This window comes from Dromiciops gliroides, chromosome 4 (assembly GCF_019393635.1).
Source record: "Dromiciops gliroides isolate mDroGli1 chromosome 4, mDroGli1.pri, whole genome shotgun sequence".
Taxonomy (NCBI): domain Eukaryota; kingdom Metazoa; phylum Chordata; class Mammalia; order Microbiotheria; family Microbiotheriidae; genus Dromiciops; species Dromiciops gliroides.
Genome location: NC_057864.1, coordinates 485403102 through 485522480, shown reverse-complemented (window position 1 = coordinate 485522480; position 119379 = coordinate 485403102). Strand labels below are relative to the sequence as shown.

The 119379-nt window shown below is 48.2% G+C and overlaps 2 protein-coding genes across 8 annotated transcripts; both read right to left on the bottom strand.

Moving 5' to 3' along the window:
- Positions 1-27586: 27586 nt before the first annotated feature.
- HES6 (hes family bHLH transcription factor 6) lies at positions 27587-32054 on the bottom strand. Of its 2 annotated transcripts, none has more exons than XM_043999815.1 (4): positions 31844-32054; positions 31540-31626; positions 31355-31436; positions 27587-29361 (listed from the first exon to the last, which is right to left on the bottom strand). In XM_043999815.1, exons 1-4 carry the CDS (start codon positions 31922-31924, stop codon positions 28937-28939), a joined length of 675 nt encoding a protein of 224 aa, XP_043855750.1. In that variant the 5' UTR covers positions 31925-32054; the 3' UTR covers positions 27587-28936. The 2 variants fall into 2 exon arrangements, with proteins under 2 accessions (XP_043855750.1, XP_043855751.1); XM_043999816.1 differs by having other exon boundaries at positions 29075-29361; positions 31395-31436.
- Positions 32055-49806: 17752 nt separating this feature from the next.
- On the bottom strand, positions 49807-99518 carry PER2 (period circadian regulator 2). Of its 6 annotated transcripts, none has more exons than XM_044001501.1 (24): positions 99320-99518; positions 86562-86654; positions 79841-80073; positions 79186-79251; positions 77909-78063; positions 77472-77593; positions 76035-76236; positions 75402-75453; positions 69634-69776; positions 68167-68245; positions 66786-66892; positions 65224-65377; positions 64304-64412; positions 63375-63506; positions 62754-62850; positions 61866-62028; positions 61641-61768; positions 61079-61279; positions 60393-60647; positions 58579-59462; positions 57078-57264; positions 55337-55529; positions 53076-53226; positions 49807-52153 (listed from the first exon to the last, which is right to left on the bottom strand). In XM_044001501.1, the coding sequence occupies exons 3-24, from the start codon at positions 80062-80064 to the stop codon at positions 52004-52006; spliced, it is 3954 nt and encodes a 1317-aa protein (XP_043857436.1). In that variant the 5' UTR covers positions 80065-80073; positions 86562-86654; positions 99320-99518; the 3' UTR covers positions 49807-52003. The 6 variants fall into 6 exon arrangements, with proteins under 6 accessions (XP_043857436.1, XP_043857438.1, XP_043857437.1 ...); XM_044001503.1 differs by having other exon boundaries at positions 77909-78060; XM_044001502.1 differs by having other exon boundaries at positions 79186-79248.
- Between the last annotated feature and the right edge of the window lie 19861 nt (positions 99519-119379).

The window sequence follows — 119379 nt, the reverse complement described above, 5'->3', positions numbered from 1 at the left end:
GAAATGGTCAGCCTTTGCCCACTCCCTCACCTTGTTTTCTGGGAGTCCTTAGCCCTGCCATGGTATGTTCACCATTACTTGACTGTCCTCTCCCCACAGCCTCCAAAACTGTTAATCCCTCCTAGTTTGGTTCAGAGCAAGATGGCTTTTGGACCTGGGATTTGGGAGGATAACTGGGCTAAGACTGAGCTCTGGAGTGACAGGTGGAAAAGGCTGACTCTCCAAGGACAGATCATAGTGTAATAGATCCATCTAGGATTGGAAAAGACCTCAGAGGTCTTCTGGCCCAATCCCTTGTCCCATTTTACAGATAAGGAAAGGGAGACTCCAGAGCTCATTACTCATATATTCTGGAAGCCACTTCAGGTAGTTGGTAAGTAAAACTTTCCATTTAAATGGCAAGTTAAATACAAAACAAAACAGATGACTCAAGTTCTCATTCTGTATGATCACTGCTTTTCAGCACCCAGGTGGAAGATTTGACAAATCTATTCACATCGAAGGTGTCAATGGCTGATAACTGGTTTAACAGGTTAGTCTGTGGGGGCAGCTAGGTGGTGCAGTGGATAAAGCACCGGCCCTGGATTCAGGAGGACCTGAGTTCAAATCCGACCTCAGACACTTGACACTTACTAGCTGTGTGACCCTGGGCAAGTCACTTAACCCCTATTGCCCCCAAAAAAGCAAAAACCAACAACAACAACAAAACAGGTTAGTCTGGGTGTTTGCATTTTAACAGAAGATGGTGCCTCGATCCAAAGGAAAATGAATCTCTAAATGTGGAAGGCCAGGCTGTGAAGAAGTGACATAGAGGCAGACCTCTTCCCTGGGTCCCACAAACCTTCCCAGCCCTCCTCCCCCAAACCCCAATCCCCAACCTCCAGCTTATTCTACAGGTGAGAAAGATGAAAGTGGAGAGCAGCTGTCATTTCAGATTCACCACAAGAGGGCAGTGTAGACACAGCAGTGGCAGCCTCACTGACAGCAGCAAGAGGAAAGCCCAGCTTGTCAAGTCAGTCAACCAGCAGAGCATTCAACACTTCTATACCCACAGCGCCAGGTACTGAGCTAAGCACAACAAAAAACAGTCCCTGCTCTCAAAAACATCACTCCCCTGCCACTCATCTCATTTCTCAAAAGTATTTTAAAGTGTCATTTAAACACATGAAACCCTCTATGCAATTGAAGTCTAATTTTAGAAGTTTAATCTGCCTTAAAATTTAAAGTTTAAAAATTTAAGTTTAGGGGGCAGCTAGGTGGCACAGTGGGTAGAGCACTGGCTCTGGAGTCAGGAGTACCTGAGTTCAAATCCGGCCTCAGACATTTGACACTTACTAGCTGTGTGACCCTGGGCAAGTCACTTAACCCTCATTGCCCTGAAAAAAGTAAAGTGATACAATTCTTTTTTGTTTTTGTTTTTTGCAGGGCAATGAGGGTTAAGTGACTTGCCCAGGGTCACACAGCTAGTGTCAAGTTTTTTAAGTCAGATTTTAACTCAGATCCTCCTGAATCCAGGGCCAGTGCTTTATCCACTGTGCCACCTAGCTGCCCCTAAAGTGATACAATTTTAACATAAACTTAACATTCTGAAAATAAGCAAGCAGATTGAGGGAAAAGAAAACCTTAAACTCCAATTACATAGATATGTGTGTATACATACATACACACATACACATGCATACATACATACATATACATGCACAGTGCAATACATATACACTAATACAAACACACACCCGCCTATACACACATACATATATATACACTCAATAACAAAAAAGCAATCATTGATTATGTGTGTACACATCTCCTCAATAAGCATAATCATTTGTTATAACTCCTGTGCCCTGTCTATCTCTTTACCCTTTGCAGACTTTCTGCAAAGTGACACAAAACAAAGGAACCCAAATCAGAACAGCAAACATATGGATTACAACTATATAACAACAAAAGCAATGTGCTAGGAGCACTAAGAGGAGTAATGGGAACAGAGAGAAGGAGAAAGAAATAAGCACTTATATAGCACCAATTATATGCCAGTCACTGTGCTAAGCACTTTACAAGCATTATCTAATTTTGTTTTTGTTTTTTTGTGGGGTAATGAGAATTAAGTGACTTGCCCAAGGTCACATAGCTAGTGTCAAATGTGTGAGGTCAGATTTGAACTCAGGTCCTCCTGAATCCAGGGCTGGTGCTTTATCCACTGTGCCACCTAGCTGCCCCCATGTATATTATTATGTTAAGTGCTTCTCAGAACAACTCTTGGAGATTTGTTGTTCAGTTATTTTTAGTTGTGTCTGACCCCTGGTGACCCCATTTAGGGTCTTCTTGGCAGAGACACTGAAGTGGTTGGCTGTGTCCTTTTCCAGCTCATTTTACAAATCAGGAAACTGAGGCAAACAGGATGAAGTGACTTGCCCAGGGTCACACAGCTAGTGTCAAGTGTCTGAGGCTGGATTTGAACTCAGGTCCTCATGAATCCAGGGCCAGTGCTTTATCCACTGTGTAACCTAGCTGTCCCCCATGTTTGTCATTTTATGGAAAAAATCTTCAATATTGATTAGATGTTCAATTTATTCAGTCATAGGCCATTGTTGAACAAATGGGTTGGTTTCAGTTTTTGCTATTAAAAAGAAAGCTATGAATATTTTTCTTCATCTTCAAGATATAGTACTAGTATTTGGGATTATTGGAGAGAGAGAAAAGAGAGAGAGAGAGAGGGAAGGAGGGAGAAGAAGGGAGACAGAGAAACAGAGAGAGAAAAGAGAAAACAAAGAATTTTTGTAACCTTTATGTTTTATTGCAAGATTACTCTCTAAAAACATGTCAATTTACAGCTCCACCAACAATGTAATAGTATTCCTGTTTCTCCACATTCCAATACTGAATGTTATTCATTAGAACGTAAACTCCTTGAGAGTAGTGATTGCCTCTTCTTCTTTTTTGGGGGTGTGTGGGGAGGGCAATGAGGGTAAAGTGACTTGCTCAGGGTCACACAGCTAGTGTCAAATGTATGAGTCTGGGTTTGAACTCAAGTCCTCCTGAATCCAGGGCTGGTGCTCTATCCACTGTGACACCTAGCTTCCCCCAATTGCTTCATTTGTTTGTTTGTTTTGTTTTGTTTTTTGCAGGGCAATGAGGGTTAAGTGACTTGCCCAGGGTCACACAGCTAGTTAAGTGTCAAGTGTCTGAGGCCGGATCTGAACCCAGGTACTACTGAATCCAGGGCCAATGCTCTAACCACTGCGCCATCTAGCTGTCCCTAATTGCTTCATTTTTAAAAAAGATTTTTCAATCCTGTACTTAAGAAACATCTGAAAATGAGCATTTGCAGATACAAAGTAGAATGTAGAGCATGATACATGAAACTACAAATCCCTGTTACCCAAAGTTTGTCCTTTTAAAAGGACATGATCGGGGCAGCTAGGTGGCGCAGTGGATAGAGCACCGGCCCTGGAGTCAGGAGTACCTGAGTTCAAATCCGGCCTCAGACACTTAACACACACTTACTAGCTGTGTGACCCTGGGCAAGTCACTTAACCCCAATTGCCTCACCAAAAAAAAAAAAAAAAAAAGGACATGATCGTCTCCTGCTTATGTTCTGAACTTCCTCTTGTTCACCTTCCAGCATTTTCTTTTAAATGCTTCAATGACATCTTTTTTGGGGGGTGGATGACATTTTCATAGCTCCCCCATTTCTCCTTCACCTTAAAAAGAAAAGGAAAACTATTTCGACTAAGAAGCAGAGCTAAGCCAAAGGAGAGTACCTGAGGCCATGTTTAGAATGTTTGTCTTCTTCAGCACTTTTGCTCCCCAGCCCTTCTCCAGGGAGTCCCCAGGGAGGTAGCTTCCTTCTTCACCTGTGTGGAGCTGTGGACCAACACTCATTGAATTGGTCAAAGTTCTAAGTCTTTCATGATGGTCTTTCATTACAATGTTGGTGTTTTATTATATCAGTTGTTCCCCTGTTCACTTTTTTCTGTGGCTGTTCCTACAACTCTTCCAGTTTTCTCTGCAAATGTCTCTTTCATCATTTCTTATGGAACAATAATATTTCATTACATGCACATGCCATAGTTGGTCCAGCCATTCTCCAACTTATGGGCATCCCCTCTGGGTCAACATTGATGTACAATCCCAAATTGTTTTCCACAGTGACTTGACTATTTCATAGCTCTACCAACAGTGCATTAATTTGTCCCATAGCCAATCCAGCAATTGTCATTTTTTTGTGTGTGGGGGGCAATGAGGGTTAAGTGCCTTGCCCAGGGTCACACAGCTAGTAAGTGTCAAGTGTCCGAGGCTGGATTTGAACTCAGGTCCTTCTGAATCCAGGCCCAGTGCTTTATCCACTGCGCCACCTAGCTGCCCCCCATTTTTCATTTTTTTGTCATCTTTCCCCATCTGATGGGTATCAGGTTAACTAGACCAAATAACCAGTTATTTTAATTTTGGTTTCTCCAATAATTTATCATTTGGGGTTTGAGAAAATAATTATTAACAACGAATTTCTTAGAGAAATCCAGAAGCTGCTCTCTCCCCCTCCCCAGAGTCTGCAGTTTAACAAAAGGAATACAGAATGACCTTTCTGACTACCCAGGGGAAGGAGACCCACCCAAGTCATGTCAATCAATGGAGTTGAATGATGCTAACCAATTAGCTTAGATCAATTACCTGAAGGAAGATAAAAATCCCTGGAGACAGGAGGGTCTCTCTTCTGTTGCTCTCTTGCCCTGGGCTTGCTCTCCCCAGACCCCATTCCTGGGATTCCATGCTGGGTATATAACTAGTGGGAAAGTTATTCAGACATGCAGTCAAATTAATAATACATGCTTGCTGCCAAAATTGGAGCAATAGTCTCTAATTTATAAGTAGCAATATATAGAACCCCCCCCACCAAGTTCCCCAATACTTTAAGCAAAAAAGGGTTAGTACCCAATATTTCTTTTTTTATTCTCATTTGTTTATTTATTTACTTATTCATTCATTCATTCGTTTGTTTGTTTGTTTATTTCGGGGCAATGAGGGTTAAGTGACTTGCCCAGGGTCACACAGCTAGTAAGTGTCAAGTGTCTGAGGGCAGATTTGAACTCAGGTCCTCCTGACTCCTGGGCTGGTGCTTTATCCACTACGCCACCCAGCTGCCCCCTAGTCCCCAATATTTCAAATGACACAGGGGAATGTTTATATGGCTGTTGATCGTTCTTTTGTGCATTGCCTATTCATATCATCTGACCATTTATCTATTAGGGATTGGTTTTTGTTCTTATAGATTTGAATGAGTTCCTTACATATCTTGAAATCAAACCAGGGAAGATGGTAGGCTCCCCATTCCTCCCCTAGCCCCACTGCAGTCTTCCAAAAGACACTGAAGGACCACTTGTCTGACACATTATGGAGGGGATTCTTGTTCAGGTGCCAGGTGGAACAGGTGGGCACCTGGGAGGGCCCTCTCAGCTCTGAGCATCCCTCTGTTTCCTGGAAATCAATCAACATTTTAAAAAGTATTTTATTTTTTGTTCTTCTGCTCTTGACCAACACCAGCAAATATGCACATTTTCATATACAAAGAACAAGAAAAAAGGAATACACATGAAATCACAAATCTCCATCGGGTACTACTTTGGACCAGCATTTATCATAAGCCTGGGCATGGTGTTAGGTACTGGGGATCCGATTTGTTTAATGCCCTCCCCCACAGAGGGAGAAGACCCAAGGTCAAGTTGTCAATGTATTCTATCCAGTTCATGCTTATTCACTGTGGATCCCCGGAGCCATATGGCCCCTGTCCCAGTATGGAAACTGGCTCCTTCCCTTTGGACCAGGAGAAAGAAAATGAAACCTTGTCCTCTTCTGGGGTGGATTGGCGCCCCAAACTGGCAACTGAGGAAAGTAGGGTGAGGAAGGGGGGGGTATTGAGGGTGGGGAGGTAGTGACCTCAGAGAACACCAAGCTGTCCCTGGGCAGGGCCCTTAGTAAGCTGACATTTCCCCCAAAACAACAAGAGAAAAGAGCTAGAACTTTCTCTCTCTCTGTCTCTCTCTCATTCTCTCTCTCTTCTCTCCCTCCCTCCCTCCCTCCCTCTCTTTCTCTCACCTCTCCCTTTCTCTTGCCTGTCTCTTTCTCTGTCTTTCTTGCCTGTCTCTATCTCTCTCCCTATCTCCCTCCCTCTCTTTTTCTCTCTCCATTTCTCCTCTCTCTCTCTGTCTCTCTTATCTTTCTCTATCTCAGTCTCTGTCTCTCTCCCTCTTTCCTCTCTCTCTCTCACTCTTCTCTGTGTTTCTGTTCCTGTCTCTCCCCTCTTTCTTTCTCCTCTGTCTGTCTTTGTCTCTGTCTTTCTTTCTGTGTCTGTGTCCATCTCTCTGTCTCTCTGTGTCTGTCTGTCTCTCACACACATACACAGAGTCACTCAGCTTCCCTCCCTATCCTCTATCCCCCACCCCCTCCAATTCCCCAGCTCACCCCCATCCCCTCTCCCGCCCCAGCCCTCCCAAGCTCCCAGTCTGTTTCTCCTGGTGAGGAGATTGTTCATGGCTATTAGGTTTGTTTGACTAAGCTCTTTTGTCCTGGGGAGCTTTCCCACCGCGGGCACTCAGTTTGCGGTTGTGTGGCCCCAGCCATTGAGGGCTGGAGGCCGGGAAGCCCGAAAGGGACTTTGTCTGAGAGAGCCATCTGCCCTAGAGGCAATTGGCCAACAGCTGCCACACTGGCCCTCCCTTTCAAGAACCCTTTATTTCTGGCTTTAAAAAAGGTAGGAGCAGATGCTAAAAGTTATTTTCTTCCTAAGGGCGCTAAATATGGGCAAATAAGGGAGGGGGAGAGGAAGAGCAAAAGGAAGAAGAGAAAGAAGTAAAAAGAGAAAAGGAAAGAGAGAAACAAATGAAAGAGACAGAAAGATATTAGAAATAAAGAGGAAAATAAAGGAAAGGAAGAAATGTATAGAGAAATACAGAAAAGTAGAAAGAGTAGAAAAGGAAGGAAGGAAAGAAGAAAATAAAGATACATAGAGAAATACAGAAAATAAAAAAGATAAAGAAAGAAAAGAATGAAGGGAGAGAGGAAGAAAGAAGGAAGGAAACAAGAAAATAAAGATATATATATATATATATATATATATATATATGTATATGGAGAGAGAGAAATCCAGAAAAAGAGAAAGAAAGAAAAGATAGGAAGGAAGGAGGAAGGAAGAAGGAAGATGATCAATCCATTCCTCCAACAATTTGTTCAGCACTGTCCACGTCCAAGGCAGGAGACAGAGAGCTGGGGGTGGATGTTTCAGAAAGCCCTGGGCTTGTCTGCTCTGACATTCACTACCTGTATGTCGCTGGGCAAATTACTTCACTTCTTAGTGAAGCAAACTACCCTCAAAGCCTGTATTAAAGACAAGTTGTTGTTAGGGGCAGCTAGGTGACACAGTAGATAAAGCACTGGCCCTGGATTCAGGAGGACCTGAGTTCAAATCCAGCCTCAGATACTTGACACTAGCTGTGTGACCCTGGGCAAGTCATTTAACCCTCATTACCCCCCCCCCCCCCCCCGCCCAAGACAAGTTGTTGATCTGCATTGGTGGAGGGAGTTTCCATACCAAGAGGTCCCCAAACAGATGATCTTCTAAGTCTGCACCTAGCACCAAAAAAAGCCTCAGGCACTGTGCAAGGTGATGGAGTTACAAAAACCAAATAAAAGAACCCAAAGTTACTGCCCTCAAGGAGCTTACATTCCATGGGGATGGGGGGGGCGGGGTTCAGCTTGGTGTCAGCACAAGTCTAAGGCTTGTAACAGGTGGCAATGCAAAGAGAGCCAGCCCAGTGGCAAAAGCAGCCTAAGCAACAGCCCAGAGACAGGAAATATCTCTGACACCTAGATCAGGGCAGACCAGAGTGTGTTTTGTTTTGGTTTTTAGTGAGGCAATGGGGGTTAAGTGACTTGCCCAGGGTCACACAGCTAGTAAGTGTTAAGTGTCTGAGGCAGGATTTGAACTCAGGTCCTCCTGAATCCAGGGCTGGTGCTCTATCCACTGTGCCACCTAGCTGCCCCCCTCAGAGTGTCTTAAAGTGAAAGAAGCCTGGAATGCAGGCTGAGGACTTTTCTGAAAGACTTCAATGCTGAGTGGCTTATTTTTCATTTTTATCATTTTGCTGTTGGTTATTTAGTTGGCTTTCAGTTGTGTCCGACTCTCTGTGATTCCAACTGGGGTTTTCTTGGCAAAGATATTGGGGTGATACCATTCCCTTCTCTAGCTTATTTTACCAATGAGGAAACTGGGGCAAACAGAGTTAAGTGACTTGCCTAGGGTCACACAGTGTCTGAGGTCAGATTTGAACTCAGATCTTCCTGACTCCAGGCACAGCACTCTATGCACAGCACCACCTAGCTGCCCTTATTTTTACAATACAATAAGTAATAGGGAGTCACTGATGTTTGTTGGGCAGGGGAGTGTCCAGGTCAGTCTTGTGCTTTAGGAAGCTTATTTTGCTGCTGTGTGAAGGAAGCACTGGAAGGTGGAGAAACGGGGAGCTGGGAATCCAGTCGGAAAGTTATTGCAATAGTCTGGGGGATGACAAGCACTCGGACTAGGAGGGCAATGGGGGGAGTGCTGGGAAGAGGACAGACACAAGGTCCCAGGGACTTTGGAAGCCACTGAGGCATTTACAAAGAGCCAATTGTGTACCAGGCACCTCGCTAAGTGTTGGCACACTGGGTTAGAGACAGAGGACCCAGCTTAAATTCCAGCTCTGTCACTTACTGTCTATATGACCTTGGACAAATCATTCCTTGCCTTGTTGGCCTCCTATGAAATTCCTATGAAAAATAAGGGAGTTGGTGAAGTCCTTTCATAGGCCACTAGGTGGCGCCATAGTGCACATGGTGCCCCAACTGGAGTCAGGAAGCCTCATCTTCCTGAGTTCAAATGTGACCTCAAACACTTACTAGACTTGACACCCTGAAGCAAGTCATTTAAGCTTGTGTTTGCCTCAGTTTCCTCTTCTGTAAAATAAGGAAGAAGGAGTGGCAAAGCACCCCAGTATCTTTGCCAAGAAAACCCCAATGGGATCATAAAGAGTCGGACATGACTGAAATGACTGAACAGAGGTTGTTTCAGTTCTAAGTCTAGGATTCTGTGTCAACTTCAGTTCCCCCTTTTTTTACATACGTGGAAACTGAGATCCAGAGAATTTAAGGGACTTGCCAAGGTCACACAAGTCTTTTTTGTTTTGTTTTGTTTTGGGGTGAGGCAATTGGGGTTAAGTGACTTGCCCAGGGTCACACAGCTAGTAAATGTCAAGTGTCTGAGACTGGATTTGAACTCAGGTCCTTCTGACTCCAGGGCCGGTGCCCTATCCACTGCACCACCTAGCTGCCCCAGGTCACACAAGTCTTTTTTTGGGGGGGGGGTGAGGCAATTGGGGCTAAGTGACTTGCCCAGGGTCACACAGCTAGTAAGTGTCAAGTGCGAGGCCGGATTTGAACTCAGGTCCTCCTGACTCCAGGGCCAGTGCTCTATCCACTGCACCACCTAGCTGCCCCAGGTCACACAAATCTTAAAGAACGGATCTGGGATTTGAACCCAGGACCTCTGACTCTCAAGCTCCTTACCCTGGAACAGTTTATCGCTGTGACAGTAGAAGTAACAAGATCTGACAAATGAAGAAGCAGTGCCCTTGTGGAAGAGGGAGGAACCACAGGAGACTCTGAGGCGGCAAACCCAGGAAATTAGGGATGAAGAGCGGAAGCTTGGGGAAGACACCATGACTGGACACATGTGTTAGGGGCAAAAGTCTAAGATAAGAGGAAGTTTACTCCCATTGGAGTAAGCAGAGCCAGAAAGGTCCCCCCCACCCCCCCACACATACAAGGAGCCGGAATCTTTTTGTTGTTGTCCCATTCCCCCCCCCCTCCCCCAATGTAAGCTCCCTGAGGGCAGGCACTATTTCATTGGTGCAGCAGAGCTGAACATGTCCTACAGTTTGGAGTCCAGAAGTTAAGTCACCTTGTCAAGGTCCACAGCCGGGAGGTGTCAGAGGTAGGGTTTGAACCCAGGCCTCCAAGGCCATTTCTCTCTCCACCACTGGAGAGGAATGTGCCATCGGCTGCCTGGCCTGTGGAGTCACTTGGGCACTGGCAGCCTAGAATTCCTTCTCTCTCTCCTCTGCTCAAATCTACACACTCCCAAGATGCCGGTCCTGTCTGATGATATCACATCATCAAAACGTGTGACCAAAGCAACAGTCAGGACCTCAGACACAGCCAATAGGGACAGTCCTTACCACTTCTAGGGGAATGGGGGAAAGAAAGATGGTTTCTGGCTATTATGAAAAGTAGGCCAAAAAAAAAATCTAGCCCCATTTAAAAACATAAAACAATTCAACAGAATAGGGCAGCTTTATTTTTATTTTATTTTTTAAATTTTTGGTTGGGCAATGAGAGTTAAGTGACTTGCTCAAGGTCACACAGCTAGTAAGTATCAAGTGTCTGAGGCCAGATTTGAACTCAGGTCCTCCTGACTCCAGGGCCAGTGCTCTATCTACTGCACCACCTAGCTGCCCCCATGAGCAGTTTTTAAAAAATTGTCTGAGGTAGGTTTCGAACTTGGAACTTCTTGATTTTTGGTCAACTACTCTATCCATTGTACTTCATAGGAGGGAATGTGAGTATGTGTTTGCCACCTGCTGACCCAGGCTGAGACCTGCCCCCACTTTTCTCAAGTAGCATAAATTGAATTCCAGGAGAAATGGGAGGGCAAGAAACAGGTGCTTGCTCTGAAGGAGACCTGGGCCATTTTAAGATTGCAGAGTGACACCCGGCCCTTCATTGATCCTATAGCTGATACTTCCCACCTGCCTGACCAATTGAGCAAGTTGCTCCCCTATCCCAGGACCTCAGTTTCCTCCTCTGTAAAGGAAGGGATTGGATTATATGACCTTGAAGGTCCTTTCCAGCCTGGTTCTGCCACCCGCCATCTGTGTGAACCTCAGCAAATCATCCTTCTAGGCCTCAGTTTCCCTTTCTGTAAAATGAGGGAGTTGGAGTAAATGACCTAAGGAAACTTCTAGCTCAAAATCTATGGCCTCAGTTTCTCGGTCAACAAAATGGAGATATAGCATCCACATGCAGGGCCTCATGAAGATTATGGGTCGGGAGGCAGAGATTCTCTTAGACCCTCTCTCTCTCTCTCTGTTTCTGTCTGTCTGTCTGTCTGTCTCTGTCTCTCTCTGTCTCTGTCTCTGTCTCTCTGCTTCCCCCAGACAGACCCAGACACCCACAGAATACATCCCCACCCCTACCCCTGCCCCAGTTGGTGGGAAACTGGAATTTCCTATGAGGGGGGGCCAGCCGGCACAGGGTTTGTGAAAGGAAAGGGGGCGAGGGAGAAACAGAAGGAGGAATGTTGAAGAAGGGAGGAGGAGGTGGGGAGGAAAAGGGAGGTAGGGGACGAAAAGGAGGGGAAGGAGGGGAGAGACAGGAGAGGAAGGCGGTTGGCTGCCAGGCGCATCCTTAACTGGGGGTGGGAGGGGGGTCCGGTGGGCAGCTGCGCCAGGGGGCAGGGGCTCCGGGAGTGCCCCGGCCGGTCCCTTCCTTTGTAGCCACACAAAAGGCCCCTGTCGCCGCGCAGCCTCCGCCGGCGGGACATCTGTCGCAGTTTATGACGCGGGGGGGTGCGCCTGCCTGGGTGGACAGCCACGAGCCCCAGCCGGGCAATGCGCCTGGGAAAGGGGCGGGCGGCCTGGCTTTGTTCACATGCTAATTTCAGTCTCTGAATGGGGCGGAGGGTGGGGGGTGTCGGCTGGGATGGAGCGGGGATGGAGGAGGGATGAGAGGGAGAGATTCCTCCAGGCTGCGGGACTCTCACAGTGCGCTGCCTGCCTCCCCATCCATCCGCTGCCCCTTCGGGGGCGGGACGGGGCCGACCAACCAGGGGCTAGAGGGAGAGACGCGCGGCTGTAGGGGGCTCGGACTTCCCGGTGTCAAGGCCAAGGCGGAGCAGCTCCCCAGGGTCACTCGCGATTGGGCCCCGGTGTGGGCCCTTGGCCGTGGAGAAGAGAAGAGAATGGGGGGGTCTGCCCCTGAGACGAAACCAGAGGAAGGGCAGGAGGAGTTAAAGAGTTAAAGGAGAAGCTCTAAGGGCCCTCCCAGCACTGACAGTCTAGGTTCTAGAGCCCCTCCTCCTTGCTATTCTGGGTTCTAAGGCCCCCTCCCAGCAATGACAGCCTAAGTTCTAGGGCCCTTCCCCCCTGCCATTCTGGTTTCTAAGGCTCCTCCCAGCACTGCCATTCTGGGCTCTAACATTCTGGACCCAGGTCCTTTCTGGTGCTATGGTCCAAAGTTTAGTTGCGTTTCTTTCTGTGCAGAAGTGGGTGAGAACTGCCTTTGGGAAGTGTGAAGACTTAGCCAGCAGTCCCCTATGCTCCCCTGCTGCCTGGGATCAGTGTTATGAGCAGGGGCACACTGGGAAATGTTTAACAACCCAGTTCACAGAACAATACACTTTTTACATTTAATTTACATTATTCCCATTTACTCCTTCACTTTCTTAAGCCAAGACAATCTACAAAATAATAAACCAAGCCTGATGTGCAGGTTTGCCAGTTTCAGAGGTGTAAATGTAACACTGACTATTTAACAATCAGCTCTTCAGATCCGGTAGAAGTGGGCTGCAGCATCCCTCTGGCTCCCAGGAGCTCACTTCCTTTCTCTTGTGAGAAGGGAGGACGTGGCTGAAGTTTGCCCTGCTTGCCTAGAGATCTCCATGCATCTGACTTGCTTTCCAAGGACTGAGAAAGTCACTATTATGTCAGAGGAAATCAGGAGCCACAAAACTGAGTGGGAGACTTTCTTGGGGGTGCCCTATAGTAGGGACTTCATAAACCACCTGCTTGCTCTCTTTGTGGTGACAAAGAATTGGAAATCCAGGGAATGCCCATCAATTGGGGAATGGCTGAACAAATTATGGCATACAAATGTAATGAAATACTATTGTGCTGTAAGAAATAATGAGCAGGCAGATTTCAGAAAAACCTGGAAGGACTTATGTGGACTGATGCTGAGTGAAGTGAGCAGAACCAGAAGAACATTGTACACAGTAACAGCAACATTGTGCGATCATTAAACTGTGATAGACTTGGCTCTTCTCAGCAATACAATGATCCAAGACAATTCCAAAGAACTCAGGATGGAAAATGTTTTCCACATCCAGAAAAAGGAACTATGGATTCTGATCACAGATTGAACTTTACTGTTTCTGCTTTGTTTGTTTTCTTTTCTGAGGTTTTCCCCCTTTGTTCTGATTCTTCTTTCACAACATGATTAATGTGGAAATACGTTTAATGTGATTGTACATACATAACCTTGGGAAGGGGGGAGGGAAGGAGAAAAATTTGGAACTAGAAACCTTATAAAAATATCGAAAACTATGCATATAACTGAAAATAATAAAATACTTTTAAGACAAACCCCCCCACCTGCTTGATCGAGTGAGGGGTGGGCTAGCCCCCTATAAGAACATTCTGGGGGGGGGTTGCCTTGTAGAAAGCCCAGGGAAGGAAATGACTTGCCCAAGGTCATAGAGGTGTAACAAGTGACAAGGGTAGGATTTGAACCCAGACCTCTGATTTCAAATCCAGTGCCCTTATACCTTTTATTGAAGAGTTAGTAACAACACAAAGGCAGCTAGGTGGTGTAGTAGATAGAACACTGGCCCCAGAGTCAGGAGGATGTGAGTTCAAATCCAGCCTCAGACAACTGACACTTACTAACTGTGTGACCCTGGGCAAGTTACTTAACCCCTATTGCCTCAAACATCCAGAGTCATCTCCAGTCGTCCTGATGTATATCTTGCCACTGGACCCAGAAGTTCTGTGAAGCTGGTGACTGTACAGCCCTGCTTCACTTATATTCAATTCAGTGCAAGTCATGACATCACCCCTACATCATGGTCCTCTTCAAGGAGAAACAGTAGCAACACAAAATTTACATGGACAGCTAGGTGGTACCGTAGTGCACAGAGAGCCTAGAGCTTGGAGTCAGGAGGATTCATCTTCCTGAGTTCAAATCCCACCTCAGACACTGACTAGCTATGTAACCCCAGGCAAATCACTTCACCATGTTTGCCTCAGTTTCCTCATCTGAAAAATGAGCTGGAGAAGGAAATGGTAAACTATGCCAGTATCTTTGCCAAGAAAACCCCGAAAGCAGGGGTCATGGAAGGTCAGACACAATGGAAGAACAGCAGCAGCACCACATTTGAATATTGCCTATTTCCATACAAAATATGAAACTAAACCTTAGAAAAGTAAATTGTTCAACTGGTTTTTTGTATTGAAGTTACCATTTCCAACACTATTATTCCCTCAGTACATTCTCTGTAATATCTGCGTGATGTACTTGTTGTAGAAATATGGGACATTTCTATATTTTAAAATAGAATGCTATTTTCTTCATATTGACAAATTTTATCATTCTGAAAAATCTCACGGCTCCCCAGATTGTAACTATTCTCTTCCATAGTTTCCCAGAACCCAGAGTGGGGATCGATCCTCTAGCAAGCATCAGATAACAAAATAAATACAGTATCAACTATGTAGACTATTCATTCTAAATTTAAGTAAAAATGTTGCTTAACTCCATTTGAGGAAATGGTTTCTTTCCAATTGAACACCAAAAAGCCTTGGTAATGTGCCCATAATTTAGAGATTGAAAAGTAAATTGTTTCTAGTGAATAACAAAGGTGGCGCATGAAATGATTGCTGGATATTGTAGTCACTGACAATGAGAACCATTTTCTTCTGTTACAGACTCAAATAATCCTGAAAATCTTTTCCCTGTAACAGTTGGTGGAGAGGAGATTTCTAATGTTCCTAACAGGACTCCCCAAAATGCAACTTCAGGTGGTTGAAAATGTTTCCCAAACTTTTCAGGTTTCTGAAAACCTGTTTGTTCTTGATCCTACTGACATGTTCATTTGTTCAGTCGTTTTCAGTCATGTCCGACTCTTCCTGGTCCCATTTGGGTATTTTTTTTAAAATAAGTGAGTTTTTAAATTTGGGGGGGGGGGCAGGCAATGGGGGTTAAGTGACTTGCCCAGGGTCACACAGCTAGTAAGTGTCAAGTGTCTGAGGCTGGATTTGAACTCAGGTCCTCCTGACTCCAGGGCTGGTGCTTTATCCACTGTGCCACCTAGCTGCCCCGCCATTTGGGTTTTTAATGCCAAAGTTACTGGAGTGGTTTGCTGTTCCTTTTATAGATGAGAAAACTGAACCAAACAGGGCAAAGGAACTTGCCCAGGGACATACAGCTAGTAAGTAAGTGTCTTAGGCTAGATTTGAACTCAAGAAGATGAGTTTTCCTGACTCTGTGCACTATGGCGCCACCTAGCTGACCTGACATGCACACTCAGTTCGAAGTTTTTGTTGTTTCTTAAAGTATGTCATTACCTTAATTTTTCTGGACATTTTAGGCCCTCCTTTCAACCCTTTTCATACCTGACAAAAAACTCGTTAAAGTGAAAACATAATCTACATCTAAAAAATAGACTCAGATAACATGAGTTCCTATAGAGTTAGATGAAACAGCAAAATATAACTTTGTTCATTATAAATGAGATCTTCCTTCATTAGTATCTTTTTTTTTTAGTGAGGCAATTGGGGTTAAGTGACTTGCCCAGGGTCACACAACTAGTAAGTGTTAAGTGTCTGAGGCTGGATTTGAACTCAGGTACTCCTGACTCCAGGGCCGGCGCTCTATCCACTGTGCCACCTAGCTGCCCCCATTAGTATCTTTTACAATGTTTATTTCAGTAACTAGGAAATACGTGTTGCTAATCTTATTTTTCTTCATGCCTTATTTATCTTACGGAATCGTAGTATTGCATTCTAAGAAAACCTAAATGGGGCCACAAAGAGTCAGACATGACGGAAAGGGCTGAACAACAATATTCCATTAGTTAAAGATTCAGCTACCTGGATTTGACGGTAAACAATTAATTCCTGGGTTTTGGTGTTAAGTAGTAAGTTTGAATATTTTAGCCAAAATTCTGAAGTCAATGACCACAGACATCACTAGAAGAACACTGATGTTAAAAGGATGGGGGTTTGTGCGAGAAAGCAACTTAGAGACTGCAAAAAGTAGCACACGATTTCTCAGATTAACTATAGCCTGCCGGACAAGGAGCCCACCTCACCGTCCATTGTGCCTGTCTCACATATAAACGGGTTAACTCCTGAAGTAGGTGCTTTCTATCCATTTCCCTTTTCCTACGTGGATTAGTAGGCTGCTCTCCTTAGTTGACTTATGCATCTTGTTGAGACTGCCCTGTGATGTTTTGGGCCCCGATGCTGCAGTTAGCAGCATATCATCCATAGACATGAGCCTATAGGTGACCTCTGACTGGGAATAATCCCTCTTCCACTTGTATTTTTCTGAAGAGATTTGATTGCCTTTGTGCCTAAGTGTGCCAGTTTAATGTGCCTAGGCACTTATTTTTATACATACAGAAAGGGATTTGAACTTTGCAATAGGCAAAATAGCCAAGTTTTAATGGCAACATTAATTCACGTTAAGGGAATCAAAACTCCAGTTTTACCTGAAGAAGTGTTTTCCAAACAGGACTTTGCCTTCTGATCTGGGCTTTAGTTATGATCATTCTACAAGGAATCTTGGCAATCTGTGGTCTGCAAGTGCTCTTAGCTCTGGTGGGCACATTTAACAGTGGTTGCTGGGTTGTGAACTGGGATTATGTGTCAATTATCACCCAGGAATCTTTTCCAAATTTTGAATCCCATTCTTTAAGGCAGTGGAGCAAGCTGCTATGCACCATGCACCCCCCCCCAAAAAAAACCGTATTTCAGAGTATCCACGTAAACTTCTAAATTTTGACCAAAAATGTTTCTTCATCACATCTATCACAAAACAGTTTCGGGTATTTATTAGTTTGTTTGTTTATTTATTTATTTATTTTTGTGGGGGCAATGAGGGTTAAGTGACTTGCCCAGGGTCACACAGCTAATAAGTGTCAAGTGTCTGAATCTGGGTTTGAACTCAGGTCCTCCTGAATCCAAGGCCAGTGCTTTATCCACTACACCACCTAGCTGCCCCCTTGGGTATTTATCAATAAAAATGGAGACGGACAAAGACAGAGGGGTGGGGGGGTCCAAATTATACTGAATTTGAATAACAAGTCCCATGGTTCTCCATTTTAAAGATGGTTGTTACTTCCCAACTCTGAAGAATTGAGCTAATAATTATGGTTGCCATCCAGCTAACTTTTCCCTTTTCTTTGCTTTTGATTATCTTCTTGTGGATCAGCAGTAGATCCAAAGGCACAACAATTCTCTGGGTTGAGTGGGTGGTCACCCCCGAACCTCAGTTTCCTTATCTGCTGAGGAGCCTCCAGCCACAGCCCAAGCTTCTAGAAGGACCTTCCCGCACTGCCCGTTAGGACCTTTTCTCTCTAACCCCAAATGGGGTCATAGAGTCAGGCACCCCACCTAACCCTGGGAGGCAGCTCCCTTCCTCCTTTTCCCTGAGCTCTGCAGGTACAAAGACAGTGGGGCTGGGGGTGGCTCACACTTGTCTCCTTCATGGGACACCTCAGAGCCCTGCTCATGACGCTGTTTCAAACTGTAACACAACGTTACAGTTTCACATGTAATCCCCTTTCTCTCTTTGTATATTGAAACTTTCCAGTTTGTTGAATTCATAATAAGAAAGAAATCTTTTGGAGAAGATTGTGTTTCTGCCAGCAGTTGAGAAAGGCTTGGAAAGGAATAACAACAGTAGAAGAGGTAAGAGGCCTTTTGCCTGGCACATAGTAGGTGCTTAATGCATTTTGATTGACTGACTAGATGAATCCCCCACCATTGGCTACCCTCCTGCTTGAGCACGTCCTCCAAGGCCTGGCAGAACATTTTCCTCCCTGCTTCCACCTGGAGCAGTGGACTTTGGACCATTTCCTGCCAATGGCTGTGAGACATCCTCAAAGCATCCCAAAGAGGGATCCAGGAGACATCCATGCTGAGCCGGGCAGGTCTTCCCAGGCTTGAGGACCTAGATCTAGGCTGATGGGAGAGGTTGGGGTACAAGGATTAATATGGCTGGAGAGACCTTGGGCAGGTCACTTAGCTTTATTCTTGTCATTCAGCTGAATCTGGAATGGCTAGAGTGCTGGGCCTATAGTCAGAAAGACCCTAGCTCTGCCATTTATCCCTGAGGTGACCTTGGACAAGTCACTTCCCCTCTGAGCCTCAGTTTCCTTTTCTGTAGAATGAGAGGGTTGGTCTAAATGTTGGCCCCCTGTAGAACTAGAGCTATGGTCCCATGATCCCCAGGGCCTGACTAGGCAAGGAGAAGCCTGCTGGGCTCCCCTCCTCAGCTCCCTGTTCCTTGGACAGTTACCTCATTCAGGTACACTAGATGGCGGTAGAGAGCCAGTGTAGACCAACTCATTGGGCACCTCCTTTGCTGCTCCAGTTTTCCCCTTCCCTGTCAACAAGCACCTACTGTGTGCCAGGGACCATACACACAACTATATTCCCAGAATACAGATTTCAAGCTGGAAGGAACTTGGGAAGCCGGATACACCCTCATTTTACAGGTGAGGGAGCTGAGGCCCAGAGGAATGAATGGACGTACCCAAAGTCCCCCAGAAAGGCTGGGTCTTCCCGAATCCCAGCCCCACACTCTATCCACTTCTGCACACCAGGTTCATCTGAGTTATAAACACAAGCCTTCGTGTTTCTTATAGCTCCATCTCTTTCTCTCTCTGATTCTTTCTCTCACTTTCTTTCTCTCTCTTTCTTTCTTTCTTATTCTTTTCTCTCTCTCTCTCTCTCTCTCTCTTTCTTTCTCTCTTCCTTCCTTCCTTCCTTCCTTTCTTTTTCTTTCTTTCTTTCTCTCTCTCTTTCTTTCTTTCCTTCTTTCTGAAGTGGTTTCACACTTGGTATCTCCTTCGATGCCTCTTTAGGTAGATTGCTAGTAAATGTGTCATTATTCCCATTGATATGAGATGAGGAAACTGAGGTCCACAAAGCCCAGCATCACTCAGCTGTTTATGGCAGAGCCAGGACTACAGCCTGGGCAGGGGCTTCTGGGTCACAGTCTGTTTCTTTTAGGGCCACGCCCAATTCCCTCCCTTTGTGACTTCTGGTGCCATCGACTGGGGGGGGGGCAGTGTCTGAAGGCCAGGAAGGACAACCCGGGCTAAATCCAGTGTATGTGCATTGTCCACAGGAATGGATGGAAAAGATGTTGGGGACCTACTTCCTTAACCATCTTCACCGGTCCTTATAGGGATCCAGCTGGGGAGACCCCCCCACGCACCCTCCACCTCCCACCCCCAGCCTGGAGCCTCCCTCTCCCTCCTCCACACCAGTAGGGGGAGCTACAGGGGCTGGGCCTGCCCGGGGACACTTAAACTGCCCTCTAGAGCCTAGCCCAGCCCCTGCCACTCGTTCCCCCTTCCTATTCACACTAACTGCCCTCCCCAGCCCCAGAGCCCAGGCTCACTAGGCATGGGAGATCGGCCCTGTATATAGAGGGTGGGCCTGACGGAGATTCCCAGAAAGCACCAGATCTTTCTCTGCAGAGCTGAGAGATCGAACTTCCATCTATCATGCTCTTCCACTGAGCAAGGGGTCTTCAGATCAGGGTAATTCATGGCCAAAGAAAAAGTCAGCCTAGCCTGCATCCCCACAGGCTGCTGTCCAGGGTATGGATTTCATGCCTCTCCAATACTGGAACCAGATCCCTCTCCTGAGACTTGGGTGCAGGTCCTTTGGAAATGGCTTTTCCCACCTCCACTCTGTGCTCCATGGAAGAGTCTTACAGCTATTGAATAAAAGACTCATGTTGGAGAAATGGAGTAATCCCAACAGGCCTCCTCCACACCACCAGCCTCCCCCTTCCTTCCCACCCAAGGGTGCCTCGGGTCTCCTGGGGAGAAGAAAATCACTTCAATGTTGTTTTCTCCTTTTGCTGAGGATCTTGAAGAACGTTCTGCCTGGGCCTCGGCCATTCGTTTCAGATGGAACAGTGGGTAACTGGCCCTGTGGTCAGGGGATGAGTTCAAATCCTGACTGCTACTTACCGACTGGGTGACAGTGACCAATTAAGTTCTTCTCCCTCCTCGTCTGCAAAACTAGAGGCCTGGCTGCATTACCTCTGACCTCCTCAGCCTGTGGGACAACAAAACATAGAGTTCTAGACATGGAAGGGATGTGGGGTGGGGGGTAGGAGGAGGAACCTTCCCCTCTTCTCTTCTACTTTCAGGCAGCTCTAAGTGGCAGGAAGGGTGATTCTTTTTTAGTTTTGTGGGGTGTGTTTTTTTGTTTGTTTTGGGGTTTGTTTGTTTGTTGTTGTTGTTTTTTGTGAAATCCAACCTAAACAGGTCTCTTTGCAGCTTCCCCTATTGCCCCTGGGAGGTAGGTACTATTATAATCCTCATTTTACAGTTAAGGAAACTGAGGCAGGGGTGAAGTGGCTTGTCCAGGGTCACACAGCAAATGTCCAAGTAAAGTAGTAAGTGTCTAATGGGAAGGTCTGAAGTCTATGATATAAATTCCCCAACTGGCCTTCAAAGTCTTCTGAACCAGCTCTGACCCAGTACGGTATGATGGGATAGAAAAGACACTAATTCAGGGGTCAGAAAGCCTGGCTCTGACACTTGCTAGCCATCTCCTTGACCTGTGGCTCCTGGAGCCTCAGTTTCCTCTTCTGTCAAGTGGGGAGGTTGGGTTGGATGGCCCCTGGACTCCTGTCCAGGTCAGCATCTGGAATCTTATACAATCCCTGAAGCAGGGCTCAGCCTCTGGGACACATCAAAGAGCATGAGCTGCCCTAGGGAAGACTCCCAGGGCGGCTGGCCAGGCTGGGGGGCTTCCTGCCTTAGCAGCCCCTTGTCAGAACTGACACCTTCGTGCCCGGCCTCCGTGATAGGGGCCCAAATGCCTCCATCAAAGGAGGCTCTTGTTTGGGGAAGGAACAACCAGGCCTCACATGCACACACCTGGGCAGACTACAAAGTAAGGAGACTGGGGGATGGGCATCGGGAAAGGGGGAAGAGGGGCTCTCCTTGTCCAGGGAGTGCCGTGTCCCCTTCACAGTCCTCAGCTGGGCAGAATCTTTTCCCTTATTTCGTCCAAGGCTCTACTTTTTACAGAGGAAGAAATTGAAGCCCCGGAGGCTGAGACTTGTCCAAGGTCACACAAGTGGTACACGGCATCAGGCTTGGACTAAACACAAGCTAATAACATGGATTTGGGGAGAGAACTCTTCTGGGGGCTGGTCCCACTGCCCCCACCCCCGGGGAAAGACAGAATCCAGACTTCATGGTAAGTCCTTGTTGGTTTCAAAATGTGGTTTTCATATCACAGTTTTTTCCATATACGTCCCCTTACTGTCCCCCAAGAACCATCTCTTCTTTGGTGATAGGAGAGCCACTCCACCCCCCTCTGTGCTTAGCATACTTGTCACAAAGAAAAGTGTTACATCGGTGTGCTCTTTTTGATACACTGTTGTCACTTCCCAGCACCCTCCCCCTTCCTTCCTCAGGGGCCATAAAACCCTCTCTCTCGCTCTCTCTCTCTCACTCTCTCTCTCTCTCTCTCTCTCTCTCTCTCTCTCTCTCACTCTCTCTCTCTCTCACTCTCTCACTCTCTCTCTTTACTATTTATTTATTTTTATTTTTTAATCATAAAAGTATTTAATTTTTTTCTAGTTACATGTAGAGATAGTTTTCAACATTTGTTTTTATAAGATTTCTAGTTTCAAATTTTTCTCCCTCCCTCCCCTCCCTTACCCCTTCCCAAGACAGCAAGCAATCTGATATGTTATATATGTACAATCACATTAAACATATTTCTGCATTAGTCATGCTGTGAAAGAAGAATTAGAGCTAAAGATAAAACCTCAAAAAAGAAAAACCAAAAAAAAAATAGTATGGTTCAATTTGCATCTAGATGCCACAGTTCTTTTTTTTTTTGGATTTGGAGAGCATTTTCCATCATGAGTCCTTTGGAACTATCTTGGACCATTGTATTTCTGAGAAGAGTCAAGTCTATCACAGTTGATCAACACACAATGCTGTTGACACTGTGTATAATGTTCTCCTGGTTCTGCTCCTCTCACTCAGCATCAGTTCATGTTAAGTCCTTCCAGGTTTCTCTGAAATCTGCCTGCTCATCGTTTCTTACAGCACAATAGCATTCCATTACATTCATATACCACAACTTGTTCAGCCATTCCCCAGTTGATGGGCATCCCCTCAATTTCCAATTCCTTGCTACCACAAAAAGAGCATCTATAAATATTTTTGTATATGTGGGTCCTTTTACCTTTTTTATGATCTGTTTGGGAAAAAAGACCTAACAGTGGTATTACTGGTCAAAGGGAAAACCCTCTCTTAACAAAGCAGTTCAGTGAGTGAAGCTGACCACCCCCAGGCCCTCTCTGATAAAGTATACCACATTTTCCACCAATGGGCCACCACCTCTCAGCTTCACCATTGAACTCTGCAGCAACCACTGTTCAGATGCCTTTCTGTGTCATCTAAAAGAAAAAAAACTCAAGTGCCAACAACTTCACGAGCCCTGACTGTATATCCTTCCCATTCTTTCCCTGTAGAAACTCCCACTGCTATGCTAATGGGAGGGACCGATATGTCATTATCTGTTCTTCAGGACCCAAATGGTCAAAAGACATCCCCATTATTACTCCAACTCTGTCTTCTATTTAATGATTTTGTTTGGTGGGGCAATGGGGGTTACGTGACTTGCCCAGGGTCACACAGCTAGTAAGTGTTAAGTGTCTGAGGCCGGATTTGAACTCAGGTCCTCCTGACTCCAGGGCCGGTGCTCTATCCACTGAGCCACCTAGCCGCCCCCTATTTAATGATTTTTAAAAATTTATGTTGGTTTAGTGACTGCCTTGTTTATATTATTAGTTATAATATAAATTGTATTTCTACATACGTATTAAAATGTTGGACATATTAATGACAACAACAGCTGATGTTAACGTAAGACTTTGAAAGTTTGCCAAGTTTGTTATTTCCATGATGCTCATTTGCTCTTTACAATCACCTTGAGAGGTGGGTTCCTTCTACAAATAAACAGGTTCAAAGAAAGCAAGTGGCTTTCCAGGATTTCATAAGCAGGAAGTATACAAGGCTGCATTTGAACCCAGCTCTTTTTGACTCCAAGCCCACTTCTCTATCCACTAAACACTATGTTTCATCCACATTCTGACAATCAGATTTAGTTCCAAATGACTTTTTTCAAAAATCAAATTCACTCTCAAAGGACGAAGCATGCTTCAATGGAAGGAGGTCTGAATGAGAACTCAGAGGCACTGGGTTCAAATCCTCCCTTTGGTACTTTTTACCTGAATGACTTTAGGTAAGTCCCTCCCACTCTTTGAACCTCAGTTTCCCCTTCCAGCTCAAAATCTGCAAAGCCAAATTTACATGAGAGTTAGAAGGTGCTATAGATATCCTCTACCACAGTAGTTCTCAAACTTTTTTAGCCTCAGGTACCTTTAACCCTCTAAAAAATTATTAACGATGCCAAGGAGCTTCTGTTTGTGTGGGTTATATCTATTGATTTGTTTTTTTTTTTAGTGAGGCAATTGGGGTTAAGTGACTTGCCCAGGGTCACACAGCTAGTAAGTGTTAAGTGTCTGAGGCCGGATTTGAACTGAGGTACTCCTGACTCCAGGGCCGATGCTCTATCCACTGCACTACCTAGCTGCCCCGGTATTGTTAATGAGAATAGTTTTGACATCAAGGATCCCTTGAAAGCATCTGAGGGACCCATTTGGGTCCATGGATCATACTTTGGGAACTACTGCTCTAGTCTAGTCCAAGATCACCTCGCAATTAGGTAGAGGCAGGATTCGAACCCAGGTCCTTTGAGTCAAAATTCATCTCTCTTTCCCTTATTCCATACTACATTCATTCTGTACTGAGGGAATTGCCCATGAGGGAGCCCAGGACTCGATCCTCAGTGTTTTAGACAGTGGCCATATCAGGAGATACTGCTTTTGGGGCCACACCTCCATGGCCCTTCCTGGCCATTGGGATCCCCACTCACCTTTTCCCTCCCCACCTCACAGGCCAGCCTGACATCAGCCTTTCAACACACCCCCACCCAGACCCTCTCAAGCTGAGCTGACCCCAAGGCTTGAGAGGGCCCTGGATCTGAGGGTCTCCAAGGCCTCCAGGAAGAGGAGGGAAGTTAAAGTTCTGGGAGCTTCACTGCCTTTCCTCCAATGCTCCCTGGGGTCCAACGGGCTCCCCCCTCTTTCTAGGCCTCCCCCCTACCCCCCCCAGCCCTTTGCTGGATTTTTCACAAAGGGCCAAGCACATAGAGCCACTTTGCCCCTGAGTCTACATTACAAAGGAGTGCCCAGCTGGGATGGGGTGAGGATCTTTTCATGCAATTGCTGGCTGCAGAGCACCTACTGTGTGCGCGCATGCCAAGAGGTTAAATAAGTTGCCTAAGGTAACGCTAGTAAAAGGCAGTGCTGGTATTTGAACACAGGACCTCAGAGTCCAAACAAAACTCACTCTGTTGCACCAAACTGTCCCACATAAAGCTTTTTGCTCTCAAGGCCATAAGAAGTTACCTCCTCTGAAGTCCTATCCACATTACAAAGCCCAGCAGCTCCAGGGCCTGCCTCCCCAGGGAAATCTTCAGCATCTTCCCAGAACCCACCCCCTTTGTTCTTTTTTTTTTTTTTTTTTGGTGGGCAATGAGGGTTAAGTGACTTGCCCAGGGTCACACAGCTAGTAAGTGTCAAGCGTCTGAGGTCAGATTTGAACTCAGGTCCTCCTGAATCCAGGGCCGGTGCTTTGTCCACTGCGCCACCTAGCTGCCCGCCACCCCCTTTGTTCTTACAGAAGGGGAGAGTGAGTTCCAAAGGTGGTCTAAGGCCAAAGAGATCCAAGGATATAACAGCGATGGAAGGGACCATGGAGACTGTCCAGCCCAGCCGTGTCATTTTACAGAAGAGGTGTCCAGGTGGAGAGAGCCCAGGGCCTGATGTCAGGAAGACCTGAGCTCAAACCCAGCCTCAGATACTTACGAGCTTTGTTACCCATAGCAAGTCACTCTGTTTGCCTCGGTTTTTTCATCTGTAAAATCTGATACCAATGGCATCTATTTCTCAGGGTTGTTGTGAGATTCAGATGAGATAATATTTGCAAAGCACTTAGACACAATCTAGATGTTAGCCTTAATTATTTTTATTTATAATGAGGATTTGTGATTCCACAGGCATAAACACACACACACACACACACACACACGCACACACTCAGATTTAAAATGTTTAGTTCTTTCAACTAGAAATGGTTGGTTGAGCAGTAGTCATCATAGCAGTAGGGCTAGAAACCTGAGCTGGGGCTGGGGGGGGAGGGGGCGGACAGGAATGAAAGGGGATTGGGAGCTTGGATATTAGTTAGTATGTCACTGGGCTGGGGTCAGAGCCAGGGCCCATCAGTGGGGCTAATCCTGGGGGACCAGGGAAGCCCTTCCAGACCTCATCCAGTGCTCCCCCAAGCCCTGTCCCCTTCTCCACTATTCCCCCATATCCTGAGAGCAGCCTGACCAGTAAAACTTCTAAAAGGTAGGTGGGCAGCTGTTTATCCTTTTAAAAAAAAGATGATAGGGTAGCTAGGTGGCGCAGTAGATAAAGCACAGGCCCTTATTTCAGGAGGACCTGAGTTCAAACCCAACCTCAGACACTTGACACTTACTAGCTGTGTGACCTGGGGCAAGTCACTTAACCCTCATGGACCCTCAAAAAAAAAAAAAGATGATGAATTTAACCAGCCAAACAGATACTTCAGCATACAATGAACTGAAAGAAGATTGGACAGGAAGCTCAACTTTCTTAATTTGTTTCTAGAAAGTGTCTCTAAAATCTTAGACAAGAGTAATACAAGTTGCCTTGTTTGTATCCCCTTCTGGACTTGTTTCTCTTCCTTCTGGTTTTTTAATTTTTTTAATGTTTTTGTAGATCCTCTTTGTGTGTCTGTAGCAAATTAATTCTTTGATCTCACTGTAAAAACCCACCACACTCTGAGGTCGAAGGCCATGGACTTAGAACTGGATAGGACCTTTCTTGGTCATCTAATCCAACCCCTTCATTTTGCAGATGACACCACTGAGGCCTAGAGGCCAAGTGACTTGGCCAAGGTCACTTCAGACAGCAAATACGGGGCAGAGCCAAGTCATTGGGGAAAGGATGACTTTGACCCCATTTCATTTTTGAGCCATAGAAACTCTTTAAACATGAACAAGACTCACTTAGGACCAGGTACCACCCACTTAGCCTAGGTCTTCTTAGAACTCCATCCTGGAGCCCTTGGGCAGTCTGACCACTCTAAGTCAGTGACCTAATGATCCACCTTCTATTTCCTGGCTCTCCTTCCTTGTCCACTGCTCCCAGTGGATCCTGTCGATAGCTCGTTTACATGGTTGTTGGTATGTTGTCTCCCATCTTGGCCTTCCTTCCTATCTTAATGTTTAGCACAGCCTGGCACATAGTAGGTGCTTAATAAATAGTTGTTGACTCGCTATCTGGGGAAGCCTCCATACCCCTTCTCAGAATGATGTTTTTGAATAAGTGAAGGAAATGCTCGAATTCAGTTAAACGTTAGTGAAAAGAATTTTTTCCCATCTCAATTCACAGACCCCCTGCAGGTTCCATGGATTAAGATTTTCTGATTTAGAATTAGAAGGACCTTAAAGGCTATGTAGGGCAATCTCTCTTGCCCATTTTAGAGGAAGAGACTGATGAAATCATAGAACCACTGAAGTCAGAATTCAAGCCATCCCCTCCCTCCCATGGCCCTTTCTTAGCATACAAGAAAGAATTCTGGGCATGAGGACAAAGACCCAGGATCTTCCATCTCGAGCTCTGTGATGTAGTGCAGGTCGCCTCCCTTCTCAAGGCCTCAGTTTCTTCATGTGTAAAACAAAGGGTCCCTAAAGATCAAAAGCCAGAAGGGGGTGAGGTATCTATGGGTCCTGGCAGGAAACCTACCAAGTGCCACTTAATTTGCACATCAAACTCCACCATCCCCATAAAGTCAAAGAGTTCTCCAGTCAAATCTTCATTGCCCCTGCCCATCCCCCACTCCCTTCCACTTAAGAGAACTGAGCACAACTGCACAGTCACAGGCAACCACATGGCAGGGGGAGGGGAAATGGGGAGGGCCCAAGATCAACTTTTAGTTAAAGAAGATTCCAAACCCAAAAGGTTTAATAAATTCTGTATTCATTTTATTATTCCAGAAGTTCTTTCACAACACCAACTCACAGCCCAAAAGACAGGTGTCCCAGAACTGGAGATGCTCCTCCCAGATGTGCCCAGATGTCTCCAGTCCTCCCTGTGCAAGCCTGGTTGGCGGTCAAGCCCTTGTTTGGAGAGGTTGGCAATAGCGCGACTTCACTGAGTCCTCAAAACCTCTCCCCTTTAGAGTTAACCCATCCCCACTCTCCTCCTTTGTCCCGGTGGGCAAAACCCCTGGGTCCTTGCTCACTTGCGCGCACGTGCGCGCACGCACACGCGCACACACACACACACACACACACACACACACACACACACACACACACAGAGTCTCTCTGGGCCCCTATAGTATCTTGGGATGAGCGGTAGAGATAGACACGGAATGCAGTATGTTTCAAGGCAGAGGCTGGGACTTCCTGGGAATCCCAAAACAAAGTTGGAAGTACTGGACCCTTTTCCTAAGTGAGGTCAAGGGAATTCTATTTACAATTTGAGGCCCTTTGAGCACCTCCTCCCAAGGCTCAATCTCCAGCAATGCAGTTTTCTCTGACCTATCTCTGAGCATTAAAATTTCAAAAAGAGAACACTTGGGTCCAACACACAACAGCCACACCTGTGTAGGAAATAAGTGCTGAGTCTCTCAGTTTCCTCAATAAAAGACACATCCAATAATGAATTCAGGAACTTCTTAAATGGACCATCCATGCTCCCTAAGTTCCATTTTTTTATTAAAAGAAAAATTTTGAAGGTGGTAGTACCTTAAGATATATGATTTCAAAGTCTGCCTAGTGCAAACCACTCTGAAGGCTCTTTTCTCACCAGGCCCCCTGCCCAGAGGAGGGGGTGGGGGTGGGTTGTGGCCGAATTGTGCATCTCTTCTTTCCTTCTCTGCTTTCTCTAGCCTTCCCCTTCACTAATGGCAGGAAAAAAGAGCAGAGCACCCTATCCATCATTAGAATGTAAGTGCCTGGAGGGCAGGGCCTTTGCCATTACTCTCTCCTTCCCTCAACTCAGCACTGTTTGTTGAATGACTAAATGAGTGACTAGTAGGTAAATACCAAGCCCTGGCTGGGATTGTGTGTGCTTCTTTCTCTAGGACACTTGGGTGATGTGTAATGTTAAGTCAGTTCACAGGTTCCTAAGTTTCCCTAGCCACCCCAGACCATATTCCCTTGCCCACTGCCCTGTCAAAAGCAGAAAACGGTAGCTGATTCCCAGACCTTGGCTTTGGGGTGGTGGGGAACTAACTTTAAACTGGGCCCTTTCCTGGCCTGCTACTAGTAGGTGCCCCATTCCCCACCCCACAATAAAAAGCTGGAACCAAAAAAAGCTAAAGAAAAATATACAAAATGAAATCCTCCCCCCCCCACCCCCAACACACAAAAGGCATAAGGGAAGTTCAACTGCATGGACCTGTCAGCCCTCTGGCCCTGGATCTCTGTAGGTGCCTGCAATTGCACACACTAGACAGACAGACACACATATCTAGGATCCGGCCAATGTGTCCAGCCCAGAACATAGCAGGAGGCCAGGGAAAGGAAGGAGGAGGAGTGGGAGGGAGAGAAGAGGGAAGGGGAGACAGCCAAATGCATCCCCTCCCCCTTGCACCCAAGAGGTAGCTCGGAGAGCTCCCTCCCTCAGCTTATCACCAAGGTCTCCACATGCACTTGGAAACAGCAGAGGAGGCCAGGCCGCTGGGGACGCAGAGGGCAGCGTCCAGCCCTTCCTGGGCCACCTGGTTCAGTTCTACCTCTGAGGTCTCTTCTAGGTCAGAGCAAATGTCCTCACTGGGGGACAAGGGGCCCCCGGGGGAGGCCAGACCGTCTCCCCCAGGCCACAGGCTGCCCCCAGGTCCGGCTGCTGCAGCCTCCCCCAGAACATCTCCAAGCAGGGCTTGGAAGCTGGCACCTTCATTCAGGGGCATGGACTCCAGCAGGTGGTTGAGGAGCTCGGCGGCGATGGCAGCATCAATGCCCGGGCAAGTGGAGACGAAGGTGTGGACCTCGTGCATGCACTGGATGTAGCCGGCCGCAAAGCGTTCACTGGCCTCCCGATGGAGTTTGTCCGATTCTGCAGCCGAGCACAGGAAGAGGGCAGGCTCAGAGGGCAGGAAAGGCAAGGGAAAGCGCACACAGCCTCCTTCCAGGGCAAGGAAGGGGATGGAGCCAGCCCAGATCCTTCCCCGCAGGGGCCTGGGTCCCACTGAACAGCCAAGAACCAGGGGAAGGAGGGAAGGGGGTAGAAGGTTCCAGACTCAGTGGCCTTTGACACCCCATGCAAGGTGCTACACCAGGCTTCGGAGGTGCCAAGACAAGGAAAACAGTCCCTTGTACTCAAGGAGTGGCCATCCCACCCAACCAAGTCAGGGCTGTTTCTAGCAAAGCCCAACAGAACAGAGTGACTAACAAGCTTTCTATTTGGGATTTTTTTTTTTTTTGGTGAGACAATTGGGGTTAAGTGACTTGCTCAGGGTCACACAGCTAGTAAGTGTCAAGTGTCTGAGGTGTGACTAACAAGCTTTCTTAAAGCACCTACTCCAGGCCACACCCTGGCATACAAGGTCAGAAGCAACACCGTGCCTGCCTGCCCTCAAGGAGTTTATATTGTATCAAGCACATGACATGCACATCTGAACAAAACACCCACAAGAGACACATACAAGGGGGTGGGGGTGGGGGCCCTCAAGCAGATGGCTCCTCAGCTCAACCTAGTGGGGGGAGCTTGGAATTCTCAGGGGCTGAGTGAGGAGAGCTCAGCACTCAGACCCAGCTGGAAGCCATACCCCCAAAGCTCACCTGCTATACCATCCCTAACAGGTGGCCCTCCAGACTTTGCTTGGAGAACCTTAATGAGGAAAAATGCACTACTCCCCAGAACCTTGGGGGTAGGGGCCAGAGGGAAGGGCAGGTTAGTCATTGGAAGGAAGGGGAAAGAAGCCAGAAGGTCTGTCTCTATTCCAGTGGAGGAGAAAGGTCAGATGACCTAGGTCCACATCTGGATTCTGTCCCTCAACAGCTGGGCAACATTGGATAAATCACTTCTATCTGGGCCTCAGTTTCCCCATCTGTAGATGGAGGTGAGAAGTTTGGCCTAAATGACCTCTGAGGTCCCTTCCAGGTCTAGATTTCTGCCCTTATAACCTCTAGCAAGTAGCAGAACCTTCCCGGGTCCACTTTCTCATCTGTAAAATGAGGAAGGGGTTCTTTGGGTCTGTGAACTTGTTTTTAAAAAATATTTTGATAACTGTAATTCAGTATAATTGTAGCCACATGCATTTATTTGATGCACTTAAAAACATGAATTTGAGGTGGGGTCTCTAAGGTTCCCCAGACTGCCAATGGAGGCCATGGCACTAAAAAGGGGGGCAGCCTGGACACCAGAGGGTTCCTAAGGGGCCTCCGGTTGGAATCTATGATCTGATGAAGGGGCTGAACTAGGTAACCTGCCAATCGATGGATCAATTGATCAATCAGTGAATGAGTATTTCTTGAGGGCTAAGAGTTGGGGATGTAGGGGCAGCTGGGTGGCTCAGTGGATAGAGCACTGGCCCTGGAGTCAGGAGTATCTGAGTTCAAATCCGCCTCAGACACTTAACACTTACTAGCTGTGTGACCCTGGGCAAGTCACTTAGCCCCAATTGCCTCACTAAAAAAAAAAAAAAGAGTTGGGGATGCAAAGAAAAAGAAAAACCAAAGAACTTACACTTTAAAGTGTACATTTGAATAGAAATCCGAAGACACCCATCAGAAGGGAGAGCAAGTCAGTGGGAGCTGGAAATCTAGGAGCCCGGGATCCCAGAGCCTAGAACGGAGCCTGACACTCGGGTTCATCGGTGGCTAAGGGGGAGGTGAGGATCGTGGCTAAGGAGCCAGGGCGTCTCTGGGCACCAGATTCCTTGTCTTTAAGGACTGGGTGCGCTCACACTCGAGAAGGGATGAGGTGGGGACTGAGGGGTTCGGGGAAGGGGAGTCCCACCAAGTATAAGGACAGACGGGGAGGAGACAGTGGGAAGAGGGGGAGGAGAGGCGAGCCGGGGGCCCAGGGCAGGCGGGGGCTCACTCACCCAGGGAGCGGCTCTGTAGGACGCCTTGCACTCGCTTCACCGTGAGCTCTAGCACCTCTGCGTTCTCCATCTTCATCTGAAACTAACCGGGGCCAGGAAAGGGAGGGAGACAGGTAAGCAGATGGGGGCGGAAATGGGCCGGAGCCCGGCTGTCTCCCCCCAGGGGCCCTCCCCGGGTCGCTTACCTCGGCGTCAGCCAGGATCAAGCGCAGCTCCTGCAGGCTCTCGTTTATCCGGGCTCTCCGCTTCTTCTCTACCAGCGGCTTCCTGGCCTGGGAGAGGAGAGGGACAGAGGGAAAGGTAGACGCAAAGAAGCCCCCCGCATCCCGGAGCTGGGCTTGAGGAACCCCCACTCCCACCCCAACCGATTCCGGGCCCGAGGGCCTGGATTCGAATCCCGCCTCGGCTGCTCCAGGACCGCGAGCGGGGTCTACCCTACGGGATCTCCAAGCGCCCTGGCAGCCCGGCGGGGCGGGGGCCCCTCCTCACCTTTCGGTCTCCCTTCGCCTCCCAGAAGTCCTCCTCCTCCCGCCCGGAGCGGCTTCGGCTGGGCCGGAAAGACGGGGCCATGACTGGCGGCGGGCGAGACGACGGGGCGAAGAGAGAAGGAACCGAACTACCGGAACCCTGCCCGAGCCCAGGAGGCTTTTGTGGAGAGAGCCCAGCTCTGCTCGCGGGCGCCTGGGGCAGAGGGGATGGGCCGGGGGGCGGGGCGGAGACCTGGAGGGGCGGAGACCTGGGCGGGGAGGGGGGGTGTCTGAAGGGGGCATCCAGCGGGACAAGGGGAGGGGAGGGGAGGGGCGAGAGGAGGAGAAGAGGGGGAGGGGGCAAGGAGCAGGAAGGGGGTGGGGCAGGAGGAGAAAGGGGAGGGGGTAAGCGAGGAGGAGGAGGAAGAGGAGCAAGCGAGAAGAGGGGGAAGGGGAGAGAGGAAGGGAAGGTGGGAGGGAAGGAATGGAAGGAGGAGCCAGAGGGGGAGGGAGAAAGAGGAAGGAGGGATGGGCTGGACGGAGGAGAAGGGCAGGGGGGCGGGCAGCTGTGCCTCGGAAGGAGGGCGAGAGGGAAGGAGAGCTAGGATGCGCCCCTAGAGCTACTCCCCCCCAACACAGCGCCTGGGCACTGTTACACACCCCCCCCCCATTTATATACTCTTATTTGCATTTCAATGGGCCAACCTGGGGAGGCCTCGAGCACCCATGGGCGCCCAATTCTTTCTTTGTCTTCTCCTGCGGGGGCGCCCCCCGGGGCTGGTCCTCGCTCGGTGCCCTCCTACGGAGGCAGTTGTGGGGACAATTTAGGGAGCCGTGGCGGTGGAGTCAGAGGTCCTGGGTTTAGGGCATTGGGCCTAAGTAACTGTGGGGGTGACTTTGGTCGTCTCCTCCCGATCGAGGGAGGAGCACCCCGTCCCTCCTCTGTGTGTAGAATGCGTCGGGGCTTGGACTTCCCCGCCTCTGGGCTCCCTGCCCTCCGGAGCCATGATCCTGCTCGCAAGTCCTCTGCCCATCTTTCCTCCTTCCTCCTTCCTGAGTAGAATCATCGCTCTAGAGCTGGGAGGGACCCCAAAGCCGCCTAATGCAACTTCCTCATTTTGCCGGTGATCGAACTGAGGTCCTGTTGAAGTGACTGCTTCAAGATCACGGAGGTCTACTCGCTCTCACTGCCAAGCCACAATCGCAGCCTCCCCCCCCCCCCAGCACAAAGGGATTTCCTTTTTACCCTTTGTGTGCCCCCAGCAGCCAGCCCAGTGGCATAGAGGGTAGGAGCTTCAGGTGGTTGTTGAATCTCCCTACATGTGTAAATGACACCATTACCTCCCCAGGCGGATGAGGGCCCAAACTCCTCCCTCCTAGGGCTTGGGGTTCTGGGCAGGGATGTTGGGTCCCAGCCTGAATGCTAGGGAGAGAAGTTCCAGATGTGCTGGAGGAGCTGGTGACAGCCAATAAGCTGGGGTTTTTGGTTTTGTTTTGCTTTTGTGGGGCAATGAGGGTCACACTGCTAGTAAGTTTCAAGTGTCCGAGGCTGGATTTGAACTCAAGTCCTCCTGAATCCAGGGCAGGTGCTTTATCCACTGTGCCACCTAGCTGCCCCACTTTTTTTTTTTGTTTGTTTGTTTGTTTTGTTTTTTTTTGTGGGGCAGTGGGGGTTAAGTGACTTGCCCAAGGTCACACAGCTAGTAAGTGTCAAGTGTCTGAGGCCAGATTTGAACTCAGGAACTCCTGAATCCAGAGCCGGTGCTTTATCCACTGCGCCACCTAGCCGCCCCGCTGCCCCACTTTAAAAAAAAAATTTATTTAATTTTGTTTTTTTCCCCACTTAAAAAAAAATAAGCTGGGTTTTAAAGGGGTCCTTTGCCCACTATGTGTGACTGGTAAGCAGGCTTCCATTTCCTCCAAAATCAGCATTTTAGAGGGAAGGCTGTTTTGTAGGTATAATCTGTGCCCCCCCCAAAGCTATCCTAGGCTTGAGGCATTCTTGGGTCAGCATTCACTCAAAATCATAGCTCACAAGGCCCCAATGAATGTTTCTTGTACTAAGTCAACTAAAAGACACCTAAGTTCAAAAGGCATTTAATTAACAGCCTAGAAAATAAATGACAAGGAAAATCAATACTCATCCACAGATCTTCTCATGGTATTGGTGGGTGAGGGGACACATATACCTGGGAACACATTCGAGAGACAGCACGTGCCTGGGAAACATAAGTCAAGACAAGTCAAGCTCCCAGGGCTCCAACTCACCTGGAGCACTTATGAATGAATGAATGAATGAATGAATGAATGAATGAATGAATGAATGAATGAATGAATGAATGAGTGAAATGCACTCATGTGATACACTATACTAAGCACTGGGCATCCAGTTACAAAAACTAGATTATTTCTGCCTACTAAAAGCTTACATTCTAATGGGAAGATACAACAGTATATGGGAGTGGTGACTGGGGAAGGGAATTCTGGTCTCAGATATCTCCCAGATAGTGAGTAGAACAGAGCAGTCAAGTCCTTTCCTGAGGACAAAGGAGTGTTGAGCTGGTTGCAAAAGAGATGCAGAGCCCCACTTCTCCAGGCTCCCGCCCTGATTTGGGAGGGTGGAGCTTCAGCCTCCTGTGTTGACATTTGCTACTTCCCCCAAGCAGCCACAAGACTGCTATGGTGATAAGAGGCAGGATGGTTCAGTGAGAAAGAAGAAGAAAAAAACCCAAACAACTCTGGATCTGACATCAGAAGACTTGGATTCAAATCCTGAACTTTCTATTTATCAACTTGAGTGACTTTGGAGAAGTGACTTAGCTTCTATAAAATGAATAGTTTGGATTATTTGGCCTCTATAGTTCCTTTTAGGGATAAATCTATGATTTTATGTTTGAGGTGGGGGTGGCAAGTGTATTTATCACTGGGCTATTCTGCCATCTTCTGGTTCACTGCTGCATTGTTATCTACTGATAGTTCAACTAGATTGCTCTTTGCTGAATACTGTGGTTCTACTGGATAAAAGGTGCTACGCAATCCCTTCCCTGTGGTGGAAGGGTATATCAACTCTTTTAGTCTATATCAGCTTCCACTGGGGAGGGGTATAGCTACATATCTCCTCTTTCACAGCATAGTCAGAGCAGCTATCTCAGCTCTTTTGTGATTCAGACCCTGTCAGCCTGCCAGGTGCACCTAGGCATTGCTGATCTTTTGAATTGTTTGTTTCTTACATTGTCTCCCTGAATTCAGTCTACTCTTTAATTTAACCTAAAAAAATCCCTTTCAGTTATTTTTAATCTCCATGATGATAATTGTGGTCCAAGTAAATCACCCCAAGAGTGATAATAATTTAGAAAGACTAAAAAGGATTTGAATCCAGTCTCAGTTGCTTGTTTATATCCTCTGACTACTTCTCTATTAAGAGAATCTGGTTAAATTAGTTTTATTTGTGCAAAAACCTTTACATTTTTACATGATCAAATCAACCCATTTTGTCTTTTGTGATATTCTCTATGCCACGGCTAGTTACAAATCCATCCCTTATGCACAGCTGTAAAGATAGAACCTGGGGCAGCTAGATGGCACAGTGGATAGAGCACCGGCCCTGGAGTCAGGAGTACCTGAGTTCAAATCCGGCCTCAGCCACTTAACACTTATTAGCTGTGTGACCCTGGGCAAGTCACTTAACCCCAATTGCCTCACTTAAAAAAAAAAAAGATAGAACCTTATTTCTCCTTTCATTTTTTAATGGTGTAGTTTTCTCATACTTTGGTCATTTATCTACTTGGAATTTACTGAATTGTGTGGTACACCATGCTAATCTAACCCCCTTTTATGTCAAGCTCTCTTAGCAGTTCTTGCTGAATAAAGATCTCTTTCCCCCAGTGCTTTTGAGTATATCAAAAACTGTCTTACTCTACACTTATCTGAACCCCACCCCCCAAATAAGGGAACCAAAGCCCAGAGAAGGGGAATGTCTTCTCCAGTTATACAGCTAGTAAGTAACAGAGGCTAGTTCTGAATTTGGATCCTTTGGCTGCGAGGTCAGGGCTTTCTGCTACATGGTGCCTCTCCTTTAGACTCCATTCTATTTCACTAGCATTTATTCAAGATTTTGTGCATGACCAGTGGACAGGGGCTGTTCTAGCCCTGGAAGGGAGAGAGTATGTTGTCCTGGTTGTCTTTCTGTAGTTGAGGCACCCAGCCCCATTACCCCCAGCCTGCATCGCTGGGCACATTGCTGGGCCTTGGAAAGGATTGACTGAAGGAGGATGCTCTGGTCTCAGAGGGAATGCTCTGGATGGAGAAAGGGTGTCCCGGGCTGAGAGGAGATGTGTGGGACTGAGGGGATGCACTGTATGGAGAGGATGCATTTGACTGGAGATGAGCGGCTGAATTGAGAGGCTAAGACAAGCTGAGAGAAGATGCTCGGGACTCTGGTTGAGAGGCGGCCTTCAACAGGTTGGGGGAGGCCCCAGCAGAAGGCAGCACTGGTCCTGTCCCGGCCTCCCCCCTCCCCCACTCCTCCCCGTGCTGGGCACTCTCCTGCCCCAGGGGAGCCTGAAGCCAGTAATTTGATGCAGCTGACAGTTGGCAGCTGCAGACGCCCCAACAGTGTGGCGGGGGAAGCGAGGGGGGCAGCCTGGGGAGAGCGGAGTGAGCCAGAGCTAGCGACAGGTGTTCCCAGCCCTGGCTCCTTTGTCTGGGCCTGGGGCTTTTGTGTAGGGAGGGGCGCCCAAGCGCTTTTGTTGTCCCCCGGGTGGTAAGGGTGGAATGGAGAAGAGGGTGAGGAGGGAGGGGAAGCCAGCACTGCAGGCCCATCCCAGCCTGGCCCAGCCCGGCCCAGCCCAGCCCGGCCCAGCCCTTCCGTGGGTCAGTCGCCAGGCGGCCCATCTGCTCCTTTTCTGTAGTGAAGCAAAGGGGGAAGGGGGGGAGGGAGCGCCAGGTGGATTCATTGTCTCAGCCCCGACATAGGACCTGGCCTTCAGCCGGCCTCCCTCCTCCCACTTCCCTTCCCTCTCTTCTTTCCTCTGCAAGAGCATTTAACCCACTGGACTGGGACATCTCTAAGTCAGGGAGCTCCCAACACAGAGATTCCTCTTGCAAAGGGAGTTTTGAGGTAATACAGTCCAAGCCTTTTATTTGATAGATGAAGAAACCAAGTAATGATGAGCTTTCAGCTCGGGGTAGCAGTGCCAGGCACGGAGTCCAGAAGACTTGAGTTCAAATCTTGCTTCAGACACCTCCTAGCTGTGTTTGACTCTGGACAAGTCTCTTAACCACTGGCGGCAGGCGGTTTCCTCAATTGTAACATCTCCCTCCCAGGGTTGTTGCAGGGAATCCAAAGAGATAAGATTTGTAAAGTGCTTAGCACAGTACCTGACACATAATAGGTTCTTAAATGCTTGTTTCCCGACCTTCCCCCATCCATGTAAATAAGAAGTCCTTCAATTAGGGATTTAGGCCACAGCCCATAAGTATGAACAGTCCCTGGGGCTTTGTCACCTAACTGAAGGATTTCCTAACACTTCAGATAGAGGTTAGTGAAAAGCAAATGTCATTTTTTTCCCCCATCCAAGTTCAGGGTCCCCTGAAATCTGTGGTCCTCACACCCCTCGCCTCCTATTAAGAACCATTTGGGGGGGGGGAGCTAGATGGCGCAGTGGTTAAAGCACCGGCCCTAGATTCAGGAGGACCTGAGTTCAAATCTGGCCTCAGACACTTGACACTTACTAGCTGTGTGACCATGGGCAAGTCACTTAACCCCCATTGCCTGCAAAAAAAAAAAAAAAGGAACCATTTCAGGGGACAGTAAAAAGCCTTCATGAGTTGACTGAACCCCTGTAAAGGACCTTGAGCTCCCTCCCACCCACCTTCCTCCCTCCTCCAGGCTCTCCATCCCTCAGCCCCAATGTAGCTAGGGGACTCTGGACAAGTCCCATAGCCCTTCTGAGCATCTGCTTCCTCCACTGGCAAATGGAGATAATCTATGCACTATTTAGCCACCGATGTGGAATGGGTGCAGGCTTGAATTTTCATCAGCCTAGGGAACTTCTCTTATAGAGATGCTCCCTATCAAAGCAGGCAAGGAATCTGGCCCAAGAGCTTTTGCCCAGGGTCACAATAGGTCTGTACAATGAGAGGGGGTGGAACTAGATGACTCCTTTCAGCTCCAGATCTATGACCTTGGGATCCTGAGGTCCAGAGAGTTAAGTGACTGGTCCAGGGTCACACACCAAGGATATGTCAGAAGCAGGGCCTGATCTTACATCTTTCTTTCTTTTTTTTGGCGGGGCAATGAGGTCCAAGAGGCCCAGGACCACACAGCTAGTAAGCGTCTGAGGCTGGATTTGAACTCAGGTCCTCTTGAATCCAGGGCCAGTGCTTTATCCACTGCACCACCTAGCTGCTCCCCTGATTTTACATCTTGCTGGCTCTCTATCCACTGTGCCACACCGCTTCTTAAGGTATTATTAACTCCATTTTACAGTTAAGGAAACTGAGGCTGATAGTAGTAAACTGATTTGCCCAATGTCTCTTAACTGTTATGTTTTTGTCCTTGGTTCTGTCAGCTCTTTCAGCCTCAGAAACAAATGGACTTTTACCAATGGAAATGACATGAATGAAAAGGCATTAATGGCTGCTTTGGCGCTGTGCCCCAGGGACCCTGGGACCTTTCCATCTGACTGGCAGCTAAGACTTGGCATGTATGTTGTCTTTCTCATTAGAATGTGAGCCCTCCACCCCCCTGCAGGCATTGTTTTACCTTCCTATCTGTATTCCCAGCACTTAGTAAATACTTACTCATTCACTCACTCACTCATTCATTCATTCACTCACTCATTCATTCATATGTCTGCGGGGGAGATTTGAATCTATCTATATCTTCCAGACTCCAGGGCCAGCACCCAATTCATCAGATGAGCACTAAGGTCTTTTCCAGTGCTAATGATCTTTCCAGGACTGACCCCATCCTTGCCTTTTGGCAGGTTAGAGTCTAGCTGGAGAAACAACCTCGGCTCACAGATCCTATAATACAAAGTAGAATGCAGCAGGTGTTGTAGGGAAGGAACAACAGGAACTCTGGGAGAGCACAGGGAGGCAGAACTGCTGGCTCCTGGCTTCAGGAAAGCTTCCCTGGGGGAGAGAGAGCCTGAGCTAAACCTTGAAGGCTGGGTAGCATCTGAGGAAGCTGGTGTGTGTGTGTGTGTGTGTGTGTGTGTGTGTGTGTGTGTGTGTGTGTGTGTGTGTGTGAACATTCCAAGAGGAGAGAGGGGGTGGGATGAGGAAAGGGAAGGAGGTGGGAAATCCTAGTGATGTAGGAGGCAAAAAAGGGGTTAATAGAAAAACCCAAGGTCCAAGCTCTAATTCAGATTTGAGCTCTCAGAGGGATTCAGACCCCAGTTAATGGATAACTTACAAGTCAGGATGCTAAGCTCTCTTACCCACAGTAATCAGTACCCATAACGGGAACAGAGGGAGCTGGGCTGGGAAGGGCTAAGAATATAACAATGATAAAATTGACAGGCTATAGAAACTCAAACTAGGAATAAATGATAAATGAAGATGTTTTGAAACTAGCCATGGGAACCAGAAAGAGACATGCACAGAAAAGACCAAATTTGTACCCAGATTCACCTTATGATGTGTAAACTCCACAAACACACCTCCACTGAAAAAGGTACCAGCCTCTGGGGTTGGCTTAGGACCCCAGGAGCTCTAAATTAGGATAAGCCCTCCCCTGTACCTCCCCAAGGTGGAGATTATCATAATGAAACTGATAAATCAATTTATCTATACTATAAATATAACTGTCTTTTTTTTCACTATTCGAGAAATACCTTTCCACTATTCTGGTTCTCTCCCTGTGGTCACTCACGGTATTGCAATAAAACTTGGGAAACTGAGTCACTGAGTCTTGTAATTCTTTTGGGAAGACTCATGATCACTTTGACCCCTAATTCCAGCAGCCCACATCACTAGGATGAATTAAGGAATGAATGAATGAATGAATGAATGAATGAAAAATGTTTATCAAGTGCTCACTCTGTGCTAAGCATTGTGCTAGGGCTAAGTATAATGTCAAAGGGATTCCCTGCCCTCAAGGAGATTACATTCTTAAATTTTTTTTTGTTTTATTCTTTTAGTTTTAGGGGTTTTTTTGTAAATCATAAAAGTAATTTTTTTCCAGTTACATGTAAAAATAGTTTTCAACATTTGTTTCCATAAGATTTCTAGTTCCAAATTTTTCTCCCTCCCCACTCCCCAAGACAGAAAGCAATCTGATACAGGTTATATATGTACAATCATATTAAACATATTTTTGCATTAGTCATGTTGTGAAAGAAGAATTAGAACAAAAGGGAAAACCTCAAAATAGAAAAAACAAAAACAAAAGTAGAAACAGTTTGGTTCAATCTGCATTCAGATTCCACTGTTCTTTTTTCTGGAGGTAGAGAACATTTTCCATCATGAGTCCTTTGGCATTGTCTTGGATCATTGTATTGCTGAGAAGAGCTAAGTCTATCACAGCGGATCATCACACCGTGTTGCTGTTACTGTGTTTTTTGTTTTATTCTTTTTTTTTTTTTTTTGGTGAGGCAATTGGGGTTAAGTGACCTGCCCAGGATCACACAACTAGTAAGTGTTAAGTGTCCGAGGTCGGATTTGAACTCAGGTCCTCCTGAATCCAGGGCCAGTGCTTTACCCATTGTGCCACCACCTAGCTGCCCCTTTTTGTTTTATTCTTAAGAAACTTTGAATGAAACGAGCATTTTCTTACAAAATAAACCAGAACAAGAGAGTTGGACCTGAGATTTCAATCACTATACATACAATTTGCTCTTTTCTTTAAATGTGTAATAAATTCAACATCTAACTTTCAAAGCGGTTCTGCTTGTCTAGGTTTCTTTCTGTCCTTCCTTCTTTTCTGTGCATTAATGGCCTTTTTTTCTCCATTTTTTTGTTCTGAGTAGTGGGGCAATATTTTGAGTGAGATGCTTGTTTTTTTTTGTTTGTTTGTTTTTGTTTTTGTTTTTTAAGTGAGGCAGTTGGGGTTAAGTGACTTGCCCAGGGTCACACAGCTAGTAAGTGTTAAGTGTCTGAGGCTGGATTTGAACTCAGGTACTCCTGACTCCAGGGCCGGTGCTCTATCCACTGCGCCACCTAGCTGCCCCGAGATGCTTGTTTTTAAAAATTTATTTCATTTATTTTGCCTCTGTGGATTGAATATCTCCCTGATACCTGACGTTAGAGCACACTTCTCTGGGGAGGGACTTGTTTCTTTAAGGAATTTCATTCTGGCCATCTTGCTGCCTAACTTGAGGGTCTCAATCACTTTGCTGTGAGCAGGGTCCTGAAAGTTAGCTCTGTTCGTAGGAGTGAATTCCCCTCTTCCACGCCACTTGCAGGGCCTGGTTCTGGTTAGCTGCCAGTTCTCCGAAAATACTGCTGATGAGGGGAATTTGTTTACTTTGCCCCTGTTCTTGATGCTGATTCCTAGTCTTCAAAACAATTTCATTTTGCCATCTGGTTAGAGTGGGATTTGGATACTTGGTTGGGCAGGTCAGTGAAGGCAAAGCATGCTCCCATTTGGGGGGTCACAACTACCTTTGCCACCTGAAAGTATGGGGAAGTCCAGGGAACAACTCCTGGGCTCCCCTCTCCTCACTCTGGAAACAATGTACAGTGGAAGGAAATGCCTATTATGTGTGTGCCTGGCACTATGCCAACCACTTAATATATATGATATAATTTGATCCTCAAAGAAACTCTGGCAGGTGATATTTTTTACAGTTGAGGAAACTGAGGCAGGCAGAGGTTAAATGACTTGCAGAGGATCACACAGCTAATAAGTGTTGGAGGCTAGATTTGAACTCAGGTCTTTCTGACTCCTGGTTCAGTGCTCTTGACTCCAATGTCTGGAATAGTTCTTGGCCAAGGAGCCCGAGGCTTATGCTGCAAAGACTGAATTCACTTCTCTTTAACGCCCCTGTCACAGGAAAGGGGAAAGACAGAGCGTGGAGGAGTTGGGCAGCTACTGAGGAATTGCTCCCTCCCTTTGAACTGACTCAGGAATAGGGAGATATCCCAGGACATTGTGTTTGTCTCTTCTTGGTGCTTGGTCTCACCGACTCTCCTTGACTCGAAGTTGTCCTTACAGCACCTCACAATTCTAACCACTGTGGACTAAGAGTAGCCCACCCCTACTTCAGGAGGCAGGGGGTACAGAAGGCAGGCACACTGCTCCCCCGAGCCAACCTGCATGACACCAGATGGAGAAAGAACTCTCTTCTGCTGGTTTCTCTCTCCCAGAATTCTCCCCCCCTCCCACTACACACATAGTTCCAGAAAGCCAAGTTCAAATGATGTCATCAACGGGAGAACTCTGGGATGGTGGATGGTGTCTGCTTGAATCTCTCATCTCCATAGCAACATTATCTGGGCTGTGAGCCAAGGAACCCAGGGCTACACAAGAAAGAGGCTGTGTTATTGGATTACAGAGTGGAAAGATCATAAGCTTCCAGAATACAGTGGAGTCCATACACAGAAGGACTAGCCCACAAACTAAGAAACAAGCAGAGGTGACAGACAGGTAGAGAGAAAGGTAGTCAGAAGGTTACCTGGATGGATATAGATACATACTCAGGAGGATAGATAGATGAATAGATAAATAGAGATAGATAGACATGGCTAGATACAAGGATGGATAGAAGGATACATAAAGATAGAAGCCTAGACAGGTGGATAGATACAGAGATGGATAGATAAAAGGATGAGTAGAGATAGAAGGACAGATGGACCTATGGATGGATAGATATAGATAGAAGGATAGATGGATAGAGATGGAGAAATAGATGGATAGACACAGATAGCAGAAGGAGAGATGGATAGATAGAAGAATGGATAGAGAGAGACAGAAAGATAGAAAGTTGGGTGGATCCAAATCAACAGAAGGATGCTGGCTTTTATATGGTGCATTTAGCATTTATTATCTCATTCAGTTCTCATGATAACCTTGGGAGGTATTTAGTCATTAATAGGAATAATAGTTGCCGTTTGTCATTAAAAAACAATAGACAGAACCAGAGTAATATTCTATAATAGCCCATTGCAGCATAAAGAACATCCCCACCCCCTTAACTCTAATACTCTTTTTTTTTTTTGTGGGACAAGGAGGGTTAAGTGACTTGTCAAATTTGAACTCAGGTCCTCCTGAATCCAGGGCTGGTGCTTTATCCACTGTGCCACCTAGTTGCCCCTCTAATACTCTTTTATTGACTTCTTTTTTTTTTTTTTGCGCGGGGCAATGGGAGTTAAGTGACTTGCCCAGGGTCACACAGCTAGTAAGTGTCAAGTGTCTGAGGCCGGATTTGAACTCAGGTCCTCCTGAATCCAGGGCCAGTGCTTTATCCATTGCACCACCTAGCCGGCCCCCCTCTAATACTCTTTTAACCACAGTTAGCATGGGGGTGGGGGTGGGGTAGGAGAGGAGTCTAGAAGTAACATTTTGCCAGGCTTATTTTTTTAACTGGCAAGGGAGATGCAGACACACTAGGTGAGTCTCCTTCAGCAGCAATAGCAGCTAGTGAAGCCCTTAGCTCGGGGAAGTTGGCAGAGACAACAAATTAACCCAAGGAAGCCCTATCAGAAAAGTGGCTGATCACTCTACCATTGTGACATCACCTTTTGGAGGGAAGTTTCTACACTTGACCATTACAGCAATGCCATTCGTGGTGATCCATCTGCTTTCTGGACCTGACCTGACTTGGTGCAGGCTCTCTGACCTCAAGCAGAGGGGCAAAAGTCCTCCTTGGTTCAGCTCCAGAGCTCCTAGCAAAGGCTAACACTTGTGGTAGAAATAATAAATAGTGTAGTAGGACAGAGAAATAACCACGCTACATTCTTATTTGTCTTCTAAGTCCTTGGCTCTGTCTGGATGGACATGGTGAGACAAACCTTGGGATATTTCCCTATCAGTGGTTCAGCATTATTAGACAGATTATCAGAGATGAACACAGAATGGTGTGCTGAACAGCGAGTGAATTTCCTTGGCCAATATCTTCTGACAGTCCCTCTCCTCACCAGTTTCTTGAAGATGGAGCGGGATGATGACGAGACAAATTATGGTCCTGTCCCCAGCTTCCTCCAATTCAACTGAAGCAAATGCAGCTTTATCCCAATAAACTGTGTGGTAATTAGCATAGAGCTGTGATTGTGGTATCGGGGCTTGGAAATGGCCCCTGCAGGAGAGGGTCTACACTAGAACTAGGGGCTCTTCCTCTGGAGTGGTCTGGAAAAGTCACTATCAATCCTGGATGAAAGAAGATGCTTTTGGGAGCTTATGCCATGTAGCCTGGAATGTGCCACGCTCCTTTACCACCTTTTAAAAAAATGATAGGAAATGGTTTCAATGTACAGGGGGAAAAAGAGATGAAAATTAAGAGGTTGGTTTGTCATATAACAAGTTTTTTAAAAGTAGGAGCAGCAAGGGGCAGCTAGGTGGCACAGTGGATAGAGCACCAGCCCTGGATTCAGGAATACCTGCGTTCAAATACGGCCTCAGACGATTGACACTAGCTGTGTGACCCTGGGCAAGTCACTCAACCCCAATTGCCTCACCAAAAAACCCCAAAAAAGCAGGAGGAGCAATAAAGAAATTTGGACCAGAAAAATTTCAGAGACAGACAAGGACATTATAAAATAATGAAGAGATGAATTAACAGACATTTAACATTTCTTAAAACCATCAAGCAATCTGACAGTTAATAAAAAAAGAGATTAAGAAGAAGAAAGAAAAATAAAATGAAATAAAATAAAATAAAACAAAACCATTCCATTATTCGAATGTTTGTCTTTTCAATATCAGGATCAATTCCTGGCCACCAGATAGAGCTTCCCGCCAATGCTTCCAGGCTACTTAGAGAATATTCAAGATAATCCATCCAATGGTGACAACCTGTACTAACCCAGAGATTGCCATAAAGGGCATCGTTTGTGGGGAGAGTATCGGGAAAGGTTTGCCTATTTCTTGGAGTATCACTTTAAGCTGCCTCCACACCCAGTTCAAGACAGGAGGCAATGTCGGATCTTGGATAGTTGATCATCTTTCAGTCCTGGATGAGCTGGGCAGGTCTGCCAACACCTCTATTTCCCATGGAGGTGGTAAAATCTAGGTCTCCAGTCTTTCATCCGTAATCATGTGTGAAAAGATCATAAGATCCTAGAACTTAAAAGTTGGAAGAGACCCCAGAGGTCATCTAGTTTGGAGCTTCTTAAACTGTGGGTCACAACCCCTCATGGGGTCACTTAACACTGAATGTGGGGGTCATGAAGAATTTGGCAACAGTAAAAGGTTTCTGAACGTGCAATGACCAAAAATTATACCCGGGGTCGAGTAAAAATTTCTTGGGCGAAAAGGGGTCACGGGTGGAAAAAATTCAACAAGTCCTGATCTAGTTCCAAGAAATTGAGGCCCAGACAGATAAAGGGACTTGCCTCAAGTGACATATGTAAGTGGAGGAGCCAAGCTTGAACCAAGGGTTTTTTGGTTCAAATCTCACACTCTCTCCCGAGTCCCAAAGATGTTCATGATTATCACAGATTATAATCAGACCCAACTGCCAGAGCGATGGTAAATATGGGACAACTGGAGATGGTCTCGGATGTTTAAAGGCAGGACAAACAACAATAACGGTAAATATGGGGCAATCAGGGCTTTGCCTCAGAGTGAGAAATTTAGAGGGTAAAGGTGCTTACTAACCGTTTGTTGATAGTGCAATCGACAAGGCCTTTCTGGTGGAGGAGAAAGGGAAGGAGACCCCAGATTCCTATGGGGTAGGTCCCTTCTGACTCTTGGAAGTCACCTTAAGCCTTAAACCACTAGAATAATTCATTGCCTCTCCCACTGTTTTATTGGTGCCTTTGTTTTCACATGCCAGTCACTTCCAGGAAATGGAAATAGTTACCCTTCCTCCTCCACCCCACTACAGTTCTCCAGAAATTCAAGTCTCTTGTAACAAAGAAAACATGTAAGCCAAGGTGAGCGGTGTAGTCGTTCCATCTGATGGAGCCCAGCACTCCATCTCCTAGATCCCCACCCTTCTGTGAGAGGATGGGGACACCTCTCACTCTCTCCCCTCTTTCTGGAATTTTTTCACTTCTGAATGACCAGATGGTGTCTTCTTTGCTGCCTGCTTCAGGCACTAGTTACTGCCCCGCTGGTTGAGAACTGACTATGGGGCTTCTTGACTCCTGAGAAAGTGACCGGGAGCCATGGTGAGGAGCTCTTTTCTGTAGGGGTTATTGAGTTGTGAGTGCGACTTGCCCAGAATATATTTCATACACACTTAGAGGTGTGCATGTTGTCTCTCCTGTTAGAACGAGTGCTCCGGGAGGGCCTTTACTGGAATCCCTACTACTCTTAGCACAATGCCTAGCACACAGTAGGTGCTTGATAAATGCTTGTTGACTCGGGCACCCGACCTCACTTTTCTGAGCCTCAGTTTCCTTCTCTGTAAAAGGAGGGAGTGGCCTGGCTGATCTCTTGTTGTTGTTGTTGTTGGGTCTGACTCTCGGTGACCCCATTTGGGTGGAATTGTTTGTCATTTCCTTCTCCAGCTCATTTGACAGGTGAGGAAACTGAGGCAAACAGGGTCAAGTGACTTGTCTGCAGTCACTGGGCTAGTAAGGGTTCAGGGCCTGGTTTGAACTCTGGTGAGTCTTCCTGACTCCAGGCTAGGTGCTCTGTGCACTCTGGTGCCACCTAGTGGCCTTAGAATTGATCTCTCGGTTCCATGAATAAGCCACAATGCAGGATTCTTTCCAGTGACCCTACAGCTGTCCAGGGTGTAGAGTGAGACCATGCACTGGGCCTGGAACCAAAAGACCCAGGTGTGAATGCAGCCTAGTTATGGAGTCCTGGACAATGACTGCCTGTGTGGGTCTTAGTTTCTTCTTTGGTGAAATGAGGTGGGGAATAGTCTTTATATTTCCCCATCCTGTCTTTGGGGACCAGATCACTCGTGAGATTCATTCATTCACGATGCAGTAGTGATGGACGGACTCGTGAGAGGCTCTATAGGTGATGAGGCTCAGCCACAGGTCCTGGAGGTTTGTCTGAGGATGGCGTCTGTCTGATTTTTATTTAGAAGATGCTTGGGTTCTTCAGATTCTTATTTCCCTCTTAAGCTGACATTCAATGTTCATGTTTGTTGGTGGTTCCCCCCCCAGGACTCTGAGCCTCAAGATTGGCAAGTACACCCAGCTCCTTAGAGGTCCCTTCAGGGGGCTTCTCCACATTTGCATGGAGTCAGCTGTCTGAACAGCATCAGTGCCTCAGACGCTGAATCTTAAGGATTGGAACCAGTTCCTGCCTAAGAGGCTTTTTTTTGCCTTTGATGGAAACGTTGTCCTTTTGGGGAGCTCCGAATCTCAGAGTTGGAAAGACTCCATTGGAAAAATTCCAAACGAGCATCCTCCCTGAGCTGTACAAGTAAGTGTTCTTTGCCTGAAGCCCACTAGTGAGGGGGAGGCAGCGGCACATTGCTGTCAGGATCTGCGTTGGCATCATCCCACACCCGTGGTCCACCACCTTCTATAGAAGGGAAGAAGGCTTATTGCCTCATCCTATCCTTGGGAACAAGATCAGTCATGAGACTCCTTCCTTCAGTGTTCTGTCCTACCAGGTGCCTCCTTCTAGATCAGGGCTTCTTTATCTGGGGCCCACGGACCCCAAGGGGTCTGTGCATGGACTTCAGGGGGCTCTGTGAAGTTGGCTGGGAAAACAGTTACATCTTAATTCCTTTGTGATCTTTAATTTATGCAGTTAAAAGCATGACCGAGAAGGGTCTGAAAAGGCTTCCCCAGATGCTGCCAGAGGAGTCCCGACAATGTGCACAAAAGGTGAAGCCTGAGGATCTTCAGGGAGCAGGATGGGGTAAGTGCGGGCAGTGGGAAGGGTACTGGTCATAAAGTCGGAACGCCGCCTCCGACGGTTGTCTAGCCGTGTGGTCTTAGGCAAATCATCTAACCATCCTGTGCCTCAGTTTGCTCAGTTGTAAAGTGGGAGGAGCTGCAATGACTGACCTCAAGGGTCCCCTCCAGTCCCCAATCTGTTCTGTGATTTAGGAGCTCTGTCGTCCAAGGATTGGATCCAATTGTTCTCAGCTTCCACTTTGCCCCTGTGACAGCCCCTCTCCCCCAGCCTCGGCCTGGGGCGGGGGGGACTTTCTGCCATTTGTCCCTGAGGTCCAGCAGTCCTCTTCAAAGGGCTTGGATTGTCCCTTGAATTGAGCTTTGATCTTGCCAGGAACTCATCCGAGGGGCCTCTCCCTGGAAACCCACTGCCCTCAGACCTAACGTCTATGCATAAACACCATAAAGCAGGCGGGCCCCCATCTGTCCAGAGAGGTAACAGGGACTGTCCGGCAGCCATCTATTACTGAGTGAGGACACTGAGGGCCCCCCCCCCCTGGGAAGGTGTTTGTTTGCTTTAAGAGGCATAAACTGGGCCCTTTGGGCCGAGGCACCAAGGAGAGAGAGGGAGGCAGTGGGGAGGGGGCTGCGTTTGGAGTCCGGGGCCCAGGCTCAGATCCATACATCCTACCTCGGTGATCTGGGGCAAGGCCACCTTCGTGGGCCACCATTCCCTCCTCTGTAAAACAAGGGTGGCATATACCATGTGACCTCTCAGGCCCTTCCTGTTTGAGGCTGATGATCCTATGACCTCCAGGGCCTCTTAGAGGGTTAGACCAGAGGGCCTCTATCGTCCTTTCTAGGCCTTAGGATCTTAAAAAAGCTCTTGGATCCTGCTTCTGTGGAAGCTTCTCCCACTGACCCAGTTCCCAAGCCCCCTCTCTAAGACTGAACAGGCCGGGGCAGCTAGGTGGCACAGTGGATAGAGCACCAGCCCTGGAGTCAGGAGTACCTGAGTTCAAATCTGGCCTCAGACACTTAACACTTACTAGCTGTGTGACCCTGGGCAATTCACTTAACCCCAATTGCCTCACTTAAAAAAAAAAAAAGACTGAACAGGCCAAAATCTCCAGCCCCATTCACCTCCCTCCTCCCAGTGTGGGCTGGCCCTTGGATGAGAGGCACCAAGTCCACTACTGGGCCTGTCCTTGAAGCCTTCCAAACTTGGTAGGGTCTCCTGGAGCTCATGCCCCGGGGCCGAGCCTGTGACCTCCCAGGGTCACCAAGAACAAGAAGTGCTGGTGGCCTCGTCGATGGAGGATGAATAGGATATAAAACGATGGTCAATTGTGAGGTTTCCCCAAAGCTAGGGAGGTTAAGTGAAGATGGCAGAACTCCACCAGTGTCCCGGAGGGACCTTGGCTCATTCACAGCTGACCCTCACTGCTGGAAGGAAGCAGCCACCCATCCCTGTGTGTCACGACCTGCTTGGGCAGCAGTCTCCACTGGGGCCTGTGAACTCCTCAGAATCACCTTCTTAAAGGCACAAAATCAAATATAGAGGATCACAAAAGGAACCAATTAGGTTGGAATTGTTTTCAAAATATTTTTAAAAAACCAAGTCTGGGGGCAGCTAGGTGGTGCAGTGGATAGAGCACCGGCCCTGGAATCAGGAGGACCTGAGTTCAAATCTGGCCTCAGACACTTGACACTTACTAGCTGTGTGACCCTGGGCAAGTCACTTAACCCTCATTGCCCCACAAAATTTTTTTAAAAAAAGAAAAAAGAATAAGACCTTCGTGGGGCTTGACTAAATGACTAGATTAAAGAACCCAACTAAAGTCCCCAAATGCTGCTTCCCCAAGTGTTCTTACTGGTCCAGTGCCAGGTAAGTTTTTTTCTAAGCTAAAGTTGCTTTTAAGAACATTCCCAATCCTGTTTGCAGGGGCCTAGTTTGTTTTTTCATCTCAACTCTAACACCCATGGGGTTAGATGCTCATTTATGTTGTTCCCTTGTGTACTGCTTTTATGGGGGACATGGTGTCACAGACCCAAGAAAATGAGACAAACAAAAATATATTTACTTTATTTAGCCAATTTTCTAAAAGGCAAAAAAGTCATAAAAAGTAGCCACAAACAGTGAGCTCAGAATCTTCGTGTTTGTCCACGAAGGCTCCAAAACAAGGCATCACATGGAATTTAAATAAAGACCAACACACACATTTAGAAACCTTGGACAGAGGCTCAGCTTTCAAATGGTGGTGGACATTTTCCGGCAGCCGGGTGTGCGTGTGCATCCGTCTGTCTGTCCACTTCACAGAAAAAGAGGCCGGGCTTAAGCCTTGACACTGTAGAAAGATAGCCCCAAAAGGGCCCAAAGAGTTCCAGTCCCTGACACTTTGTGAAAGCATAGGCAAGAACATTCACTGCCTGGACAGAAGGACAGAAAAATGCAGATGAGAAAGAAGCCCCTAATAGTGAGATTGAAGAAACCCTCTGGAAAGTGCGTCTGTGTGTGCATGCGCGCGCACGTACATGTGTGTGCATCTGCAAGTGTGCATGCACACACATATGTGTGAGAATCTGCGTGTGTGCATGCATATGTGTGAGCGCATGCGTGCGTGCGTGCATGCGTGTGTGTGTGTGTGTGTGTGTGCACGTGTGGCCTGGTCTCAGGACACTGACTAACCAACATGCGACTTGAGAGGGAGACACAGAAAGCTGCTGCGACCCCAAGGCAAGCCTGGCTTCAGGAGTGGAAGGATGGGAATATTCTTTAGACTCATTTTCATGCCGGATGTGGCAGCAGAAGGGTTTGTTTGTTGTTTTTTTAAGACTAAAGTGAATTGACTATAAAAAGGACCTTCGACATGGGACTGAAAAAACCCTCCTGGTCTTCCTAAGCATGAAAGTCGTTTTTCTTTTTTAAAATTAAAGGCCATCCAGGAGAAAACAAGGCCAAACTCCTTCCTCATCCCCAGCGGAGTCCAACCCAAAGCCGACTATTCGTGACTTGTTTTAGCAGTGACGCTTTCCCACCACACAAGGGGCTGTTACTGTTCTTTCAAACTGTCTGAGTTCCAGATGCTTCCCAAGTTCTGCGGAGCATCATCAAATAGCTGGGTCTCTGCAAGGCCTCCCAAAGGTCAGAACAATCTACAGGCCCAAAGAGGCAGCCAGTCTGACGTGGGGCCTAGGAAGCAGGGGTGGGGACCTGACGGGGCTGGCCAGGCCGCTGGGCAATGGTCACAGCACAAAGGGTCTAGAGAATCTTGGTTCCTGGTATTTCAGTAATTAATTCTCACTGTAAGCAGGTTCCATAGGGTTAAGTACATGAAGAGAACGGCTGACGAAAATGAGACACTGAAGCAGCAGAGAGAGAGCAGCCACGACCACCACAACCACGAGCGACACTGGGGAAGAGGGCTCAGTGGGGCCAGCGGCTGGCCCTGGCTGCCTCCAAGCCCCCTAAGTGTTGGCCCTGCCGGAGCTGGATCAAGAACAGTTCCATCCATGTCCACGGCTGGGCGAGGCCACCAGTGACGTTACCTCCCCAGACTCTCCCAGAGCTCATCATTTTTCTGTTTGTCCTTTATAGGAGCAGACCCCAGAGCTGCCGCCTCACCACTGACCGCCCTGCCCCTCGTCCTCGATCATGCTGCTGAAGCTCAGGCGGTCGTCAGGTAAGAAGAGGCCTGGTTTGCTCTCTCTGCCATCCTTATTTTTTTTAACTTTTTTTTTTTTTACTATGACTAAATTATAATTTAAATAGAAGCTCAATAAATAAAGACAAAATTGGGGGCTGGACATTTTGACAGCCCTGAACAATTTTCTCAAATATTAATAAAAACTTAATAACTGTTACACAGCAAGCTTTGAATGACCTCCCACTCGTGTCTTTAACATGTCCTCAGAGGGGTGTCAAAGCATCATCACAAACCGGGAAAGGGGGGAGTTCCTGGAAACTCCCTGGAGACGGGGGTCACACACTCAGCTGGCAAAAGAGACGAGCCAGGGTAAGCGATGTCATCCACTCTGCAGAATTATTGGACAGCATCTGCTGAATTAAGGGCTGCAAACCTGAAGCCCCTTCCCTCAAACCGTCGACAGCAGGTGAATCTCATCGATTTTCACATTGATTCCTTTAGACAAGAAAGCTGACACGAGTAACTTGTTTGACTAGAACCAAATTTCCAGCTGTCTTCACCCTCTCAAGCACCACCGCCTGCGGCCGCTGGCCCCCAGGTACCCAGGGTGGGTTGCAGGGCTAGGTCTCCTCTTTGGTCCCACAGGGTGCGGGGCACATGCTCTTCTCACCCTGGGTCTCCATCATTTCGCTGAGGTCCATCGCTGGGACGTCCTCATCATACGGCTCATCGACACGGTCTCTCCGGCTGCCCTCACAGTCAGGACACTCCTAAAAGGAAGGTGACAGGCCCTGTGAGCAGACAGAATTTGCAGAACTCCCTAGGACACAGAGCAAATACACGTGTTCTCCTTGGGCTCCTGGGCTGACCGGGGCTGAGAGCAAGACACAGCCTGGGCCAGATCTGCAGACACTCTCTTGGCTCAGCTGCCCATCTAGCTGGGCTCCTTGCCTTTCCCCTCCAGATTCTGACCCTAGCTTTGCCCCGGGAGGGGTTGTGACACCCAGGTGACTCCTGGTAAAGTGAGACCCCCTCCACCCCCGGCCCTGTACCTGGGCTGGATCTAACCTCTTGTCAGTGTAGTGGGAAACTCCACCTGCTCTAGTCCCGGGGACTGTGGGCCTCACCCTACCTTCCTCTGCCCAATGAGACAAAGACCTGGGCCCTGCCCTCAGAGCCTTCCCTGTGGCAGGAGAGATAAAACACGGACACATGTGGTTCCCCCTTCCCCCACATGAGGAAGAGGAGGAGGAGGAGGAAAGGGGGATGACAGGGATGCCTGAGCTGGGCCTGGGAGACTGTGGGCTGAGACACAATATCAGGAGCTCTCTGGGCATCAAGTACACTAAAGGGACTGGCTGACTTTTCCTGGCACCTACTGAGGGCCCAGTCCTGAGGTAGGCATACTGGGGGGAGAGCAGAGGGCACAGTTGCCCCTGAAGGACCTGAGGCCATCCTCACTCTGTCCTGCTCCCAGTGATGCCTGTGCCAGAGTCCAGCCAGGCCTGGGTAAAGTCCTATCTTCTCCCATCTCTTGTTATGCTCTGGCTGAGAGCCTTGTTCCCCCACTTAAATGGACTGGCAGGGAAAGGACCTCAACACCCCACCATCCTCTGCCTGGTCAGACCCCATGTGCAGGCGTGAGACAAGGGGCCAACCCTCAAACCAGCTCCCGCCAAGCAGTCCACTTACAGCCAGGTTGAGTGCCCTGGGCAGCCCTCCCCTGGGCATCCACGTGTGGACTTCGTGCAGCTCTCGCTTCTGCTCATCCGCAAACTTGGGCTGGAATTTCTGCATTAACTTCAGCTTTTCTCGATCCTCCTTCAAAACGGTTTCTAGATTTCTTAACAAAGATTAAAAAATTTCTCAGTCATCTTCAGCCCTGAACAGCCTGCCCGGCCCTCTCCTCTCATTTCATTGTCTTGGGTGCGGGCAGGTTAGAAGCATTTTCCTTTGGCCTTCCCAAAAATCAAAGGTCTCCCTAATAATCCGGGTTTTTTTTTGGATCACGACTTTAATTTTCATCTTTAAATAAACTAATAAAAGCTAACTGGGAACAGGAAGGGGAAGGGGAGTCTGTGGAGCATTTCAGAGCAGACAAAAGACATTATTCTCTACTGGAAAAGGACCAAATCCCACACAGGCTTTTGAACCATGGGGTTCATGAACTTGGTTTTTTAAAAGATGGATTTTGCTGTGACAGCAATGCTGTTGGATGAAGACCTGTGAACATCCATCTTAATCATTCTCAGCAATACAATGATGCAAGACAATACCAAAGGACTACTGATGAAGTGTACTAAGCACCTCCAGAGAAAGAACTGATGCTGGGGGCAGCTAGGTGCTGCAGTGCCTTGGATTCAGGAGGACCTGAGTTCAAATCCAGCCTCAGATACTTGACACTAGCTGTGTGACCTTGGGCAAGTCACTTAACTCTCACTGCCCCACAAAAATTTAAAAAAAAAGAAAGAAAGAACTGATGCTGACTAGATACAGACTGGAGCATGCGATTTTAAACTTTCTTTTATTTTTTTCTTTTATTCAAGTCTTCTTATACAAAATGACTAATCTGGTCATGTTTTACATGACTGCACATGTATAACCCACATCTGATTGCTTATTGCCTCAGGGAGGGGGGAGGAGAGGGAGGAAGGAGGGACGGAATTTGGAACTCAAGACTATAAATAAAAATGTTTATCATAAAAAAATGGCGCTGATGGTATTTCAACAGAATTGGTTGCCTGTGAAAGCTCACATCTTGTCTCGGGTGCATTTTCAAACATGGTTGTAAGAGCAGGGACCTCTCCCTTCCTCAGGCTCCCAGCCCACCCAGGAAGCTCAGCTCTAGACCAAATTTTCCTCGAAGGCTCACTCCAGCCCATAGCGATGACCCCAACCCAAACTCCTGCATGGATGGAAAGACTGGAAGACATGGTCCCTTCCACGGCTCAGCACCAACCCACTCCTCCTCTCCACATCCCTTATTTCTCAATAAGACAAAGTTAATTCCTTTAAGGACAAGGATGCGGGAACTTCCTGCATTGCTTGTGATGCCCCCACCAGGCCTAATGGTCCTGGACAAAGGGCTTGGAAGGATGCAAAGATGAACACTGGCCTTGAGGTCAACCACTTACTAGCTACCCTGGGAAACCACTTCCCACCTCCCAGAGTCACTGCTCGGGAGGATCCCACGGCCAAGCAAACATTTGCGACAAGAGCCGCCAACAATCAAGGGCGTTGGCACCTCTTGGGGGCAACAATCTGGAAGTGTGTACAAAGTACAGAGAAAGGGCGGGGTGAGGGGACAGGAAAGGTCTCACGCAGAAGGCGGCGCCCGAGCTAAACTGAGGAGTCGGTCTGGGGATTGTACAAGGCAGAGCTGGGGCGGCATGAGGGACAGTTACTGAACTGGCATGGAGGTGGACAGAAAGGGGCCTGTGGGAAGGACAGTGAGAAGACCAGGGGAGACAACGAAACTGGAGGGGGAAGCCAGTGCCCGGCTGGGCGGGACTCTGGTACCAGTTAGATAGGGAGCCACTGAGATATGCTGAGAAGAGGAGAGACCTGTGCTTTAGGAAAATCCCTCTGGTAGCTGAGTGGAGGGCAGGCTGGTGAGGAGAGATCTGAGGCAGGGAGGCCCAGGCAGGCTCCTGCAAGTACTCAGCTGGAGGCATCCAGGGAGCTAAGTAAGCTAAGGGCTAAAGCCTGGACTGTCATTCTAAGAGTCTGGATGTCTGCATAGGGATGGGGACTAAACCTGTTTAGGGACTTGCAGGTTGATGCCACCATGGGTGGGCACCTTCCAGCCTGGCACTAGGGGGAATGGACCCGGCATCATCCCGCCAATGGGCACCAGAGGCGGGCCTGAGGCCTGCTCGTCTGGGTTTTGTGGCTGGCTCTCTGGTCACCATACCGTGCCTACTGAGGACGGAATTAAGTAGCCAAAGGCTCACCGGGAAGGCAGCTGATAGGTCATCATGATGTCATTGTCGGTGTTTGCCATCAGCAGCCAGATGGGGTCCTGAAGGACACACTTCAGGAAGTGCTCACTCTCTGGGAGGCCCGCGCTGAGTTTGGCTCGATGACTGTTCTCAGAGGAGTCGACACTCCCAAAGTATTTGCTCGTGTGGCTCGTTTCGCTGCTGCCTATATGAACAAAGGAAGGGAGATGTGGCTGCCTGCAAGAAAGCCTGGGCTCACGGAAATGGTTTTGCGTTCATTTTTTATTCCCAAATTACTGGATGACCCCAAGGCAAGATTTCTAGAGGATGGCCATTGGGCTCCCCACCAAGAACAAGCCCTCCCTGCCCACCCTTCACCCCAGCTTGCCAGGGAGGCAAGCCTGAGCACACGCTCGGCGGCTGCCACCCCCAGGGACTCCTGGGCTGCCCTGAACCATCTTCATTGCCAGGTACGACGTTAGTGTGGGCACGGAAGAAGGGGTGATGGGATCTCAAGGAAGGCTCCATCAGCAACAAGCATTTATTAGGAGCCTCTTGGCCGCCAGATGTGGGGGCACAAAGACAACCATGACCAGCCCCTGCCCTGTAGGAGCTACATGTTCTAAAGGGGGGAGGGGTAGCTGTACAGACAGAAGGACTAGATGGTGGGCAGCTCAGCCCGAGGGAGGGAGGGAGATTGGCAAGGGCTGCATGCGATCCTCCTCTTCTTCCTCCCCCTCCTCCTCTTCCTCTTCCTATTTTTTTAAAGTCTGTCTTACCCAGCGGCCCCTCCCAGACCCAGTCCTGCGGCTGATCAGCCCGGACATTTTGACCTGCTCTGTTTCTAGTCTGGGCTGACCCCCATCACCAGGGGCTCAATATGTTGGGGTGGACTTAGTGAGGGCATGGGATTGGCAGGCATTAGCCCTGATGTAGCTCATCTCTCCTGAACTCGGGAGACCTGCCACCTCAGCCTCCTTGTCAAAGGGATGACAGGCATGCACCACAAGGCCCATGAGGATGGTACTTCTTAGGTCTTATTTTTTTTTTTTTGGCAGACAATGAGGGTTAAGTGACTTACCCAGGGTCCCACAGCTAGTAAGTGTCAAGTTTCTGAGGCCAGATTTGAACTCAGGTCCTCCTGAATCCAGGGCCGGTGCTTTATTTACTGTGCCACCTAATTGACCCTTAAGTCATGTCTTAAAGGAGGAGAGGGACTCTGAATCGGAGGTGAGGAGGGGGCACTGCCAGGGCAGCGGGAAGGCAGGGAGATGGGAGACGAGGAGTGAGGCCAGTTGGGCTGGATCTCAGAGGGTGGGAAGGGGAGGGCATAGAATGACACTGGAGAGATGGCTGGCGCCAGGTGGGGAAGGGTTTTAGACGCCCAAGAAAGGGGCTGACGTTTGCTCTTGGGAGTGGACAGAGAAGTGATGATTAAAGCTGATATTAAGAAGTGGAAAGGCAGCAGGGCGGTAAGCCTTGTGTGTGGCTCAGCCTGGGCACCATGTGCGCCAGCCTCCCTGCCTCGCTGCCCTGTGTTTTAAGGGAAGGTCTCGGGGGTTGTGAATGAGGAAGGAATCATTGGGTCAAAACAAAGAGATCCAGTTTTTGGAAATCCTAAGAACTCCTACCGGGAGGAGGGTCAGACGGGCCGCAGGGAACGTGGAGCAGGCCAGCCGGGCTCAGGGTGACTCTGGCAGGCCCTGCCTGTGCCTTCCTACAAGGCCTGTGCTCCCAAGCCAGAGGCACTCACCTGTTCCAGTTCTGGATGCACTGCAGCCAAGCGAGCCGGACCCCAGAGACTCAGAGGCGGCCGACGCGCCACTCCCAGAGGAAGCCGACCCAGTGGCGGAGCACCCGTCCTCCGCCAGCAAGATCTCAAGGAAGTCACTGGACAAGGAAAGGGCGTCACTATGGTGGGCATCCATGGGCGAGTCAACCTTGAGAGAGAGAATAAGACTGTGTGTGTGTGTGTGTGTGTGTGTGTGTGTGTGTGTGAGAGAGACAACGGGAAAGGTCTCCTTCAGGACCCTCCTCAGCATCTAGCAGGAGGCAGGTCCGGGGCCCTATTTCCCAAAATGAGTCAGGACAGGCCTGCTTTTCTTTTGCGTCTCCTCCTCTGCGTCTCTGCTGTACACATTTGCTCCCTTGAGGGCAGCTGACACCCTGTCTTTGGGTCCCCAGGGGCCAGCACAGTGCCTAGCACATCGGACCCTCCCTGATGAATGCCACCCAAAGAAGCTGGGCCAGTGAAGATGCAGCTCCGAGACAGAGTGGCTGCTAACAGATCACATCCTGAGAGAAGGGAGCGGAGCCAGCTGCTGCCGAGAGACTCTGGGCGAGGGGAGACCTTTGGCCAGGGACCTCCCTCTTCCTTTAGCTAGGAGGATCCTTGATTTGGAGATGGGAGGGCCCTCAAAGGGCATCCCTTTCATGGGAATCCGAGGAAAGCAAGGCCCAGAATGGCTGAGGGACTTATCCCAGAGCATCCTGTGACAGGATCGCTCCAGGGCTTGCTCCCCGCCACCACCACCCCCCCCCCCCAGTCCATCTCAGCCTCTCTCCTTTGTCTCGACTCCTCTTTTTTTTTTTGTGAGGCAGTTGGGGTTAAGTGACTTGCCCAGGGTCACACAGCTAGTAAGTGTTAAGTGTCTGAGGCCGAATTTGAACTCAGGTCCTCCTGAATCCAGGGGCTGTGCTCTATCCACTGTGCCACCTAGCTGCCCCAACTCCTCTATTCTTTCAGGTGGCATCTTGGCCCTCTGATCTCTCAGACCTGCTGCTGCCTTTCTCTTCCCACCATTGCTACAGCAGCAGCCCCTGGGCTGGGGCTATGGCCCCTGCCCAGGCTCACTGCCCCTAGGATGCTGCCCTCTCCAACCCCTACTACACACTAAGCTTCCTTGGGCACAGAGCTGACTGTGCTCACAGCCCCTCAAAAGCCCTGACTGATGATCACTGCCTTCCCCATAGGTTTGAAGGGTCATCTTTCAAATGAACAAGGGAAACAGAAGTTGATACTCTAAAGTTGTGCTTTGTCATTCCTGAGCGACACTGAATTCTAGGTTCTTCCTGAAAAAACACAAATGAAACGCTCAGGACATTCTAATTTGCTGGAATGAAATCCAAAAGCCTGGTTTATTTCCAGCCTTTATCTCTAGCCTAAATGGTGGCTTTGCACTGAGAACCCACCGGAGACACTGCCCTCATCCCCCTGCTCCCCATTCCTTAGGAGACACAGACAAAGTGCTTACTCGGCGAGGGGTGGGCCTTTTGCCATCTTCAAACTCGACTGGTTTATTATTTGGCCCCTCACTCAACAGGCCACGTCCCCCCAAGGATCCAGAAACAGCCGCCACTGTGCTCTCCGCAGCCTTGGGTGTTTCTTCCAATTGGAGCAGATTTAGCTGTAAGGGGGAACTACACCGTGACTGAAATAATGGTGGTGAAGCTTGGTCTTGTCTTCCCGTTGACTGGGGCGTGGAGGATCGAGATGGCCCCTCGGGGGCCCCAGGGGCTGGAGGCCTTTCCCTTTCCCCTGACTGGTAATGAAATGACTGTGTTGGGCACAATGTCTGTGATGAGAAGGAAGCTTGCACAGGGAACTCGGGCTGGGCTGCAAACACCATTTGTGTTGAGCATGCGGGATGCTGGGGGCAGTTGCTCTGGCCAGAGTAGAAGGATGGGTGCCCATTAGGGGTCACTGGAGGGAACGTGTAAGTGGGTAACACAACTGCCATGACAGGAGTCAGGGGGGCGGTGAATGCTGGTGGCTGCAGTGAAATATAATTCTGGGGGTTCCCCGAATCGTTCAAATGAGCCTGGGGGGCCTGGGGAGTCGAGGAGACATTTCCAGAGGCTGGGACGACTCCTGGCGATGGAAAAACAGGCAGAGGGTATGCGGGCACCACTGTAGGAAACGAGGCTGGAGGACAACTGGCCTGTGAAGTATCCGATGGCGACCAGGCCGTGGAGTTCAGGCCGACCAGTGGTGACCGAGGAGGAACGTTTGTACCCGAAGTCGTGCTATCAGATGACTCGTGGGGCTTAATTCGCTTGGACTTCTGTTTTCGGTTCTTTCCATTTTTTTTCCAAGATGAATCCATTCCAGAAATACTAGTTCTTAGTCCTCGAACAGCTAAAATAAAGTAAAAATGACCTGAATTAGATTTTCCAAAGTGACCCGCTTTGCATACTGAGTCCCCCCAACTCAGCCCTGCTGGACGCCTCTCTGGGAATCAGCAGGAAGCATCTCAGCCTTCCAGGGCAGCTGGGGCTGGCAGAAGTCCCATGAACAGCTTTTAACCTGTACATCAAGTCAAGTATTTCTGTGAGTGGCCACTGAGCTGAAGAAGAAGGTGAGAGGATGAGGGGGAAGCCCTGGGGCCACTGTCATGCTCTGGAGCAGCAGCCAGGCTACATCACATCACATCACATCACATCACATCACATCACATCACATCACATCACATCACATCACATCACATCACAACACAACACAACACAACACAACATAACATAACATAACACTTTCCAGCGCGCTGCAGAACCTGCCCAGGAAAGATAGGATCTGACTTACCCAGGAAGGGAGAGCAGAGACAGGGACACCTGAGTGCTACAGGATGGGCTGGACTCTGACATGTAAACATGTAAACATGACACACAGCACACATATGTGTGCACACTCACACTGACATCTACACCATCATACACACATGCACACACTGGCACACACACACATACTCATACACACGTATACACATGCACACACAGACCACAACAATGCACACAGAAACAACGGCCACAGTACAACCCACAAAGGTGAATGCTGTGGAATCTGAACCAGCAAAGCCCCTTGGTTCTTTCCTGAGGTGGAGGACTATGGCTGATGAAGGCCCAGACACTGCTGGCCTCTTGGACGTCCCTCATTTTTATTTTTCATTCCAGGGCCTTGATCTCTGGCAGAAGGGAAGGGAGGTGAACAGAGAGAAAGGCAGAGGAACCCGAGCCCACAAGAACAATAAGATTCTACTTCTAAAGCGGGGCGCCCTGGTGGTCAGGCACTCACCACGCTCGCCGGGACGCCCCTTGGATCTCTCCTGAAGATAATAATGGCAACGAGACTGGAATGTGCTGAGTCTTCTTGTCTCCTTGAATCTGTGCAGGAAGCTCTGCTCTTCTTTCTGTGTGTGGACCGCGAGCACCTCCTTGGTCAGTCCCACCTTCTTGGGGGGCCCCTTGTCCGGGCTGGAGTCACAGTGAGAAGATGGGGCAGCTGCACTGTCCAGTGACTCCATCCCACTGGCGGGGTCCTCGATCATCTCTGGGAGAACAGGGAAAGACACAGAGGCCTCAGAGGCTGCTACGAGCACAGCGAAGCCATCCTGCCCTCCCTGGCTCACGAGGCCTGCATCTAGGTGCGCAGTTTTGATTTTTTACAAGACTTCGTAAATCTCAACATCTGAGGAAAACCCCAAGGAGCCAGAAAACTCTGGTCTGTTTAAAACCTGGTGGTGGAAGACTCTTCTTCAAACACATCTCCCTTATCAGGTCCTCTAACTGGAGCACTCTTCATCTTCTGTGGGTGATTCAGGACCCAGAGACGGCGCATCTGACAGAACTGTAGCTCATGCACAGGAGTAGGATCTAGCCTGGACCTGTCCTGGGACTCTTCTCGGGGAAACCCAAGCCCCTGACAGGCCTGCTTTATTATCACTGGCTTTGGCCACTGTCCCTTGGGCCTGGCAAACATACCTGACTCAGGCTGGAGCTTCTTGTCCCCAACGTGCACCAGCGTGCTGCTGTAGCTGCATTGGCTGGTGAAGGACACCACACTCTCGGCTTTGCCAGGGAGCGCCAAGGAAGTCAAGTGAGCGCCAACGACTGGGTGGGCATTTGCTTTGGATGTCTTCAGGACAGCAGGATTTAGGGGAACTTTCACCATCGATGTCTCCTCTTTAAAGGAACAAGGAAAAGGCACAAAAATGGAAAGGGTGAGGGGCAGCTAGGTGGCGCAGTGGATAGAGCACTAGCCGTGGATTCAGGAGGACCTGCGTTCAAATCTGGTCTCAGACACTTAACACTGTGTGACCCTGGACAAGTCACTTAACCCCAATTGCCCAGCAAAAAAAAAAAAAAAGGCAGAGTGTATGTCCCAAGGGGTCCAAGAGGTTGACTAGGACCTCTCTCTGACGAAGAGGAAGATACACATTTTTATGATTGGAAAGTGCATCCTGTTCTCTTGCCAAGAATTTCTGAACAAGCAGGAGCTCGGCCAAACACAGAAGAACCAGCTGAGAACCCAAGCCTGGATCACCTGCGGAGGGGGGCTGCCCTGGCTCCGTGGGGGGCTTCTGCTCATCCTCCAAGAGCGGTGGTGTGGTACCAGGCAGGGACTCACACTTCCTCTTCAGGGGCCCGGCCACACTGCAGCTCTCCAAGTACCTGTGGGAACAAGGTTGGAGAAGTCTTACTTAAGTGAGGGAAGAGTGGCAGCGCAGCGGAAGAACTGATGAGAGATGCCATCAGGACAGGCACGTACCTAATGACACTGTCTAAGCAGCTTATCTGCTGATAGGAGTACACGGACTGGCTCCGACAGGCCAGTTCCTCGGCAATGACACTCTTCTGCAAGCTGGGGCCCAGACCGCCCCTCTCCATGGCCAAGATCTCTCTGGTTTGGGCATTCGGACTGTTCTGACTTTCTGTAACAAGAACAAGATGGTCCGTCCATTTGTCGCTTTCACCGCAAACATTAATATGATGTCAGCATTTGAATTCTACATAAAGATGAAGGTTGGGAGCCTTTTCTCCACCCACCAGAGGTTGCTCCAAATGGTTCTGTTATTTGTGCCTTTTGTGGCCTGCTCCCCTGAATCTCCTCCTCCTCCTGACCCCTCTACTTCACCAGGCCCTCTGGCCCTGACCTGCCCTTGGAAATCTCACTCCCTTCTGTGAGGAAGCCTCAGACTCCTGCCCCCATCTTTCTTCTGAGCTCTGACTGCCTCCAGTTACCTCTAAGAGCTCTCTCTTGCACACCTCACAGTGGTGAAGCGCCTGACGCCCTCACAAGTTTTTTCCCATTTCCCCCACTTCAGACTCAGGGCTCTGAACCCTGGGGCCACAAAACACTAGGATGGGAAATGAGGAACAGAAAGAAGGGGTGCTAGCTCTACGAAGTCACTGACAGAGGCCGAGTCGGCCTGTAGAACCTGCCAGCAGGAACACAGACAGGGAACCCCCGGCATCCTGGACAAGCGAAGCACAGATGTTGGGGAGCGACAACCATCAACAACCCGCCGCACGCCCCACATGGCGAGAAAGCGTGGGTGAGCTTCAGCCCGGTTTCCATCCCCAGCGGTCTGTCTCAGACAAATAGTCCTGGGGTGGTCCCTTGGGCTGGCCCCTCACCATGGAGGAGGCGCTTTACCTGCAGCGGGCTTCCGCATTTCTTCTCCATTCTCATACACAAGGGCACTTTTGCTTGGGATCTTCTGGGCATCTTTACAAACCCCTTTCCGGGTATTCTTGAAGAAAACAACAAGAGTAGCACTTGTTAGACACTGGCCCCACTGTGCCACCTAAGCTAAATGGATTTGTATCACAAAGGCAGAAAAACATCCTGGTAAAAACACTCCTGCGGTATCAAACTAGACCCCCCCTCCCCCCCTGCCTTCTGGAGGCATCTGTCTCAGATGCTTTGGGTGACCTTTTGCGTGTCTGGAATGCTGGGATCGAGGGCACCTTGGACGGGGTCGCCAGGGCCCCCAACCCCACTCATTCTGCAGATGAGAAAAGCTATGGGACTTGCTCTGAGTCTCCCATGAGGGGCTATTATTGGCGGGGCTGTTGCAAGAAGGCCTGAAGCTGGGGGTGTGCCAGCCCCATGCCACCCCGCTTCTTTCTCACAAGTCCCTGCCTTGTACTGGGTTTGCCCGCTTTACAGAGCATTCATGGCCAAAGAGGAGGGATCGAGGATGGGCCGCCGTCCTCCACCCACATGCCTGCTTTCTCACAGGAACAAAAGGGACGAGACAGAAAACCAACATACGGGCTTCCTCTTCCGTGCATCCTCATGGAGTTGGCCGTTGCTATCACTGGAGGACGTCTGACTCATTAAGTGTTCATGGGAGCCATTACTACCCAGGCTGCCGTAGCCGCTGGAGCCACTGTTGTGGACAGGCTGAAAAGAAGCACACAAACCCTGCTTAGACAACATGCCTGGAAGAGCAATGACATAAAGCCGACAGGAAGCGATGCCCTGCAGCCCAGTGGGGATCATGTTGCCCCCCAGGACGGGGCTTACTCCCTGCCTCTGGGGTTCCTTCCACTCACCAGTGGCTCTCTTGAGGAGCCTTCTCATACCGTCAAGGCCACATTTTGTTGACATGAACAAACTTATACTCTGGACCTATAGACAGAGTTTACTTAAAAAACCCATGTTGTGAGGCTATTATGGTCTTACTCTGTAGAAAGGAAGAAGAAGGGCTCAGTCTGGCATTTGGCACAGTTCCCAGCCCATGGTAAGAATGTAATAAATGCTTGTTGACAGACCCGAGGAGGGACAGAGATGGCACGGCCACCTGTTTGCAGTTGGTACAAAAACTAGAGGAGAGACTTGTGAAGTGGGGCACCCTCAAGAGCTTGGATTTCCCATCCCAGATGCCCAGGATTTATGGCTGCACTGCCCAAGCCTGGGACAATTGCCAAGTGTCTGCGGCTGCTCCATCAGACTGATGTAGGGTACCCATCAGTCGGGCTCCCAGGTCCCAGGAGGCCTCTCTGGCTTCTTCCACTTGGGCAGCTCAAGGCTGCCATTGAGAGTATTTTCAATGCAATGGGCACTGAGTCACCTGACAAAACTCAGTTTATTAGGAGGACATTTTCACAAATGTGCCTTCAAATATTGCTCCCCTTTTGTGATCTGCCGACGTCACTGCCCGCCACAACAAACGCACAAATCACAGCAAGGAGACCCACCTGCAGCAGCAACCTATATATCTCCTGTGTGATCTCCTGGATGCTGGGGTGAGGGGTTTTCTCTCCCATGCAGGAGTGAGCGGCAAAGACATCTTCATTCAAAGGCCCCCTGGACAGATGCAGGGAGATCAGCTGTGAGAAGACTGGGCTCACAAAGAGCTCACGAGGAGCCAACAACCTACTGGGGGATTTACTTTATATTTTAGCTACGTTAGGAATGAACAATCTCTGGGCTGCTTCAGAGCTCTAGCAGTGATTTTTAGGCAAAAATGTATTCCAAATACCAAGTGTGAACACGGATCGTGTGACTCCCCATAGGTGCAGTCCCCCTGCCTTCTTCAGCGTCCACTTGATAGCAGGGTTTTATCTAATTTCAGCCTCCCTTTCAATCCTGCTGGTGTCTGCTACCTCAGAGACACTTGTTGGCCTCTGCCCCAGATCCTCATCATGGGGGTATACCAGGAAGTACATAACCAGTCAAAGGACCGAGCAGCACCTCAGGAAGTTCCTGGTTCAGCAAGTGCACTATAGTAAAGGCCTATGTGACTGAGCTGATTCCTAAACTAAGAGACCTTGAAAACAAGAAGATAGGAAACAGGGGACCCAATTACCTACTTCTCACTCAATAAGGTCAAAGAACCCAAGCAACCAAATACAAGTCTGTGTGCCATCCCCACTCTTCCTTCCCTCCTTCTGGAGCATTCACCACTTCACAAGTCTCGTGCTCTCCCCCCACACCCCTCAGACCCAAGCCCAAGCAGGGCTGTGGGGAGCAGGGCTTGGAGCCCCACTCCGGCTTCTCTGATGTCTGTCCTCTGTGCCCACCTCTTATTCCTGCCATAAGTCTAAGTCAGAGTGTGGGGAGAACGGGAGCTCAAGACCTGAGGATGACAGAGGAGATATGGGTGCAGTTCACTTACGTCCTCACTTTATGTCTTCCAATTATAAATGAAACTTTTCTGTTCCAAGGATTGATGAAACTGGACCAGCTGGTGTCCATTGTTATGTACTCTCCGTTCCGAGTGCAGAATCTAATTGGAGAGTAGTCAAAAGGCTGTCCGCCATATTGTAGGACTGTAAGATTCAGAAACATCCGTCAATTCTACTTGGAATAAAGAGTAACCAACTCTAACAGCAACAAAACAAAATAAACCCCCACCCAACCTGTAAGGTCTATTCAAAGAGTCATCTTAATTATTTCAGATGGACAGAATAATATGTTAGTATTTCAATAACAATTTGAGAATGCTCCTTTCAAAGCTTCCAGTTTTGCAATCCCCCAACTTTTACTCTAAATTTGATTTTCAGACTGCTTTCTTTTTTTCTTAATCTGCTTCAGTCTACCCTCAGAGTCCATCACTTCTCTCTGGAAGTGAACAGCATATTTCATTGAGAGTCCTGTCTAGTTTGTCTCAACATTCATCTTCCCACTGTCCTCCCTTGGTTGTACTGTAGGGGTAGGAGGCACACTCTGTGATACAGTTCAGTGGTTACAGAATCAATGACTGGTTATTTGTGGTAAGAAATGAAGGCATTGGCTTGGAAAAGGGAAACTGATCTGAAAGCCTGATTTGAATGAAGCTTTCAACAACCTTAATAAGGGGATAAATACAAATGTGCAATTGATTTTTATAAAGGTTTTGTGTAATGTGGAAAAAACCGGCTCTATTCCTTAATATCCCCACTGGATAAGAGCCAAAGGTCCATCATGCCCAGCTTTTCTAACATTCTACCCAGATTTCTGATTGAATCTTGTTTTTCTGGTGGATGTGTCTAAATCTCAAAGACACATTCCCAAGTCACCATCAGCAACTGTTTCGCTCTCTAGATTTTCCTGCATTTCATTAGCTTTTCCTTTAAGTACTTTATGCTCTGCCGTTTGGTGCAGCCAGATTTAATTCTGATAGTTTCATATGTCTGGTCCCTTTCAGGATGACATCATCATCTGTTGCTTGTCTCTCCTGACTACTGTCTTTTTGTTGCCTTGTCAGAAAACGTGATGGCTCTTATTGGCTTTCTGGATTCAGCCACAGCAGAATGAGTCATCCTGCAGTCCCTTCTGCTAACTCCAGGTGGATCTTTTCCTTCTCAGTGGGTTTCTCAGCCATTCTCAGCACACTTCCGCAGCTCTGAGTAGTAAATTTTCTTCTTCCTCCATCAAACTCCGTTATAAAATGTCTTTCCTTTAAAACAACACACCACTCACTTCCTTCTTGCTTCTCCCCTCTCGTTCCAGGGGGTTTCTCTTCTAGCCAGTAAAGTCTACTTAAAGCCAAGGGACTCCAGAACACTCCTCCCACTCCCCTGCAGGACCTAAGCCAAGGGGGCTCCTCTTTCCCAGACACTCAGGTCCCTTTGCCTCTCTGATGTTCTTTTCCTACATCTCACTGACATTTGAGAGCTCCACCCAAGGTGAGTTTTCTCTAAAGAAACACTTCTAAGCCATCCAGTCTCTTCCATTACATTAAAAAACCCAACTCACTTTTTTTGTGAATAGCCAGCATGAGGGGTCTGTCCCGTGGGTGAAGATGCACCAGAATGGGTGTGCCAATCAGGTCCTGAGGTAGGTAGCCCAAGAGAGGAACCGCCCTGCAAGTCAAATGAAGGAGATGGGAAAGGATGCACACAACACCTCGTGGGCACATAGTCTCCAAAGTCTCAGGTAACAGATTCCACTTTAGGCTGCATTCATCTTGTCCAAATCAGCACATGCCATTCAACACAGTTTTTGGGTTGCTTTTTGTCTTTGTTTTGCGGGGCAATGAGGGTTAAGTGACTTGCCCAGGGTCACATAGCTTGTAAGTAACACACAGTTTTAAAACAAGAATGGCAGGAGAGCCATTTCATTCAATACAAAATCAACATTTCCCAAGGTATTTCTATGGGAATTATGTTAAATTATAAATATATACATTTATCTGTGTATGTATATATGTGATCATAATAACAGCTAATATTTATAGGATGCCTACTATGTGCTAGGCACTGTCCTAAGCACTTTACAAATATTATATCATTTGATCCTCACAGACACTGGGAGATAGGCACTATTCAGTCTTTGCTGTTGTGCCTGACTCTTTTTGGCCTCATTGGGGGCTTTCCTAGCAAAGATACTGGACTGGTTTGCTATTATAGCCTTCTCCAGCTCATTTTACAGAAGAAGAAACTTAGGCAAATGTAGGTTAACTGAATGACCGAGGTCACATTTGAACCCAGGTCTTCCTGACTCTAGGACCACTGCTCTATCCACAGTACCACCTAGCTGCCTATGCATAAATATGTATAGGATGGGTCAAAAGTCACAAAGTAGTTTCACTATTTCATAACACCTCTATTTTTTGTTTTTTACTTATAACACCATAGCATCATATGCAGTATCTATAGGAAATGAATTTACATTATGTGTGAAAAATCAAATCTCATATATGGTGAAAAAGAAAGAAAAGTAATTTTCTAAAAGTTATTATAACACTGTGACTTTTGGCCCATGCTCTACATGTGTACACAGACACAGACATGTACATGGGTACATGTGTATATGGATGAAGGGAGATTTTATCTGTATCTGAGTATGTGTACACAATCTCTACTCACGCAGAGACAGCTACCAGTACAGATGACACTGCTTGGACTGTGGCTTCTTCATCTATCATCTGAAGGGATTAGATGAAATGACCTCACCTTTTATGAGGCTACAATTCTGTGACGAGAGTGCTCCCTTAAAGCCGGTGACATGCATCCTCGATACTCTGGCCCCGCATCCTTTTTACTCAATGTATGGAGACTATTTACAGATCACGCTGAGATGGGTGTGAACAGCAACGTTAGAGGCAAGACGGTGAGGAGTTATTTTAGAAGCTCACCTTTCATCTACCTCTTGAAACAAACAGTTTGGGGTGTGCGTCGTTGTGAAGATTCTCTTATCGGGTGGAATCCTGGGTGCTGAAAGAACATTTTATCCAAAAGCCTGGTATGAGTAACAAATGAATGTGGTCTAGACAAATTACAACTACTGGGCAATTTCATTAAGTTTAGTCGGGTGAATAAGTAGCTAAAGAACAAACCAGAACTAGATGTTTTAGGCAACAGCCTTGTTTCTGGACTGGCCTTCTGATTTCCCTGGTGAATGCCTGAGCAAACAGATGGCCCCTTCTTGAAAATTTCTTGTGATGATGAATGGGTGAGTGATCTGCCCAGGCCCACACAGTCAGCGTGTATCAGAGATGGGACTGACTCCAAGGTCAGCTCTCTACCCCCTATACCACTCTTCCTCTCTAACAAAGAATAAGGGAAATCTGCATAACCATGTCTGGTAAATTTTTCTTCTGTTGTTTCTATAAACTTGTCAACAAATTGTGCACGCCTTTTTTTTGTGTGTGAGGCAATTGGGGTTAAGTGACTTGCCCAAGGTCACACAGCTAGTAAGCGTTAAGTGTCTGAGGCCGGATTTGAACTCAGGTCCTCCTGACTCCAGGGCCGGTGCTCTATCCACTGTGCCACCTAGCTGCCCCTCACAACTTTGAATAATCCTAAAAATGTAATGTTTTAAAAAACACACCAATAATAGTCAAACATTGCTCATCAAAACTACTCTTGAAATGTTTTTTTTTTGGGGGGGGGAGGCAGGGCAATGAGGGTTAAGTGACTTGCCCAGGGTCACACAGCTAGTAAGTGTCAAGTGTCAGAGGCCAGATTTGAACTAGGTCCTTCTGAATCCGGGGCTGGTGCTTTATCCACTGCGCCACCGAGTTACCCCTGAAGGTTAGTGACCTTGAAGGTCAGAATGATATTGCTTTTGGCAAATTACTTGGAAAAATGAGGGAGGTACAACTCTGGATAAGGCTTGAAACCTCGGGCAATCTCATGAGGCTGGTTAAGCTCAGGCTGATATGGCAGGGAAGGCCACTAATGAGCAATCAGATCGTAAAACAGAATTCCTGCCATCAAGGAAAGTTACTGGAAAGGACACCAAAGCCTAGCCGAGAGGAGGCCTCTACAAAAAGGCCAGCTGGTGATACGGGGAGCTGGGGGACAAGCTGTCAAAGCAAAACTCCATCCTGATTGACTATCAGAAGCCGCCACCTCTTGCTGGCAGCTGTGCAGGACACCTTTACACACTCTACACCCAAAGACAAAGAGGCCTCGAGGGACTGTGGGCTGTAGAAACGTAAACCACTCGCTTTGCCACGTCAGGGCACAGCGATCCTCTAAGGGAAAAAACGAATAAATACGGTTTAAACCAGAAACCCAGCGGCACACTGGTGACAAGCAGCATCTGCACTGGCCAAGGAGCACACAAAACAAATCGCTGGTATTATTAGGCCAATTACCTTCGTAACCAGAGTGCACCTTCTCTGCAAGCAAAACACAGCAAAGCTGAGTTTCTGTGTTGTGTTTCTCCTGTATTCTGGCAAGGTAAGGAGTCATGCGGAATGGGTGATAGCGGATGACATTTTCGTGGTCTTTGCCACCACTATAAATACAAAATAAGAAACAAATGGTGAAGTAACAGACTTCACTGACTTGGAATAAATGATAACAATGACAGCCCTCCTTTCTCAGACTCCTTGGGGGAAAGAAAAGCTTCAGCCCGTGCTATGTGATCAAATAGGCGACCTCTGGCCCTGGTTCAGCCGTTGGACTGTCCGCCTGATGCCAGACCCTGCATAACTCTATCTTGTCCCTCTCTTGTTCTCAGGCCCTTCACTTCCATCAAGGCCCACGTCTCCTCTGACACTTCGAGGATCAGGGATTTCATCAATAGCATGAAGTCTCCCATAACCATCACAACAGGCCCTGCCTTAGCAAGACTGGTCCTGAGAGAAGCCACACAGGCCAGTACCGGGCCCAACTCAAAACCTTCTTGGCTTGGTCGACTCTACAAAGGGTAGGCTTTGGTGGCCTGGCCTTGGAGAGCTGTGGAACATCTCTGTGCCACCGTGAAGAGTTACGGTGGGGTTTTTGGAAAGGCACGGATCACAGAATCCCAGTGTTTTAGAGCTGGAGAGGAGCCGAAGGCATTATCCCTCCAGGGGACACTTGTACTTAAACAGAGACTAAAGGAAGGACATGGGAGGATGTGGCCCCTTCCTAGCTCGCTTAGCGAGGGAAGCCGTTCCAGAGTACCTGGGACGTTCCACCCTCCAGCCTGCCAGAGTCCTCATACTAGGAGGGGCTCCAGACCTAACAAGGAAGCATCTGAGGAGCCTCCCACCACAAGCCCAGCCCTGGGGAGCTCCAGCGCCAACAAGGAAGAGCCAGGAGGAAGCGCCATGCCACCCCTTCTTCCGTCTCCTTGTCACTGGCACTTGTCCTTGTCCCTCAAGACCCTGCTCCACTGGCCCGACCATCAGAAGAGCAGCATGAACAGGGGCTGACACTTCTCCACTGGTCAGCTTTCCTTCTGTAGAGGAAGGAAACGTGTGAAGGCATTTCCCTTGCCCAAAGGGGGGATGGTTGTACTGGGGGGCTTAATGAAAGTCAGTAGCATCCGCACGGGAAACGCACCTTCCTTCCCTTTAGGCCCAGACGTGCTGGATGCCTGCTGGGGCATCCAGGAGAAACCCTGCCAGGGATCGCCCAAACTGAGCCACTTTCTTAGGATCTTCAGAAACTGGTAAAAGGGCAAGAGCTCTTGTAGCTTCGCGGTGTGCTGATTCCCTTCACCAGCCACGGCATGTGAATTTACGGCTCCCAAGCCGCCCTTCCGAGAGCGGGTCTGACTCAGTCCATTGATTTGTGCTGCTTAGTTGGGCGCCAGGGACAGTGACTGGAGCTGAAAACAGCCCCAATCTCTGGCTCCATCCTCAGCAAGAAATCGAATGTTTATGGAAAATCGACGGGCTGAGTCACGTCTATTTGCAGAAGGACGGCTTTAAAACCGCAAAATGGCGGCCACACAGCTGAACCACATTCTGGGAGAGTCTTGTGGGCTTTCAAAAGGTCTTCCAGCTGTTCCCTGGGCTAAGAAAGCGACTCTGTCCGGGCCTCCCTGTTAGTGTATGAATAAAACAATGGCAGCCCTAGGTGGAAGCTGCCTGTTGTGGTCTGTGCTAATGTCACAGGCTTCCATGAAACCACACACACACACGTGCACACGCACACACATGCACACATATGTCCAACCACACTACTTTTTTTTTTTTTAGTGAGGCAATTGGGGTTAAGTGACTTGCCCAGGGTCACACAGCTAGTAAGTGTTAAGTGTCTGAGGCCAGATTTGAACTCAGGTCCTCCTGACTCCAGGGCCGGTGCTCTATCCACTGCGCCACCTAGCTGCCCCCCACACTACTTTTGACAATTAAAAAACCCATCTTGCTAAAGGCCAAAAGGCCATCTCAGGGCATCCCTTCGCCTGCTATAAGAGAAGCCTTTTCAGCTCACATTTGTCCAGTATCTGCTATGTAAGAGGTGGCCCCTAAGCAGCCTCCTGGATGAAAGGATTGGAACAGGCCTCTAGAGAGGTGGTGTGGTAAAATAATGGAATTTGGCAGATGCCCAGGGGTCTGACTTGATTGACTTAGTAGTGTTTGAATTGGGTGTGAATGAGAAACTACTAAGTACCCACTTAAGATGATTAGACTTTGAGCCACACTTGGCCAGTCCTGTTAAACCTAGTTTAATTTGGCCAACCCTGAGGAGTGTCCTCAGAGGCTGTGGACTGTGTCATCAACAGAGGACCAGTCTCAGCCATGCAACTTGAAGGACCTCCCCTTTTGGGGGAGGGAGAAAAAAGTAGAAAAGGGACCCCAAGAGGAAGTAGCACTCTCTCTGGCCTTGAAGGAGCTTCCGGATCGGACTGGAGGCTGGCTGCCATAGAAATTACAGACCCCTGGTGGTGAGTTAATAAAGTCCAGCTCTTTTGGGGCAGCTGGGTGGCGCAGTCACTTAACCCCAATTGCCTCACACAAAAACAAAACAAAAATCCAGCTCTTTGAATTAGCTGAGCTGAAAGTGAGTTTGGGTTTTGAGACAGCCTTTGCTAGAGCCAGAGAGATTATCCATTTTCCTCTTTCCCTATTCCCTTGTCTTGGACTTTTTTTTTTTAAGTGAGGCAATTGGGGTTAAGTGACTTGCCCAGGGTCACACAGCCAGTAAGTGTTAAGTGTTTGAGGCCGGATTTGAACTCAGGAACTCCTGACTCCAGGGCCGGTGCTCTATCCACTGCGCCACCTAGCCGCCCCTTGTCTTGGACTTTTAACAAAACCTGATTTGTTTGTGGAAAAGAGGCTGTTAAGCTCCTTTCTCATTGGCCTGGGAGAAATAACTAAAAACAGCAGTTTGGAGGGGAGGTCCCTCATTATTTTCTGAACCCCAATGAACTCTCCCCATATTAAATGTCGCCCCTACAGTGGAGAGAGTCCATTTCAGATAAAGCGAATGGCCTGAGGTAGGCAAGTATGGTTCAATTTGGCACAACAGAGAGGAGCATGAAATATGGCTGGGAAGGTGGTCTAGAAGCCAGAGGGGAGGAGAAGGCCTTGAATGGAAGAATAAATAGTTTATATTTTATCTGATGGGCAATGGGAGCCACTGAAGGTCTCCAAGCAGGGGGAGCAGTCCATCAGAAAGATGACTTTGACAATGTAGTGAAGGGTGTACAGGAGGGCAGAGAGAGGCTGTAAGCAGGAGCCACACTTGGAGTGGAGCCACTGGGAGAGACAGAAAGAAGAGGTGAAGAGGACTTGGGTTACATCATGGGCAGAAAGATAAAGCCACTGACTGAGGCAAGAGGGCGGACAGGCTTGGGCTGGGAAGTACCGTAAGCCGTGGATGTTTGTGCTCAAGGTCCAACACTAAGTGCTGGGCTGGAGCCCAGGGGAGAGGCCAGGATGGAGACGCACACAGAGGTGGTGACTCTGAGCATCCCTGGTGGAGGGGCAAGAGTGTAGAAGGGGAAGGGGCGGGCAGGATGGGGGCATAGGAACATTGGGTTAGAGCTGGAAGGAATCTCAGGTTGCTGAATCCAACCTTCCCATTTTATAGAGAGAGAAAGTGAGGCCCCAGAGGTGACTCTGGGGCCAAAGCTCCGTCCATCGGCCCTGCCCACTTCTGCACTGACTGTGAGAGCACCACTGGCAAGGTGCAAAGTTACTATGGGACAGGCTTCATGGGACTCAATTTGTGAAGCCCGTGCAGACTCCCAACCTGGTTCTAATGCCGACTTTTGGATGCTGCTCATTCTCAGAATCGGTTTGAATGATGACTGCATTTCAGGGAAACACGGGAAAACTCCGGCTCACCTCCTGTGAGCTTGTGTGTGGCCCCTGCCTTCCCCTCAGGGTCTGTGAGCTGAGTCTGGCAGAGGAAAAGGAAGGAAAACTAGGCACGGCAGTGGCCATGAGCTTTGGGGGACAAAGATGGAATCAAGCTTATTCCAAAATGTCTTGGGACTGAGTCTTAGAATGGTGAGAGATACTTTTTCATGATGACAACTTATGACGGGCCCTCCTGGGAGTGAAAGACACATGTGGGTGTGGGCCACAAAGGTTCCGAGGGCGCCATCTTGTGATGATGCAGAAATGGCACTAAGAATAAGGACACAGAGAGACAAAGGGAGGAAGACAGGCTTACTTCTTGGGGGAAAGCTCCCCATACCAGGCCTCTCTCTCTCTGCTCACAGCATCATTATGCAGAAAAGCAGCCAGGTCCACAGCAGAGATGCTCGCTCAGACTGCCCTGCTAGGGTCTCAGCCCACTTTTGTTTTATTTTTATTTTTTTATATTATTTTTTGTTTTGTGGGGCAATGGGGGTTAAGTGACTTGCCCAGGGTCACACAGCTAGTAAATTTCAAGTGTCTGAGGCCGGATTTGAACTCAGATCCTCCTGAATCCAGGGCTGGTGCTTTATCCACTGCACCACTTAGCTGCCCCCACTTTTTAAAAGAGCAGCATACAACCCACCCCACATCGGGCCAACAGGCAGGTTTATAAGAAGGTAGAACCCAGACTACTGAGAGGGTGCTCCCTCTCCTCTGGCACCTGCTGCCTCCAAAAACCAGCAGCCAATGATGCTCGTGAGGACAGCTTGGTCTTCACAAAAAGGACTTAAATCACACTCCATCTGCTGGTGAAACCCAAAGAAAACCTGTGAACATGACAATGGTCCAGTGCCCAGCACTGTTTGGGACACTGACCACTCAACTTGTAACTCCTGCCTCCCCCCAGCCAGGTCTGACTCTGGCAACTTCAAAGACAAGTAGCACCCTTGAAGCCAGAGTGACTTGGGAACACTTGCCCACTTTCCTTCAATCACAGAATGACAGAATTTCACCCTAACTGCCTGCTAGAACCTAAGCAAATGCACCCACATTTATTAAGCGCCAATGGTGAGCCAGGGCCTGGGCTGGGTGCTGGGGAAAAGACAAGACCCCAACAATCCTGCCTTTCAGGCAGCTCACATCCTATCTAGACTTAGACTGGCAAAAGACCAATCTGGGAACAAATCGCTGCTCTCCGGAAGGTGCATTGCGGTCTGCCTTTCCACAGAGCCTCAGACCTGAGGAGGTGACCTGATGGGTAAAAACGTCCCTGCTATCTGCATAACTCCTGGCCTGCAGCTCCCTGAGGGGCCTCCCCAAGACTCTTGGTGCCCAGGCACAGATTATGGGCACTTCCTGCATGAGGTGGCGCACAACATGGTGAGAGCCTTGGTGAGACAGAAGTTCAGGGACGACACTCTTTCTGTCTCAAACAGTTAACAAGACCCACCAAGGACCTGAAATCCTTCTGACGATGTGCGACCTGGGGCCAGACTTGTGAAGCCTCCACAGGCAGAGGCTGGAGGCACCCTCTGCTGATGCCTCTCACACAGGTCTGAGGAGCTGCCCCCAGCCCCAAGGCCTTTGATCCTCATAGGTGCATTCCCCTTGTTCCTGCCCGCCCCCTCCCAGCAGCCTCTGGAGTTCTATCGGTTATCTGGGAGCCCAGGGCATTCTGGGGGCACATTAGTGGGACTCTGCTGGCTTCTCAGAGCCCTTGGGAACTAAAGAAGGATTTCCTCCTGCCCCGCCCATGAGCTGTCCTCTATCGAGCTTGTGCAGAGTTCTGCCCTTCCATCTCTGTCCTTTTCGGTCTAGGAAACAACATTCGGTCTTACCTGATGCGACAGAAGAAAGATTTCTCCTCCATGTAATCCTGGGCGGAAGAATCTAGAAATATCCAAAGAAAATGCACACACTTGGTTAAAAACGAGGGCAGAATCTGGGCTGCAAAAGCATCTTTACTGAAGTACAAAACAGACGTCAGGCTTGTGCTCTCCTCTCGGGAGCCTAAAGGACACGGGCTTCCTCACTGGGGCCTAACTGGGTATCTGCCCCAAGGCCTTCTATCTGACGGGGCATCAGGGGCTGATGGGTCTGCACTCATTCTTCCACTGCAGTCCATGGGGGAGCTGTTCCTTCTTCCCGTCTCCTGCTCTGTCCTCCCCCATGTCTGGAGCACAGACCCCCATCAATGATCCTGGGAGATTCTTCCTTCGGGCCTCATTCCCCGGGGCATCCTCCATGAAGTGCTCCCTGCACCCCCTCCTGCCCTACATTTCTGGAAGCACTCTGGTCTCATCCCACTCGACCCGGGCTCATCAGTACAAGGGTACACACCCTTGCTCGGGCCCACCCGCCCCCACCAACATCCCTGCACTCCCGGGCTCCCTCACATCTTCCAGAGATTCAGGAAGAAGTGCCCCCTGCTCAAGGCTGGCATGGTGAGGGCCAGCAGCCAGGGTTCTTACCAGCTCTGCGGCAAACACTCCAGGCTGGGAGTCGGGACGGGGCTGTGGAGCTGTGGAACACGCTCACATCATGGGGTGCCAGGAACTCCACAAACTTGGCGTCGTGAAACGCGTCTTTCTTACAGGGAAGAATTGACGCGGCCTGATCAGAGACATACACGATCTTTCCCGTAACCAAGGAAACGGCCATAGCAAACATATCCTAAAAAGAAACAAGATGAATGCAGAGCCACGATCAGAAGACCAAGGCATCGGCCAGCGGAGGCTCAGAACCGCAGTCTGGCATGGCCGAGCCCAGGCCCTGCCGGGATGTGACAGTCAGGGCCTCACCAAAGGCCTCGCCGGGATTCAGGCAGTCAGGGTCAAGTGGGACTGAGCCAGAGGCCCCAGATTTAGGTGGTCAGGGCGGAGCCACAGACCCCGCCGGGATGTGGAGGTCAGGGTCAAGTGGGTCCAGGGATGTCAGTCTCCTCCCGGGCAGGACAGCAGCCTTGCCCTTTTACTGGCTTCTGTTAGTGGTTCAGAGGCCTCCCCTCCAGCAGCCTGTTAGAGCAGCCTAGAGAGTGCTCCATCCAGAGGTGATGAAGTAACTAAGACAAGCCCGGCACCTTTGGGTGAACATGGGGTCTGGGACCACAGAACACGGACTCCAAGCCCAGCTTGGCTTTGTGTGAGCTGAGTCTAACTCTTCAGCTCCCCTGGGCACTGGAGGACCAGGTGGCTTCTAAGACCCCTCCCTCTCGAGAGCCTAGGAGGTTACACTAAAAATCAGGGATGATACCAACAATGTGGTGCTTCACCACCTGATGTTCCAGCGGCAGGGAGGGAGGAGGTAGAGACCTGCCAGGAGGACCCAGAGAAGAAGAGACTTGGACTCAGAGGACCAGGGGAACCCTGAGAACTGGCACGGCCCTGAGCTGCCTGTATGACCCTGAGTGAGTCACTTCCCTTCCTCTCTAGAGAGCGGGCCTACTCTGGCCGGGCATGCTGAGGACTCCCTCAGGGACAGCCTTTGTAGGTGATGCTTCTAGGATCTGTTGTTAATTGGTGGGCACCCCCTGATGGATAAGACTGTAGCCCTCTGCCTCTCTCACTCAGCAGGTCTTTGTGAGATGCCATCATCTGGCAGCAACTCTGTCCTCCAGGCACTGGCTTCTCAGCCTCCTGGGGCTGCCAGAGCTGGAGCCCATGTTCACCTCTCACACGGTGAGGCCCGGCGGGGACAGACCCTGGTGCACGGCTTATTCTCTCATCTTAATTTGGGTAAAAGTTTGGAGTCAAACCGGGCAAAGCCTTCACTTCTCCACATTTATCAATGTGCTCTCGTAAGCGAGGCTGGGCTCGGGGGATCGTCCCATTTCCCCAGTCAAAGAATGAGTCCAAGTTGCCGATGACGCTGAAATAAAAGAAGTGCTCCTGTCGTTAGTTAACACTCACCACGTTCTTCACGATGTATTCTGACGTCAGCATCTCGATTTCCTTCACCGTGTAAGAAGGCACATCCAGGTCGGCCGAATGGTTTTCACTGGTCATTAAGAGCTGATAGTACTCTTCATTAGCTGCAAGGGAAAGGATCCGATTGTTATTGTGGACATATCCCCCTGCCCAAGGGCCCTCACCAGATGGATGGATGGACAGATAGACGGATAGACAGACAGAGATAGATGGATGGATGGATGGATAGATAGATAGATGGATAGATAGACAGGGATAGATGGATGGATGGATGGATGAATAGATAGATAGACAGACAGATAGATGGACAGATGGATGGACGGATGGATGGATGATGGGTGGGTGGGTAGGTAGGTTGATGGATGGATGGATAGATAGATAATAGACAGACAAATAAAAACTTCCAATAACATAAATACCTTTGATCTGTTTAATGCTCCTGAGGGCGTACTTCAAGGTGGCCAACATGCTGGGCTTGCCTTTGGTCTTCCTGTCGGGAGGAAGGTGGCCTTTCAGCTCTTTCAGTGTTTTGATCAATTCTTTTTGAGTCTTGGCTTTGGCTGACTGTTCACTGCTAGGAAAATTAAAGAAAGAGGTGATCAGATACTCAGACTCTCCCACTGGGTTCTGTCTCCCCATCTCTTCAGCAACTGTCCTTGGCTACAGTATTGTGGACCTGACCCCCAAAGACTCTCTGGGAAGTCACTGGGACCAAAGGATGCTTTCCTGCTGTGGCTGACCAGGGATAGCCAGGGGGCTTTCTTTTTTTAATTTTTATATGTATTGTAAATATTTATTTTGAATTTTTCATTTATTGTGATTGCAATTAAACACAAAAAACCTGAGTTAAACAATAAAATTGAAGTTCTATTTGAAAAGTAAACTACAGGGGGGCAGCTAGGTGGCGCAGTGGATAAGGCACCAGCCTTGGATTCAGAGAGGACCTGAGTACAAACCCAGCCTCAGACACTTACTAGCTGTGTGACCCTGGGCAAGTCACTTAACCCCCATTGCCCTGGAAAAAAAACAACATGTATGTATGTATGTGAAAAGTAAACTATATAAGATCAGAAGGGAATAAGTGTACTACTGAGGGCACATCAAAAGGTAGTGTAAGGCTTTCTGACTGATGTTCAATTCAACTGATCAGCTGGGAAGAACCTCTCAAAAGAGGGGGCATCTGGAAACTCAAAGGATGTAGGGAGAAGGGAGGGGGAAGAGGCAGCCACCGAAGAATGAGTCTAGCCACAAGAGCAGCTCAAGATCAAGACCCTACTCTTGTCTGGGGGGCCATAAGGGCTGAAGTGGCACCATCATAAAGAACATAAAATGGCCAGCAGCCCCAAGGGGACATTACGGAAGCCGGATGAAGCAGAACCAGCATCTGGACAAGGACAGCAGACACAGAGACTCACGGGAGGGGGCCAAGCCTAGAACATGCTCAGAAAAAATAACTCTATTTGGTGGCTGGCTACCTAGAACCCCCACCCCCTCCCAAGGGAAGCTGGCATTGAGAGAAGCCCACCATCCTGCCAGGCCTCCATTTCAGAACTGTGAAGGAATGACGTTTCTAGGGGGCAGATGAACAGGGACGATCACACTCCCAAATAAAACTTCCAACAGCTCCCAGGGTTGTTCTCCTACTTCCAAATATTTTAAAGATCCCAGTCTAGAACATTCCCATAATTAGATTTACCTGCATCCACTGGTGGATGGATTGTGGTCAGAGTTGACAATCATCAGGCTAAAAGCATTTGAACTGCTGGGACAAGAAACAGGAATTCAAAATTCAGAACAAATCATGCTTTTCCACATACTTCCCCTCCCTAAAAGGGTTAACAAATACACCCCAAAAGTCAATAATTAATAGGGTGGGGATGGACTGTGGGTAAGCCAGCTTATTTCTGGGCCTCAATTTCCTCCTTTGTAAAATGAGGTGAGGAACTCCATGACCTTCAATGGAATGGGAAAGCACTTACTTACTGTGTGCTAAGCACTGGGCTACGAACTGAAAAGCCAGACAGGAAACTTCCATTCTAATTGGGAATTAAGACATAAGGGAGCATTTATGTTTATGGCTGTGGTACCTGGAGTCTGTGAAGGGTCGGCCGTGGTAACGACCCACATGACTGTGTTAGCCGCGGCAGGGCAAACGGTCTCTGGCCAATGACCACTGGGAAGGGGGCAGTGGGTCTAGGGTCAGAGCAGACAGGGCATCCCACAGAACTAGGGATGGGGGGAGAAGGGCGTGACTCTGGACTCCAACACCTAATGGTGGTTTGAGAGGAGGACAGCACGTGGGACCTCTTCTAGCTGCCTGGGGCCTAGAACAAACCACGTAAGAAGCAGACCTCTTGTGGCTCTCGGAGGATTCCACCAACATGGCGGAATCTTTCCCGTTTTCATCAGAGCCAGGAGACTCCCGCCCACTGAAGTCATTCTCATTGGTCTCATTTCCACTTGACCCGCTGCTCATCTCGATGTCTTCCTGGAGGGTGGCTGCGTTTGGCCGTGGTGTCCTCTGACCTTCAGTGCCATCATGATGGTCAGAAGCCAGTTCTGAACACTCATTCATTTTGTTCTCCTGAAGCAAGACGGCGGAAAAGGCCAACATCATTTTAAGGAATGAATGAAGGAAAGAAGGAATGTCTAACTATTACTGAGTGATGAAATACTTTTTATTTTGTTTTATTTACATACACAATACATGTGACATGTTAACTATTTATAAATAGATATTTAAATTATATACAAAGTATTATACACTTCATTAAAGAAAACTAATCACAGCTCAGTCACAAGGCCACAGTCACTCTCTTATTTGTACAAAACCTTCTTTTACTGAAGAATATGAATCCTAATCCTTTGTAATCTTGCTAATTAATTAGCACATCACCGACACCAAAAGTATCTGCTTGGGGGGGGGGTTATAATCTTTATTCACAAAAAACAATGGTGCCCGAAATTTAATAATGCTGCCTGAATTCCTACATTCAAATTGGCAGCACTAATCGCCAGATTTGGGGAAAGGGATCCTCTGGGACAGTCTGAGGGTGGACTGGTACGACCGCCACAACTGGAAAAGAGACTCAGTGCAACCAAACAAGCATTCGCTGAGCCCCAATACTGAACAAGGCGCCAACATGACAGCCCTGGGCTCCAGGAGCTAAAAGGAAACAAGACCTACGCAGGTAAACACAAGGCAGTGTTAATAACTCGGGAGGCGCCATGAGGAAAGGCTTCCTGTGGGAAGGGGCCCCTCTGCCGGGCTCTGAAGGAAGCATGAGGAATGGGTGTCTTCCAGATGTGGGAGAACCACTTAGTCAAGGGTTCTAAGGTACAGGGGACACTAAGGAGGCTAATGCAAATGGAACCGTGTGTGCAGCAATGGGAGAGGGCCTAGGAAGGGAGGTGGGAGCCACACTAAACACCAAGCTGAAGATTTGGTCTCTTGTTCGTAAGTCAACATGGGGCCATGGAATATTGTCCTAATGGGCTGATGTGGTCAGACCGGGCTGTTGTGTGGCAGATGGAAGGGATGGCACTAATGCATTAGTCCAGGTGACAGGTGGTAAAAGTTCAAGTCAGGCTAGAGATGAGAAAAGGAGAGAAGGGGACGGATATGAGAGACACTGAGAAAGCAGAATCAACAGTATGGCAACTAATGGGACATGGGGGTTAAGGAAGAGGGAAGAATCAGGATGACTGACTCTAAGGCTGCCAAACTGGGAAGGACGAGGGCCCCACCGACAGAAGCTGGGGGGCAGGGAGGCTCGGGGAGAAACACAATGAATGCTGTTTTGGACAAGCTAGTCTGAGATGCCGATGTTATCCCGAGGGAGACAACCAAGAGGTGGTCATTGTTCATTTTGGAGCCTAGTTCAGAAGTGAGATTAGGGATGGAAATATACTTTGGGAGGCATCTGCACAGCGATGACAACTGAACTCATGGGAAAGACTGCAGGGAGAGGAGAAGAGGACAGGCCCTGTCTCCTCCTCTGAACCTCCAGTGAGCAGAGGCATGCTCCAATCTACTCTGCTGCAAACCCGTGAGCCCCAGGGTGTGTGGCATTGCTGACTCCCACCTAAGGAGCATCACAACATCTCTCCCATCTGACTCCTCTTGTCTGCTTTGGCTGCAGCCATCTCACACTGGGTAAAACAACTGATTCCTGCAGGCAGGGAGGCCATCTTCAACTCATGCCTGTGTCGTATAAACAGTTAGAGAAACATAGTTTCTGGGTAATTGATAGTTTTATTAAATATGCTGGTTAATAATTAATAAAAGGATGGTCATTTGGCTGTCTCTCCTTGACCAGAGACCCCTCATGGAACCTACTCACTGCTCATATGCCCTTGGAAGAGTGGGTGTTGGCTGAGGGTGGATGAATATCATAAGAGGCGGGCTTATTCTGATGAGGACTGGGGGATGTGACTCTGATCACTCAGTCTTGGTCAAAGAGACTCATCTATTGGCCCATACCACCCTGCCTCGGGGAATCCAGACTAAAGGGGGAATCTACTTCCACCCAGACCTGTGTGACTAAAACACAATGGGCCAGAACCTACTGAGTCACCTAAGCAAGAATTTCTTTACCTTTTGATCAGATCTAAGTTTTCCACCTCATAATCAGCCTAAATAACCTACTGGGCTGATTTCTGAGTGAGGAAATAGAAAAGGGGAAAGACCTTGGTCTTAATTCAATAACTGATTATTAATATAAAACAGAAACAATCATTTCTCTCACATCCTTCTGACATTGATGGTATAATGGAAAACCCAATCAACCTGCAGGCAGGAGGCCCAAGTCTGCACCCAGGCTACGCTACTGACTAGCTGTGTGGTCTTCTCAGAACTTCAGGTTCCTCTTCTGCAAAATGGAGACTGCGACAATCTTACTATCTTCCACACACAGGATTTTTGTGTGTAAATGTGGTGTGATCATGATAATACTGTGCAGAGAACCAGATGGGGGCCTCTTGGAAAGTAGGACCAACTAAGGGATCTGAATCCCTGGGATCATCTTGTGTTCCTGTTGTCAGAGCCCTGCTAGCTGCCTGGTCCATTTTTTATATATTATTTTCCCTGGCTCTTTAAGGGTCACCAAGAAGGAATTCTAAAAGAATGTCAAAGATGAAAGCCACTGTTACTCTCATTTTACAGAGGCAGGAACTGGGTCCGGAGACAGAGAGCCTCTGTCCCAACTTCACCCCACTAATACACTACAGAGCTGGGCCCCAACTCCAGATGGTGTGCCCTGGGATTAGCTAAAATAATAGGAAACGGTCACAAGGAGGCCACTTGCATCATCTCAAATACTCCAATGGAGCCACAGTCTCACCCATTTCAACATAACAGTGTGGCCTGAAGCCTCTCACACCTGCAGGGCCTGGGCTACTCCTGCCCAGAGCCTCGGGTCAAGCCACCACCAAAGGGTTCACTGAGCCAAAGGTGGGGGGGCCTTCCATAGGGAGGATGCCAGAAGAGATCCTGGGCTGCCCATTGGTGACCTCCATGAGCTCTCCCCATTGGATTGGCTGACGTGCTGTGCTACTCATAGGGTTCAGAATACCCCTCACAAGGCTGCTCTGGAATCTGAAAGTGTGGCACAACCCCTCACACCTGCCTGCCATGCACCTGTCACCCTTTAGCCCTTTGGCAAACTTCTATTTGAGTCCTTTGGACTTCCATGACTGAAAGAGCATTGGCCTTTGTTTTAGGGAAAAGCCCAGAGTCACTAAAAGAACTGTGTGATTCCTCAAAAGCAATTCAATCTGCCTTCCCCTCCTGTCCTATTCTTGGAGAACAATTCAGAAAGATACCGAAAGATGGTGACATCTTTCTCAAAGAGCTGGAGCCCCTGAATCTCCCTCACAAAATGGGGGTGAGCCTGCTGCTACGTGTCGTGGCGGTAGATGGGGTGAAGTTTCTGGGCCAGCCATGTGCCGTTCTCTTAGTGATACAGCGACACAGGAACGGAATCAAAGGTGGCCCTCACCCACAAGGACTGGCTCTTTATTTCAATGGCTCCACGGGAGGAACAGTTGGTTATAAGGATGCAGTAGTTGCTACCGTCTGGTTCTGGCTACGAGACAACCGTCCGTTAAGATCTCAGTTGAGTGGAGAGTCAAAAATGGTGGCTTGGCGCTCTGGCTGACCAGCAATCTGCTGGCCACAGAGGGTGGGGAGGGACTTGAAGGATGCACTGAAGCCAGCTCATCAGCAAACCCAGTCATGGCCAAGTATATGCCATCACCTCAACGGCTGTGGCCACAAATCTTTTTATGAGGGAAGGATCTTTCACCCAATTTGTGGACTGGCAGTGAGTCATTCCCTGAGCCACTCTATACTGGTTCCCACTGAATGGGGCCAGGAGATTTGGCTCTGGACAAGTGGGCATCAAACAAAACATGCACACATGTCCTCTGCCGCTTGGTCCTTAACTCAGTGAGGCTATGGCCCCACCACAGGATGCTGGTTTAAAAAGTGCCAGAAAAACACCTGCAATTTGGGGAAACTCAACAATTCCAGGCCTGGGAGAGGTCTTAAGACCAGACTTAAGACCAATCTTGGGCAGTAAGAACTGCACTGCCTCTATCAGAGACGGTGCTATATACCCTTTGAAAACAGATGCTTCACTTTCCAATCAGCCAGGGCTGGCAAGATTGAGAAATACCAGTAAGTCTGTTGGCATCTGGCTCCAGAGGTGTATAGAGTACATACTGCAAAGCACTGAAAGTAGGGGCTATGGCAGGATCTGGCTAATGATACTGTGTTATCCAAATGAAAAATCAGTGATGTTCTGGGACTCCGTCCGATAGAACAAGGACATGTATATCAAACCAGGAATTAGGCAGTACTCAGAACGAGCTCTTGAGAAGATGTGAGCGGGTCTCTTTAATGATTCTTGTGATCTCTTTAATAATTGAATTGTACATCTGCAATGTTTACTTCTTTAGATTTTATCAAATGGAGCAGAGCGCATGACAAATAGTGAGCAATTAAAAAATATTTGTTGAGTAGATTTTATTGAATGTTTATATTAACAGGCATTCCTGTAAAATGTAACATGTGATCAACACTACCTGTAAGTCTGGCCACTTAAACATTAGCCAAATAAAGGAAAAGCATCCGTCCAAGCCATATATGTGCACACATGTGAGCTACAGGCTGTCCATGCAACATGCTGTCTGCACAACAATCATTCTTCGGCCTCTTAATCTTTCCCATGGGGTTGGGCCAAAGTCTTTAGTGTAACGCTGGATCTCAATGAGGAATCCAGGCTAGATTGTGGGGGTCAGCACCATCAGGGCAGTGGCTCAGATGGCCTCAGTCCCTGTAGGAAATCCCTCCTCCTCAATCAAATAGCATTTACTGAAATCCTCCTGGATGCCAGGCACCGGGCTGGGTGGCAGAATACAAAGACAAAAATGAAACACTTCCTTTCCATAAATGAAAAGTGACCAGAACTTTGACAACATCTTCATGTACAAGTTTATGGAAAATATATACCAAATAACAAAATAATTTTGGGGAAGCAGATGCTGGGGGGGAAAGGGGAAGGGGGACCAGGAAAGGCTCCAGGTAGGGAGCTGAGCTAGGAAGGCAAAGGTCAGGGGTGAAAGCATTCCAGGTCTGCAAAATTAAAATCAGTGTCAAGGTCCTTTCCTTCATTCATTCTCCATTTTTTGGCATCAATAATTTGTTCAAATAGGTCAAGTTGGATCCATTTTCACTGCATCCCAACTTTTTTCTAATCCTTATTCTTTCTCGCAGTTCTGTATCAATTTTGATCTTTACTCTATCAAGTCTGTGGTCTTTTGAACCCCACAAGACAGTCCTTGTGGGTTAAGATGCAATTTCACTTGTTGGTGATCTTAGCCATGCTTGCCATCCCCAGGAACTACCTTCCAATTCTTGGATCAGAGGCTGACTTGATGGTGGACAGGCCTGAGGCTTCTGGGTAGCCGACAGCTCTTGGAACGCTCTGATTCATTCCTCTTGCACTGTATTTTCCCTTAACCTGGTTTGTATCCACCTTAGTGCTGATTTAATTAGCAGGGTCTCATCATTAAGGTCTTCAAAGGATCTCTTTCTCTTCATCCTCTACAATGGAAGATGGTACAGATGTGGGAGTCATTTTCAAGGGAATCTTTCCGCAAAGACTTCTTCTGCTCCATGAGATGAAGCCTCCCACAAAATCACATTTCTTCTTACCTTTGGATGCACCATGAATTCTTCTCTGCCTCCCTGAAAAGAGTCTGGGGGCATCTGTTCCCACTTCCTTCTGTCATCTGGTCCCAGCTCACGTATGCCAAGAATGACATGAGTGCACCAGGGGCATGTTCTGGATCACAGGTCAATGGACAAGGCCTCCTATTTAGTGAGCCAAGAACTGAGTTAATGCTGAGAGATTGTCTGGAGTGCCCTCTTCTCCAGTTTCTCCTCCTGATAACTCGAGTAATGGAGGGTGCCACCCAAGGCTGACAGCCACTTCGCATTGCTCTCTGGGTCACCGGCTGCCAGCCCCACAGATGATGCTGAGTCTTGGTCTCAGAAGCAGACAGAGAGGAGCTGACCGTGCAAGAGCAGAGCCTTCTGGAGCTCAGGAATGGCATCCTCAAGGCTATGCGCCTCCTGAGGAGAGCTGACTGAAAAAGCCCAGGGGGGAGGAGCCGTGGCCATGATATTCACAGCTCTGGTGACTCCAGCAAAGCACTTACCCTTTTATAGGTGAATTTCCTGTGCTTCCTGTGGTACGGGGCTGTTGTGGACAAAGGCTTTTGCAAACACTAGGTAAAGGTGAGTTATGATTATCCTCATTACTACTTGGGAGACACCGGACAAGGGACATCACCTTTCAGTGGCTCCCTGGCATCATGCTAAGCCTAAGTCACAGAAGAACCCCTGACCTACAATGAGAGGGGACGGTCCCCAGCACAGATGACACCTCAGGTCTGAAGCAAGCAGAGCAAGCAAATACATGAAAGCAAAAGGCCATTATCAGTTCATTTAATGGAAAGTTAAAAAGAAACAAGGACCATGAATGAACAATGGAAAACCAAACTTACCACTTCGGAGAAAGTAGACAAGGAATGTCTTAGCAGGTCACCAGTAAAATCATGGATTTGAGACTCTACTGCCTAAAACGGCTTCAGATCCACCTATAAGAAAAAGGTTAAACTTCAATGAGCATTTTCCCTTTAACAAGCTGTTATGGACGCTTGTGTAAGTACCACCTCCCTTGCTGTTAGGGGAGAGGCCAACAAAGACAAGACACAGCCTCTCTCCCTGGCCCGGAGGCCTTCTGAACTAACCCAGGAAGGCACAGTGCAATACTGGCCTGGTAGCCCAGACCCATGTTGCTTCTGATAGGGCCACCACCTGACCTTTAGCCTCTGGGGATCTCAGTTTCCCTATCTGTGAAACCAAAAGGTTGGGCTGCCTGATTTCCAAGGCTTCTCCTAACACCATGATTTGATTGTAATTTGTTGTGATCTGCCCACTTACAAAGCAATCCAAGCCAGTTTGTGATGACTGAGAATAAGCCATAAATATAAATCTCTGTGGAAATTACAAAAGAGTCAACATCTCTCCATCCTGTCTCTGAGAACAGTAAGAGACGCATTATTAAAAGCTCTGCTCCAATCCAGGGGAGCCGATTCCTTCCCCGCATCCACCAGCTCAGTGACTGTCCAGAACCAAAAGGAAGCTGGTTTGGTAACAGAGGTTCTTGAGGAAGCTGTGACCGCTCTAGGGACACTGAGAGTGGCGTGCTCAGACATGGGGTGCTGGGCCAGCTACATGGAGGATGGAGTCCAGTGAGGAGACCACTGAGAAAGAGTCCAGACAAAGGGCAGAGTCTGTGTGAGTGCCATGAAGGGGACACGTAGGAGAAGTGTCATGGAGACAGAAGTGGCCTGGTACTGAAGGGGGGAGGAGACAGGGGGGAAGGAAGAAGAAGGGGAGAGGGAGGAGGAGGAGGAAGGGAGAGGGAGGAAGGAAGGAGGAGCAGCATCGTAAACACCCCCATCATTGTCATTATGGCCTCTATGGTAGAGTACCGACAGTGCCCACTCCCCAGTCATGGGTTGGCACACCTTGTCACGGGCTCTCTGGGGACAGGCCAGGAGCCCCTCACGAGCCACCCCTCAGAGGTCCTGGTTCAGCAGGGAACTCCCTGGCACCCAACATCCTTATCTCTACTGTTGCCATTTCCAGGCCTGCCACCGCAGGGCAGTTAGAGGCGAGAAAACCAGGGCAAGGGACGAAGGTGGGAAAAGGAGCAGCCAGCAGGAGCAAGAGTGGGGCAGCCACGGAGGGGAGAGGTGTGATGAGTAATGAAGCCAGGAAAGGAAGCCCATGCAGCTTGTGAAGGGCAGAACATTTTATCCAGAGGCGAGAGGAAGAGACATGGTCAGGCCTGAGCTCTAGGAAGATCACTGCGGCAGCTGAGTGGAGGATGGGTGGGAGTGATGAGAGGCAGGGAGAACCACGAGGAGGCCATAACCATAGGGGCACAGGCAGTGGCGAGGTCTGACCAAGGGCTCTGACCAAGATCAGGGGCAGGAGAGAGGCAGGAAGGCAAAATCTTCCCCCTGAAGAGAGATGTGTGGGGTGAAAGAGGGGGCAGAGCCAAGGAGGACCCAAGCCTTCCTTCACCTCTTCCTCCTCTTGATGAATGTATTCAACAAACCTTTGTTAACTACCGACCTAAGCAGGGCACAAACCCAGAAGACCCAGCCCGGGCAGAGCCACAGGCAGCCTGAGCTCAGCCACTACCTCCTGGTAGGTGGGCATGGCCCTCAGGCCTGGCAACAAGGAAAAAGTGACTGAAGTGGCAGAGAGGACTTTGTGAGGTGGGAGAGGAGGTGCCACCTGGCCCTAGAGAGACAGGTAGACAGTAGGATGGGGAGTCCTGATAGGGCCTCTCATAACCAACCTCATCTGGACTTGCCCAGGGTCACATGGCCAGAACTCACCGAGATGAGTCCTCCTGACCAGAGGCCCCGCCTCGCCATCCAGTCAATCAGCAAGGATGCATTAAGTGCCTACTATGTGCAAGGTACAAAGAATGAGATGAGCCAAACTCACAAGAGGCTTCCAGGCTGGTGGGGGAGACAAGTTCCCATAAAACTACGCCCAGCACAACCATAACATTAACCACTCCAAACATGCCAAGTGGTTTGGGAAGGAGGGAAGGGGGATGTGAGCAGAGGAGGGGGTGACGCCTGAGTAGCGGCTTCACCAGAGGAAGAGGGCCAGCCAGGGCAAAGAGGGCAGAGGGTCAGGACTGGGCACTGAGGAGGAGTTTGTGTCTGATGCTGGAGGCAGCAGGAAGCCACCGCCGTGGGGTAAAGAGGGAAGGCACAAGGTCAGGATCTCAATTAAGGAAAATTACTTCATCAGCAGAGAGTGGGGAGACCAAAGAGGAGTCTGTTGCAATAATCTGGACCAGAGGTGATGAGCACTTTGCACAATGCCTGGTCCATGCCGCTGCTCAGTCGTTTTAGTCGTGTCTGACTCTCCCTGACCCCAGTTGGGGTTTTCTGGGCAGAGATCCTGGAGTGGTCGCCATGTCCTTCTCCAGCTCATTTGACAGATGAGGAAACTGAGGCAAATGGGATGAAGTGATTTGCCCAGGGTCACACAGCTAGTGTCTGAGGCTGGATTTGAACTCATTAAGATGAGTCTTCCTGGGGGCAGTTAGGTGGTACAGTGGATAAAGCACCGGCCCTGGATTCAGGAGGACCTGAGTTCAAATCTAGCTTCAGACACTTGACACTTACTAGCTGTGTGACCCTGGGCAAGTCACTTAACCCTCCTTGCCCGGCAAAAAAAAAAAAAAGACTAAGATGAGTCTTCCTAACTACTCCAGGCCCAGCACTCTATCCACTGCTCTACTTATCTGCCCCTGGTATACAGCAGGTACTTAATAAATGTCTGTTGACTGACTAGCTGTATTGTTATTATAGTTCATCCTTTGTTTTCAAGGAAGACCAATGACATCATCACAGGTGATGACATGTGCCTCAATTGGATTTCAGGGAGGCAGAGCTGCACGAAGTCATCCTCCTTGCTCTCTCTTCCAGAGTCACCCGAGTCCTTGGTCTCTGAATGGGTTTCCGGTAGGTGGGGGCTCTCCTAATGTCTCCTGTTTCCAGTTTCAGTTTCCAGCCTCTGATGAAAATCATTCTCTCTTCTCTAACAAGACAGAGTATTCATCTGGGACAAAACAGCTTTAATTCTTCCAAAAGTAATTAAAGGCTGCTTTATGTGGAGACATTTAGCACATTGAACATCAGATTCGAAGACAAGCCACGTTCCTTCCATCCCTCAGATCTGCTGGCAACCGCTTCACCCACAACGGTCCTTAGACCTAGGCCCAAATCCAAAGACCTGGTGGAAGTTACACACCGATGGCCAAAGAGCCCCATCTCTGAGGTATGGGGATCATGCGGGTGTGGAAGGAGTCTTTGCCCTGAGGGTGATGGCCTAGTGGTCAATATACTTCAGTCGAATCGCTTGCCTTGGCAATCCTGTGCATTCTGTTTATGAATTTAAAATGCTGATTCTGAGAAGGGGCCCCTGGGCCTCCCCAGACCACAAAGCAGGCTAAGAATCCTGCCGCCCCTGCTCTAGGGAGAAAACAGGAGCTGCTGCCCAGACCAATTTCCTAGGCTCGAACACACTCCCCCTCCTCTGTGCACCCTTCTGATGGTTCCACACAGAGCCAAGAGCGGCGGCCTCTTTAGACCCTCTCAGACAGCCTTCAGAGGGTTAGGGAAGAGGGAAATGAAAGCAAGGCCCCTCTCTGGAGAAGCATCAATCCAGTCTGCATCCAACCCATTACTGCCCACAATGTTGGCGGAGAAACACTGTCTTGTGCTCAGGGCTCCCAGAGCCCACCTTGGTCCCAGGTCAGTCTACTCCAAGCTGATGAGGAGACCGGAATTCAGCTCTGGAAGCAAAGTGGCTTCAAGGCTCACTGGGAACCAGGGCTGTCTTCCCTTTTCAGACCCAAGGGAAAATGGCTCTTTTGTTCATCTCTCTCTCCTCCCAAAAGGTTTTGTTGTTGTTGTTTTTGGTGAGGCAATTGGGGTCAAGTGACTTGCGCAGGGTCACACAGCTAGTGAATGTTAAGTGTCTGAGGTCAGATTTGAACTCAGGTCCTCCTGAATCCAGGGCTGGTGCTCTATCCACTGTGCCACCGAGCTGCCCCCCAAAGTTCTTAAAAGAATCTTGCCCCATACCACCCTTCCTTGAGCACATCCAAATGCTCCCTCCTTTTCAAGCCCTGCCTGCCAACTCCTAGGGTTCAATGACCCTTCCTGAAGGTGAGAGGGTCCAGAAGAGAAAGGACAAGGTCCAAAAGAGAAAAACACTGGAGCAAAACTAGATGTTTTATCCTTCTACCTCAAATTTTTAAATTGTAAAAGTAAATCCAATGAGTAAGTTTGCAATCCATGTACAAGTAAATAGTACTTTAAATTTAAACACCAAATGGGATCATTTTATATCCAGATCAAGCTATCCAGAATACTTTTATGTTGCTAAATGAATAAGGCAAGTCTAGAATTAGACAGTCTAACGTAAAGTGAGAAGGAGGGAGAGAGGGAGAGGGAGGGAGAGGGAGAGGGAGAGGGAGGGAGAGGAAAGGGAGAGGGAGAGAGAGAGAGAGTGTGTGTGTGTGTGTGTGTGTGTGTGTGTGTGTGTGTGTGTGTGTGTGTGTGTGTGTGTGTTTTCAGGGAACAATTAGTCTCCCTTGGCTAAAGCCTTGTTTCACCCCTAGTTGTCAAGAAGGGGAATATGACTTTAGGTTGGAAAGGCAGGTGGGAGCCAGAATGTGGGATGTCCAGGGCCACTAGAAGATTGTATTTGATCCTCTAGAGAATGGGGAGCCTCAGGTTTCTGAGCAGGAGAGTGACTCGGTCAGACTTGTCTGTACAGAGGAAGATGAGCCTTGGGAGTTCTGAGGATGGACTGGAGAGAAGAAAGGAAACAAGGAGAGCTACAGTCAACCAGCTAAAGAGCAACCGATGGCCCTCCCTCCCTAGTATTGTGCCTGGAAAGGGGATAGATCCCAGGGATGTGATGATGATGAACTACCTGGAGGAGGTGAGGGAGAGGGCAAGCTTGAGGACATTTGGGGGTGGGGAGGGCAGGAACAGAGGCAGGTCTAGGGAAGACAGAGACCCAGTCCAGCTGTGGACAGGTTGGGTCTGAGGTGCCTGCAGGAACCACAGGTGGCTGCTGCTGAGCAGTGACAGAAGTGACCTGATTGGCTCCTCCAGAGACTGGCCGCTCAGAGCACCGTCACCATCGTGACCTTTGGCACTAACTGACCCCACTAAGTGGGTCCTGCAAGGTAGGTTTGATTCTAACCCCTCAATAGCAGTTTTATTTTTTCAACGGAGAGGTGTCACATGGGTCCCTATTGACCAAGACCATCTTCTTTTGAGGAAAAGTCTCGCAAATAGAAGGTAAAGCAGACATGACAACAAATAATGAAAATTCGTTCATTCCAAATGATGTACATTTAGGCTAAAATAGTTTATTGTAGACTAACTTAAGTTATTTGGACTCTGTGAGAAGATACCAAGGGAGGTATTGCCTTCAATTTTAAAGTGACTGAAAACATTCTGAGTGGCATTCTTTGTGGTGGCAAAGACCTGGAAACAACGTGGGGCTCCATCCGCTGGGGAGTGGATTTTTTTTTTTTTAAACAACCTATAGTACAGAAAGTACTGTACAGTGAGAAATGACGATTGTGAGAAGCTCAAAGTGACATGGGATGATTTTGTATGAACTGGTATTGGGCAAAATAAGCAGAACCAAGAAAGCGACCAACACAATGACTCCAACAAGATGAGAAAAGGTGCTCAAAGGAAGTCGGCCCCTAGAAGAGTTCATGAGTGCCCCCACCCCCACCCTCCCCACCCCGCCCCCTCCAAGCAGGAGGGCTGGGGCCCAGGATCTGGTCACTGCATCCAATGGTTCTGCCTTTTGGTTTTGGTCACAAGGGGGCGATAGGGGGCAGGGGGGGGGTGAGGGTCCTGCTACACGAAAATCCTGATGAAATGACCCATGGATAAAACGCATCGGCTTTCTGAAGAGCAAATAACCAAGAGTAAACATTCAGGAGCTGCTTAAGCACCTGCAAGGGCCGGCCTTGGCAGCTGTCCCTCGGGTCTCCCAGCCAGAGGAAGAGGGAGGCCGGCGGGTGGCACAGGGGGGCTCCAGCACTGGCCCGGGTCTGGGGAAATGTGGGCCGGGCCAGGCTGTGATAAGAACGAGGGCACTTGGGGAGAAGCCACGTGTGCCTCTGAGTCGTCCTGACCGGACACCTGGTCACTGCACCCCCAGCCCTTCCCGGAGGCCGCCCAAAGCAGGAGGCCTTCTGTACCCTAGGAAATCAACAAACAGAACATCCCCATGGCAACGGCTACCCAACAAAGGAAACTCCACCCCTGAAGCCAAGCGGCTGGAGGGGCAGCCAGGAAAAGCGGGGTCTGCGCACGCTCTGTTCCCAGACTCCCCCGCGCCAGTGCTGGGTCCTCAGCCCCCAAGCTGTTAACTGGACCTAATGGCTCTCGTTACTGTAGGCGTCTGGCTTGGCCCAGCTCTGCCCCTGCTCCAGCGGAGCCTTGGGGGCCCGGGGTTCTGGCTCCCCTCTCGGAACAGGGGAGGGCTGGCCTAGTGATGCCTCCTCACCCCCATCCTTCCATTTCCCAGGCCTACGTCTTATCTGTACAAAGTCACTTGTACACTTCCCCAGGAAGAATAGAAACTCCCTGAGGGCAACAAGGGATGGGGGTGGTGGGGGTGGTCTTAACTTCTATCCCTGCATTCAGCTCAGAGCCGACATATAACAGGCACCTAATAAATGTTTGTGGACTGGAGAGTAGTAAGTGATGAGACAAGAGATATTCAGGGCTGGGCATGCCCCTGGCCTGCAATGATTTTCAGGGGTTAAAAACGTCTTCTCACTTTTCTTTCAGCTGCTCCCGTTGTGTCAATAGGCTATAGGGATAGCAGGCCATCGCAGACTACCCGCTTCTAATCTGCTGCAGGCTTAGAAGTCAGATAAGCCAGCAGCACACGTGCTGGAGGGAGGGGGGCTGCAGGACCCCCCCAGGGGGACCATGGGAGAGAAACGAACTGCCAGAGAGAGCCAGAGACAGGGCCAGATTCTGAAGGCCCCTTCCTCCCTGTGCAGGGGAAGGGGAGGGGGGGGGGCCCGCAGACTAAGAGCCCACCCCTATCGCCCCCTTGTGACCCAAACTGGGGAACTGGGGGGATTCTGCAGCCTTGGGAGAAGCAAGCCAAGCACCCTAGGCATCCTTCAACCAACCTCAGGGCAGGAGGCTTGAGTGCGTGGTGCCACCTAATGGCCAAACCTCACAGGGCATGAATTGGCACACACACCCCCTCCCTCTCCAGGGGCTAGCTTGGCTACACCTCTGCTTGGGGCAGGCCTAAGGACAACCTAAGCTCCAAGGAGGCGGCCACTGCTACTGCAGCCCCTCCAGAACTGTCTGGAGAGCCCACCACGTGTCCAGGCAGCTTCATTCTGCTGTGTGCGGGCATATTGTGTTCATGTGTGCATGCATGGCCGTGCATGCAAGAAAATTCAAGGATGAACAGCGTGGGAGCACCTTCATATGTACACACAAACACAGAGACATACATGTGCATGTAGACATACAAGGTAACCACAGAGGAAATGGTATATGTGTGTTCATGTGTGTATGCACATACACCCATACGCATAAACATAAATGCATACACAAGATAATGCAAAGAGGAAAGTGAGTGTTTGTGTGTGCATATATAGGTGTACACACATATGCACACATACACATGATAATCCAAGAAAGAACTGGTATGCATGTGTCCCTGTATGGATCTATACAGACATATCCATATATGCCTGCATACACGCACGATAATCTGACGAAACCGTGTGCCTATGTGTATGTATGTCCGTGTATGTATACATATACATACATACTTATACACATACACAAAATAATCTGAGGAACTTTGTGTGCCTATGTGTATGTGTGTCTGTGTATGTATGTATGTATGTATATATACATACATACTTATACACATACACAAAATAATCTGAGGAACTTTGTGTGCCTATGTGTATGTGTGTTCATGTATGTATATATATATATATACACATACTTATACATATACACAAAATAATCTGAGGAACTTTGTGTGCCTATGTGTATGTGTGTCCGTGTATGTATATATATACATACATACTTATACACATACACAAAATAATCTGAGGAACTTTGTGTGTCCGTGTATGTGTGTGTATGTATATATATATATATATATATATATATATATATATATATATATATATATATATATATATATATATATATACTTATATATATATATATACACATACTTATACACATACACAAAATAATCTGAGGAACTTTGTGTGCCTATGTGTATGTGTGTTCGTGTATATATATATATATATACACGAACACACATACACAAAATAATCTGAGGAACTTTGTGTGTCCGTGTATGTATACATATACATACATACTTATACACATACACAAAATAATCTGAGGAAGAACTTTGTGTGCCTATGTGTATGTGTGTCCGTGTATGTATATATATACATACATACTTATACACATACACAAAATAATCTGAGGAACTTTGTGTGCCTATGTGTATGTGTGTTCGTGTATGTATATATATACATACATACTTATACACATACACAAAATAATCTGAGGAACTTTGTGTGCCTATGTGTATGTGTGTCTGTGTATGTATGTATGTATATATACATACATACTTATACACATACACAAAATAATCTGAGGAACTTTGTGTGCCTATGTGTATGTGTGTTCATGTATGTGTATATATATATATATATATATATATATATATATATATACACATACTTATACATATACACAAAATAATCTGAGGAACTTTGTGTGCCTATGTGTATGTGTGTCCGTGTATGTATATATATACATACATACTTATACACATACACAAAATAATCTGAGGAACTTTGTGTGTCCGTGTATGTGTGTGTATGTGTGTGTGTATATATATATATATATATATACTTATATATATATACACATACTTATACACATACACAAAATAATCTGAGGAACTTTGTGTGCCTATGTGTATGTGTGTTCGTGTATATATATATATATATACACACACACATACACAAAATAATCTGAGGAACTTTGTGTGTCCGTGTATGTATACATATACATACATACTTATACACATACACAAAATAATCTGAGGAAGAACTTTGTGTGCCTATGTGTATGTGTGTCCGTGTATGTATATATATACATACATACTTATACACATACACAAAATAATCTGAGGAACTTTGTGTGCCTATGTGTATGTGTGTCCGTGTATGTATATATATACATACATACTTATACACATACACAAAATAATCTGAGGAACTTTGTGTGTCCGTGTATGTGTGTGTATGTGTGTGTGTATATATATATATATATATATATATATATATATATATATATATATATATATATATATATATATATATATATATATATATATATACATACTTATACACATACACAAAATAATCTGAGGAACTTTGTGTGTCTGTGTATGTATACATATACATACATACTTATACACATACACAAAATAATCTGAGGAGGAACTTTGTGTGTCTATGTGTATGTGTGTTCGTGTATGTATTCATATATATACACACACACAGGATAAACTGAGGAGGGAGCAGCAGGTCGTGACTACAGGATGACCACAGCTTCTCCACCAGAGGGGGCCGCTGAGCTGAGCTGAGCTGAGCTCAGAAGGAAGCTAATAAGGATGTGGAAAGGCCAAGGGGAGCAGGGAGGGAAAGAGTGAGTTCCAGGTGTCCCTGGGGTTTCTGGGGCATTTTGCAGGTGCCTCCTTCAGAAGCCATAGAGAGGGGCTGCTAGGGAAGCCATGAGCCCCTCTGGAGGGGCAAAGCTGGTGGGAGAAGCCAAGTTTCTGTGTCTGTAGAGGCCCCCTCTTGCCCACTGGGACATTTCTTGGGACACTTGGAGGAGCCAGAAGGGAGGGAACGCCACATGTGCAGCTTGAGCCATCCCCGAAGAGAATCTAGCCCTGGGGGCACCTTCTGGGAGAAGGCTTCGCTCTCCTCTCCTGCACAGTTCTCATACCAACCTCTGCCCCCTCCTGCAGGCAGGTAGCAAGGAGGACTCCCGGCTGAACAGGCACAAGGGCCGGCCTGTGCAAAGGTAGGAAGGCAGGCGATGGGATGCCAGGGTCAGAGAACAGGGAGCAGGTCAGTTTGGCTGGAAAGTCAGCAGAGTGTGTTAAGGGAGAGACCATGAAATAAACGTGGAGAGGGAGGCTGAAGTCAGTCAGACCGCCTGTTAAAACGGCATGTAATTGAAGAATAAACAAGCAATGGTGGTGCCCTTGGCAAAGTCCATTCTGCCCTCCAGGAAGCTCCTCCGCTCACTTCCTGGGCCTGAAGGCTTCATTCTAAGGAGGTGAAGTTTTTAGATGGACGAGTTCCAGATCAGTGAGGAGAACAGTCTGCTTAGTCAGTTAGTGGGGAGAGAGCCATCCTCAACAAGAGACCACTCTAAGAACCGGTAATTTTCCAGGATCTATCCATCTGCTCATCAACCTAATTAAACTGAATAAATTTAGGCTACCTAATGATTTTAAAAGAGGCGGCCACATAAAGGCATTCAAGGAAAGCAGCACTGGACTGGGGTTTTCAGACCAGGGAGAGGCGCTGTTCAAGGTGCTGGACACTGAAGAGAGAGAAGAGGAACCAGCCCACGTCCTCACCCTGAGAGAGTTCCAGAAAGTGAATGACCCGCCTTGCCACGCAGAGAACTAAAGCAGCACAGAACAGGAGGGCCTGCTTGGCCTGCCCTTGTCGGTGCACAAACTGGTCTTTAAAACCATTATGTGCCTTAGGGTCTTAACTAACCCCAGGATTCACTCTTTTACCCACAAAGTTTGGGGCTCCCAATTTCCAGGCATAAGTACAGTTCTGAGCCCAAGCATGTAAGCCCCGAACCCCTTTCCTCATGCAAGGTCTCCCCTCCTCTGTCAGAGGCGCTCAGTGATCATGACCAGAGGGGCTAAGTCACCTCCACCCCCTGTCTCCTTAGCCCAGTCGAGTCTGACTCTTCATGACCCCAGTGGGTTTTCTTTTTTCTTTTAGGGCAATGGGGGTTAAGTGACTTGCCCAGGGTCACACAGCTAGTAAGTGTCAAGTGTCTGAGGCCGGATTTGAACTCAGGTCCTCCTGAATCCAGGGCCGGTGCTCCATCCACTGCACCACCTAGCTGCCCCCCACCAGGTTTTCTTAGCAGAGATACTGCATAGCTTTGCCATTTCCTTCTCCAGCTCATTGTGCCAATAAGTAAACTGAGGCCAACATCTGGAAGGATTGTAAGGAAAGTGACCCAGGAGGAATCAGCTCCAAGAGACACCTGCTTCTGTTACAGAAACCTCGAACCCTGGATTTCCACTTTTGCAATGGGCTTTTCATGCTGCCTGGGGAAAGCAGAGACTTCTGGCCTTGGCTCTGCTCCCCAGCCTGGACTTCTTGTTTCCTACCAACCCTGTGGCTCTGTCCCTGGCTTGGCTTCTGTGATTTCTAGATGATCCCTGGTGACAGGGTATAGACCTGGAAGGGGCCGAGGGACCATCTAGTCCAACCTCCTCGATTTGCAGAGGCCCGGAGAAGGCGGATCATGTGGTCTTTAATATGCAGCTGAGAGCAAGAACAGCAACAATATGGACTTCGGTGACTTGGTTGCACCGTTGGACTCTTCCACGATGTTAAGAGGTGTCCCTACAGATCCATTTCAGGGAAAACCAAGCTTGCATAAGCAGGCGAGTGCCTGCGTTCTTTGTGACCACAGAGAGGCACTGTGGCAGGGGCCGGAGCCCAGGAGCGGAAGGAGGCGAATCACGCTCCAGAAAGCTCCATGAGGCGTCAGGACAGCCCAGGGCTCCTGGCAGCCCCGCTCCCAAACTGCTGCTCTACACCCGTCACCTCGTCTAGCCCTATTACCCACCCCGACTTACAGGTTCTGAGGGTTCGAGGGGCTGGCAGCTCGAACCCGGGATCCAAACCCGGGATCCAAACCCGGGATCCAAACCCGGGATCCAAACCCGGTGCTTTCGCCACTAGCCCAAGCCGCCGCCTGACCTTAGCTGTCACCTACTCCAACCCCTCAGTTTTACAAAGGAGGAAACTGAGGCTCACAGTCACAGACATCCCAGAAAGGAGATTTGCACCCAGGTCCTGGCACCCGCAGCACCACCCAGTGACCCTGGCCAAGCCCGTCTGAAGCCGGGAAGAACGAGGACACAGCCTCGCCTTCGAGACTCCCAGGAGGACAGGGAGGCTAAGCGGGGGTCGGTGCCTTGCCCAGGGAGGGACGCGAGCGCGGACCTGCCCGACTCCAGGGTCGCGGCCCCGCTGCCCTCGGAGGAAGCAACAAGTACACGTGGATCGGGGTCGGTCCGCCCCGCGCACGGATTGAGCGCCAGCTGTGTGCGGGGCGGCACGGAGCCCAAAGGACGCTGCCCTCGGGGAGCTCCCACCCTCCGGGGGGCCCCCCTCCCGCCCCCCAAAGCGCTCGGCCCGGCGCGAGCTCGCGGAGCGGTGACGTCACCGGGCCAGACCCCCCCCGCCCCCCTCCCCGCGGCGTGCCCCTCCCCCCCCGGAACCCCCCGCCAAGACCCCCGCTCCCCTGCCCGGCCCCCAGCCTGCACTCACCGCGGCTCCCCGGGCGGCGGCGGCACGGAGGCGACGCGAGGAAGCTCGCCAGCGCAGGAGCGGGAGCCAGGGCCGGGCCGAGCGGCGGAGGGCGAGAGGCAGTCGCCGAGGCGGAGGCTGAGGCTGAGCTGGGGACCTACCCAACGCGACGCGGCCGCCACTCGCCAGCGCTACGAGGCCGGGCGGCTGTCACATAGTGGAAAACGTGACCACACGCGCCGGGCCCGCCCCCCGCGCCCCGACATTGGAGGCAGCCCCGGCTCATCTGCATAGCGAGGCGGGGGCCCCGGCCGGTGCCGTGCGCCCATTGGCTGAGCCGCCTGTCGCTCGTTTTACATAAGACGCACATGGAACACCATGTTCACTCCGGCGCCGAACCCTTCAATGAACGCGCGGGGGACCCCCGGGGCCTCCCAAATGGTTCCTTCCACTTCCGCTCCCCGGGCTTGCTTCATTCAAGAGCCATCGGCCTTCCCGGGGAAGCGGGGAGCGGGATGGACCAATCTATTCGGGAGTGGAGGGGGAGAAAGGAATGAAGAAGAAGGGAGGGGGGAGGGCCGAGGACTGGCTCCCACATCCACCCACCCGGGACGCGCCCGGCTCCATTGACGTCAGCGTGACGGAGTCTGCGGTTAGAAGGAGGTTTGAGCCTGGGCTCGGCGTGGGCTGAGCTGCCTCCGGGAGGAGTCAGGGGGAGGACTGAGCCGCCTGAGCCGAGAGCGGGGCGCAGCCAAGCAGGAACTAGTCGGCCTTTCTTCCGACTGACGCCCCCGGGCGGGCGGGGGCGGGCACCTTTCCCCCCTCCCCCGCCCCGCACCCCACCTGGGGACTTGGGATACAGAGTAGCGCTATCCTGACAGTTCGGGGCGGACGTTGGCCCAGGCGCATCCGTGCATTATAAACGTATGCACAAAGACATAGGTGCATAGACATCGCAGACAGAGAGAGGGTGTGTGTGTGTGTGTGTGTGTGTGTATGTGTGTGTGTGTGTGTGTGTCTTTAGGGGCAGCTAGATGGCTCAGGGGATAGAGCACCGGCCCTGGAGGAATACCTGAGTTCAAATCCCGCCTCAGACACTTAACACTTACTAGCTGTGTGATCCTGGGCAAGTCACTTAACCCCAATTGTCTCACTAAAAAAAAAAAGAGTATTGCTTTGTATTTACACATATGCATGCATATGCAGACACGTGCACATTACATGTACACTACATCCGACTCATCCCACACACTTTACATACGTACGCATACATATATGTGCATATATAAATGTGTGCATATACATATTCGTATACATGGCCAGATATGTGAATATGCGTGTGTCATTGATGATGGTGGTGATGACGAGTCGTTTCAGTTGTGTGGGACACATTCTGACCCCATTTGGGGTTCTCTCGGCAGAGATCCTGGCTTGGTTTGCCATTTCCTTCTCCAGCTCATTTAACAGATGAGAAAACTGAGGCAAACAGGGTGGAGTGACTTGGCCAGGGTGACACAGCTAGGAAGTGTCTGAGGTCAAATTTGAACTCAGGTCTTTCTGACTTTAGGCCTAGTATACTATTCACTGCACTACCTAGATGCCTCACTATTAAGTGCCTAGTAGGTGCCAACTCAGGTCTTCCTGACTCTAGGCCCATCTCTCTATGCACTGTGGCACCACCTGGGTGCCCCATATACCTATATACATGCATACATATATACACGTACATACGAATTCCCATATATACACTCACACTCCTATACTTACACACATGTACATGCATAAATACACACGCATAGTGTGTATATAAGTATCCCCATCTTTCAGATGAGGAAGGAGGCTAAAAACCTGCAAGAGACAGGATTCAGACCCTGGCCTCCTGACAGAACCTCACTGAGTATATGAGCCCACAGAGCAGGCACCAAGTTAATAACAATCATCACATAAGCCATATAATAAGAACACAAAAGCATCATAATAACAATAACAACCCACATTCCTACCGGGAGAGGCAATGGACAGGAAGCTGTACCCAGAGCTAGGAATGCTGGCGGTCAAGTTCCACCTTGGACACTTTCTGGCCACGTGACCTTGGGAAAGTCTCCCTTAACCCTTTTCAGTGCTTCGGTGCTCAAGGCAACTTTTTCAAAGTGTGAGTGGCCCGGAAGGTGCTAACCTGCCCCTCCCCGGCTTCATTGAAATCACGGGTCCCATCTCTGTTGACACAGCAGCACTTTCCTCACAGCCACCTGCAAAGTAGAGAATATGAGTATTACAGATGAGGAAATTGAAGCTCAGAGACTTGAAGTGATTCACTGGGCTTGCACAGATGGTAAGTTTAGGTGGCACTAGAAGCCACAAACTCCTAATTATACCTGAAGAAGAATCTTTCCTTCAGAAATTCAATTGACCTACTGTTGCCTAAGAACCTACTATGTGCAAGACATTGTTCTAGGTTCTGTGAATAAAAAGATAGAAACCAAAGCGGTCCAATTAATGGGGGGGAGGGGCAGAGAGAAAAGAGGGAGGAAGAAAAGGAGGGAGAGAGGAAGAGAGAAAGGGAAGGAGAAAGGAAGAGAATTGAGAGAGGGAGAGAGGAGGAAGAAGGAAGTAGAAAAAGAGGGAGGAAGGGAGAGAGGAAAAGAGAGGAGAAGAAGGAAAGAGTGAGGGACTTCCCCTTCCCCCATACTGTAGGTCTTCAAGCAGAGGATGGATAACTTTCCCTGATCCCACACTTCCCCTTAGTTGCTAGCATCCATCCCTTCAATCCCCCATCTTACTTTGCATATATTTTGTATTTAATTATTGACACAGACCTTATTTCTCCTTCCAAGCCAATGTAAGCTCCTCAGGGGCAGGGACTGTATGTATATCAGTTTGCCTCTGTATCCCCAGTACAGAACCAGGCACATAACAGGTGCTTAATAAATGTTTGTTGAATGTAAGGGTGGGGATGGTTACTCAGTATAGATTGGAGCAGATGAATTCTGAGGTCCTCTTCATGTCTGGGGTCCATCTGACTTCTTTCAGTCCTAAAGGAATCAGCCCTGAGCCATCTACTCCCTCAGGTCAGTAAGTACACCAAGGGTCTTGCCAGATCTTCTGCTATTTGCAAGACTCCATCGGGGATCTGAGAAATGCAGAAGGGTTGGGGGAAGCAAATAGATACTGACTTTATGCCTCCAATTACTTAGTGATTGGCTTGGAGAGACAAAACATATCCCAGAATCCAAGGAGTAGAACAAAGCATGGGGGCCATTTAATATGATGCCTTCCTGAAGGAGAAACCCCTCTAAATCCTCTCCCCAAAGTGCTTGTCTAGTCTTTGCTTTATGTGGGTTGTCTTTTCCTATTAGGATGAAACTCCTTTGGGGGCAGAGACTGTCTTGTTTGCTGAGTTTTGTTTCCCAGCATTTAGCAGTGTCTGGCACATAAACGCTTCATTCATCATTCATTCATCATTCATTCATCATTCATTCATTCATTCATTCATTCATTCATTCATTCATTCATTCATTCAAGACTTCTAAAAAGGAAGAGCCTCCTACCTCTTCATGCAGCCCCTTCCCTTTTGGACAACTCCCAGTGTGTGGAGTTTTCCCCTTTCTTCATGTTGTACCTGCCTCTTTGCTGTTTTAGCTCCCTTCTCCTTATATTAAGAGTCTCTTCTTTTCCGGCTGCCCCTGCTGCACCTTCCAGACCAGACAGAACACCAGAGACCGTGCCTGGGAGAGGCAAAGTCCCTGGGCGCTGAGCTTCCTGGAACCACGCATTCTCAACTTCACCCTTACCCCCTTTCTCAGACTGCCCATGGCTTCAGAGCTTGGCTCCCACCCAGTTCTACTTCTTGTTCTGAGAATCAATAAACACTATCATCCCCTCTGCAAAGTGCATGTGAGACATCGTCCTACTGCTCCAGTCACCTGCTCCCAGATCAAAGCTCCCATCTTAGCCCACCACTCCTCTGTATGTGTGGTTTTCTTCGTTAGAGTGTAAGCTCCCTGAGGGTAAGGACTGCCCTGCTTTTGTAGTTGTAGCCTCAATACTTAGCATAGTGCTCGGCACCTAGTAGACACTTAATAGTGAGGCAGCTAGTTGATGCAGTGAATACAATACCAGGCCTAAAGTCAGAGAGACTTGAGTTCAAATTTGGCGTCAGACACTAGCTGTATGACCCTGGGCAAGTCACTTAACCCTGATTGCCTCAGTTTCCTCATCTGTCAAATGAACTGGAGAAGGAAATGGCAAACCACTTCAGGATCTTTGCCAAGAAAACCCCAAATGGGGTCACTAAAGAGTCGGACGCAACCGAACAATAACAACAAATGAACTTAATGATGCTTTTTAATCCATATGTCATCTAAATTTCTAATTAAGCCTAAATGTTTTTTTGCATTGGCTTCCCACCTGCCTGAGGATCAGTGGCATGCTCTTGGAGAAGGGAGACATTCTTCACGGGTTCTCTGAGAGAAATGTGGCTCCAGACTCTCTTCAAATCAATTCCAGACCCAGGAAGAAAGAGACTGTAGAAGCTGCTTGCACATAGGAGAAGCTGACTTATCAACACGCCCTCGAATTTCAGCTGGCCTCCCTACAGACTTTGACCTTGGGCGAGAACAGGGCTAAGATCTCATCTCATTCCTACCTAAAGAGTTCATTCACTCTTGGGTATATTTTCTGTTATATTCTAATCTAGAGAATTCCAACTTCTGTTTGCCAGATGTTTGGATAAATGGGTTTATTCACAGTCACTATTTGTGGTTTTCTTTTGTGTAATTAGCATTGGTGGAAAGAAGTCACACTAGTCAATGTGAGCTAAGGGCTAGGCTCTCCCCTTCAAAGGGGAACAGCCAGGAAAATGGCTTTGTTCTGAACCTCCGGACCCCTAGATAAGCTCTATTTGGAGAGATAGAGACATGGAGAATAGAGAAAACAGCCTAGCAGGTCCTTCTTCTGCTCTTGTCAAGGCAGAAATCCCAGTTCTCCCTGGAGAACAGTGGGCCAGATGCCTCCTTATGGGAGTGATGTTTCTGTATGTTCTGCCAAACCATGTGACACATACGTGCCTTACACATATGTGCCAGGAACTGTGCTAGGTCCTAGGAACATAGACGAGAATGGATGAGTTCCTGCCCTTGAGGATCTTATGGTCTTCCAGAGGAAACTGATACATGTCCAAATTAGTAAATGCAAAATATATAGAAAGTAAATTCAGGGGGCAGCTAGGTGGCACAGTGGATAAAGCATGGTCCTGGATTCAGGAGGACCTGAGTTCAAATCCTGTCTCAGACACTTGTCACTTACTAGCTGTATGACCCTGTGCAAGTCACTTAACCCTCATTGCCCTGAAAAAAAAAAAAGAAAGTAAATTCAGGGTGACTTAAGAGAGTGGGGGGGACAGGCACTAGCAGGCAGGGTTATCAGGAAAGACCTCAAGTAGGAACTGAACCCTTAACTGAGCATTGAAGGAATCCAGGTAAGAGGCGGAGGTGAGGAAGGAGCGAATTCCAAACATGGAGGACATTTGGCTTGTGGCGATTGGAGGACTCTACTATAAGGGGACCAGCAAGGAGGCCAGCGGGACTTGGAAGGACAGGAGTGGATGAAGTGGGCCTGTGGCTCCTCTATTACTCCTCCCATCGTCCTCTTCCAGATTCACCAGGCAGGACAATTGGGAGGGGAAGGCCATGAAACTTGGGGACCCTGAAAGTGGGGCAGGGCTTTCCTTGATTGATGGAATGCTGAGCCACATCTAGCAGCCCCGGGCCAGTAGCAACCTCTTGGTTGTTTTCACTGGTGTTTGCCTCAGAAGACAGATGCAAGCCTATAGGGGACTTCCCAGCCTCCTTTGGTGCAATCCCTCTGCTGTTTGCTCCCTCGGCCCCCTCTTTAGGCTGACTCCGTAGCAGTTGTCCCTCTTTTCCACTCCTCTAACACCCACACTGCCCTGCAAGTACACCCCAGAGCAGCTTGACCTGCCCAGCCCTGCCCAGTCTACACCCAAAGGTACTTGTAGCACCTGCATGGAATGATTCCTTGTTGTGTTCTCTCTGGACCTGGAAACGGAGTAAATACAGAGGGCTCTTCCTCCTCCCAGTGACTATCCAGATCCCTTGATCCTGCCCCAACCTACTCAATATCTCTCCAACTTGTTTCCACTACAATTGTTGTTAATCAGTCATTTGAGTTGTGTCTGACTCTGTGTGTCCCCATTTGGGGCTTTCTTAGCGAAGACACTGGAGTGGTTTGCCATTTCCTTCTCCAGCTCATTTTTTTTCTTTTTTGCTGGGCAATGAGGGTTATGTGACTTGCCCAGGGTCACACAGCTAGTAATTGTTAAGTGTCTGAGGCCGGATTTGAACTCAGGTCCTCCTGAATCCAGGGCCAGTGCTCTATATATCTATGTATTTCAAGAAAAAGACAAAGAAGGGGGAAAATTACTTCCAGGTAATGGGAGATCTGACCCTTTCAAGTACCATTTTCAAGTCTCCACTTTAATCCAGGAAAAGCCCAAAGATTAAAGCTCTACCCATTTGACCTTTTCTATTCCTCCCCCCTGGTGTAACCAAAGCCTTGGTTTAAGTCATGTCTAAGAAGATGCATTTGCTACCCTTTGACTTATAAAAGGGTGGCTCTTTCTCGCTTCCTGCCTTAAATGACATTCAAGAATCCCTACACTTACCATGATTGAAAAGACTCCCAGGCCGCCTGATAAAGGAGATTTCGATGCTCAACAACATCCGCACAGGCATGAAAACAAAGTTTCTTCCCATTAGTTCTGTCTCTCCCTTCCTCTCCCCAAGCTTTTCTTTTTTGGTTTGCTCTTGGTGTCATTCTCTGGCTCAGAGATGACTCGCTTCAATTGCATTTAATTCAACAAGCATTGATAAGGCATTCTGCTGTGTATCAGGCTCCGTGCTAGGCACTCAGGATACCAGAGATACCTAAAGGGAATAGTCCCTGTCCTCAAGTAGCTTATACTAGGCTATGGGGGGAGACAGGAAAGTCATTATTCTTTTGGGGTGGGAGATGGAAGGCCAACAGTTATGGGAATCCTATTCAAAGCAGGTGGCCCATTGGTGAGTAAGAGGAAGGCGTGAATATATTTTATTTCTATCCTCAGGACTGAGTACAATGCCTTGTATGCAATAAGTATTTAATAAATGCTTGTTGGATGGGGTGGGGTGGCAGTGGGGGTGACAGATACCGTGGAGGAGAAGATGAGCTAGATATTCACAGTCAATTCTTCAGTGTGGAGGACATTCTCATTGGGCAAAGAGATTGTAGCAATTCATTGGTAAGTTGCTTTTTTCAGAACTCACTAAAACTTTATTTTCCCATAGAAATAACCCCAGGTAACTAGGCCCACCCCCAGGACCCTGTGGAACCCATGACATAATGGAGCAGTGAGATTATAGCTTGAGAAGGACCTTGCAGGTCATTTAGTCCAACCCCCTCCTTTTATAGAGGTTGCCCCCCCCCATTCTGCCTGGAAAGTCAGCCCAGCAGGGACACGAAGGCCTCAGAGTGAGACTCTAAACAGGCAAAGAGAAGAGTTCCAATGAAGAGAGTTGAAGGAGCTGGGGTGGTTTAAAGAGGATACTGAGGCCCCAGAGGCCTCCTGCCCCTCAGGCCCATGGTGACTGGTGGCCACTGAGGTGCTTTGAGCTCCAGAGATCAAAGCCTTGACCACACTGAGAATCACTCACCATAAATCAGGGTTTTCTTTTTCTTTTTTTTTTCATTTAGAAGAATCCTTTTTTTTCTTATTTTATTTTTTTTCCATAAAAGTATTTTATTATTTTCCATTTACATGTAGAGATAGTTTGCAACATTTGTTTTTATAAGATTTCTAGTTTCAATTTTTCTCCCTCCCTCCCCTCCCTTCCCCTTCCCCAAGACAGCAAGCAATCCAATATGTTATATATGTACAATCACATTAAACATATTTCTGCATTAGTCATGCTGTGAAAGAAGAATCAGAGCAAAAAGGAAAAACAAAAAAAAAGAAAAACAAAAAAAAAATAGAGATAGTATGGTTCAATCTGCATCTAGATTCCATAGTTCTTTTTTTTTTCCCCTGGATTTGGAGAGCATTTTCCATCATGAGTCCTTTGGAACTATCTTAGACCACTGTATTGCTGAGAAGAGTCAAGTGTATCACAGTTGATCAACACACAATGTTGTTGATACTATGTACAATGTTCTCCTGGTTCTGCTCCTCTCACTCAGCATCGGTTCATGTAAGTCCTTCCAGGTTTCTCTGAACTCCACCTACTCATTGTTTCTTACTGCACAATAGAATTCCATTATATTCATATACCACAACTTGTTCAGCCAATTGATGGGCATCCCCTCGATTTCCAATTCCTTACCACCACAAAAAGAGCAGCTATAAATATTTTTGTACATGTGGGTCCTTTTCCCTTTTTTATGATCTCTTTGGGAAAAAGACCCAATCAATAGTGGTATTGCTGGGTCAAAAGGTATGTACAGCTTTATAGCCCTTTGGGCATAGCTCCAAATTGCTCTCCAGAATGATTGGATCAGTTCACAGCTCCACCAACAATGGATTAGTGTTCCAATTTCTCCACAGCTTCTCCAACATTTATTATTTAACTTTTTTGTCATATTAGCCAATCTGATAGGTGTGAGGTGGTACCTCAGAGTTATTTTAATTTGCATCTCTCTAATCAATAGTGACTTAGAGCATTTTTCATATGACAATAGATATCTTTGATTTCTTCATCAGAAAACTACCTGTTCGTATCCTTTGACCATTTCTCAATTGGGGAATGACTTGCATTCTTATAAATTTGATTTAGTTCCCAATAAATTTTGGAAATGAGGCCTTTGTCAGAAATACTGGCTATAAAAATTGTTTCCCAGCTTTCTGCCTCCCTTCTAATTTTGGATGCGTTGCTTCTGTTTGTACAAAACCTTTTTAATATAATGTAATCAAAATCATCCATTTTGCATTTCATAATATTCTCTATCTCTTGTTTAGTCACAAACTGTTCTCCTTTCCATAAATCTGAGAGGTAAACCATTCCTTCCTCCCCTAATTTACCTATGGTATCACATTTTATGTCTAAATCATGTACCCATTTTGACCTTATTTTAGTATAAGGTGTGTGGGGGCCAAATTGGAATTTGGCTGACTGATTGGATGAGCCACACCTGGCCTGCCCTGAAGTGACATATGCTGCTGAGGTCAGAAGGGGAAAGCACTCTCCATAGACAATTTAATCTTCCTCACCCAAAATCAGAGGGCCTTCAGGACAGGCCAGGTGTGACTCATCCAATCAGTCAGCCAAATTCCAATAATCTTACCACAGGTGTAAGATGTTGGTCTATGTCTAGTTTTGCCATACCATCCTCTAGTTTTCCCAGCGGTCTCTATCAAATATTGAGTTCCTATCCCAGAAGCTGGAGTCTTTGGGTTTATCAAACAGTAGATCACTAAAGTAATTTACTACTGTGTCTCCTGTGCCTAACCTATTCCATTGATCCACCACTCTATTTCTTAGCCAGTACCAAATAGTTTTGATGATTGCCACTTTATAGTAAAGCTTCAGATTTGGTACAGCTAGCCCACCTTGCTGTGCATTTTTTTCATTAGTTCCCTTGATATTCTTGACCTTTTGTTTTTCCAGATGAATTTTGTTATTATCTTTTCTAACTCTGTAAAATAATTTTTAGGCACTCTGATTGGTATGGCACTGAATAAATAAATTAATTTAGGTAGACTTGTCATTTCTATTATATTAGCTTGGCCTATCCATGAGCAATTTATATTTTTCCAATTATTTAGATCTGATTTGATTTGTGTATAAAGTATTTTGTAATTGTGTTCATAGAGTTCCTGGGTTTGTCTTGGCAAGTAGACTCCCAAATATTTTATATTGTCTCCCATTACTTTAAATGGAATTTCTCTTACTATCTCTCCTGCTGGACTTTGTTGGTCATGTATAGAAATGCTGATGATTTATTTTATATCCTGCAACTTTGCTAAAGTTGTTCATTGTTTCAAGTAATTTTTTAGTTGATTCTCTAGGATTTTCTAAATATGCCATCATATCATCTGCAAAAAGTGATAGTTTTGGTTCCTCCTTGCCTATTCGAATTCCTTTCATTCCTTTTTCTTCTTTTATTGCTAAAGCTAACATTTCTAGTAAAATATTAAATAATACAGGCGATAATGGACATCCCTGTTTCACCCCTAAATCAGTGTTTTCTAATCTGGAGTCCGGAAATTTGTTTGCTAAAAATTAGGCTTTCCACCATCAAGAAGCAAAAAAGAAACTTTATTGGAAAAATAGAGCCGTAGATAGACTGTTCCATGATCAGAAGAGGCAACGTTTACCTCCTTCATTTCCAGCTAAATGTGAGAAGTGCTCACACATTGACCAAAAATTACCTTTTTTTTCTGTCTACATTCTCATTGGGAACATATGCAGCCCACGAAACCAATGAAATCTGACTTATCCCTCCCTGTTACAGGTATTTAAAAGATAAGAATGGAAACTCCCCAAGATGACTTGAAGTGATAGGAAGTAAATCTTGTGAGAATACCACTTTGGAATTCACATCAACCCGGGAGTTTTTAAGACGATGACAGATTGGATAAACCGAGAACAGTTTTCACTGAGTAAACCCCATTCAAACATCAATAAATTGGAGAATGGACTTTTTAAATATATGCTTTAATAACTCTGTTCCAATACAAATGCTTTCCTTTGTAATCCGGTGTATTCTATGCATTTAAAAACATGAGTCTGAGGAGGTGTACACAGGCCTCCCCAGACTTACACACACACACACACACACATTCACATGCACACAGAGACACTCACAATATGTGTTCATGCACATACACTCAAACACACACTGATACTCAAACACACATGTGCATGCACACACACTCAAACACATGAACACGCATGCACACACCAGTCAGAATTCCTGCTGTAAATACTTCTAATTATTTGACAATTAGGGCCACCTTTCCCTCCACAGCGATGGCTGGAAGAACACCTCCCAGAGTACACCTGGAGCTGGGCCCCTTCCCATAACTTACGTGCTCTCCTTCAAGGGAGGTGGCCCTTCCACTGCCACATTTGTCTCTCCCTTTTCAGATGAACCCCCTGTGCTGGCTCGGTGCTATAAAAATAAAATAATAATAATAGCTAATATTTCTATAGCACTTACCACATGCCCAGCACTGTGCTAAACACTTTACAATTATCATCTCATTTGATCCTCACAATCACCTTGCCAGGTGGGCACTATTATTATCCCCATTTGACAGATGAGGAAACTGAGGCAAACAGCATTTAAGTGATTTGCCCAGGGTCACCCAGCTACTGTGTCTGAAGCTAGATCAGCACTTGGGTCTTCCTGACTCCAAGCCAGGGTTCAAAGACCTGTGTCAGCTCTTCCCCTCAGGAGCAGTGTGACCTGGGGCAAATTACTTCTCTGTTCTCTTGGAATAAGCATTTCTATTCCTCCTTTTCCCTCTTCCCACTCATTTTTGAAGCTTTTACAGTCTTCCTGTCCTCTCCAGAGGGACACTTCTTTACTGGGGCGTCATCCGTGGCTAGCTGGAGGGGGAGTCCACATATCAGTGCAGGCCCTTCTTCTCTTCTCTGTCCACACCCTTTGCCTCTGTGGTCTTGTCCACCTGCCCTGGGCTCAGGCATTCTTTCTATGCCTATGATGGCCCTCACTTCCTGTGCTCTGTTACCACCTGGGGGGGGTGCTCCTTTCAACCTGCTTGTCCCCTGGGCATCTCAAACACAACAGACCCCAAACACAACTGGTCAGCTTCTCTCCTGCTTCTGTCCAGGGTACCACCATCATCCATCCCAGTCACCCAGCCTGGCAACCTCAGCAGCATCCTTGACTCCTCATTCCCCACCCCCAATATCCAATCGTCAATCCTGTGGATTCTCCCTCCTCGACATCTCTCTGTAAGCCCTCTTCTCTCCATTTGGACAGTCCCCGCCATGTTGAGGTCCTCACCCCCTCTCATCTGGAGTCTACTAATTGTTGTCCCATGTCCACCTCTGTCTAAACCATCTTCCCCCACAGCTGCCAAAGTAGGTTTTCTAGAGCATGGAACTGATTGTTTCACACCGGCCTCCTTCTGGAAAATTCAGTGGCTCCCTCTGGCTCCCAGTGTGAAGTTCTAATGCCAAAGCTTGACGTTTAGAACGAGTTGTCATCTGGGTCCAGCTGGGATCCAAACGGGGCCTCCTAACTCAGTCTGGCCTGCTGCGGGGCTGACTCCCCACTTTCTGAATCCCTGCCTACAGAAGCACCCTCCAATAGCCCCAGACATCCCCTTTTCCCTGGGATTCTGAAGTGCCCCTTCCTCCTGCTCAGGATGCATGTCCAGCTCCCTCCTCCTCCTGGGGCCGCAGAAAGTTCTAGAGACTGTGAGGGAATGAAGGGAGCAAACTCCAGAGTCTGGAGAGCATGGGCGGGGACTTGGAGGGCAGCTCCCTGCCCTGGGCACCGTGCCAGTTCCAAGGCTTTCTTTGTGTCCTCAGCCTACATGGCTTTGTTTGGGGATTGTTGTACTGGTCGCCTAGATATTTTCTGGCTCGCTCGGTGCACTTGCTAACCAGCCGTTGAATCACTAAAACTTTCTGTGCAGCGTCAGCCCAGGAGCCCGGGCTGGACGACTTCATGTTCTTTGTCAAGGGGGGAGGGGACACTTTTCTAACACATGGCCTGGGTGGATTCATTGGAATCTTGGGCTTTAAGGTCAGGGGCCCCAAGGTCACAGAACAAGAGCCAGAAGGAACCTCAGAGCCCATCCAGTCTAACCCCCTCATTTTACAGACGAGGAAACTGAGTCCCAGAGACAGGAAGGGACTGGCCTGTGGGTCGGTCATGCAGCAAAGGTGAGGGAGAGAGAGCACATGGTGACCCTGAATGACCCTGGCCCAACCACTTCCTTCCCATATAACCCAACCAAGCTCCTTGCCCTCTCAGCCTCACCTTCCCCATCAGTAAAATGAGGGGGTTCAATGACCTCTGAGGTCTCTTCCAGCTCCAGGTGTTGATCCTCCATCTGGGCAGGTGCTATTACTGTGCCCATTATGTGGCTGGGGGCTTAAGGCATAGAGTGCTGGGTTTGAATCCTGCCTCAGATCCTTTGACCTGTGACACATCTAAAGGCCCAGAAGAAGCCCCCCTCCCCTCCACCCTGCTCATTAGGTCAATATTTTATGGAAGGATGTGGAGAAGAATCAATGACACTCAGGGTATACCACCCCTGGGACATTACAGCCTGAATGAGAGTCAGGCACAGGGCTCACAGGAGCATGGAGCCACAGCTGGGAGGGACCTGGGGCTCCGTCCTACTCGTGTTTACAGGAGAGGAAACTGAGTCCAGAGAGGGGAAGCCATTGGGATCCAGAACCAGACTTAGAGCTGGAAGGGATCTAAGGCATCTCCACTTTACAGATGGGGAAACCGAGGCCCAGAGAGAAGACATGGTTCGAACGAGGTCACCCAGCTGGCGAGGGGCAGGGCTGGGATTTGAACTCAGGCCTGACGACTTTAAATCCCATGTCCTTCCTACTGCCCCAGGCCCTTCTAGCCAAAGATATGAGGAGTTAGGCCAAAGGCCAAAGGCTGCCCAGTTGGCCATTTTGCTCCCTCGGCTTCTTCCTGCCCTGGGTTCCTCCCCCAGTCTGGGGTCAGTCATGCCCTCACTCCCCTTGGGAAGTAGCAGTTGCTGATTTAGGCACTGGCTCCCCCAGGCCCTTTAATAAATTCCTCCTTACATTGGGGTGAAGCATCTGGATTCCTGGAAAGCAGGTTCTCCACAGAGACCTGGAAAATCTCAAGGGCAAAAACAATTCTGGACCGAAGGCTGCTGCAAGCTGACTGCTCGGGAGGCTGCTACAGGGGGTGAGGGAGCAGGCGGGGCAGGGTCAGGGATGAGCTCACCTGGGCTGTGGAGGTGCGGAGCTCACTTCTGTGATGCTGAAGGACTGCAAGTGGTGTCAGCACCCTCTAAATTTCAGCGTCCTGAGGCAGAGCACCAGTCGCCCCACCCTGGTTATGACTATATCCAAGGGGCCCTTCCCATTGATAGAAACTGCACCTCACATTTTTAAATATGAGAAATAACCTTGATATGGTGGATGGAGAGACAGTCTCAGCATCAGAGAGTCCTGGGTTCAAGTCCACCTCTGACACATACTGACGGTGTGAGCCTGCAAAAGCCATGGAACTGCTCAGTGATGAAGCAAGTCTCTAAGAGGGTGAGTTGCAGGTTAGGTACCAACCTGCATTGGTGGAGGGACTTTCCTCACTGGGAGCTCTTCACACCCCTGAAATCATAGGCCAAAGCCCAAGTAAATAAATGAAACACAAAAGGTAGTGCAGTATGGCAGAAAGAGCTGAACACAAAATCAGTGGAGACTGTAGTTCAAAGTCCATTTCTGACCCTTGTCCCTGTGTGGCCTTGGGCAAGTTACCTAACCTTTCACAGGGTTTCCTTCTCTGTGATATGGAGTTAATGATACCCTCGGCATTTACCTTATAAGGTCCTTGGAAAACTCAAACAAGACAGTGAATGTAAAGTGATTTGCACCCACCACAAAAATGTGGGGTGGGGGTAGTATTCTTATTCCCGCCGTTGCTGTTTTCATAAGTGTGCAAGCATTTTCTGTTGTTCGGTCTAATTAAATTGTTGTTGTTCAGTCCTAATTAAATGGCAAATCAGTCTAGAACCTCTGCCAAGAAAACTCCAAATGGGGTCACCAAGAGTCGGACCCGACTGAACAACAGCCACCATTGAGTCAGATTCCCATGAGAGGCACCATTGGCTCTTTCCTGGGAACTCTTCCTACAAGATAGCTCCCAAGGGCATGGTCAGAGAACTGCGTCCCCCTCACCCCCAGTGACAAGGGGGGCTGCTGCACCTGGTTGTTGATTCCATTTGTAAAATTTCCAGTTTCTGAGCAATTTCTGAAGTTCGTGGTGCTATTCCTGAGAGCTGCACTGCTGCCACCCGCTGGGGGCTCTGGGGAACTAGACTAGGAGCCATGTCAGTGACATCTAATTCTAAGGAACTATAGGAGATGCTGTCAGATGGGAGCCCTGCCTCCTGTAGTTCTCTCCTGGCCACCACCCCACTATATGACAATGATGACTGACTCACGCATATGTAGCACTTTATAGTTTACCTAGCATTTTACATACATTATCTCATTATCTGTCTAGTCATCTATGTGAATAAGACCCCTTCCTAATCTTTTGGAGATGGTTGCACAATATCCACTGTGGTCTTTATTTTCCAAAGAAATCTTTCTTAAAGAATTCTTTCTTATTTAATTCATTCTATAATTATCAACTGTGTACCGGGGAACAGTTTTGTGTATTTGTTTCCCCAAATTTCCAAAGTGGGGAATATTAGTCAAGAAAATAAAAAAAAGACCCACCCACCCACCCTACTATACCTGGAAATTTTGTATTATAGAGAGTCTCAGATACAAGGGTTAAAACAAATATTTTTGGAGGTATAGTGCCAGGCTTGAGTTAGATATTCTATTTCAGAGACCTACTAGTTGTGTGACCCTGGGCAAGTCATGTCTCTCAGCCCCATTTTCTTCATCTGTAAAATAAGTCGATGATGACACCTACAACTAATTTCCAAAGTGCCATATAAATAAGAGGTATTATTGTTATTATCATCACTGGGAGAAATGAGGTGAGGAGAGGCTCTAATTAAAGCATAAGTCTGCCTGCCACAGACTACCAGGAATATGGGACATAGCTTATTAGCACTGTAGAACCTAAAAGTTGGCTGAGACCACTGCAGTTATCAGGTCCTGCCGGTATCTAAACATCATTTCTCACCCAACATCCCAAGCAAATGATGCTTTGCTTAAGCCTAGCGGTGAGGAAGCATTTGCTAGGAGGAGGCATCCACCACTAGCTCCAGCCCCAGGGTCTCACCATGAGATTGCTTTGCCCAAACCCAATGTCAGCAGCTTTACCCTTTGAATCCTGGGTCTTCCCTCAAGGGCAAAGTGGAACAAGTCCAATCCTTCTGTCATGTGCGAGTACTTTAAGTTCTTGATGACAACTGTTAGGTCCCATGAAGTTCTCTTTTTTCAAGGTTAAACACTCACGGTTCCTTCCCCCAATCCTCATATGCCATGGCCTTCTGGCCTCTCACTCTCTTGGTCTCCCCTCATCTCTCCCCAACCTTCCCCATGCTCCACCAGGTTAATGAGGTTCCTCAAATGTAGTACTAGTGATGCTACTCCCAGTGTGCCCTGACTAGGGCAGAGTACACAGGGTTTATCAACCTCTTCATTCTGGACATGTGGCTTCTTTCAATGCTGCTTGGCATCTCATTTTCTTTTTTGGCTGCCGTCACATGGTTATTTCATATTGAGCTTGCAGTCCACTAGAACCCCCAGACCTTCTTCATATTTATATTAATTTCTTGTCTAGCCATAATTGTGGATTTTTTCTAACCCAAATTTCAAAGCTGATATTATCCCTATTATTTTTTATCTTCTTTAATTTGACTTACTGTTCTATCACTGGACTATAAAATTTGAAAGATGGCAGGAACCTCAGTAGCCAGCTAGACCAAGAATATCCAATGTAACATATCCAAGAATTGTCATCTGGCCTCTACTTGAAGACCTCCAGGGAGGGGATCCACAACCTTTCAAGGTAATCTACTCTACTCTCAAACAGCTCTCAGTGAAATCTGATTAAATAGACTCCTTTGCATCTCCCCCCTCCCCTAATTGCAAAGCAAGTCTAATTCATGTTCTATATGACAGTCCTTCCCAGAATCCTCGAATCGAACGTTGGTATCATGTGTCCCCCCCCATCCCCCATACACTTCTTTTCTCCAGAATCAACACATCCACGTCCTTCAACTGATTCTCATGTGTCATGACCTCATGGTCCCTTGCCAATCTGGCTACTCTCCTCTGCACACTCTCTAGCTTATCAATGTCCTTCCTAAAGTTTGGCAGACGGAATTAAACACAGTCATCTGAATGAGATCTGACAAGGTCAGAGTACAGAGGGGTTAGAATCTCCTTATTTCTGGAAGCTGGGCCCCTTCTAACATACCTCAAGATGGTGGGAGCCCCCAGGCCCAGGGATAGGGGAACTGCACCAGAAACCTTTTCAATTTCATGGAGCCTTAAAAACTCTTTTTTTTTTTAATCTGGCCATTGGACCAGCTTTAAATCCATCTAACTGTATTATTATCAAATCCCTTTTTTATCATCTTCTCCACAGGGATAGGAAAAGAGACTTTATCAGAAGCTCTGCTAAAATGTAGCCTAAATCAAGCTTTGTTGTTTTTTTTTTAAAAACCTCTACTAAAATCTAACCCTGACCCAGCATTCCCCTCATCTCCTAGGTTAGTAACCCTGTTGAGTAGCTGTTTCTTTCCTTCCTCCATGTTTGCATATTCTTCTTTTCCTGTGCTCCAATTATGAGGAATAACATTCCACCCTCTTCTTCTTTCTTCACTAGCCCATTACTTGGGTAGGTTTTTACCACTTTTGCTTCTAAATTATCTGTTCGTTTTCCATTTCTTTCCTCCAGAGCTTCTTTCTAAATTTCATGTGGTGGAAGCAAGGTGGTGCAGTGGATAGAGCACCAGCCCTGGAGTCAGGAGAACCTGAGTTCAAATCCAGCCTCAGACACTTAACACTTACTAGCTGTGTGACCCTAGGCAAGTCACTTAACCCCAATTGCCTCATCCCCCCCCCAAAAAAATTTCATGTTTTATCTTTTGCCTCATTTGCCTAGGGCATTCCTTGTGAAAAATCTGGTTTTTAGTTGTTGAGTTACTCTTTTTCTTTGAGCTGTTATTGGGTTACTCTTTCTTCCTTTTAGAGGATCTATTTGCAATATATTTTTACACCACTTAGAGTCTTCTTTGGTTTACTCAACTCTTCAGCTTTAGTTTGTGGATTGGGGCTTTGTGCAGAGCCAAACTCTGCTCCCTCTTGCACTTTTACCGATGGCTCTGTTTGGTCTTTCCTTGCGTTCTACCTCGCAGGGTTAGGCTGCCTTAGATCTTTGAGGTTCACAGTGCTGGAACTTCAGGGCTTTCTAATGCATCTCAGGACAGAGTACAAGGTACTTCAGAACCCTTGAGCCCAGTGCCACACCACACTGGTCACTGCCACTTTCCAGGGCTTCCAAGGTCCCCAGACTGGACCTTTTTTCTATTCTAGGGTGTTAGTGGAGAAGCTTTCTACTGTTGCTGCTTCCAGACATGGAACTTGAAGGTTAAGCATGTTTCAGACAGTCCCTCCTTGAGCTCCTGGGTTGATTACCTTAGGTAGAACTAATTTGGTTTGTCCTATTCTTGTTGCCCATGGGCGCGTGCGCGCGCACGCGCGCGCGTGCGTGTGTGTGTGTGTGTGTGTGTGTGTGTGCACATTCGCACAGCTCTGGGGTAGAAGAAGTACCTTATTGTATTGTCTCATTGGGTTTCTTGATTATTACTCCATCTGGTACACATTTCAGGTTTGTACAGGAGTGGGTGTGCAGAAGCTGGGTGGTCTGCCATTCTTCAGGCAGCCATCTTGCTTAGAAGTCCTATTCTGTTTTGTTTGAATAACATTTATCCAACCAGTCATGACAAAGTTACAGAGTTGATTCCAGCAATCCTTAGTGATTCCTATGGGGTCACATTTGAGAGGACCCCAAGTTTTTCTTGTTTGTTACTCAACTTTTGGCATTTGTACATTGACACTTGAGGCCATGGGTTACTGTTGGCTCCTTTGTGGGATTTTATCTCCTGTGAACTTCCAAACAGCTCAGCTGTTGTCCTTCCTTCTTTGAGGTCACTCTACAGCATCTATTTTTGGAGATTGACAAGACAGTCTTCTCCATCTTGCATCCTTTTTGGTTTAAAGGTCTTTTGTTTTTGTTTTTTAGTGAGGCAGTTGGGGTTAAGTGACTTGCCCAGGGTCACACAGCTAGTAAGTGTCAAGTGTCTGAGGCCAGGTTTGAACTCAGGTCCTCCTGACTCCAGGGCCAGTGCTCTATCCACTGTGCCATCTTGCTGCCCCAAGGTCTTTTAAAAAAAAAACGAGATTTGCAAGAGAGATGTCTAGCAAGCACATTGTTACCAGCTTTTGTCAGGTGTACTCCATATCTAGTCAGGCACCTGCCAACCCTGTATGGTCAGCTATGATGCAGAAATCCCAATCCCATTCTCAGATTCCACCTTCTTAGCTAAAAGAGAAACTTCATTTTCCTCTTCTTCATCCCTTGCCGTCATTTGGTAGTAGTGAAGAAAAAACAGCCTGTGTCCCCATGGTATGCAGTTTCTTGCCCAAAGCTTCATAATTATTAGCAATACTTTTTAGGTTCCCTCTGGCCATGTGATTTGTGCCTCCAAATGGGTCACTGTTATCCTTTTTATGTCTTGGGAAGTTCACCATTATGTCTTGGGTATCAGACCCAAGAAGACAACAGACTTCTCTTATGTTGACAGAGATCTGCCTCAGTTCCCCTAAGATGACAATCCTCAACTACTAGGGCTCTCCTCTTCTTCCTCTGCACCTCAGTGGATGGCTTCTCACTTAATGTCATCTCCAGCTCCCTTGGACCATTATTGGAAGGGCAAGTAGCTTCTTCTTCAGGGGGTCCTGCTCTTTCCTCTTCAGAAAGAGCCTTTTGAGACATTTTTGGGACCTTGACTGGTGCCCTACCTACTAAATATCACTCTGATATTCATGTCATTAGCAAATTTTTCAATGCTTTTATCCAACTCATTGATAAAAAAAGTTGAGCAGCACAGGGTCAAGGTGAGCTCCTTGGGGACACTCCACTGCAGGACTTCCTCCAATTTGACAATAAATTACTAATGAGAAGCAGCATAGTGTAGTGGATAGAGAGGAAGACTTTGGTTCAAGTCTTATCTATGACACATCCTGGCTGTAACTCTGGGCAAGCACTTCTCTCATTTGGGTAAATCTTTAAGACTATAAGTAGCAGACAAAGTGCCAATCTGCATTGGTAGAGGGAGACAGCCCACCTGGAAATTCCTTATTGCCAAT

What these genes read in the sequence shown, in the direction of transcription:
- HES6 (XM_043999815.1), bottom strand. Translation starts at nt 31,924, where the DNA reads ATGGCCCCGTCTTTCCGGCCCAGCCGAAGCCGCTCCGGGCGGGAGGAG. An exon ending in TGATCCTGGCTGACGCCGAG is followed by an intron (nt 31,437 to 31,539) that starts GTAAGCGACCCG and finishes GGCCCCGGTTAG; the next exon opens with TTTCAGATGAAGATGGAGAA. An exon ending in CCTACAGAGCCGCTCCCTGG is followed by an intron (nt 29,362 to 31,354) that starts GTGAGTGAGCCC and finishes GCTCGGCTGCAG; the next exon opens with AATCGGACAAACTCCATCGG.
- PER2 (XM_044001501.1), bottom strand. Translation starts at nt 80,064, where the DNA reads ATGAATGAGTGTTCAGAACTGGCTTCTGACCATCATGATGGCACTGAA. An exon ending in TCCTCCGAGAGCCACAAGAG is followed by an intron (nt 79,252 to 79,840) that starts GTCTGCTTCTTA and finishes TTCTTGTCCCAG; the next exon opens with CAGTTCAAATGCTTTTAGCC. An exon ending in AATGCGGAAGCCCGCTGCAG is followed by an intron (nt 62,029 to 62,753) that starts GTAAAGCGCCTC and finishes TTCTTGTTACAG; the next exon opens with AAAGTCAGAACAGTCCGAAT.